Genomic DNA, 144,179 nt, shown 5'->3' on the forward strand with positions numbered 1-144,179 from the left:
ATTTTCTGAACAATTTCAGCCCATTTTTGGTTATTTTTCCCCTTTTTTCTGCATCTCCACCAAACTCACCATAATTTAACCTATTTTATTCACTTTTTCTTACCATATTTTTGCTCCTTTTAATGTATTTTTGCTACATTTCTGACACTTCTACATCACATTTTAATGTCTCTTCTGCTAATATTTCCCACTTTCCAGACATGTTCATCACTTATAAACCATTTCTACCACTTTTACACCTAATGTCACATATGTTGACCTGTTATTGTCACTTTTAACCACATTCACCATTTGGAGATGGTCCTGTCTCCACATGACTGTTCTTCAATGTTCATGTTTGTCTTCAACCACGTTCAGCTACAGTGGGGGTCCCCGCTCTCTGGAACCTTTATTTTGGAAGGTCCCTGCTCTCTGGAACCTTTATTTTGGAAGGTCCCTGCTCTCTGGGACCTTTATTTTGGAAGGTCCCTGCTCTCTGGGACCTTTATTTTGGAGGGTCGTGAGCTAAAGAGGTTGAGAACCTTTTCAGAATTTGTAAAAATTCAAATACATTTTATTTTTCATCTGATGATCTTAAACTGCTTGGAAAACATAGAAATCACAACTTTTATCAAAGCTAAGCAGCTTTGTTTAAAAATAGAATATTAATATAAATATATACATTTTATGTTGTGCAGCCAGCAAATTAAACGCACAAAATGAGTCAGGAAAATAAACACGATGGAAACAAAAACACACAAAATGTCAAAAACAATAGGTTAGTGTTTGTCTGATCTAGTTTAATTATAGATCAGAGAAATATTTATCAACCATAACTTTATGTAACTCATTATCAGATATGAAATCTAGAAGTAGAACAGGAGGCGGAGCTTTCAGCTACCAGGCTCCTCCCCATTAGAACCAGCTCCCAGTCTTACTACAGGAGGCTGCTACTCTCTCCACCTTTAAAAGTAAACTCTAATTATACTCTACTGATATGCTAAAGCGTATATACCGTATAATAGCGTTAAGCTAAAACAGACTTGATCTCGTTGTTTTGGTCACAATCACAGACATTATACACAATGATCAACACCTCAGACTATTGTGAGACGATTACATTCAAAACCTACTTTTTACTAAAGCGTACAATGTATAATTGTGATAATTTAAAGTGGACAAGGTTCCCTCTGTAGTGATCACTGAGGTCATGTGACCAGTAGAAGATGAAACCTCATCTGTAGTGGTAGCGTTTCAGATCATGAATTGGTTTGTTTAATATTAATATTAACATAACCAATAGGAACGAGTGTATCATGTTGTTCTGCAGTCTGTGTCTTCTCCTCTCCCTCTGAGGGTTCTCTTTTCTGTTTCAGGTGTTTTGATGCTGGTGGTTCCTGATCAATGGTTCACAGCTCAACTAGTCTAGAACATTCTGATGGTCTATCTTTCTATTCTATTCTGTTTGTCCTTCTGTTCACTAACAACAACCAGTGGAACCAGATGTTCTCCACCTCTGAACCTGGTTCTAACAGAGATTTATTCCTATAAAACAGAGTTTTTTCTTCCCACTGTCACTAAATATTGTTCATGTGGATCTTGTTGAGTTCTTTCTTTTCACTATAGACTTTATATTTTGTTAAGCGCTTTGAGATGATTTTGTTGTATTTTGAACCATATAAATAAAGTTGAGATGAATTTGTAGCAACATAGAGCAAATAATTGTAGGAATTGTCTTCTGATTAGTGGATTAATCATTTCAATAATCGATGACTAGTCCAGGCGGAGGGAGAAAGGCGATGTCGGACTGTGAACCCCAGCGGTAAACCAGGCTCCACACAGGTCTCCATCTCCATGGTCGTGGTGCAGAGAGGGGGAAGGAAGGGTCCCTGCTCCGACAGGTTGACTTGACGTGCCAGCCGCCTACGAAGGCTCTTCACCGTGAAGACGACGCAGTGGGGCGTCCGGGGCTTGCCGGGCGTGTTCCAGCCCGAGGCACCCTGAGTAGACCTGGTGTGTGTCCCGGCCTGAGATTTTGTTCCCACACACCAGGAGGCCTTTCCCTCCATCTTCTCCTCTGAGCTGGTGCGCAGGCAGGAAGAAGACGTTAGCTAGCATTGGCACGTGGCTACTAGCCGCGAAGCTAATGGAGGGCCGACACCCATCGCCTGGTGACCGCGTGGGGTGGCGAGGGCGGTGTTGTCACCGAGCGACCAACTGGTATGTTGGGTCTCAACAGCCGTGGTTTGGCGTTGAGCCGAGCCAAAGACACGTGTCAGCGGTCGACTGTCGATGGCCGTGTTGGGCGTTAAAGCAGCGTGATCTCACGACCTGCTGTGGTCCAAATAAACAGAAAAAGATATTGACAGCAGTGTCTGGTGATGGAATCCATGAGGGTCCACCTGTGGAGAGCTGCTGCAACGTGACATCGCTCTGAGTGAGGAGACGTTAATGAATGGCGCTCTATTCCCCGCCCACTCTACTTATAGTAGGCAGGACTACCTGCAGCCAATCAGGATTGGTGTAATGAGACAGGGCTGCTGAGATACGACATGGAGGCTTATATTCCACAGTGAGACATCAAAAAGAATGTTATGAACGAGAACTTTGTTTATTTATCATTATTTTTTCCAAATATGTATTATTTATACTGTAACCTTTTACTTTAAGCTTTCTCCAACTAAAAGTCATCTGGGCCACACATGGTTCTGTCTGATTGTCTCACATGACCTCAAAGAAGAAGAATCAAAATAAAACTCATCCAGAAACTTATCAATGAATTAGTGACATGAGGAAATACCAAATTATATATATATATATAAGGACAAAGTTCAAAATCTAAATAAATATTATGATTATAAATACAGTAAAAAAAATCTGAAATATAATTTTTTTTTAAATTTCAAATCATCATATCGAGATCACAATATTGTGTATTATATCTTATCGTACACTTATCGCCCCAGCCCTATAGGTTCTATGTACTAATGTTAATTATAGTTTTAATCTTTATACCTTTGAATATCAAATGCACTTTAATGATAGTTTTAGGTTTAATTCGTGCATTTTATTATTTGAACTTCCACAGCAACATATGTGTTCTTTATGAAATGACCACATCAAATCTAAAAGTCTAGGGTCGTGACGCACACACACACACACACACACACGGTTCCTACCTCCATCTGTCAGCGCGCTCTGGGTGTCCAGCATCTCCGTGTGTGTGTGTGTGTGAGCCTGGTGGTGGTGATGATGATGATGATGATGATGATGATGGTGATGAACACTTGGACTCAGGAAGCAGCAACACAGCGTCTCGCACGAGCTTACCGCTCCTGAGGCGGAGCCCCCGGTGCATTGTGGGAGTTTGAGTCCTGTTCCTGAACTCCTTAATCAGCCTGTGATGCAGGTGCAGCGCTTTACCGACAGAGGGCGGTAGAGTAAAATAACAACAAATAACACCGGATTTATTTATTTATTTATTTTCTATCTAATCTAACACATTTTTTGATCGGAAATATTAATCCTCATATTTTCATTTTTAATTATTTTATAACTAAAATGTGTTCTTTTCATATTAGGAGATTATATTGGAAGCCCATAGGAAAAGTAAAATAATAATAATAAAATCTTAATTATGAGATACTAAGTCATAATCAAGATTTTTTTATTATTATTATTTTACTTTTCCTAGTTTTTGGGGTTTTTTTATTGGCTGGAATGTGCTTCCATAGATTACAGTACTTTATTGCATCAATAACATTAATTATGAGATGCTATGATCACTTTTAAGATACTAAGTCATAATTATTATGACTTATGATTTTATCTTATAATTAACACTTAGTATCTCATAATTATGACTTAGTATGGAAGCCCAAAAAACTTAGGAAACATAAAATAATAATAATTAATCATTCTTAAGTCATAATTACAATATACTATCTGATAATTATGACATATATATGTGTGTACATATATGTATATATGTTTGAGGTGAGTGTATAAATTGTATATATAAAACTTTGTGTACAATATATATTGAATGTGTATTTTAAAAATAGTAGTATTATTTTCCTAGTTATTATTTTTAGTGATGGTGTAGGTGTGTGTGTGAGCTTTAACCTTCACCAGGTGATTAGTTAGACAATTTACTGTTAGTTTGTTCTGTTTTTTTGTTGTCGTTTTGAAGACTGCCAAAATAAATTCAAATTCAAATGAGTGCAAGAAATTGTGCTATACAGACGTGGCAGCAGGCGCTCAATGACAAATGGACACTAAAGTGTGTCCAGTAGAAGTTGGATGCAGAGGTTTTGGTGGCTTCCTCCACCATTAGTGCTGCTGAGCTCCTGGTAGACCGTGATTGGCTGTGGCCGATAGAGTGGATGAAGTGGAAGGACTGCCTGGACTCAACCACCATCAAAACATACATCTTACAACCAGTGACGTGCCGTGACCACTAGGGTTGGGTAGGCACGTTGTAAATGGAGACCATTAATGACAATTTCATATGTTTCTGCTGTCAAGTGTTAATTCAATTCAAATCAATTTTATTTGTATAAAGCAATTTACAACAAAATCATCTCAATGCGCTTATCAAAATATAAAATTCATAATAAGGAAGGAAAAACCCAACGAGATCCACACGAACAAGTATTTATCATCTAACAAAATCACCATCATAAACACCATTAAAGAAACATAAACATTATTTACTATAGCCTCCATACTCTCCAACAACATATATCTCATGACACGACAGCACATCTGTTGTTTGTGTTGGAAACACAGAAACAGAGAAAATGACAACAACAACAACTCAGAACATCCTCAGTGAGGAGCATCCACAAAGTCAATCCTTCCTTTTGTTCCATTCACTGTAGAAAGTACCAACAATGTTCTGACCTTAGCTTTGCTGAAGGTCTGGTAGCTCAGGTGTTGGTCTCCATCTTTTAAAAGATGTTGTTTTTCCTCAAAACAAAGTTTCTTTATCGTCTCTAGCGCTGTCATCCTGACTGTAGTGTTATCCAGCCCACTAGCTAGAGAACGTAGCAGTAGTGTTCACATGATATCAATTCACTAATGTGCTGTGAAACTTACGTATAGCATTTAGCATAGCACGGTTACGTCCAAAGGCAGCTCTCTACGCTGCCTTTACGTGTAAATGGATGTCACATTGGGGACCTGACTGAGCATGCACAAACACGTAAAATCACGCAATGAGAACGGAGGCAGAAGAGCGACGTGCCTTTGGGAGGGGGCGTGGCCTCCCTCTGCCTTACAGCGGAGCGAAAAAAAAAAAAAAAAAAAAAGACTGTGCAGCTGTTCCAGGAAATAGCGCTGTTTAGTAATTTGGGCTATGAAACGCACAAAATGCGGACACTTTCAAAATTATAGGTGCTGTAGGCTATTGGAAATGGAAAAATAAATAATTTATAATTTAAAAAATAAATAAATAAAAAATTATAATTAAATAATCAAAATATCAATTCACCCTTGGGTAGGCACTGCCTACCTTGCCTACCCTGACGGCACGTCACTGCTTACAACAATCCACCACCATCATTCTTCTGACCCGTACAAAACAGATCTGAGCCAAAAATTGATGCTGCAAATGTGTGCTAGTTATCTATAAAACTAATGATTTATGGAACGTTAACCGACTAATGTGGATGTGAGGCAAGAGTGGCCCATGTATAAGGTACCATATCTATTTAGTCTGTCCTTGGATGACATCTGGCATTGTGATGGCTTGGTTGTGGCAGACAGGAAGTGACATCATTCCATGGGATATGTGGGCCAGATGAACATGCTAGGTTGGAGACCACTGGGCCAGATATGGACCAGGTCAAGGTGTTTGGTCAGCATTAGGCTTGACTCAGGGAAGAGGACACACCCCCTACTTTGCTGAGCCAATGAAACAACATTGGGAATGGGACAGGTGTGCACCAGTGGTGAAGGATGTTTGACAGAGCAGAGGTAAGGGAATGGCATTGACCATTTTACCAAACAACCAATCAAATCAGTCGATTGAAGCACAGCAACCAGTATAAAACCCACAGTTCACACAGTATCAGCGCTAGGGTTGGGCATCATTTAAGGGTCCATGTTACACTAAATGAACATTTCTGTACTTTAAACATGATAAAGTGTTATTATTGATTCCATCAATCATTAGTCAGAGGATGATTTACTACTTTCTTAATACAGGGTGAACACAAACACATCACTACTATTTGATGACACGTTCACACTTTGATGATGAATTTGATGTGGCACTGAGCTGGAGAAGCCACGCCTCCAGGAAGCTCTCTGCTGTGATTGACATGTAAACAGACACGCCCACAAAGGTGAGCATTTCAGGATTCTACATTTTATTTATTTTTTTATTTATTCAGTTTATTTCCGACATGGTTACATTCCCTTTTTTTTTTTTTTTTACATTTTTTTTTTTTTTGTACATGCCGAAAAAGGAGACGAGAGAAGCAGTTTGCTTATCTAGGTCCCGTCCCGTTTTACCATCGCAAATGTACATGGGTTTACTTGTCTCTCTGGTCAAACATTCTTGAGTTGTTCTGAACAGTCCTTTTTTGTGTATTCTCATCTGTAGTCAGTGTTGTCTTTTTTTTTTTTATTCCTCCTCCTCTCTATCGTTGTTCTTGTTGGCCTTGTTCCCTGCCAGACGTTGTTAGCATTCCTCCAGTTCAAGAATAGTTCCTCTTTCGAAGGTGTTTGGAAGGTTTTTCCCTTTTCATCCATAATGTCACCACTCGGGAATGTCTCTTTTGGACACACAAGTTTGCAGCTTGTTTTGTCTCTATATCAAGGTTAATCCAGCTGTTGTTAGTTCTATTGGCAGTGTTGTATTTTCTACTGTTAGATTTAACTTGTATAAACACATTATTATATCTTAGTTCATAAGCAAGGTAGTAATTTCATTGTACAGGAAAAATTGTTTCTAACTGCACATATGACAATAAACACTTTGAATTTAAATTTAATGTAATCCTTAATCACCCCACCACCTAGCAATTGAAATGAATAAATGACAGACCTTTTTTACTCTTGGTTTCCACATTTAATTTAGTCTCCGTAAAATAATCACAGTCTGAGTTTTGTTTCCAGTGTTTATATAGATCTGGGTCCATATCCATGATTACCATCACTAATGTTGTTGTTTAGGTGGATCCTTCGTATTTTCCCAAGTCTTCCATCGTTTTGATGAGGATTGGTTTTCCGTTCTCTTCTCCCAGTGGTGTGATGTAAATCCTGCAGTTCCTTGTCCACGTCTTTAGAATCTTTCCTCCTTTTTTTATTTGGCGTGCCTTCCATGCGATGTTTGCATTTTTTTTTGTCAGGCTTTCATTAATAAAAACCTTAGTTTCCTTCAGCTTTCTTCCTTGCTTCAGTAGTTCTCCTTTGAATTTCATATTCGTGAAGGTTATTTTTACAGCTCTGTTATCATTTCTCTTTGGCAGGAGATGGCAGGAGTTGATGTTGTCAGGGTTCAGGACAATGTCCTTTAACTTCAGGTAGTCAATGACCTGTTGTTCAATCGATTTTGTTTCTTCGTCACTCGCGTAACTCCTGGGTTTTATCTTTAGGCCTGTGATGATGACATCTTTCTCTCTTTCCTTTTGTTCCAGCTGTTCAACCCTGGCGTTCAACAATTTTATCTCTTCAGCATTTCTTTCATTCTTTTCTTTCAGTACCTTTGCTTCGCTTTGTAGGTTTTCCAGTGAGTTTTCCAGCGTCTTTTCCAACGACTTTATCTCGGCAGATAGGTTTTGTAGACCCTCGCGTATCATCTCCTTGACCTCTTCCAAACCCGAATTGGGTTCTGAAGGGCCTCCCTGCGGTTTTTTCACCATTTTCCTTCAGTCTTGGGCCCAATTTTTCAGGCTGTTCAGCTGTAGCCAAGGTTGTGTTATCGGAGCGAATGAAAACACGTCTGCTCTCTCCAAAGACCAGAGATACTGACCCATTCACTCATACAGTGCTATCTATGTATTTTCTACAGTCTATGTATGTACAGGTGAAGGCCCCGCCCCCACACTCTGTGTTTATAAAGCAGCATGAGCTCAGCTACAGAGTGGGTGGGAGGAGGGTGGGCCATCCTCTGACCCTACGTCACCGTGGGGGGAGGAGGAAGTCAGTGTCCCGTCTATAGACACGCCCACTCATGAATATGCATACGTTGGATGTAAATCAGCCTGTTTGTGCAGAGTTGGTCAGAAAGTGACTTTTCAGAGGATAAAACTCTAGAAAACAGGAAAATAAACTAATATTAGGTTTTTGGATTTCTTAGAACAAATGGAGATGATGGTGAAAATAAATAGTATGATGTGTGAACTTTAAATCTTACCAACCAGGTTCCCATTCCTTGTTTTGATTCTGCTTCCTAACGATTCCCAATTCCGATTCTTTTAAGAGTCATGGTTAAAAAAGTGTACGTGTTTTAAACGAGCTAGCTAACTACGGGGGTTTCTGGATGAAACAGTCTCTCTATGAAATTTAATACTATGAACATTTTACTTTATATCTACTTTACAAGGAAGTTCTCACAAAGCTGTTTTCAAGTAGTAAAAAAATATCAAATCTATGAACTTGACTATAAATATCATACTTTGCCCCTCCGAAGGGGGCGGGGCAACCCTTGGGCCACGCCACATCCTAACAGGGGGTGTGGCTCAAGAAATCCCAGAAAATAGCTCATAAAGACACATGAAAGTGATCAGTAGATGCTTTGATGCTTTCCTTATGAATTAACTCTTAGGGATACATCAAAGCAATCACTGGATACCTCTGAGGAAGACTGACAGTTGGCAATGGAAACATGTCAGGAGATGACTTTTTTTTTTGAAAAAAGTAGTCTGAATAAATGAAACCTTAACATATCCTGTGTTTAATAATCTACTTTTGCAAATTTTAAATAAAAATACAAATGAATAAATTGACAGTTTAGACTTTAGAAACAACGTTAGCAGACTTCACTGCTCAGTGTGAAACATGTTTAGCAGCTGATTGCAGGTTTCCTGTTTTCACCAAGTGTTGCTTAATGTTACAGTAAGATTAGCACACTGTCAGGAAGTGACATTAAAGCTTTTAGAACTCTGACACACTCTCTTCTTCAGTGATACCTTGTTTTTTGGACCTGTGTGTGTTGTTCATCTCTCCCACTCAGAGCCTCAGGAAGCACCTCTGCAGGCTGAATGATTGGCTGCTTCTTCCCTTTTGGCTGTGATGAGACAAGGATGCCTTTGAGGATGAAGCTCCAGCTGCACCAACACAAACACTGCGTCTCTGTGTGGTCGTCCTGAGAAATGACAGCGAGGGGTTGAGGAGGAGAGGTGAGAAGAAGAGGAGGAAATTAGGATGATGGACCAGATTTTAGTGGAACAACAGTGGAATTACACACAGCAAGGATTCCCAGAGTACAAAAAGAAAAGCACAGTATTAACACCCAGAATAATTTTTTACATTATTTTAACATCATTTTATAACCATCATGAAAATATATGTAAGAAAAGCTACAAAATCCGTGCAAAATGAACATGGAAACAACATATCAATTTCATCAATGAAAACATTTCAAAATCAATAGCAAGACTGCATAAGTCTAGTTATATATATTAACAAAGCCTTTGTGTAATTTACTATTCATTCATTGCTTGATTTATTAAATTATTCATTCAATTGTGGTTTTAAAAAGCGAGAAATACATATTAATAATAAGGTTACTATGTGTTTAACTGAGAGAGATCAGCTCCAGCCTGTAGTGTGCATTTCAATCAACTAAACCAGGGTTTTTCAACCTTGGGGTCGAACCCCATGTGTGGTCACCTGGAATTTAAATAGGGTAAAAAAAATAGTGATTTAGAAAAACAAAAATCTGTTTCTTAAATGTAGTACTCAAAGCTGTGATTGTAGACTGACTTTGGCTGTGTTGTAAATATCATACTAACGTACAACTCATAAGTCTGACATCATAGTTAGTATGTAGTGTGTTCACATTAGATAGTATGAGAAGATTGATAGAAAAAAAACAACTATTTTAAAAATTTAAAACACAATCTTCACTTTCTCAAATATAAATCTATGTCAAATAAAACGCTCTATAACAATATCTGAGCTGGATCGAATAATCCTCAACCCTAATCCTTAACCCTAATCCTCAACCCTAATCCTTAACCCTAATCCTTAACCCTAACCATAATTCAGTAAAACCAAAATGATTAAAAAATTATTCTAGATTAAAAAAGTCTCTTTTGGGGGTCGTCACAAATGTTTGGAAACAACTCAACTAAACTAAACCTAAACTGAACCAAGATACATATATATATGTATATATACATATATATACGTATATATACATATATATGTATATATACATATATATACACGTATATATACGTATACATATATCTACATATATACGTATATATACATATATACACGTATATATACGTATACATATATCTACATATATACGTATATATACATATATACACGTATATATACGTATACATATATCTACATATATACGTATATATACATATATACACACACACATATGATTCTTCTCATTTGCTACACTTGAGGTCAAACCACGCCTCTCAACAATAACTCTGCATTGAAATGAGTTTAACACCTCGGCCTCTTTGGTACTGCATGTGTGACTCACACACACACAGACACACACACACACAGAGACACACGCACACACACAGAAACTGATGTGAGTTCCCCTATCAGTCAGAGCCAGTTCCTCCACCATCCATGATGCCGACACTTGTTTGTGTTGCAGAGACGGTGAATGAGGTGTTTCTGGTAAAACACTTACAACTCTTTAGTTTATTTTAGTTTTTTTTAAAGAGGAAACCAGCGTGGAGCCTGTTGCAGATCTGTGGTAGATAGAAGTCTTGTTCTTGTTCTTCAGACAAGCAGAAAACAGAGCGAGGAGGTGGAGTGACACTCACAAAGTGGTTTGATAAGCAGAGTTGAAGCCGTCTGTGGTGTATAAACACACAGAGAACAGAGGAGAACAGGTCAACCATGGAGCAGTAGCAGCACGCTCTCACATGCCTGATCCACCCTGGACCAGACACATCTCTGCCATGAACAAGCCCAAAAGGTAATAATAAAGTGTGTGTGTGTGTGTGTGTGTGTCAGTAGGAATGTGAGACGATGGTGGTGGTTTAGTTGAGTGTTTTTCTGCTTTGGTCTGTGGAGAACAAGCTGCAGCCTGAGTTCCTACATGTCAGAGCAGAAAATCAGCTGCTTCTTCTTCTGCATAATAATTCCAGCAAGATGATCTTTGTCTTCTTTTTAAGTGATATGTTAAGGGTTCCTTAATTTAGACCAGGGGTTCTTAACTGGTCTCACCCTGGGACCCACATTGCACTTCACAGCATGTCTGTCAAAAGAAAAAAAATCTTTCAAAATAAAAGACAAATCCAACATGAGAGAGATTAATAATTTATTTATTTTTGACCAGCTGTCCCCAACCCACCAGTTGAGAATCGCTGATTGAGATAACTGTTTCTCAGGAAATCTACTTTGATAAATGTAACTTTTATTAGTCTTGCAAAGGGGAAATTTGCAGAATGATCTCCTGACATTTTTCAACTGTCAACTGCCAGTCTTCATCAGTGGCATCTGCTGATCGCTTTGATGTGTCCTTTGATGTTTCCTTGACTTCTGAGTAATAATTCCAGTAAGATTATTTTTAAACAATATGTTAAGGTTTCATTTAATCAGATAACTATTACTTAGATCTCCTACTTTGATCTCCTGACATGTGTGGACTGTCCAGTCTCAGTCTTCTTCTTTCCTTTGAAGTTTCCTTGACTTCTGCGTCGTCTTCTTTTTTAATAATACATTAAGGTTTAGGGGCATACGGTGGCTTAGTGGTTAGCAGGTCCACTTCACGGCAAGAAGGTCCTGGGTTCAAGCCCTGAGGTGAACACTTTGTGTGGTGTTTGCATGTTCTCCTCATGCTTCCCTGACTTTCCTCCTGGTGTTCTGGTTTCCTCCCACAGTTCAAAAGACATGACTGTCAGGTTGAATGGAGTGAATTTGAGTCTGTGTTGCCTCGTGATGGACTGGCGCTCTGTCCAGGGTGTACCACCACCTAAAGCCCAATGACAGCTGGAGTTCTATGTACAGTTCTACATAATTATTAAAATATGCTTCATATTAAGCTTTCCCACATTTTAACATTTAAAAATAAATTAATCTTGGGGTACACTGACACAAAAAGGCTCAAACACCCACACAATAAATATTAAACCTTTATATTCATTGATTAGGAAGCCTAACAAGGTAATCAATAGATAGGAAATAAATTAGATAATAAATTTAGATTTTAATGTATTTTACAGCTGATTTAGGACATGTTAGCATTAGAGATGCTAACAGAAAGCTAACACAAGAGGAAGGTTCACTTGTATGTATGAATGAATGAATGAACTGTTGCAGGAGCTGCTGAGGGAAGAAGAAGGCGGGGTGTAGGGGGAGGAGGAGGAGCAAAGCTCAGGCTTCAATTAATCAATTATGGAAAGAAAGAGAGGAATTTACATAACCCAAAGGGAGGGGGGGAGAAAGGGGGGTGTTCCCCAAATGTCTCTGTTGGGATAAAGGAAGAGAGAGAAAGGGAGAAGTTAAGGAGGAAAAGGAAGTACGGAGGGTTTCCAGAAAGCAGCGACTGTGACACAACGACTTCCTCAAAATGACATCACGCATGTGCTTTAGTCAATATATTCCTGTAAGGCATGAAAAAAAAAACAGGAAACAACAGGAAAGAACTCATAATGTGTTGACGTCCATCATTGTTTTGTCACTATGACAACGATTAGGAGGGATTTAAAGTCACAAACATCCCCCAACAATCCACCATAAATACATACTCTATATTATAGATGTCTATGTATATGGCACAAATGGGCAACTAGAGGCACAACAAAAAAACACAAAATGAAATATACAAAATTACAAAAAATAAACCAAATTAATAAAAAATATCAAACAGGAGAATATTAAACAAAAGGAAAATAAAAACAAAAATACACAAACAATTTCAAAAACACATTAAAACACACACAAAAAAATGCACAAAATGACAACAAATATACACAAAACTTACATAAAAATATACCAAATAACAAAATCACACATAACAAAAATAGACAAAAGGACTAAAAATTTACAAAATTACAGAAAAAACCCACAACAAAAAATACACAAAATGGAGTAGTAATAGTAGTAGTTTTAGTAGTAGTAGTAATAGTAGTAGTAGTAATAGTAAATAAGGTAGTAGGAGTAGTAGTAATAGTAGTAGTTTTAGTAGTAGTAGTATTAGTAAATAAGGTAGTAGGAGTAGTGGTAATAGTAGTAGTAGTAATAGTAAATAAGGTAGTAGGAGTAGTGGTAATGGTAATAGTAGTAGTAGTAATAGTAAATAAGGTAGAAGTAATAGTGGTAGTAGGAGTAATAGTAGTAGTAGTATCAGTAGTAGTAAATAAGGTAATAGTAGTCGTAGTAGTAATAGTGGTAGTAATAGTAGTAGTAGTTATAGTAATAGTAATAGTAGTAGTTATAGTAGTAATAGTAATAATTATAGTGGTAGTAGAAGTAATAGTAGTAGTAGTAATAATAGTAGGAGTAATAGTAGTAGTAGTAATAGTGGTAGTAGTAGTAATAGTGGTAATAGTAGTAGTAATAGTGGTAATAGTAATAGTAGTAGCAGTAGTAGTAATAGGAGTAATAGTAGTTATAATAGTAGTAGTAGTAGTAATAGTGGTAGTAGTAGTAATAGTAGTAATAGTGGTAATAGTAATAGTAGTAATAGTAGTAGCAGTAGTAGTAATATTAGTAATAGTAGTTATAATAGTAGTAGTAGTAGTAATAGTGGTAGTAGTAGTAATAGTAGTAATAGTGGTAATAGTAATAGTAGTAATAGTAGTAGCAGTAGTAGTAATATTAGTAATAGTAGTTATAATAGTAGTAGTAGTAGTAATAGTGGTAGTAGTAGTAATAGTAGTAATAGTGGTAATAGTAATAGTAGTAATAGTAGTAGCAGTAGTAGTAATATTAGTAATAGTAGTTATAATAGTAGTAGTAGTAGTAGTAATAGTGGTAGTAGGAGTAATAGTAGTAGTAACAGTAGTAATAGTAATTGTGGTAGTAGTAGTAATTATAGTAGTAGTAGTAGTAATAGTAGTAGTTATAGTAACTAGTACAGTGCCCGTCGGAAGGATGCATTTATGTGGATTATGTGCATTTGCGGGTGCGAAATGTGGGTGCAATTTTCTTGGTTTAATTCTATGAGATATGAGCATGATAAATGTGTTTGTTGTTTTTGTTTTTTTTACTCACTTTTATATTTTTTTGTTTAGTGTATTTTTCTGTATTGTATGTTTTTTGGAATCATTATGTGTATTTTTGTATCTTCCTGTTGTGTTTTAGTGCATTATTTGTACAATTATTGTTTTTGTTGCCATTGTAGTGATTCGGGAGTTATTTTGTGTATAAATATTGTTTAGTTTTTGTTTTATTTTACTCATTTAGTATATTTTTATTATAAATACTGTGTGTGTGTGTGTGTCTACATCCGACTCCGTGAACGCGCATCAAATAAATAAATACCTTGTGTGTTACCGTGAATGTTTGAGACGCTGATAACAGAACTCCATAGACATTGTAGAGCCAATCAGAAAATTAAAGTATTATGTACAATTCGGCTGTCTTTTTTAAAAAAACAAAAATATTTTTTTACCTTTGAACCGAGTGGTCAGCGCTTAGCTTCCATGCACAGCACCACAGAGAATCTACAGTTTTCCAGATGGAGAATTGAACGGGTTGGAAACGTGTCTCTAATAGACTCACCAGTGTCTGATGGTTTCAAACAATCTATTCAGAGCTCCATGTTTAGGTCTAAACCATCTTCTTCTCTATCCCTCGTGTGTTTACAGCTCCTTAGCTGTGTCAATCAATCAATCAATCTTATCAATCAATCGTTATTTGTATAGCGCCAAATCATAACCAATGGTATCTCAAGACACTTTACAGTAGAGCAGTCTTAAGGACAGATTCTTCATTTTATGGATACACACATATGCATATATACGTATATACACATACATATGTATCCCACACCCAACATGAATTCATCATGGCGGCAAGGAAAACCTTCTGTTAAGCAGCAGGAACCTTGTGTGGATCCCATTCCTATGATGAACAGCCATCCACGTTATGCTGTGTTGGGTGTGTGCAGAGGAAAGGGTGGAGACAGAGTTGTTGAGACTCTGTAACTCCACACTGAGGATCCCACGGACCTGCAAGACAAAAGCCAGAAGGAGAACAGGAGCAAACACACAAGGGAAGAAGCAGACATAGAGGGAGTGTTTGAGAGAGTAATGGGACCCTCTCCGGTCCCTCTCTAACCTAAATGACCTCTCTCTTAACGCCCTCTCCAACCTCTCTCCAACCGAGCATGCCAGACCCCCCCCCCCGGCAGTCTATGCCTATTGCATCTTAATTATGAGCTATGAGCTGGTTCCTAGCTAAAAGCTTTACCAAAGAGGAATGTTTTGAGCCTAACCTTAAAGGTAGAGAGGGTGTCTGCCCCCCGAACCGTGGTTGGTAGATGGTTCCAGAGAAGTGGGGCCTGATAACTGAAAGCTCTTCCTCCTATACTACTTTTAGAGACAAATGGAACAACGAGTAGTCCAGCATTTTGAGAGCGTAGTGTTCTGGGGGGATTGTATGGCACTACAAGCTCCTTGAGATAGACTGGTGCCTGTCCATTTAGGGCTTTATAAGTGAGAAGAAGAATCTTGAATTCTATTCTATATTTTATGGGAAGCCAATGCAGAGAGGCTAATACAGGAGTAATGTGATCTCTTCTCCTAGTTTTAGTCAGTACACGTGCTGCAGCATTTTGAACCAGCTGAAGTGTCTTAAGCGACTTGCTCGGGCAGCCTGCTAAAAGAGAATTACAATAATCCAGTCTAGAGGTAACAAAAGCATGGACTAGTTTTTCGGCGTCGCCCTGAGACAGGATAGATCTGATTTTAGCAATGTTACGGAGATGAAAGAAGGCAGTTCTTGAAGTTTGTTTTATGTGAGAGTTGAAGGATAAATCCTGATCAAATAGAACCCCAAGGTTTCTAACAGTTGTGCTTCGTGCCAGAGTAATGCCATCTAGGGCAGTTAGGCTAGCATAGGTTTCTCTAAGGTGTCACGGGCCCAGTAATGACCTCAGTCTTGTCTGAGTTGAGAAGAAGAAAATTTTGGTCCATCCAGGCCCTAATGTCCTTTAGACAGGCCTCAAGTTTAGATAGCTGATTTGTCTCACCTGGCTTCATTGATACATACAGTTGGGTATCATCAGCATAGCAGTGAAAGTTAACAGAGTATTTTCCCATAACATTACCAAGGGGGATCATATAGATACAGAAGAGGATTGGACCTAGCACAGAGCTCTGAGGAACCCCGTAGCTTACTTTAGTGTACACAGAAGACTTATTATTCATGTGTACAAACTGGTACCTATCAGATAGGTAGGACTTAAACCAGTTTAGGGCAGTCCCTGTGATTCCAAGTAATTTCTCTAATCTCTCTAGTAGAATATAGTGATCTATAGTGTCAAAAGCTGCACTAAGATCTAATAAAACCAGCACTGAGAGTCGTCCTTCATCTGAAGCCCAGAGTAGATCATTAGTTACTTTAACTAAAGCAGTCTCTGTGCTGTGTTGAGCTCTAAAACCTGACTAGAAGTCCTCAAACAGGCTGTTGTTTTGAAGGAAGTCACAGAGCTGAGCCGCCACAACTTTCTCAAGAATCTTTGAAATAAAAGGAAGATTAGATATAGGCCTGTAGTTTGCTAAAGTGCTGGAATCAAGAGTAGGTTTTTTGAGAAGGGGTTTGATTACAGCTACTTTAAAGGACTGTGGCACGTAGCCTATTGATAGGGATATATTTATTGTCTCCAACAAAGATGGGCAGACCAGGGGAACAACTTCTTTAAACAGCTTAGTTGGGATCGGATCTGAAAGGCAGGTCGATGGTTTGGAGGATGAAATAATAGAGTTAAGTTCCTGAAGTCCTATATGTGTGAAACAGTTTAGGTTAGGCCTATTTACATTTAATGGTACAGCAGGCCCAGGTGAAGGCAGGGAGTGGCTAATTTTATCTCTAATCCTATGAATTTTATGGTTAAAAAATGTCATAAAGTCCTCACAGCTGAGGGCTAGAGGAATCATGGGCTCAATAGAGCTCTGACTTTGTGTTAGCCTGGCTACAGTGCTGAAAAGGTACCTCGGATTATTTTATTTTCTTCAATTAGTGAGGAGTAGTATGTAGATCGACTATGTCGTAAGGCTGTCATGTATTTACTATGGCTTTCTTGCCAGAGTATTCGTGACTCCTCTGTTTTATTGGAGCGCCACATTCTCTCTAATTTACGGGTTGTTTGTTTGAGTGTGTGAGTTTCAGAGCTAAACCACGGAGCTTTCCTCTGACGTTTAATAGTTTTTTCCCTCAATGGGGCAATTGAGTCCAAGGTGGATTTTAGTAGACTAGCAGAGCTATCGACAAGCAGATCCAGTTGAGAGGGGTTATAATTAATATCATAGTTATTTATTGGATGGTGCACTGAGTTTAAGGCAGCAGGAATGGCCTCTTTAAATTTAGCCACAGCACTATTGGACAGATTTCTACTCCTAACTATTTTATTGCACAGTGCGAGATCCTCTAGGATAATGTTAAAAGATATTAAAAAGTGATCTGATAGCAGAGGATTTTCAGGGTAGACTTTTAGTTCATTAATATCAAGGCCATATGTTAGAACAAGATCAAGAGTATGATTTAAACGATGAGTAGCTTCATTAATAGTTTGAAAAAAGCCAACTGAGTCTATTAGGGACATAAAGGCTGAGCTCAGGCTATCACTATCTTTGTCCACATGGATATTAAAATCTCCTACTATCAGTATTTTATCTGAACTGAGGACTAAGTTTGATATAAACTCAGAGAATTCTGATAGAAATTCAGAATAAGGGCCTGGAGGACGGTAAATTATCACAAATAAGACTGGCTGGAAGGTTTTTGATTCGGTATGAGATAAATTTAGAACCAGGCTTTCAAAGGAAGTGTAACTGGCCTTTGGTTTAGGATAGATTAGGAGAGAGGAATGATAAATAGCTGCTACACCACCTCCACGGCCTATGTCTCGTGGCATATTAGTATTTAAATGACTGGGAGGTGTGGCTTTGGTCGCACACGTGACTCTTGCTTTTACTCTTGAGCTGTGCAGTGAAGATGGTGCACTAGCGCCCCCTCACACCCTGAGGTCAAAAGTTGAATAGGTTTCATTTCAGGGCCGTCCAGAAGTGAAATAAAATTAAAATAAACATTTGGAAATGACCAAATTACTCCAAAATAACAGATACACACACTCGGGGTATTTGGAACCCGTTGACCGAGTTTCAGGTCGAACTGGCACTGCGTCAGGGAGATATTTGCTCCACATACACACACACACCTCCCTTGAATTATAGTATAGACTAGTACAGTGCCTGTCGGAAGTATGCATTCATATAGTGGGCACTTAAGGAGAGTTGTCAATTACGGGCATAATAATATACTCTGTAGCATTATAAAGGGGTATTTTGCAGGTGCAAAGTAAAATAACGTGTGCAATTTCCCTTTTTACATTTTTTGTTTTAATTATTGTTTGTTGTTGCCATTGTAGTGTTATTCTGGAGTTATTTTGTGTATTTTTTTATGTAGTTTTGTGCATTTCTGTTGTCATTTTAGTGTATTTTTAGTATAAATATTTAATTTTGTGTATATTGAGTCATTTTCATATTTTTGTTGTTTGGTGTATTTTTCTGTAATATATGTTTTTTGGAGCCTTTTGTACATTTTTGTGCATTTCTGTTGTTGTTTTGTGTACTTTCTGTATCAATATTGTTTAGTTTTTTGTTTTACGTCATTTGTGCATTTTTTTTGTATAATTATTGTTTTTGTTGCATTTGTAGTGTGATTCTGGAGTCATTTTGTATTTTTTTAGTGTAGTTTTTTGCATTTCTGTTGTGTTTTGTGAATTTTTTGTTTAAATATTTAGTTTTGTGTATTTTGAGTCATTTTCATATTTTTGTTGTTTGGTGTGTGTTTGGGGAATCATTCTAAATTCATACACACCAGTCCATCCACGTGTACCTGTCTAACGTTCACTAAACGTATCTATTGTCAGTAGTTGATGTAGAGGCAGGTGTGATGTTAGTGAAGCTGCAATAATCAGATGACCTTCACTATGTAACATGTAAACACTTAGATCTGACTGTAACACTACAGTCACTACCACCCTATGGACGGGTGTAGTGACACAGACTGTAACCGGACTAAATGGTGGTCCGTTATTCACTCAATACTCACATACCTGCACATATGTCACGTAGACGGTGATCGATAGTGAAGAACACCTGATCAATGTGTGTGTGTGTGTGTGTGTGTGTGTGACTATACCTAGACTCTAATCTCCTCCGTTGGTTCTCACACACACGCACCGCGAAAAAATGTGTAGCTTTCAACACAGCAGCCATTGCCGTCAATAACTTCCGGGTGAGGTCTGTCCGGTCTAAATAGCGAAAGGTCAAACTAACATGAAAATAAACGTTTTGAAACATTATCACCAAATAAGGAACAGTAAAAAGTATGTTTCCTCAAAAGAGAATTCCACGGGAGCTCACTACCACGCTACGGACGTGTGTCATGACATAGACTGTAACCGGACTAAATGGTGGTCCGTTATACAACTTCCGGGCTAGCGCCCCCTCACACACTGAGGTCAAAAGCTGAATAGGTTTCATTTCAGGGCCGTCCAGAAGTGAAATAAAATTAAAATAAACATTTTGAAATGACCAAATTACTCCAAAATAACAGAGACACACACTCGGGGTATTTGGAACCCGTTGACCGAGTTTCAGGTCGAACTGGCATCGCGTCAGGGAGATATTTGCTCCACACACACACACACACCTCCCTTGAATTATAGTATAGATTGTGGTAGTAGGGTTAGTGGTAGTGGTAATAATAGTAGTAGTAATAGTAATAGTAGTAGTAGTAATAATAGTGGTAGTGGTAATAATAGTAGTAGTAATAGTAATAGTAGTAGTAGTAATAATAGTGGTAGTAATAGTAATAATAGTAGTAGTAATAATAGTAGTAGTAGTAGTAATAATAGTAGTAGTAATAGTAACAGTAGTAGTAGTAATAATAATAGTGGTAGTGGTAATAATAGTAGTAGTAATAGTAATAGTAGTAGTAGTAATAATAGTGGTAGTGGTAATAATAGTAGTAGTAATAGTAATAGTAGTAGTAGTAATAATAGTGGTAGTGGTAATAATAGTAGTAGTAATAATAGTGGTAGTGGTAATAATAGTAGTAGTAGGAGTAGTAATAGCAATAGAATAGAATAAATCTAAGATTTAGATTTAACATTCATCATTTATTTTTCATGTTTACACATTTTTAACAATGATATAGAACATGTTGTTTTAAATGAAATAAAAATGAGCTAAATGTTGAAACTATAAAACAGTGAATAGAGTGGGACGAGCTACATGTGATGCTTTATGGAAATGAAAGACTGAACTGTATCATTCAGGTGTGATTTATTAGCTGATCAACGTATTGACAAAGATCTGAATCTTCATCTAAACTAAACTAAGCCGTGTGTAATAATCCGTCTGTTCTCAGAACGATGACGTTTTGGAGTTTGACCTTTTGATGACCTTCTGCTCACTTTAGGCTTTAGATAAAGAGTGTGAGGAAGAGGAGGTCTTAGGTTCACTAGATACAGTAGAAACATAATATGACCTGAAACTAACCTTTTCAACAGCTGTGTCATGTGGGACTTTTTGTAAAAAATCCCATTGTTGCAGCTCATCTGTGTGCGTGTGCACGCTCAGAGCACACAACAGCTGATCACTTCCTATTATTCCTTCAATGTGTTTCAGATTAAACAGAATAGATACCTGCAGCTAAGGTGATTAACCTTAGACACTTATTTTACACCAATTAAACCAGGGTTTTTCAACCTTGGGGTCGTGACACCATGTGGGGTCACCTGGGAATAAAATTAAAATAAGGTCACCTGAAATGTCTAGTAATAATGAAATAAAAAAAATACTTATTAAAATTATATTTCTTTATTTGAAAAAAAATATTTTTTAAAACGTATTTATATATTTTGCACAAGTAAAAAACCAATACACATCACAATTATAATTATTATTCTCCACCACACACAATTTCAAACAATTGTACTTTCACTTTTTCAAATATGAATGTAGTTAAAATAAAACGCAGTATAAAAATACCTGAGCGGGTTCATATTGTCACTATTGTGCACTAATAATGGTTATTCTGTATTTTTAACAAACAGGAAACAAGTTTCCAGGGGTCGCCATAAATTTGTGATATAAAAAATAAAAATGGGGTCAAGAAAAAGTTTGGGAACCACTGAATGAAACGCAGATGTGATTTTCAGAATAACATTATAAATCCCATTCTGTGTCATACTCTCAGCTTTATTCCTACTTATTCAATTAATATGTTAAGGTTTCATTTATTCAGACATCATACGATCAGCAGACGCCTCTGAAGAAGACTGGCAGTTGACAGTCGACAAATGTCAGAATAAATGAAACCTTAACATATTATTCAAAAAGAAGACAAAATGAACTTGTTGGAATTATAAATCATTTTGCTTGTTCGCTAGCGTCATTTAAATATCTGTCCCCGCCAGCAGGGGGCAGTAACTGCTGACTCATGATAAGTCATGTTATCTGGTAAAAGCGTTTGGTTTGTTTGGACACGTTCACACCGACACGTGGATCTGAGCTCAGATTAACTGGAAACTCTGCTCGGTTTGAACAAATGTGTTCAGACGAGACATAAACTCTACTTGGGTTGAAAACATTGATCTATGACGTTAGATATGTTACAAAATGATAAAGCTTGTAAAACGTGATGTATGCAAAAATGTTTACTTGCATAAATAATCCAAACGTGAAATGAATTTAATGTAAAAAAAAAAAATGATGGTTAAAAATGTGAATCTGTAAAGTTGAAATTTAAACCATAAAGAAAATATTCACACGTATGATCTGAATGTGAAGTTGCAGAAAAATATTCATAAATGTGTAAACTAATATTTATGTTGATTCTAAAATAAACATTTAGAAACAAACCACATTTAAAAAAACGTGTACATTTTGTTACTTTTGACCAGATTTACAGCAATATTTGTGAAATTAGTGAAAGTTTGTATCTTGTAAAAATACAATGTCAATGTTATATCTAAATGTTGAATATCAAACCTAAATGTTACATTTAAATCTAAATGTTACATTTAAATTTAAATATTAAATCTAAATGCTAAAAGTTAAATCTAAATATTAATCTTAGTACTTCCAGTGAATTTGTATATTAGCTAAATATTTAGTTTCACTCATGACATTTAGATTTACATTTAACATTTAGATTTCAAACTGAATTTTTGATATTTAACATTTATAGATGTACCATTTAGATATAACATTGACATTATATTTAAAAAATATCACATATTTTACAAATATTGCTGTAAATCTGGTCAAACATAACATTAAAAAAATGGTTTATTTTACCATGCGCAACTTTACAATTGGCACCCCATAGATCTTTACACAAATGTATTACTCATACATACTGTCCTTTACAACCACAACTGTGTCAGATTATTTTTCACGTTTGAATCCGTACTGTTTGAGTTTGCAACACATTTTGTGAGACGTCTGTTGTAAAACATATTTGTACCTGTAATGACTTGCTCTCCTGTGTGTGTGTGTGTGTGTGTGTGTTGACCAATCAGAAGGGACTTGAATTAGTAGGTGATTTACACGACTCGTGTTTTCGCTGTCATTTTTACTTTCTCTTGCGTGCCAAATTGGGAGCTTTAATGGGCCAGATTTGGCCCCCGGGCCTTGAGTTTGACACGTTCTCTATCAGCTCATGGAGAACAAGGATCTGTTAAAGGAGAGAGAGCGTCACTGACTCGCTTCACCTTTGCTTGTTGTTTGTTTCCAGTTTCTGTCACACTTTATAAATCATTTAAAGTTATGCTCAATGTCAGATGAAAAGTGTCTGAATGAAGTTAAGATGATCAGCACGTACGTGTAAAAATATATAAATACATCAGTGATGCTGGGATCAAAATGAGTTAATAAGTCTTTTTAGTTCTTAACGAAGCTTTGAGCTCAGTTTGTTCTTCGTGGTTTAAAGAACGTTTACAGGTTAACGCTTCATAAAAGTCACGCTTCACTTGTTTTTTGGTATAGTAATTAAAAAGACATATTTAATATCGTATTAATGTAATTCAAACGTAAAATCATAATAGTTTGGATTTATTAAGGTGAAAAGTGACTTAAAAGGATTAAATAAGTATTAAATATTAATATAATTATCACCAAATGAAAATATATACTAAGGTTATATATAACATAAGGTCAAAGCTATAGCCATGAGATAAAATTCATGTGTCGAAATAAAAAGTCATAATTAAGAAATGAAACGTTGTAAATACCAGATAGAAAGTCATCATTAACAGATAAAAGTCATAAATATGAGATAAATCATCTTAATTATGTCTGCTGGGCAATTAATAGATATTTTAAATACACTGAAAAAAGAAAACTGTTGTTACAACATAATAAAATCATTGAAAGCGGTTCCACTAAATAAAGTTATGTTTTGACAACATAAAAAAATCACGTGCATATTACATGAATTACATACGCTATACTCAAATAATATTTTCATGATGTTTTAACATATTATTATTTTGTTAAGCTTTAAAAATATATACATGTTAATTGAACATAGATCTATCATTAAATAACTCAAATTTTATCATTTAAATTAGATTTAATTTTAAAATGTATAACTATATAAAATATTTTATGTTAGTTTAAAAATGATCTTCTACCACTAAAAACTAGTTTGCAAAAAAAGGGATGGAAACAAAATATCTTCAACCACTTTTAATCCACAAATGGATTTCAGTCAAAAACACAATGACATGAAACAAAAAAGCATTGCAAAAATTGCTGGATTACAATTTTTTTTTCCTTAGAAAACATTGCACATGAACATTGCATTTCTTTCCATATACGGCTACAGGTATGAACGAACAAAATATATGACAATATGCAATACTGTGCATGGAAACAGGTCTTCAACTCGGATCATTTAAACATGATGCAGTACTCTGCAAACAGATACATTTAAATACTTACAGGTTAAGAACAGTGCAAACAAAAATCACAGCACATGACATCAAGTTCTTTGAACAGTGAAGTAAACGATACTGACATCAATATGTGCAACATTTTAAACATTGTAAACTGGGTTTTACCCCCAAGGATTGGCATTTTCAGTCATTCATGGAGTCTGTTCTTGAGCACTGGAACCTTTTTTGAAAGAGTGGTGCCTTCAAGCTCCATTAGGATTTTTTGAAACACCTCAAATGTATATTTGAGGTAACGAGGGTAGTCGAGGTTTAATGCATAATTTAAACCAAACAACATAGCAACAGCAAGTGGAAAGTTGTCCACCTGCCGCAAAACCACCTGACCCTCGATCACAACGCCGATGTCACCTGGCTTAGAGTTGCAGTCTGGTTTCCGGATGTAAATGCCAACAGTGGTCTCCTCCATTTGTCTTCAACTGGTTTCGTCTCCACCCTTATAAACACGTCAGAAATAAGGTTCAAAATAAATATCGATACTACTTTTACTGCTTTATCGTTTGTAGAATGATCTCGAGAGTGATGAATGTGTAATGCATTCCATGTTTTAAATGTGCAAGGGCACTCTAAAAGAGTACACGGATAATGGCTTGTACGATGTTTTAATTTATAGTGGTTTAATAAAGCCAATCTACCTGCAACTGCCACCGAGCACAGTTTACACTATTCACTGTTGAAAAAGAGAGAAAAGAAACAATGTCATAAGTTTTAATAACAGAAGACATACTCACCACAACTACAGAGCCTCTCTATGGAGAACTTTGAACTAAATTTGCCAGTTCTACTGGAAATAGGAATCTGTAAGATATAACATCACGCTACACTTCAGACAATAAAAAAAAACTAAAAAAAAGATATTCATCAAATATACACAATTATATTTGCTTAGTGTATTTAAACATCCATCTTAACATCTAGAGCAGTGGTTCCCAACCTTCTTTGGACCATGACCCCATTTTAATATCACAAATTTAGGCTTTTTCCGAGAATTTTTTATTTAATATGTAATACAGAACTACTAAGATTACTGCAAGAAGTAACACAATGCACCAGCTCAGATATTTTTATACAGTATTTTATTTTTTTATTATTTTCTTTCATCATTCCTGCTTTATGAGCTAATTTTCTATTTGAGAAAGTCAGGGTATAGGATACAGTTGTGTTTTTATTTGAAAAATAATTTATTAAAACTTAAAAATATTTTTTATCAGCTATTTTCATCAAGTACAAGACATTCCAGGTGACCCCATTTAAATTCCTGGTGACCCCACATCGGGTCCCAACTCCAAGATTGAAAAACACTGATCTAAAGCTTTTTGATAAATATCTGGCTTAACAAACATGACGATGAGGTAAAATAAGACTGGCTGTGTAAAATATTATTTGTCAATTTCCCGCAAACAAATTAAAAAAAGTAAAAAATAATAATTGAACAAATAAATATCAAAAATAACATTCTACAATTTTATTTATTTCCCCCCCACCAAAAAAAAAGAAAACAAAAAGAAAAAAGAAAAAAAAGAAAGCATTCAAACTAGTGAGTATATAAGCCAGCTTCCTTAAACTTTACATAACCCTAACTGACTGGCATAAAACAGATTATCAATAAAAATAAATAGTATAAAAGTATTTCCTGCACTAAATAATTCGCTAAAGGGTCGTAACGAACAGAAGTCACGTACGGAACAGTTTGGCACAAAAATGCAAAGCGTTACTTATTTTCTTATTGTCACACGAGATGAAACACGTTATGTAACAAATAAATGTTGGTTTTAATCTGACGTTTCTAAGGAAGCCCAACATGGACAGTCCTGGAGTCCTGAGGAGCAGACGTTTGGTGCAGAGGAGGAGGAACACCTGTCCCAGTCCTCAGGACATCAGCCGGGCCCTCGAGGGCCCCAGCTCCGCCCCCAGCGCCAGCGCTGCCAGCCTGGACGAGCTCCTCCAACGCTGCCTCAACTGCTTCGGTCAGTCAGTAGAACATGGTACGGCGTTATATTAATGCCACAACTCTGTGAGCAATAAAATCAACTTTGTATGAAAAAGAACAGAATTCTACATGAGGAGGGAAAATTATTCTCCTTCAGCATAAACAAATTAACTCAATCAAAACAGGTTTTTGCATGAGAAAAATGCATTTTTGCGGAAGAAATAAAAGTAATTTTGCTCCAGCAAAAAAAATTATAATCAAAAACACATTCAAAAAATTTGAGCAAGCAAAATAATATTATTTTATTAGGACGTTTTTTTTTTGTTTTCTTTTTTGCAAAATCAAGAAATAACTAATTCTACTCGATCAAATAGTATTTACACACTAGCAAAAATTTATTTTTGCATGAGAAAAAAATAATTAGCACAAAAATGTATTTTGCACGAGAAAAAAAAAAGGAATTTCAGCATGAGAAAAAAAAAAAATATAAAAAAAATAAAAATTATTCCCTTACATGTTTTTTAAACCGGTCCCAGTTTGGACCAGTGTAACCATGGTGATCAGATTGGTATGGAGAGTAGAGTTGAAGAGAGAAAATTGTAGCACAAATATAACGCCATAGCAGGGTTATGTAACCGGTGTCTCTGTGTGTGTGTGTGTGTGTGTGTGTGTGTGTGTGTGTGTGTGTGTGTGTGTGTGTGTGTGTGTGTGTGTGTGTGTGTGTGTGTGTGTGTGTGTGTGTGTGTGTGTGTGTGTGTGTGTGTGTGTGTGTGTGTGAACGTTCCAAACAACCAGGCTTTGTTCTACAGGCCACACATTCCCATGATTCCCATCCAGGTTAAAACTAACAGTGACATAATCTGACCAACGTTTACAGCCATCGTTGAATGAATGAGTCCAAGTTACGAGGATTAAATTATGATCAAATGCAAAATGATGAAACACACAATATAAATATAATATAAATACACTGTTTCATAGCCGACATATTTTGAACATTTAGCTCATTTTCCTTTTATATCCGACAAATTCATGTAAAACAGCAAGTTCTATATCATTGTTAAAAATGTGTAAACATGAAGAATACATGTAAATGTTAAATATAAATGTAAAATTGTAATATAAATGTTAAATATAAATGCTGCGATGGACTGGAGCCGTTCATGGTGTGCCACCTATCACTCTATGATAGCCAGAAATAGAAAAAGAAGCAAGCAGGTCAGAAAAGGGATGGATAGATAAAAATAAATGTAAATGTTAAATGTTAAATTGGTCACCAGGTGTAAAGCTAAATGTTTAGAAATTATACAAAGTGGGCATGTCAATGCCTGTCCATCACGAGGCCCCGCCCACACCCCCAACTGCAGCTCAGTGAGTGAAGAGAGGGGATTGCTCCAGACTGACAAACTCAAAAGAGCTGTAATGACTAGTGTATGAGCTGCACATTCATATTTAACATTTAGATGTAACATTTATTTTCATGTGTACACATTTTTAACTGTGATGTAGAACATGTTGTTTTACATGAATTTGTGTCTCAAATGAAAGAAAAAATGATCTAAATGTTATAAAATATGGGGCTACATTAGTCGCTCTCACTAATCCTGCTGCTGTGACTGTGTTTCTGACAGATTCTGAGGGTAAACTCTGTAGTCCCAAAGGCTCCCAGTTGGTCCACATGACCCTGATGATGCACAGCTGGATCGTGCCCTCACAGATGTTTGCTCAGAAAGTTCTCGCCCTATATCCTCCTCTGACGCTCTGCTCCCAATCACACTATTTTTGACCAAATATTCACATTTTTCAATGAAAACTATAATTTTGCACCAAATATGTAGTTCACACCATGAAAAAAGTAATAATTATGTAAAAGAAGTCATTACTACTAAAGGACATTATTTTAGAAACAAAATTATATTTACATACAAAGCCAAAAAAAGTTGGAATTATATAAAAAAAAAGGTGATACATTTAAAGTTATAATTCTGAAATGAAAAGACATCATTAAAATATTAGTCATAAATAAATATTAAATTATTACAAATACTGTATATATATATTTAGGTCAAATGTATAACCATGAGATGAAATTCTTATTTTTTAAATAAAAAGTCAAAACTCCAGATAAAAATGGTAAATAGACATGATTTATATAGAGCTTTATCACCACTGAAACAGTCTCAAAGCTTTACATATCAGCTCATTCACCAGTGGGACAGGACTGACATACAAGGCACTAGTCGACCACTGGGAGCAACTTAGGGTTCAGTGTCTTGCTCAAGGACACTTCGACACATAGTCAGGTACTGGGATCGAACCCCCAACCTCTCGATCAGAAGACGACCCACTACCACCTGAGCCACGGTCGCCCAAAAAGCATAATTATGAGATAAAAAGTGTGAAATATGAGATGAATGGTAATGTATCTCACATCTATGCCTTTGTATCTCATATTTATGATATAAAGACCTCTTGTGAATTTTTCTTAAACACAACAAAGCTAAAATCACATCCAAAATATAGATAAGTTATTTTTCTAACTGTAAAAACCACAAAAAAAAACATTTTTAACAAAAAATGTAAGAAATTCAAATGTAAATTGTAAATTTAAAAAAATGAAGTCATACATTAAATAAAATACAGTTTTCTGTCTTGACTATAGAGCGTTAATCAGATCTGGTTTAATCCATGTTTGGTTCTTAACTCTTTCACACGTATAAAGATTGTCCTGCAGACAAGAGAGGAGTGAGGACGCAGATCTGTCACCTGCTCAGGTGAGCAAGCTATAAAACGGCCACAGCAAAGCTGAGTCATCAACTGTGAGGCCACATGTTCATGTTGATGAGTCAGCAAAAATAAAGGGAAACGCTTGAGGTTTATATTCACTGCATTTTCACACACATCTTGTTCAGAACAGGGGCGTCAATCATTATATTGTGATGTTAAATACAGACCAGTTTGATCTGAAGTGGGACACATTTTATACAGAAAACCAGTAACTTCAACAGTTCCATAGTTTACACGTCTATGTAGACATTAAACAGTAAATATGTAAGAAACCAACCATATCTAAACAATAAGTGACAGATATCAGTCCCAACAGGGTCTACACTTTACATTCCCTAGATTTTATGACATATATAATTATATATACAGTACATATATATTTATGAATTATGTCATAATTTAAGGAAAATTAAAGGATTTTGTAAAAAAAAATGTAGTTTTTTCAACTGTTTAGTAAAAAAAATGATAGCATTCATGTGATAAATAGACTGCACATATAGTTGAGTTTAATTTACGGAATAATTCATCATTTTTACTTTCTGCTGCGGGCCGAATTGGATGGTCAAAAGGGCCGGATTTGGCCCCCGGGCCATGAGTTTGACACATGTAGTGTAGTGTGTAGTACGTTAGTGTGTGATTTCAAACACAGCCTTTAACCTCATTTTACCACAAAACACACTGGAGTGTAAAATAAAAATAAAACGCACCCACAGACCATGACTGTTCCATAAAGTCATTATAATGTAAACATGTGTGTGTGTGTGTGTGTGTGTGTGTGTGTGTGTTTCCAGGCTGTGGATCAGCCAGTTCCCGGCTGTGTTTGAGACGGACCCTCTGCTGGAGCAGACCATGGGGGACCTGTGGACGCTGGTGCGCTCTGATGGAGAGGAAACACACTCGCAGATCGTAGACACGCCCTGTCTGTGAGCAGCGTTGGTTTCATGTCCTTATTCAGTGGAATATTAGTTCACTTCTTTCTCTCTCACTTTCCACAGCTTTGTATTGATTCTATTGAGTTAAAGTGAGGGATCATCAGTAGGATGGATGGATGGATGGATGGATGGATGGATGGATGGATGGATGGATGGATGGATGGATGGATGGATGGATGGATGGATGGAGCACAGTAAAGCACAGCAACTTAGGCCCCGTTTACAAGACAACATTTCAAAGTAAAATGTTAAAGTTCTGTCTGTTTACACGGTAACAGCGTTTAGGTGCTTGGAAACTTTTCTTTAAAACAAGTTCTGATGAACTACGGCCTGTGGAACGTATGAATAGCACAACCACGTTCCTGAGAATTCAGTCAAATGACTCGGTTCCACTGATTAAAAAAGGTCTGATAAAAACTATAAAATATCACATTACAGCCTGATTAAGGAGCATTAACGGAGGAGACATCTACTCCATTACCCTCGTAATGGGCCACATTTATATATTGGTTAGGGACCACCAACTGTTCTAATATTTCAGTTAGGGTTAGAGTTTTTTTCTTGTGGGGTCCCTTGGGGCCCCAAATCAGAAATCTGGCTTGGAGCGTGGATGCGTACACATCTATAGATTATAGCTACCATTCATGAATAACAGAGAAGTGATTTTAACTGGTGTACACAACAAGAAGAACAAAGTGAGGGGTGTTAGGAGTCCGGTAGCCCAGAGATGTTTTTAACACAGACTCTGGTTGTGTCAGAGAAAGACGCACAAATGTTTGCTGAGGAGGTGAAAGGAGGCGGTCCTCTGGTACATGAATAAATGATGGTTGTGAAGCTGTGACGTGTAGACAGCAGCTCTCTGATAAGGTGCGTTCACACCAAACACGACTGCAGTGACTCTGGAGACGAGATAAAAATCTAAATCAATGTCAATAACATCCAGTGACTCTGCGTCACTGTCACTCAAAGTTAAAAATTTAACACTTTTAGAATTTTGAACAAGCGTCTTCGTGTCACGACATCCAATCAGAGATGAGTTTCTCCCCAGGTCACGCCCCCTGCTGTGATGTCACTGGAGTAGATAAACTGATGAAACGTGGATTGATGAAACGGAAGAGAAAATAGTGCCGATTAAAACTGGAGGTATGAATATTTTTAATGGGAGGTTTTGTGATGTAAATGAATCAAGCTTTCAAACGCATATCTCTGTTTTTCTATTAAAAACGCACAGTTTTGTGGCCCCGGAAACTAACCGGGACTACTTTCTTGACCAACTTCAAATGGCCAGAACTCGGACCAGGGAGGTGACCACTGAGTGAGACAATGTGTATGCACTATAGTGATGGTGAGGATTGCATACAACGTCATGTCTTAAATAGGCCAACTATCCCTTTAAGGTCACACGCCTAACGTGACATCAGTGACATCAGTGACTTAAATCACCATCGATGAGTCTCTTTGAACATCGTGCTTTACTAACAGAATATAAATTACTTTCTGAAGTCGCATTCGGTGTGAACGCACCCTTCAATCTCAATCAATCAATCAATCTTTTATTTGTATAGCGCCAAATCATAACCAATGGTATCTCAAGACACTTTACAGTAGAGCAGTCTTAAGGACGGACTCTTCATTTTATGGATACACACATATATACGTATATACTAGGGATGTAACGATTAATTGTAAGGTAGTTAAAAATCGATTCATAGGTATCACGGTTGATATCGTTTTTCTGAAAATTGAATCGCAGTACTATCCACAAGTGTAGGCGGCGGGCGGAGTCTGCTAATACTTTCTTTCTGGCTGCCTTCTACTCTTAAACATGTTAATAAATGATTCATTACCCCTTTAGCACGAAAGAATATCTGTAATATTACTTGAATATCTGTAAAAGTCACGTTTTTCTATTAGCTCTGTCTGCTAGCATAGCTTCTCTTCTTCACTGCAAGATATCTGCATGCCAACTGACCACTGTTACCAGCGCCCTCTGCTGGTCCAAACAAATATGACGTAAATCAGTGTAATCACGTTTTTTTTTTTTTTAAAGTCCAATTATTAAGGCACAAAATACATTTTCAGTTGCACTTTTAAAAAGAAAAATAACTATTATGCAGTTTTACATTGTTTATTATAGAATCAGAATTTAAATTAATAGGCTTCATTTTCATTTGTATTATTCCTTTATTTATTTCATTTAAGATTTATTTTTAGTTAAATTGCATTGTTTTGAACAGTTTATCAAGGGATTCTTTTGACAATGAAAAATAAAAGGAAAATAATACAGTATTTTCTAGTTTTTTTCCCAAAAAAAGAAATTTGTCTACAGTCCCATTTTGTAAAATAAATCGTGAGAGAATCGTATCGTGAACCCAGTATCGTGAATCGAATCGGGAGTTGAGTGAATCGTTACATCCCTAGTATATACACATACATATGTATCCCACCCTTAAAGAAAGATGGGCTTTATTGGGGTTCAGGTCATTCTGTGGGTCTCAGGTTGGGTCAGGTCTAACTTTAAAGTTCAGATTAAAGCTCTACTCTTGTGTTCAGTCTGTGCGTGCTCTTATTTTAGTTCATTACAAAATCACACCGCCATCTATTGGCCTGGCATGTTTACTACACGTTTGTTATGTTTGTCTAACGTAAACAAACATCATTGTTGTGCGAATGACAAACTTTGTGGAAACAAAAATAGAAGCAAAACGTTGTCGTGTAAAACAGGGCCTGAAATATTGCTAAAAATGCAGAATCAGCAGAATAAGTGTAAACGTGTGTGTGTGTCACAGCAGCCCTCATGTGAACGTGTCCCAGGCTCCGTCGCCCTCGGTGAAGAAGAGGAAGGTTTCTCTGATCTTTGACCACATGGAGCCGGACGAGATGGCCGAGCACCTGAGCTACCTGGAGTTCAAGAACTTCTGTAACATCTCAGTGAGTGCAGAGGAAAACACAGGAGAACCTCCTCCATCTTTAACCACCTGGGTTCATATCTTTATGCTGGTGTTGTGTGCGTCCCGTGTTCCAGTTCCTGGACTACCGCAGCTACGTGGTGCGAGGCTCGGTGAGGGACAACCCAGCCCTGGAGCGCTCGGTCATGATGTGTAACGGAGTGTCTCAGTGGGTGCAGCTGATGATCCTCAGCAGACACACGGCTCAGCAGAGAGCGCAGGTCTTCACCAAGTTCATCCAGGTGGCCCAGGTAACAGCTTCACCAGTCTTCAATGATCCTCCACTGTTTTTATCAATGTGACTTAAAACCTTTTAACTGTCTTTATTAGTAGATTTATGTCTAATAAACACTATTATTATTCACCATATTCATTTATCCACTTTTAAAATAAGACTACTTTACAGTTTTAGTGTTCCTCCATCTTTAAATCATGTGATTGATGATGTCACACGGCCCCACTGCCTGTAAACATCCCATTGTTTTCTATTGGAGTGAAACATTCAGCCTGATTTATAGATTATTTATTAGATTTATAGATCATTTAGTAGCTTTTTAAACATCATTTAGCAGCTTTTTAGATCATTTAAAAGTAGGGATGTAACAATTAATCGTAAGGCAGTTAAAAATCGATTCATAGGTACCACGGTTCACATCGATACTGTGAAAATTGAATCGCAGTACTTTTTTAACCAGCAGAGGGCGCTATCTAGAAGCGTAGGTGGCGGGTGGAATCTGCTACTACTTCCTTACTGGCCTCCTTCTACTCTTAAACATGTTCATTAATGATTCGTTACCCCTTTAACACCGAAAGAATATCTGTAATATTACGTGAATATCTGTAAAAGTCACGTTTTTTTATTAGCTCTGTCTGCTAGCATAGCATCTCTTCTTCACTGCACTTAGCTGCATGCCAACCGACCACTGGGTTACCAGCGCCCTCTGCTGGTCCAAACTAATATCTGATGTAAATACAGTGAAATTACTGGGGTTTTTTTTAATCCAATTGTTAAGACACAAAATACATTTTCAGTTGCACTTTTAAAAAGAAAAAGAACTATTATGTAGTTTTGCATTTTTTACTATAGAACCAGAATTTAAATTAATAGTCTTCTTCTTCATTTGTATTATTCCTTTATTTATTTCATTCAAGATTTATTTTTAGTTAAATTACATTGTTTTGAATAGTTTATCAAGGAATTCTTTTGACAATTAAAAATAAAAGGAAAATACAGTATTTTCTAGTTTTTCAGTCATCATTTGTCTACAGTCCCATTTTGTAAAATAAATCGTGAGAGAATCATATCGTGAACCCAGTATCGTGAATCCAATCGTATTGGGAGTTGAGTGAATCGTTACATCCCTATTTAAAAGCTTTTTCAGTCAAAATAACAACTTGTGCTGCTTTTAGTTGATCTAAACTAGGAGTGAAACTCATTTTAGTTCAGTATGGATAGTTTATCTTAAGTGGAACAAGGCTTTTAGGAAATAAAATGAGTAATTTAATCATTATTATGCTGTAGTTCGCAGTTCCACATATAAATAAATGATAAAATATGTATGGTGCTGATAATATATCAAAGCAATACTGTAAGTGACAGATTTCAGTCCCTGCAGGATCTTTACTTTCAGTTCATTTGATTTTGTGACCCACTTTTATGTCATTTGAGCAGATTTGGTGGAACAACTTGAAGAAAATAGCAGATGTTTTGGAAAAATTGAGTTTTTAGTAATTCAAGATTTTAAAAAATGACTGCTATCGTGATATAAAAATATCTAGCTGAGAGATTTTGAAAAAGAATACTAATCTAAAAATTGCAAAAATACAATTTGTATTTTAATATCATTATTCAATTAACTGTTTAATTATTTAAAAAACTATATCGTATTTTATTTAACTAGATTTACATTTGAATAAGTGAGAGTAAAAAATACATATATATACAGTATATATATATATATATAATATATATTTCAATAATAAACTGAAATAAATAAAATAAATTCCAGGGTGACTCCAAGTTGAAAAACACCTTATGGTATAAAATACAGTTAACTGATTGTGTGTGTGTGTGTGTGTGTATGACTGTGTGTGTGTGTGTGTGACTGTGTGTGATTGTGTGTGTGTGACTGTGTGTGTGTGCGTGTATGACTGTGTGTGAGACTGTGTGTGTGACTGTGTGCGCGTGTATGACTGTGTGTGTGTGTGTGTGACTGTGTGTGTGTGTATGACCGTGTGTGACTGTGTGTGTATGATCGTGTGTGACTGTGTGTGATTGTGTGTGTGTGTGACTGTGTGTGTGTGTATGACCGTGTGTGACTGTGTGTGTGATTGTGTGTGTGTGTGTGTGTGTGTGTGACTGTGTGTGTGACTGTGTATGTATGTGTGTATGACTGTGTGTGACTATGTGTGACTGTGTGTGTGTGTGGGGGGTTATTTTATTATAAAAAAGTTATTCTGTAAAAGTGTAGATTACAGTTGGTGTTTTCAATTTGAAATAGAACAATTTTATAAAAAATTACAAAAATATTAATTTATTATTAATTATTATACTGTACTTTCTATAACTATATTTATATTTCAGGGAGTGAAAGTATAGAACACAATTCTGAGTACAACTGAGTGGCGTTTTATTTTGAAAAAATAAAAAAATAATTACAATAACAATTTTAATCAGAATTTTTCTTTTTTAATATAATTTTTAAATATAATTTCAGGGGACCCCATTTGAATTCCAGGGCGAGCCCATATGGGGTCACGACCCCAAGGTTGAAAAACCCCGTTGATGATGATCACTAATGGTGAAAACGGCTCATTCTCTGTGATCTGTTTCGTGCAGAGACTTCGAGCGTTACAGAACTTCAACACCCTGATGGCGGTGACCGGGGGTCTGTGTCACAGCTCTATCTCACGCCTCAAAGACACGTCCAACCTGCTGCCGCCCGACGTCACTAAGGTCCTCACACAGATGTGTCTGTTAGTCTCCTTTCATTCAATCACAGCTGCTGTGTTTTTAGGCTCAGGGGTTTTTGTGACATTTTGACTTCTTGTTTCCCTGTAAAAGACGACGCCTTTAACCACGTATTGTGTACCTCCTCTTTCTGAGGTTTCAGCCACATCCTGATCACTGTTTGAACTCATAACACCTCCCCCAGACAGTAGATATTAACCCTTTAAAGCAGGGCCAAGATGTATCAAGACTTTTATTTTGGCGATACAGAAAATTACAATAATGTCTCTACTGTTATATTTTTATTTTAGTGTTCATTTTGTATTAAAATACTTGTTTTAGGTCCTAACTCAGACCTTCCCTTAAACCAGGGGTTCTCAACCTTATTATTTTTACCAATTTAACCACATTCACCATTAATCATGTCCATTATTTACCAGTTTAAACTAATTGTTCTAATATTAACACATTGAACCATTTCTACCACTTTTTCTGTCTGTTTTTATCCACTATAATTTACAACTTTTAACCATTTTCGGTGGTTTTTAAAATCACATTTCACCTCCTTTTACACCATTTTTATTCACTTTGAACCATTTTATTAGTGATTAAAACCAGGATTTCCATCTTTAAGATGACTATAATAATAATAATAAACGTTCCTGGATAACAGTGGATATTATTCAGATGAATAAATAAATGTGGTTATCACAGATTCATAGAACAATGGACCATCATTTTACTGACTTTATGGATGGACCCCAAAAATCTCTCCTTTATTCCCCCTTATAGATGGTCCTGTCTCCACATGACTGTTCTTCAATGTTCATGTCTGTGTTCAACCACCTTCAGCTACAGTGGGGGTCCCTGCTCTATGGGACCTTTATTTTGGAGGGTCCCTGCTCTCTGGGACCTTTACTTTGGAGGGTCCCTGCTCTCTGGAACCTTTATTTTGGAGGGTCCCTGCTCTATGGGACCTTTATTTTGGAGGGTCCCTGCTCTCTGGGACCTTTACTTTGGAGGGTCCCTGCTCTCTGGAACCTTTATTTTGGAGGGTCCCCGCTCTCTGGGACCTTTACTTTGGAGGGTCCCCGCTCTCTGAGACCTTTATTTTGGAGGGTCCCCGCTCTCTGGGACCTTTACTTTGGAGGGTCCCCGCTCTCTGGGACCTTTACTTTGGAGGGTCCCCGCTCTCTGGGACCTTTACTTTGGAGGGTCCCCGCTCTCTGGGACCTTTACTTTGGAGGGTCCCCGCTCTCTGGGACCTTTACTTTGGAGGGTCCCCGCTCTCTGGGACCTTTACTTTGGAGGGTCCCCGCTCTCTGAGACCTTTATTTTGGAGGGTCCCCGCTCTCTGAGAACTTTATTTTGGAGGGTCCCCGCTCTCTGGGACCTTTACTTTGGAGGGTCCCCGCTCTCTGAGACCTTTATTTTGGAGGGTCATGGCTTGAACAGGTTGAGAACCACTGCCCTATACGTGCTCCAAGTTTTTATCGTATGTCCACATTTTGGGAAAAGTAATGAGATATGAGTTTTGGTGTAGATGGTCCAGCGCTAGCAGTTCACCAGTTAGCATGAGACCCATTTGAAGTGGAACACTCCATCAATGCCTGTTTCCTGGTTCCATCTCTTTTCTCAGGCTCTGAGTGAAATGACGGAGCTGCTCTCCTCACGCAGCAACTACAGCAACTACCGACGGGTTTACAGCGAATGCAGCGGCTTCAAGGTTCCCATCCTGGGCGTCCACCTCAAGGACCTGATTTCACTGAACGAGGCCCTGCCGGACTACGTGGACGAGGAGAAGATCAACCTGAGCAAGCTGCAGCATCTCTACAGCAACATCAACGAGCTGCTGGCCACACACAGCTGCTCACCACCGTTTGAAGCCAACAAAGACCTTCTGCATCTGCTCACGGTAAATGTTTAGGTCTTTTTAGAAATCTGGAGCCATGGAGAAAGATCTGAAGCTGTCTTCTTTGAAATATTTAGCTCTCCTTAGATCTGTACTACACCGAGGATGAGATTTATGAACTTTCATACACCAAGGAACCCAAAAACCACAAAACACAGGTCAGTAGAAGTCAAGACCAATGATGCTTCTTTCCTACGATGTCAGAGAAAAACCACTAGGTTGTATTCCTCATGTTACGTTACAGCCCAACACGGTGATGATAGAAGGCGCCTGTGTAACGAGGAACCGTTTTAAGAGCTAATCCTGTGTCTTTCCTGGTTGGAGTTATTAAATCATTATTACAATAACCCGTCCAGTGAAAAACTAAAGAGCTAAAAAAGTTGGCCAATGGAAGCGTCCCATTTCCACCGTGGCGTTCAACGCAGCAAAAAAAGACCAACGCAGCCTCGAAAACCATATCAACGCGCCGTACGCAACATTTTTTCTTCGTGAGATTTTGGACGACATTTAACATTTTCGTCTCTTAGCCCACCCAAAACATAACGTGTAAATGCATATTTCAGTAAAACGTGCATGTGTGGGTATATTCTAGTCTTATTTCTGTTTTCAATTTATTTTGTAAAAAAAATAATAATAAGTTAAAATAACAATATTGCCATTTTGGTTTCAGAAAGTGAATGTTACTTCTGCAGTAAAATGCAGTGTTCTCACCAGAACCTTTTCACAGGGTCGGGGGATTTCTTGGCACATGGGTCTTGTAGGGGGTTCCCCCGCCCCCTGAAAACCCTCTGAAACACTATTTCCTGCATTTTGAGGCCCACATTTTGTGAGGTAAAGCTAAAGTTTCATTAATTTAACATTTTCCTATTGTTTTATTTGTGTATTGTTTTTGTTTAGATGATGAAACACAGTTAGTCCTTAAAGCTCCGTCTCTGTTTCACCAGACGACTCATTACGTTACATCTAATGCAGGTCGATGTGAAAAACACGTTTAGCAGTGTTTCGTGTGTTACAGTAAAATCTGAGCTTTGTACGTAATTGGCCTTGTTTGAGTTTTTACAAAGCAGAAGATTCACACAGGCAAGCTACGGGGCAGCTACGTGGCTGCTGGGGTCCTCAGGTGAAGGCAGGAGCATCCGAGCAGATCGCCTGTCTTAAACCGACGGTGCAGCTGATGAACGTGTTTATGGGTTTTTCAGATTTAAGAGGAACTTCCTTTTGTGTCCAAATGTGTAACAATTAAATTAAACGATTAAAAAAGGAAAAAAACACGTGTCAGCGTCGAGGCTACACTAGCAGCGCTAGCTAGAACCTATTAACGAACGTGTGTGTGTGATTACTTCCGGTGTTGTTCCGCAGCCAGCTGCTCCAGTTAAAGCCCCAGGGGTGGCTGAATGGGGGTCAGGGGTCACACCCAGGCTGGACCCCGACACGATCTCCAGGCACGTGAAGCAGATGGTGGACGTGAGTGTCACTTCCTCACCACAGAAGAAGAAAAGCTTCCTGTTGCTCCAGCTGACCGTGTGCTCCCTCTGTCGCCCCCTGCAGTCCATCATGAAGAACTACGACCTGAACCAGGACGGATTTATTTCACTGGACGACTTTGACAAAATCGCAGCAAACTTTCCTTTTTCCTACTGTACACAGAAGGCAGACAGGTGAGGACTACTGACCGTCTGTAGCTCATTATACCTGAAGCAAGTTCATAATTCAATGTATTAAATTAAAAATAAATAGAATTATTTAATTTTTAAAATTAAATTAAGAAATTATGAAAATTATATTAAAAATAAAATAACATTGCGACCCTGCAGTAAGGAACAAGCAGGTCAGAAAATGGATGGATAAATTAAATTAAATATTTAAAAAGTTATTGTCTTGCACACTTTGGTTCACATTTGCTGCATGTCGTCCCTTAAATAAAATAATAAAATAAAAATATATAAAAGTAAATTTCACTGGACTAACACACAAAGACAAAACTAAGTTATGCACGACTCAGTTTTACACAAATAAGTGATAAAGTGAAACACAACAAATAATCAAAATGATTATAATATTAGAATAGTATAATAATAATGAATATGATAAATATGAAATAATATCTGGAAAGCCGTTTGGAGGTGACAATGACACGCTGAAGGAGAACATGCAAACTCTACTTCAAATGTTTTAAAACTCATTGATATTTCTTCCAACCTCAGTCCTGGAGGAGCGCATACCTGCAGGTTTAACGTGTCGTCCTGTTTTAAGGTTCTGCATGCAGAGCAGCAGCCCTCCAGGACCAGAGCTGTGTTATGTTCATGTGTGTGTTTGTTCTCCTCAAAGGGAAGGACAAATCAGCCGTGAAGAAATCACCTCCTACTTCATGAGGGGAATGTCCATCTGTGCTAAACTGGGCTACAACTTCAACGACGCCCACAACTTTCAGGAAACCACGTACAAACGACTGACGTTCTGTGACATGTGTGGAGGATTTGTGAGTATCAGAATGAGTTGATGGTTCTACGCTTGATCCTGTTTTCTTTTCTGACATTTGGTCTCTGGCCTCCTGCAGCTGTGGGGCGTCATCAAACAGGGTTACCACTGCAAAGGTAACAACATGGCTGTTCCACAATGTCATACTAACATACTATTCATACTAACATAACATACTACTCATACTAATGTAACATACTACTCATACTAACGTACTACTCATACTAACATAACATACTACTCATACTAATGAAACATACTACTCATACTAATGTAACATACTACTCATACTAATGTAACGTACTACTCATACTAACGTACTACTCATACTAACATAACATACTACTCATACTAATGAAACATACTACTCATACTAATGTAACATACTACTCATACTAATGTAACATACTACTCATACTAACATAACATACTACTCATACTAACATAACATACTACTCATACTAATGAAACATACTACTCATTCTAACATAACATACTACTCATACTAATGTAACATACTACTCATACTAACATAACATACTACTCATACTAATGAAACATACTACTCATTCTAACATAACATACTACTCATACTAATGTAACATACTACTCATACTAACGTACTACTCATACTAACATAACATACTACTCATACTAATGAAACATACTACTCATACTAACATAACATACTACTCATACTAATGTAACATACTACTCATACTAACGTACTACTCATACTAACATAACATACTACTCATACTAATGAAACATACTACTCATACTAACATAACATACTACTCATACTAACATACTACTCATACTAACATAACATACTACTCATACTAATGTAACATACTACTCATACTAATGTAACATACTACTCATACTAACATAACATACTACTCATACTAATGAAACATACTACTCATTCTAACATAACATACTACTCATACTAATGTAACATACTACTCATACTAACGTACTACTCATACTAACATAACATACTACTCATACTAATGTAACATACTACTCATACTAACATAACATACTACTCATACTAATGAAACATACTACTCATTCTAACATAACATACTACTCATACTAATGTAACATACTACTCATACTAACGTACTACTCATACTAATGAAACATACTACTCATACTAACATAACATACTACTCATACTAATGTAACATACTACTCATACTAACGTACTACTCATACTAACATAACATACTACTCATACTAATGAAACATACTACTCATACTAACATAACATACTACTCATACTAACATACTACTCATACTAACATAACATACTACTCATACTAACATACTATTCATACTAACATAACATACTACTCATACTAACATAACATACTACTCATACTAACATACTACTCATACTAACATAACATACTACTCATACTAATGTAACATACTACTCATACTAACATAACATACTACTCATACTAACATACTATTCATACTAACATACTACTCATACTAATGTAACATACTACTCATACTAATGTAACATACTACTCATACTAACCTAACATACTACTCATACCAACATAACATACTACTCATACTAACATACTACTCATACTAACATACTACTCATACTAACATACTTCTCATACTAATGTAACATACTACTCATACTAATGTAACATACTACTCATACTAACATAACATACTACTCATACTAACATACTATTCATACTAACATACTACTCATGCTAATGTAACATACTACTCATACTAATGTAACATACTACTCATACTAACCTAACATACTACTCATACCAACATAACATACTACTCATACTAACATACTACTCATGCTAATGTAACATACTACTCATACTAATGTAACATACTACTCATACTAACCTAACATACTACTCATACCAACATAACATACTACTCATACTAACATACTACTCATACTAACATACTTCTCATACTAATGTAACATACTACTCATACGAACATAACATACTACTCATACTAACATAACGTACTACTCATACTAACATACTACTCATACTAACATAACATACTACTTATACTAACGTAACATACTATTCATACTATTGTAACATACTACTCATACTAACGTACTACTCATACTAACATACTACTCATACTAACGTAACATACTACTCATACTAACGTACTACTCATACTAGCATAACATACTACTCATACTAACATACTACTCATACTAACATACTACTCATACTAACATAACATACTACTCATACTAACATACTACTCATACTAACATAACATACTACTCATACTAACATAACATACTACTCATACTAACATAACATACTACTCATACTACCAACATACTACTCATACTAACATACTACTCATACTATCATAACATACTACTCATACTAACGAAACATACTATTCATACTAATGTAACATACTACTCATACTAACGTACTACTCATACTAACGTACTACTCATACTAACGTAACATACTACTCATACTAACGTAACATACTACTCATACTAACGTAACATAATACTCATACTAACGTACTACTCATACTAACATACTGTTCATACTAACGTAACATACTACTCATACTAATGTAACATACTACTCATACTAACGTAACATACTACTCATACTAACGTACTACTCATACTAACATACTGTTCATACTAACGTAACATACTACTCATACTAACGTACTACTCATACTAACGTACTACTCATACTAACGTAACATAATACTCATACTAACGTACTACTCATACTAACATACTGTTCATACTAATGTAACATACTACTCATACCAACATAACATACTACTCATACAAACATAACATACTACTCATACTAACATACTGTTCATACTAACGTAACATACTACTCATACTAATGTAACGTACTACTCATACTAACGTACTACTCATACTAACATACTGTTCATACTAATGTAACATACTACTCATACCAACATAACATACTACTCATACAAACATAACATACTACTCATACTAACATACTGTTCATACTAACGTAACATACTACTCATACTAATGTAACGTACTACTCATACTAACGTACTACTCATACTAACATACTGTTCATACTAATGTAACATACTACTCATACCAACATAACATACTACTCATACTAACATACTACTCATACTAACACTACTCATACTAACATAACATACTACTCATACTAACGTACTATTCATGCTAACATATCATACTACTCATACTAACGTAACATACTACTCATACTAAGTCTGATGACTAAATGAGTATGTTGTGCGTTCACATTAGATAGTATGAATCGATGTGAGAAAAACCAGGATGTATACTATATGAGGACATTTTTAAGTATGCATCGTGGGCACACTAGTCATACTCGACTGTCCCATGATGCATTGTGAGGGCAATGTAAGGTCATCCTAGGACCGACTTCAAGCTAAAAATCAAACATCCCCCTTTCAAAATAAAAGCATCTCTTCTTGTTTCTTGAGCGTTCCTATTTAAGTATACTTCCAAGTTTCCCAAGATGCATTTCAAACCTCCAGCGTTAAAAATCTTGTTCACACCGTGTGTGTTTTTATCTTGAACGTCTCTTTCAGACTGTGGGATCAACTGTCACAGGCACTGCAGAGATCTGGTGAGAATGGAGTGTGTGAAGAAACACAAAAACACCAGCGTCTCCTGCCCGTGCACGCCCGTCGCCGACTCACGCCTCAAGAACAGCTGGAGTGTGTTCAGTTAGTATGATGATGTCATCACACAGGGGCCAAGGCCTGAGGGGAATGTTCTTGTGTGTGTGTGTAGGTTCAGAGGAGGAAACCTTTGTTTTCCCTCACGGTAACGAGTCGGACTCCGGCGTTGATCCACCGCTGTCGGACCGTTCCACTCAGACGGACCCCGGGGTTTGGACCCCAGAGAAGAAGGAGAAAAAAGGAAACCACCTTAACTCCCTCATACACCCGTTACCTGACAGAAAGGTACACCACAGCACATACTGGTACTTTCCAACCCAGTACGGTTTATCGTCATCCAGCCCGTAATAATGGAAACTACCTGTTTTTGAAAATCACTTTTACATTTTTGAACTAATAAAGGACGCAATTTGTAAATTATTATTGTGAAAATGGGTTTTAAATCCTCCACTGTTTTTACAAATGTGTCCTCAAGTCTTTAAAATATCATTATTAGTAGATCTATGTCTATTAAACACATTATTATGCACCATATTCGTTTTATTCACTTTTAAAATAAGAACTACTGTACAGTTCTAGAGCCTGTGTTCCTCCATCTTTAAATCACATGATTGATGATGTCACACGGCCCCACTGCCTGTAAACATCCCTTTGTTTTCTATTGGAGTGAAACATTCAGCCTGATTTATAGATTATTTATTAGATTTATAGATCATTTAGTAGATTTTTAGATCATTTAGCAGATTTTTCAGTCAAAATAACAACTTGTGCAAATGACAAGTTTGATCTTTTCAACATTAGTGCTACTTTGCTTTTCCATGTATAAATAATATAAAAATATATAATATATAAGGCATATATAATATATAAGATTGTTTATGTTGACTAAATTTGAAGAAATGTCAAATAATTTGAGGATTGAGCATGATTTGCTTCATTGTCTACTACCAAACCTCAGAGTTGGAACTGGCGCCCCCTGTGGTCACAGATTTGTTAGAGCAACCAAAAGCAGCACAAAATGTTATTTTGACTGAAAAAGCTGCTAAGTTTTGTAAAAATCTACTAAATGATCTATAAATCAGGCTGAATGTTTCACTCCAATAGAAAACAATGAAATGTTTACAGGCAGTGGAAAGTTTAAATCATGTGAGCGACATCATCAATCACATGATTTAAACATGGAGGAACACAGGCTCTAAAACTGTACAGTAGTGCTATTTTAAAAGTTAATAAATCAAATATGGTTAATGTGTTTTGTTAGACATAGATCTACTAATAAGGACATTTAGAAGGTTTTAGGTCACATTTGTACAAACAGGAGGATCCTTTAAAGCTGCGGTGTGTATTATCTTTCTGTCCTCAGATCAATAGTCACAGATCCAGAGGCTCTACCATGCCCGTTTCCTTCCTCCAGGAAAAGATGGAGGAGCTCCACCTCTACAAAGACAAGCGCAGAGAGCCCGACTGACGTGCACGTCACACATTCCCAAAGAACTCCAGCCACACGCCCATCATCATCATCTTCATCTCTGAGCTACACATGCTTGACCACTGGCTTTGGGTTTCTGGTGCTTGGACTTCACTCACGTTCAGCTGTAGTTTCACAATCAGGGAATGAGAATAAAACACTACGTTCAACGAGAGGACGAACCCTGGCAGCTATGTGATGACTCATCAAAAAAAGGGAAAAAATGAACGTCAGACTTTGGATTTTGGAGGCATTTGATCGTCACAAACCCTGAAAGAGAATTAAGGATTCTTCACTTTTATTTTGTTAAATTAAATGAGATCATTTGATGCTTGATGTGACTCAACGTTGGTGTTTTTCTTCTTGTTTTATGTCTTTGCTTTGGTTTTCCAATAGAAATGGGATTAAACACAGTCGAGCCCTTAAAGGGAGTTGACCATTCATTTCTGTACCTCGATATTTTATATTTCTGGAAGTTAAGCAATGAGTGGAGATATAAATGTTGCTTCTCTTGATGTAAACAAGCTGACAAATCCAATAAAAAGAAAAAAGAATTATATCCAAAATGAAGCAAGAACCACAAAAGTCGTATATTTACAAGAAACCCACTTAAATAGCAGTGAACATGAGAAACTAAAGTGGAAGGATTTATAAATATGTTTTCCTCCTCATATACAGTAAGTCTGGTCGTAGGCGAGAAGTGGTGATCCTATATCTATATTTATAAAAACCTTTATTTTGAAAAGTCATTTGAAATGAAAGAAAAAGGAAGGTTTGTGTTAGTGTAGATTAATTTTAAAATTTTTATAAACCATAGTAACAGAAACGCAGGGATTTTTAATATGTGGTGGGATCTAAAGATCAGTTGTAATAGAAAGTCTGATATTGATCTCTTTCCTACAAGGTGTGACTATTCCCAAACCTGTGAGATGGGGACAATAAACGTGAGTCAGTCCATTAAACGTAAACCTCAAAGTCTATACCTGGAAACTTAATTCATCTCTCAGACATTTAGAAAAAAGTTGAATCTGTTAGAAAATGAATGAATCTTCTGAATATACAGGAGGTGAAAAAGAAACTCATGACTTTTAAACAAAAATACTACAAAAGTGAATCAAAGTCCACAAAAATGTTACCATGGAAATTAAAGAGAATTGTAGACAATACAGTGACAAAAATTAAAATGATTTAGACTAAACTGTGACATTCACAAAGTGTTTGAAGGATTCTATAAATGGAATAGAAACAATTATTGATCTGGTTAAACTACTGAAGAATGAACAGAAGTGGAACTTGAAAAAGATATTAAGTCTAATAAATCACCAGGATCAGATGGAAACACCACAGAATATAGAGTTTAAAAAAGAGCTGATACCTATATAACAAACCCCGCCCCCCAAGCTGGGAGGCTATAAAGGTAAAAACAGAGCACACCCTGTTGTTCTCCTATGAACGTTCTTTGTTTCTTCTGTGACTTTGATAAATGTGAAAACACCTTTTTTTATAATATTGTTCTGTGATTAACCTCAGATACTTAATGAGTAATTGTTTAAAACTATGAAAACCCAAGAATTTACAGTGGAGCCATAACAACAACTGTGATGAACTTCGCCTCCATGGCCACCGTGTAGTGGTCCTGGAGGCGGAGCATGGAGGTGTGTTCCCACTAATTAATGTTTGTTTTATTACAGGGATGACAGGTTTAATGAAGGTGGATAAATGATTAGTCAGCCTCTGAATTGTGGGAGGGGCTTAGAGACTGACACATTATTTAGATGTTTTATTTTATAAATAACACACTTTTACCCTAAAATCTGTGGTGTGGTGGAGTGGAGGGGTGGGTGTGTGTGGGCGGTGCTTGGTGCCTCGGAAACCCAGACATTTTGATGAGTTTGTAGATGTGAAAAGAGAACATGTGAGGGTAAATCCAGATGTTTAAGAATGAAGTATAGATCTATTATAGACATATATGGTACACAAAGACAGACCACATGGATACATCCTGACGCGTATACAACAGCGTTTATTTTAGAAAGACAAGAAGACATTTGATACGGGAAACTGGTCAAAAATCAAACGTTAATTTGTGGGATTTAAAAATAAACGGGATGACATAATTAGGTTTACATGATTAACATCAATCACCGTGGGTGGAATAAAAGAAAAGAAAAAAACAAAAAAACTACAGCAACTAGTCAAAAAGAAAGGCAATATCAATCAAAGAGCGGATTAAATACTACAGTATAAACATCTATAAAAAAAACAACTAGTTTTAATGATGAATAATGAATAAGACTTTTACAGATTAACAACAGAAAGGGTGTGAGTGTATGAGGGCAGGGAGGGAGGAGCTTCATGCACTTTCATCTTTATTCCACTTTATTGATTATCCTCTAATCCATAACATCTGTTAAATGATCTGATCACTATCATCTACCTCACGCTCACAATAGTATGAAGTCATCGAGTAAAAAACAATGTGAAGAAAAAGACATCATTGAGTGTGGGTGGGTGTGTGTGGGAGGCAACATTATCCTGGGCTGTACAAAAACAACTGTGGAGGGGGTTGCAGGTGCTCACTGTGGGCGGAGCTACTGGGAACCAGAGGAGCCTTGGCTGCCCTGTCCAGGGTAGCCTCCGTACTGGGAGTAATACTGGTTCCACTGGTTCTGGTTCTGATAGTACTGCTGCCACTGCTGAGCGTACTGGGGAGGAAGAGGAGGAGCAAGAGGAGGAGCATCAGTGACATAGATGAGGCAGCAGCCGGATCACATACTTTAGACATTGTCAGAGAATTTTCCCGCATTGCATTGTGGGATGTGGAGTCCTTTAGAAGTATTTTTACTTCAATATTTTTTTAGTGTTTTTTGTTGTGTTTTTATTGTCTCTGCGTTTTTGTTTTTATTGTGTATTTTTCTTTAATTTTAATAACAATAAAATGTAATGTATGTTTGTTTTTGGATATTTATATTTTTGAATTATTTTTAGTCTTGTGTTTATATTGTCTGTTTTTGGATGTTTACATTGTGTATTTTTTTCTGAAATGCTTTCTTGGAGTGGTTTTGTGTTATTATTTGTACTATTTTAGTGGTTGTTTTGAGTTATTTTATACGTTCCACATGTAGTTTTTAATAAACTTGCATTGGCGTGTTTGACCAGTAGAAACTCAAAAGGAGTAAAATAAATGACTGTGATGTGGATCTGTTCTACAGTTTCTAATGTTAAACTCTCAGTGTAAACAGGTCAGATGTAAGCTCCGCCCCCTCTACCTGCTGGTATTGCTGGTTGTAGCTCTGCTGCTGCTGTTGCTGTGGTTGCTGCTGCACTTGTGGCTGATGCGCCTGCTGCTGGTGGTGGTTGTATGTCTGGGGGGCGGCGGCCGGCTGGCTGTAGCTCTGGCTGTAGTTGGGGTACTGGCTGTAGTTGCCGTAGTAGTTCTGGTTGTAGCCGCCCTGGTTGTAGCTCTGACTGTAGCCCTGCTGAAGAAGAGGATGACACATTAAATCACCCAAAAGGCTGTAACAGATGTTTGATTTGACTTCACACTGGAACCAGAAGAAGGTTTTTAGAAATATACTCTTATATTATATTATATATCTTGGTTTTTATATTATTTCTAGGGATGCAAAAAAATGAAAATTTGTGGCCGAAGCCAAATAAAATATAAACGCTTAACTGAATAGGGTTGTTAAGTTTGTCACTATTTTTTTTAATAGTGCATAAATAGCCTAGAAAACATTTTTAGACATGTTTTTTAAAGAAAGTAAATGTTTATTGAATATTATGACAAAAAGGTTTTCATTTATATTAACCCTTCCAAAAAAAAAAAAAAAAAAAAAAAAAAAAAAAATGTATTCCAAAAAAAACTAAAGTGTATTAAAGGTGAGGTATGATAATAAATGTCTTTCTAATGGTTTATCTACAGTGATAAACATCATTTAGTCTCATTCAGAGGAACAAAGTGTAAAAAGTTATGTTTCCTCCTTTATTATTACATATTTTATAAAAAGTCAGCTTTAAGCAGGACAGTTGGATTTTACCCACGTTGGCAGGTGACATCACCTAACACGCCTCCTAGAATGTTAGCTCCTCCCTCTCCAACTATCTAACAGCTAAAACAAACACTGCTGTTTAATATATAATATATATTATACTTTATTACATATATGTAAATACAAACTGCACTACTTTTTCTGCTGCTGATCGTGTTGGGAGTCACTGCTTGGAGCCACGCCCATTGTTTACACACATCAGCTGTTAGCACTATGTGCTATGTTGCCCCCAAAGCTGTTTCAAACAACGGCTTTTCTCTTGTTTTTTCCTTCTTTAATCGGTACCGTCGTAATAATTGTTGCACACATAAGGGACTCCCAGGGGTTCATGGGTTGTTTTGCCTCTTTTTAATCTGCATAATTTAGAAACACATAAATCAGCCTATTTAGTCTATTAAATACAGGCGATCTGCTCAGATGCTTCCGTCTTCACTTGAGGACCCCTGTAGCCACTTAGCTGCCCCCAATGTTACGTGTGCATCTTCTGCTTTGTAACGTAATCAACGTCCAATACAAATAGCACCCTCAGAACTCCCTACAACACTTGCGCCTACACTGTGAAAAATTACTTGTGAGAACCTTGTATTAAGTTTGTTTTTATATTATTGTTAGAGAGAAAAACAAGAGATGAACAAGTTACGAATACAAAGGACACCAAAAAGGAAGCCTATTTTCGTGGATGGATTTGTTACAAATACGTGGGTGGAGAGGCTGATGGAAAGTAAAAGTTGTGTTTAGTACCTGGCTGTATCCTCCTTTGTTGTACGGCGCCGGGCGGTTGTAGCTCCCTCCCGACTGCTGGCTGCGATTGTACGCGCCTCGACTGTCAGAGCCTCCGTCGCGATAGTTGTTGCCCCACCGGTTCTGGTTGTAGCTGCCACGATTGTAACCTGAGAAGAGGAGGAACGGTGTCAGTTGTACACGGATGGATCAAATCTGAGGATGGTCATAGTCATCTCGCCTCCTCTGTAGCCACTGCCTCCATCTGAGCTGCGGCGGGACTGGTCTCGGTTCTCATAGCGCTGATAGCTGCCGCCACCACCACTGCTGCTGCTGCCGCCACGGCCGCGGAACCCGCCGCTGCCCTGCCTGTTGTCGAAGCGTTTCTCGGGGGGTGGGCCGGCCTTGCGGCCCTCGTCATTGTACTGCTTCAGCAGCTTTTCAGCCTCGTCGCATTGCAGCTCCACAAACGTTACGGCCTCCAGGAAGTCGCAGGCCTCGGGGAGGGTGAAGTTGGCTTTGGACGAGGGACGAACGTGACCGAGAAGAGATAGTCCATCCCATGAGATGGATAGAAGAGAGAGAGAGGGGGGAGGAGGGAGGGGGAAGGGGGTGTAGTGAAGACCAGAGCAGCCACACCACCAAAAGACAAAAAAGAAAAGACCATCAGTATCAGGCAAGGGAGTGTGAAATATCAGAGACACTAAGAGCAGGTCATGAAATCAAAGACAGGGTAAAAGGAACAAGCGTCTTCTCCAGAGAAACGTGGAGGAAACCTTTGTTGAAGTAGACATAAGTGAGTGGGGGGGGGAGGGAGAGGAGACAACTAAAAGGTGGTGAGAAAAGGAGGAAATGACACAGCAAACTAAAGACTGCTGACGTAACAATTACAAATCAACTTCCACCAAGGGCGTCACGTGAACGCTCGTTTGGAAATGTCTGTTTCTCAGAAGTTTGGGGAGTTTTTTCAGGGTTTAGTCGAGTCTTAGTTTGCAGTGCACCTGAAATATAGTGAAGGAGAAAAGAAAAGGAGAGTAAAAGAAGGACTGTTTATAAAAATGTCCTGCTCTGACATCGTCCAAAAGGCTATGATGGGGGGGAGGGGGGAGGGGACATCTTCCAAAATTTGATTTTATTTTTAGAGACAAACATATAGAAAAAGTAAAAAAAATAAAGTAGATCTGGTGTTTTATTGGTTGCTTCCACAGCATTCCTACCTTTCATTTCTAAAACAGCATGATCAGGCACATCCTTCCCCTGCTCATTGGTTTGCTTTAATGTTCGCTCTTTAAAATCCTCGTCCGACGGACAAATTACAATAGCCTTGCGTTGAAAACCTTCAAAAGGACGCATTTTTCGTCTCCTTGCTGATCCATATACATTTGTCTAGCAATGGTGACAAGAAAGAAGTAGAAGCTTGTTTGTTATTGTTTACTTGTAAAAGGCTTTCCACTGGGAGGAAGCTGGAACCCTGCAATAATGAAGTGAGAGAGGTTTGGCTTGGGTGTCAGCGCTAGGTTTTTTACTCGTTTGCTAGCAGCCTCTCGTCACTCCACACTCACCTGGTCAGGAGGCGGGGCCTGGCGTCTGCTGCTGGATGTGAGATATTAACTGAGGGACCCATAATGCACTGAACTGATGCTAAAACTGACTTACTGTTGAACAAAAACTATACAATGTTAATAAAATCACAGGAATTAATTCCAGTTCAAAATGACAGTAACGCATGGAAAAAAAGCAAATGTTAAAGTAGTTTCAAAGTTTCTTCTACTGCAGCGTTGAACAACTTCTAACCCAGCGAGGAAAAGCATGTATACACAAGGAGAACCAGCAAACTTTCCTCTTCTGAACATAGGACTTTACTTTTGTAATGAGAGACTGCCAGGAGCGCCACGTTAATGTGTCCGAGGCAAATCATTTACGCACTTATTACGTTTGGCAATGGCATTAACACGGAACGCTTCTTTCTACAAATTTTTAAATATTCATAGAAAATAAACAATGAATAATACTGAATAATAATACCTAGCTATAGGTCTCACGTTACAGAAGTAGTGCCTCTGATTTCCCCAACTCCGTTTGAGAGCTAACCCGTTCAGATTTCTTTAGTTTTTTCTTTCCCCTATCTATGTCTTACATAAACGTCTCAAAATCGTGTCCAACGTGCAACATATTCCCCATGTCACACATTTTGTGTGTAATCATTTATATTACATAACAAATGCGTCTTCAGGGTCGTATTCAGTTCATACTCTAAATTGAAGTGACGCGCATACGCAGACCAAGTCCTAAGGTGACCCATGACCCCACAGCCACGTACGGTGTTTACAGAAGCAAATAAGGAGGTGAGAATACAGTGTTTTAAGAAGGAATAAGAGGAGACATTGAAAAAATTATTTCTAAGAAATTTATATTGGACCATAGACTACTGTTATTTGGTTTATACACAGAGAAATATACATATACAAAGAGTGAAAAAATGTTTATAAATATAAGCCTGTTGAATGCTAAGAGATGTATATCACTGTATTGGAGACAGAGTCATGGACCTGCTGTGGATCAGTGGAGACAACAGATGTTGTCAACCCTCCCACTGGAGGAGATCATCAATCAATCAATCAATCAATCTTTTATTTGTATTGCGCCAAATCATAATCAATGGTATCTCAAGGCACTTTACAGTAGAGCAGTCTTAAGGACGGACTCTTCATTTTATGGATACACACATATGCATATATACGTATATACACATACATATGTATCCCACACCCAACATGAATTCATCATGGGGGCAAGGAAAACCTTCTGTTAAGCAGCAGGAACCTTGTGTGGATCCCATTCCTATGATGAACAGCCATCCACGTTATGCTGTGTCTATGTGTTGAAGGGCAGACAAAATGTTTTTGAGAGTGTATGAGGGCCATTCATGTTGTATGTGAAAGGCCGTGGGAAATAGTGTAATGGTTTGCTTTATCTTTGTTATTTATTCTAAATAGGCATAGTGTTTTTTAATGTATGTTAAGTGTATGGTCTAAAAATTAATAAAAACAGTTTTGGAAAAGAATAAAGAGGCGTCCAGTGCAGGACTGTGTCACACTGAGAAAGTTTCTTTCCAACAGAATTTAGCACTTCATAACTTTAAAAAAACTTTAGTACTCGAGCCGTTTGCTGTGACGCTGCTACATCTTTACAGCGGACTGTTTAAATACAGAATTGGAGTCAACAGTGGTGGGATAGGGTACATAGTGTTTATGCCCTGTATTATTTAATTCTATTGTATTTTTTCACCCCTTATTTCATCTTTTTTGATGCTGTTATATTTCTTATTTCCCTGTTTTTTTTTTGGAGCTGCTGCAACATCTAAATGTGCCCCATTGTGGGATTAATAAAGTTTTATCTTATGTCAGCGGTTTCATTATGACGTCTTCGCATGGTAATGACAAGGAGTTAGAAAGAAAAAAAAAAAAAAAAATTGTATACGTATCGAATTTAGGACCGCATATGAAAGTGACCTGGGTCGGATTTGAGGAAAAATAATAATCAGAATTGTGCTGTTTAGACCGTCTTTAACAGATCGGCTACACGTCGCATATGGGCAAAAAGATCGGATTTGGGTCGCATATTTCTCAGCCGTAATTGTGCCAGGGGACACGCTGAAATCAAACTGAACTTTGAACAAGATGCGACGTCTGATTGCTAGACCACCCGTTTGATATTGTCCTAAAGCATGATGTAGGTGAGGGTTTATCCACGTCTTATCACCATTTCCAATTCAGGAGGTGAACAGCTTATTGCATCATATTTTGCACAGGAATTGACAATTTCTCACTCGGCCAAAAGCTATTCTCCTTTTCTTTAGCATACATTATCACTTCCGGCCTGAAGGCAACCATGTAGCTACGGTCCATACGTGTGGTTACAACCAATTCAAATGCATTTTGGGAGCGTTTATCGTGGGGGTTACGTTCTAAAATAGCCCGCAATAGGCGAAATCCGCGAAGTAGTCAGCTTTATTTTTTTTACTATTATTATACATGTTTTAAGGCAGTAAAACCCCTCACCACACACTTAATACACCTTTCTCAGACAGGAATTAACTTTTCTCTCTTGTTTAAACAAATTCAAACCTTCATGGATTTTAAAACAAACTTGTTTTCAAACATACAACACTTCAGAGTCACACTGCTAGTGATCAGTCACTGATGCTGAACGCAATCAGAGTCTTTGTTGACGATGACGTCACGTTAACACGGACAATGGTCTGTTCACCCATTCAACCATGGAGTAGAAGCTGTGTGTGACCACCTGGAGCTGTAGGACACACCCTTTATAACCAGGACTAGGAAGGATTAGGCGTGGAGAAGAATCAGCGAGGAGGTGGTAGTAGCAGGTAAAAGGTCTCTCTGTAGCACTGAGCTAGCATAGCATTAGCCGCTAATCACACCGGCTTTTTTCACTGGTGGTTTATGTTTATGAGGAGAAAAAGGAGCACAGCTCCTCACTACAGCAGACAGTGAAACTCACTGAGTTGGATGTGTCGCTGGTGGGTAACGCAGTATTAGCCAATCAGAACGCAGAACACAATGCGCGTTCATACGCTGTAAAAAAACATGCATCCAAAATTGCACTGTAAAAAAATCCGCGAAACACCGAGGCCGCAAAAGGTGAACCGCGATACAGCGAGGGGCTACTGTATATAACTCACAAAATGGTATTGTCAGCTTAGAAATCCACGTACAAGTTGCAATGTTGTATAAGTTCCCAACTTAAATGAGAAAAGGTCACGATTTATATTCTGGAAGATTATTGAAACTAAAGTGAATGAAACCAGTTTCATCAGATTTCATCAAGTCAATTGATAGAATGGGGGCGGCGTTTTATCTGCATGCACATAGAAACAAATAAGAGTATTTATCATCCATATCTATCAACAAGCTGAAAAGTAGACAATGTTTATGTAGGGTTTTAAAAATACTCTTCAAAGCTTCTCTACGTTGATTTAAAACATCATGATTTCTGGTTTTCCGTCTTTCAAAGCTGTAAAATCCAGTTATTCTACAGACTTATGGGATGACATGGACTACTTTACATCATCTGGTGAAAGTTTGTGTTTTCACACATATTTTCAGTCACTGTGCATTTCAGAGCCAAAATAGAGAATCACACACGTAAGCACTTTTATAGAGAGGGCAGCGTCCTGATGTGAAGCAGACCGACAAACGTGCAGCAGAACCTTTCTGTTCAGGAGAAAATGCAGCTCTTCAAAAATGATAAAAAGACCTCGGATTTTCAAAGATATGGTGCTGATGCAGAAGAAAAAGCAAAGAATTAGGGCCGAACAATAGGGAGGCGATACAATATTTTTCATTCAATAAAGTCAGAAAAACAATCTGGATTAAAATTGCTAATACAAAATGCCACACAGGTACATTTATTAAACAGCTGCACAATATTTGCAAACAACTTTTTCTCCTATAAAAGACAGCACGTGTGAGTGAGTTCTGTAGTGTACCTTGTTTACAGGAAGGTTTTCATTATGTTTTGAGAAGTAGCAAAAGCAGCCAATTCTAAAACGAGTATTTTAATACAAACTCAGATGTAAAATAAAAACAGTTATAGGCGATATTGTAATTTTCTATATCGCCAAAATACAAATCTCGATATACATCTTGGATCTCGATATATTAACCAGGCCTAAAAATAAATCTATGTAACCACAAACAGTGCACTACAGGGTAAGCATCACATTATTTTTACACTTTAAACATCCAGAAGTTACAAACGCTGAGGGTGCAATACTTTAACATTCATAAATCTGCAACATTAATTTGACCAAGATGTTAATTGGTGCCTTAGTTATTTATGATGTACTGAATTAACAACTTGCACATTTCTTAAACATTGTTTCTAAAAAGCTGGTAAGCGAGCACTTCATCCATTTCCTGAACCGATGTCGTACGTAAAACTACTTTATCCAAGACCAAGAACTGCCAGAGACCAAGATGAGATCAAGACTATAAAAATCCTTTTTAAAAATAATGAAAGGGTTGAACAAATAAAGAACATTTTGTGTCTGCAACTCTTTCAAAGAACACGCAAAAACCTCAATTCTGGACACATTTCTTCTACTGAATTCTTGCAATTTTTTGTATGTATTTAAAAGGCACTGATAAGTTCATAATTCAAAATATGTTTATTTGTCAGGGGACTATAAAGTAAGTGTTCATAGGGATTTCTGACTAGACAATCAGTGAGCTAATGCTAACACTAAATGTTTGAAGTCAAATTACAATATGAATTAAATGAAATTAATGAATAGTGCTTCTCATTATCACATGAATGAAGTTGAAGAAGAGCAGATCAGTGCTGGTTCAACCAGTCCAACACCTTTTAAAAGACTGATTCTACAACACTACGCTGAACACGACTTCACACCTTTTTAGTCGTGAACTCGGTCTGAATGGTTGGAGGACAGCCCATAATTTATCACCTTGGTTTGTGTTCAGAGAACAACTTCTGATCCACTCCAAACAACCTCTAGTGCAGTTACATGAGCTTAACAGTTGAGGGCGCTGTTACTAGAGTAGAGACTTAGGGGTGGGTTAAATGCAGACAACAAAGTCCTATGTGTACAAAAACATATATGCCAATAAATGAAGGCAAAATCCCCGATTTAATCTTTAGGAAGAGAAAAAGAACCCTGAAGAAGAGGCTCTCATCTATGGGACAACGCGATCACTTGCGCAAAAACTTCTTCCTTCTCCGTTTTGTTCTTTCAGAACATTCAACAACTGTCGTGCTTTCGATGGTTTTAAAGCCCCTTTTTGTCACGTCGCTGGATCTCTTGACGACCCACAATGCTGTGCGTTCTACATCACTGATACTTCCTGTGTTTGATCCGCTCTGAGATCGGTTGCGTTCACGGCTCTCCACATCGCTCTAGACATCGATTGGAAACGCTCTGAGAGACAGAATCAATCGCTCTAGAATTTGTCGGTTTAATCCGCTCTAGACTGTGTATTCACACGGAACGAACGACGCAAACTATCAGAGCAAACCGTTCTAGGATCCGTCTGCGTGAATGTACCCTTTGTTTTAAACTGATCACACCAAGTACGAGGTTCCTTTAAAACTGTAACAGCATACGAAAAAAGACTGGAACAGGATTTAAGTCCAGATGTTACTTGGTCTAATTTTTGAAATAGCATTTCATGACCTCACAAACAAATCCATTAAGTGACCGAACTCTGAACTTATTCAAAAAGTCTCCACTGCTGCCAATTACAAAACACTGAACGCAACGTGAAGTTCTTTCTAAACTAATGGGTCCCTCAAAGTCTCACCTGATCTTGACACGACCTCCTTTGACCCCAGACGACAACACACAGAAACTACCTACCTGCTCATACTCACAGAGTCCTGGGTTAAAGCAACAGTCAACCATGAGACCCACCTACCTTTGTAGAAACAGTCCAACACAAGCTCCTGAAAACCTAAAGGCTGTTAGCTCGTACTTACCTCCGGGGGACAATTTATTAAAACAACACACTTCAAAATTCCATTCTATCTCAATTAAAAAAAAATAGCTTTTAAAAAAAAGCTATTGACTCTTGTCTTATTACAGTTAGCAACAGAAGGTGTTTTTCTTACTCACCAGCCAGAGCTTACTTGTTTCTCAACATCTTTACATACAGTCATGGTTTACTTGTACATTGTTGAAATTCACAACACAGTAAAAACAGTAAAAATGCCGCAAAATGACGAGAGATAGCAAAGTGCAAAACGACTGCGGGGATAACAACACATCATGTTTCTGTCACTTTATGGGAGCCATTAATCAGTTTCTTTTACAAAGCATGACAAAAGCAAAGTGACAAGAGGGTGATCTTCTACTCTATAATACACAGAGACCCCCTGAAAGATAAATAAATAGTCCATTAGAGAAAGTGATCATCAGGGCACATTGACTGACTGTGGTGAGACACAAGCAGAGCCAATAAGGAGGAGCACTACCTGATCCAGGATGTAGTTGCGTCTCTTGCGAGCAGCGATCTCAATCAGCCTGTTCAGACACTGGGTGGCCTGCTGGATCAGGACGTCCCAGCGACCCGCGTAGTTCTTCTGGCGCCGCAGACCCATCACCTGATGAGCAAACACATCACAGATAAATAATGATGGTAAAGTAGTTTATGCTCACTTGGATTTTCTCAGGAGACAAACCTTCATTTTATCCATGATGGCATTGGTTCCCAGGATGTTGTATTTTTTCTCTGGATTTGTCTCTGCGTGCTTGATTGCCCAGGTAGTCTTTCCGCACGCCGGGAGCCCAACCATCATCAAGATCTGAAATGTAAACCAGCTTAGCGTTGCTTTATCAACCATAAAAGATGTTCCATAACACTTTCTTTTGAGTACCGAGATAAAACAAAGCACTCTTATTGTCACTCTGACTAAACCTAAAGTATTTCCAAACTGATGTTGAGGATTATGTACAGAATGTCAATGGTATCGGGCCAGGTTTTTTGCTTTAACGTGATTCAAATGTTAAATACACTAATGTAATGTGTTATTATTATTAGTAAATAATAGAAGCACGACATGCGGTGCTCAGTCTGATTTTGTATGTCGCCCAAAGTAACCACAGGAAACAAAACTACACAAAATTGTATACAAAAAACTCCCCCACAAAATTACAGAAAAACACACAAAATAAAACTAAGATATACAAAAGGACAATAAACGCGAATGAGACGAGTACAAAACACATTAAAAAAAACACAACACAAAAACAAACAGGAAAATACACAAAACGAAAGCTAAAATACACAAAGGTACAACAAAGGAACATGAGGCAAGTACAAAAATACTAAGAAAAATAATAAAACAAAAACAAAATGACTCCAAACACTAAGAATGTTCGCTACATCGTTCACGATATATCATCAAAAACATTCTCACCGGTAAAAATGTCATCACACGATAGAAACGATAAATACTCAGGTGTCTGTGTCAGTCAGCAACATTTTTAACTAATGTGAGTAACAATAATAAAATAATCGTGTGTAAGATTCAGAATTAAAATTGCATCAGGAATTAGGTGTTTACAAGGTCAGTTTAAAGAGGATTTAACTTTAACGCTCATGTAAACCATCCATGAAAAAGCTACTTAACCTCCCACTTTTCTAGAGCAACAAATACTTCCTACGGACACTGCACTCATGCTCTAAATGTTGTTTAAAGGTTACACAGTTTATAGATACTTAGAATGACTTACAGCTAACTTAGGAATCTGATCAAGCTAAAGCAATAGAGTAATGAATGTGTGTACATTGTGTGATCATAAATTCTGAGAAATGATATTCTACAGTCAGTGGTGGTGACGTACCTCACAGTCAGACTTGTTGGCCGGCCCCTTGGTGCCTCTGATCTTGTCCTCCATCTGCAGCTCGTGTACGTACAAGTATCCCTCTGGTGGCGGGAAGTAAGGCTCACGCTTCTGGCCAAAGTTAAACTCAACGGCACAGTTCTTCACCAGGACGTGGGGGAACAGGGCTCGACCGGCCAGTTCTTTTTTGGTGGTACGGAAAGCCACGCCGAGGAAGACTCCGTTCTTGGAGAATCCAATCTCCACCTCCTCGCCACTGTCAAAGTCCTAAATGCACACAGGAAAAAAATTAAAAAGACACCCTCATTTAGCAGATTCTAAAAAAATGATCAGCACTGAGATATTATCTGGGAATATGAAAATTTTTGAGTCATTTGTTTTCAGGAACAACAAACACCTTTACTGGATGAGAAGTGAATTAATTACATTTTAACTTTTACCTTTTTCTTTAAGAGCAAATGAGTTAAAGTACAGTTTAATATTCTTTACATCTTTTCAACATTTCTAATCATAACATATTAATAATTAAAACAGCCCTCTAAGTTGTAGAACAGGGCTATTAGAACAGTGTTCTCTAAACTCAGGGTCGTGACCCCATGTGGGTTCGCCTGAAATGTCTAGTGTCTACTGATTAAAAAAAATAAAATTACTATTATTAAATCTATATATTTATATCTATTAATCTATGTATTAAATTATATAAATGATTTGAATGCTACAAGATGACTATTGTAATTAATGCTATATAAATAAAGTTGAATTGAATCATTGTCAAATTGCTTTATAATTAAAACACAACACACAATTTCAAACAAATTTATACTATACTTTCGTTTTCTCAAATACAAACATAATTAAAATAAAATACAGAATAAAAATATCTGAGCTGGTGCAATTAGTCACTAATCTTGGCTACACTGTATCTTTAACACAGTATAACAAACGGTATCAAAAACTAATTCTAAAAAAAAAAGAATCTTTGGGGCCACAATCTTTTCCATTGGTTTAGAGCGAGGAGCCATTTATCAAATTGAGGGTCCAGATCTGCAAATGATCACAATATTGATAAGTTGGGAAAAAAAAGTGATTTATTACAATGTAGCAGCCGATGACATCATTTTCTCCAAACTTCTCTCCGTAGTCAGCAAACTTGCAGTCGACAGATTTTTTCCCAGTTCCTCCAAAGCCGAAAGAAAATGGCTCCTCGCCTGCAACAGATGAGAACGTACCTTAATATTAGAGCTGAATTTTTGAAAAATACTCTGCGATTTTTTTCCTTAATATTGCGATTTAATGTACAATTATTTTTTCAAGGGCATCTTGTCATGTATTTTTCCATGAACACAAGCAATAAATCACTCCGTTTTATTTAAACTTTAAATAAATATTTATTTAAATTTTTAAATTTTAAAGCACAAATTACAACAATAAAGCAAACAAATCTGTGGCTTTACCTCTTCAACATTAGGGATGGGTATACTACTACTCTTATTGATACCTTACTTTTCTTAAATAAATGGAAAAACTAAAAACAAATAATGAACAATCTGTTTATTTTTCAACAGTTTTAACAATATGGCACAAAATAAATGAAAAATACAAAATAAATAGCTCTAAATAAAACACTATAAATGTATAAAAAAAACAGTAAGAAATACCATATAAATAACTTTTTTATATTAACAAAACAATAAACCAACTATCTAAACACACATATTCAAATCAAGCATATCAAACATAACTTAACAATATAAAACAGTGCTAAAGGAGAATTATTGAGCTGTTCCTCTGATGCTGCACTGACTCGTGACAACAAGGCTAAATATATTAATTTCTCCCTGTTTTACCATAACAACTCACAATGTCTTAGCTGTAAGATAATGTGATAATGTGATCACAAGTCACTACTCCAACTACACGTTGCCGGCAGCCGAGGCACGGTAGAAGCTGATGTGCGAGGTTTCCTCGCACATCGCTACGCTGAGACGACCTAGCGGCCCACGAAGCAGCAGGTTTTCCTGTTAGCACTCAGACAGACGAAGGCGGCGCGACAGTCCTCCGTGGCAGTCACGCTTCTACCGTCTATCGGCTAGGCTAAAGGCTGAGCCGTGGAGAACCCCGCACGGCGCGCACACAACTCATCTGGTTCTGCAGCGTCACACACTTTTCTGACTCTAAATCACAATAGCCACTTAAATATCCATGTTTTTTACTGTAGTGTGCAGTTTTTGGCTGAAAACAATAATAAATGTGTGGATAGCGTCTACAGACACACCTACTCATGAAGCGAGGCGAAGAGGCGAGCACTGTCTACAGTAGCCCCTCCAATCAGTCAGCTCCGCATGCGGCTTCCTAAGGAGGACTGACAGGCAGCACAGCAGTATCAATGCTCAGCTGAGGCTTGAGGATTAACGCCACCTTAAAAATACTGGTAACGGGGCCTTTGCAATTAGAAAATTGCATTTTATGATATCACGAGAATATCGCAAATGCGATTAATCGTTCAGCCTTACTTAATATTCCAACACTCTTTAGAATGATAAAGCTGTCATGTAAACATTGTGTAGTGTTTCACTGACCGAGCTGAGTGCTGCTGTTGTTGATGGACCATCCGATTCGCACCACGTGTGGATCTGGCTCGCTGCTCGGCAGATGCTTCACAGGAATTTCCTCGTTGATCTGTGGAAAAAGAAAAATACATTTTGGCTCAGCTTTAACAACAAAATATGTCATCTGTGAAATGTTTCAGATATTATTCTGCTTAGAAATCAGCACAGAAACCCAAACAGTGTCAAACCAACACAAAACAACAATTATCCTACCTTCATCTCGTAGCACACGCGGCCCTTAGTGACGCCATGGGTCGCTCTAGCTCCGGCCCACAGGTAAGCAAAGCCTTCAATAGTTAATGGGTAACCGTTGTAGCGGTCGCGGGAAACTTTGAAGTGAAGGTCACAATTATCTGTGAAAAAATGCATGCATTTAAAACTTCCTTTTGTTAAAGCCTGCTAATGAATTCTGTGTGTAGGATGTTCATAGAGCAAAGAGTGTGTGTTCAGTTATTGTACACGTGTGTATTCAGTGCAATGGGCCGTGGTAAAAATCTGACAAAACAGTTTAGTAGTGATTAAAGTGGAAAAGGGCCTCTGCACTTTATAAAATAGGTAAATTGTTCAATTCACTGCTGTGTGTTCATAACTTTGTTTAGTTTTTTTACATTTAGAAATCTTTGGAATCAATGTGTTTTGTGTTTATTTACAAAAATAATTTCCAATTTTTGTATTTTCCCATTTATAATCACAATTTTAACACCTTTAACAACTATTTGTGGTTAATTTATGTGTATATTATTTTAGTATTTGAAGATACTCCTATAAATGGCATCAGCATGAGCAAAAATACAAATGTAGATTCTGGTGAACCCTTACATTTGGAGGTGATCTTTGGTTTGGAGGGATTTCATTGGAAACAAGACCAAAGTGCTGAAGTGGTAAATGTTTACACCATTAGGTTGTGTACATGGTCCATAACTAGCTGTGTCATGCATCCACTGCACAACAACCTTTACCCACAACAGCTTCTGGAAATTTTTTCCCAAAATAATATTTTCTTTTAAGCACAAAATTAATGTGATGAGCAGTAAACTGGATTTTAAAGCTTAGTAGAAAGGTTAAAAAAATAAGATGACCACACTCTGTGTAACACAACAATAAGTTAGCTTTTCCCATTACTTACAGGTGTCAATGGTGACGAGAGTGTCATCTATAACTTCTTCCTCGTCTTCAGCTGGAGGCTGTGGTGTCCTGGATCTGTGAAGAGTCAACAAATAGTGAGTCTCAACTCTGAACTTACATTTCCTTAGACTTTCAGATCCGTGAAAGCAGCCGAAATGTATTTAAATAAGTCAGTGTTTTTCCAAACTTGGGGTCGTGAATTTGACATCTGATTGTAGAAGAGCTGAGCGTAAATGGAGTTCAATAAAAATCCAAATTCATCTAGAACTATACAAAATAAGTATACGTAAATTCAATGATGGCTTGTTCAAAGCAAGACAGCAATACTTTTCTGAATTATTGCTAAAAATGTCAACTCTTTTACAATGTTTTCTGTAATTGAAAAGCTCACAACCCCCCCAGATCAGATAGCCCCTGAATTACTGTCAGCTGGAAAATGCAATGAATTTGCTTTATATTTCAATAAAAAATATACAATCAATAAGGTCAAACATCAGAACAAACCAGCAAAATAACAAAAAACATGAACAGCTTCAACCACTGAGGGAGGAGTCAGCTACAATGGAGTTTACAATTGGAGTTTATTACAGTGAACCCAAAAACAATAGAGAAAACTGTTCAGCAGCTGAATCCATCAACATGTTGCCTTTTTTAAAACTGTCACTGATTTGTGTCAGATGATTTTTTTTTTCAAAGACAGTGGATTTGTTATTTTAAGTTGATTATTAATATTAGTTAAACAAATTGATGTGCAATGGAATTTATATAGGTGAAACTAAAAAATAATTATTCTAACTTCTAACTTTTATCATGCACCAAACAACACTATAAGTAATTAACAAGTATTTCTAACTTGTACAAATACATTGCAGTTCATAAAAATAATATTAATAAAAGGCTTCAGTATCGTGATATTACCTGGACTGTGATACTTTGGCTGGTATAGTATCGTGGTTATTCATTTTGATATCGTGACAACTCTATTCAGTTGCCTTGTGTATGAAATGCACTATACAAATAAATTTGCCTTGCCTGAAATGTCTAGTAACTGATTTTAAAAAAGATTTACTGATTAAAATTCAATTACTGTTTGTGTTTTTCTTGTTTAACATTGTGAAAAATAAATAAAAAGACATTGATCAAAAAAAAAAAAAATCAATTATTAATGTATTATTTTTCAAATTAAAACACCAAACACTAAATCTAATTTAATTAAAATAACTGGTGGCTGGGGCCCGCTGTCCTCCGGGCTGTGCTGGCGTCGGGGGTGTCTCATGTCGGAGCTTGGGTGATTGGGGGTGGCCTCCGTGGGAGGGGGGTGCTCTGCTGGCGACGTTGGTGTGGGGTTGCGGTGCCTGGCTAGGGGTGCATGAGTTCGCCTGCCTGTCGGTCCAAGGCTGGCGGGGTGGCCCTGCCTGGGTGGTTGGTGGCGGCCTCTCTCGTCGGGGGGGCCGGGGCCGCCCACCTGTGGAGGGTGCTATGTCGTGGTGTCGTGCGGGCCTGCGCTGGCCCTGGTGTGGGGGCTGGCCTCTCTCCTGCTCGGCCACCGCCTGCTTTGGCGGGGCGGGCCGCTCTGGGCCGGCTGGCTCCTGGGGGATGTGGCTGGTGCCTGGCTCCTACCAGACAGACCTCCTACATGGGCACTTCACATCACTCACTCCCAGCTGGTCTGGCTCACCCACTTGTTGCACCACACTCACATACCCAACCCTTGGGGGGGCTGGGGTTAGAGAGGGCCGCCGCCTGTGCTACTATGTAGTGGCACGGGGGCGGCACTCCCACCTCTGGCTGCCCTACTAATCCCTCCAATTTTAATTACACCTCAACACACCACCTCACGGAGGGTGGGACAACCATTTCCACCCTCCGGAGCTATTGCACCACATACACATATTTACACATAGGCTGGATGGGGAGCACCGCTCCCCTCCATCCACCCTTTTTAATAGCACTTCATACATTCACTAAACACATACATTCACTCAGGGGATAGGGAAGTGCCTCTCCATTGGGGAATGGAGAGGCACCATAAGAGGGTGGTGGGTAACTTCACACATTTGGGCCTGTCAGGTGGGGGCCGGGCCCCTCTGTTGATGGCTGGGCTGCGTGTGGGAATCGGTAGGGCGTGGCGGGGCGGTGGGTCTCTGGGGGGCGTATTGCTGGGGGCTCTTTGGGCGGTGCCGGCCTGGTGGGGCGTGGGGGTGCCCCTTCCCTACGGGTGGGGCTTGGTGCTTGTCTCGTCTCCTGGTAGCCTTGGGGGCGCGCCTCGCGGCGTCTGGGTCTGGAGTGGCCTGCCGCGCCGAGGTGGGGGGTGGGCGCGCTGGGGGCTGCTAGGGCTCATCGCGTGGGCGGCATCAAGGAAAGGCGATCTGGCGCGCTCTGGGGTGCCTGGGAGCCGGCGGGGCAACTTGCAGCAGTTCAGATACTACCACTCACTCATTCCCCCTGTCCACAGCCACCACCATTATAGCTAAGCTTCACACTTGTCACTGTACTGGCTTGATTACACAACATAAGCACAATATATTCTACAACTTCACATCTCACTGTAAAACAATCTATTCTCCCCACCCTTTCTATTTCCTACCTTGAATCTCTCCTCCCTGCTCCCTTTCCCCTCCCCCTCCACTTAGGTGTAACACTGCTCTCCCTTTTTATATCCTCCCTCTAATAAAAGATTTCTTACCCTTCCTTAGGGAGGGCTGGTGATGGTCACAATTAAGCAATAAAATAAATCAATTTATTTTATTGCAATAACAAAACATGCATTGCTGTCATAATGATTGCACTTCTTGTAGTGTTGACCTTTGACAGCATGTGCAGACAAGAGAAAAGAAAAAATAAAAAAATAAATAAATAATTAAATTAACTGAGCAGTAGGGCTGGGCGATATGAACCAATTAGTCATACCTATGCAATACAAGTTGATATTTGAAAATTCAAATAAATTCTTTCCAAAAAACAATCCTGGGTTAAATATGCTGATGCAAAATAAGAACATTTATTAACACAGCTGCACAATGTGGCACTTTAGTCTTTTTCTCCTCTAAGAGACAGCACGTGTGAGTGAGTTCTGTAGTGTGGCTTGTTTAAGGGCAGGTGTGGGTTTGGACGGACTCAATGATCAATCAAACTGTTTTCATGCTGTTCTGAGAAGTAACGAATGCAACAACCCCTAAAACCTGCATTTTAATACAAAATAAGACGTAAAATATATTGATATATTGTTATTTTCTGTATCGCCAAAATAAAAAATTCAATATCTTGAATCTCAATATATTGCTTAATAAACATGATCAAAAACAAATTCTAGAAAAAAAAAAAAGATTTATTAATTAAAAATTGTTGAAGAATTTGAATGTTCATTGGCAGGAGTGAGATACCAACAATAATCCTACGCTGTATGTTTGTTTGCTTTTCATCGTTGCTCATTACACAACCCAACACACAGTCGCTCCGTCAGGTTTCATAAAACGTTATGGTTCACCTTTTCTCCTCTCGATGCTCGTAGTAGCCGTATCGGCTGTCCTCGTGGGGTCTCTTACGGCTGTGTTGTCCGCTCCTGTCGGACTCTGCTTTGACTTCGATCTGACTGGGAACCTCCTCTTCTGGAGGCTTCGTGTCTTCTGGCCTGCTTTCTACAGGTGTGGGCACGACTTCTTGTTTCACTTCTACTTTGATCTCTAAAAAGGACAAAAAGTCAAAGGTAGGATGAGTATTTTTCTGCCTTCAACAATTTATAAATCTTCATAAAAGGTAGAAACAAATGCAACAATCTAACACCAGCTGTAAATATGTTTTTATGATAACAAATTATAGGATAACATTTATCGTGACATAAAGACTGCTATTTAGGGATGTAAAGATATATCCTAAATTGGCTAAAAACCGATGCAAATAAGAGGGAATTAAAAACAATAAAAAACAGCATGTGCTTCGATACTTAGCTTAAACAATGGGGGTGCTGTGATTGAAAACATTTCTTATATTATACATTATATGTTTCTAACTAGGGATGTAACGATTAATCGTAAGGCAGTTAAAAATCGATTCATAGGTACCACGGTTCACATCGATGCTCTGAAAATTGAATCGCAGTACCTTTTTTAACCAGCAGAGGGTGCTATATATTAATCCTTCCGGAAGCGGACGTGGCGGGCGGAATCTGCTACTACTTTCTTTCTGGCCGCCATTTACTGTTAAACATTCTCATAAATGATTCTTTACATCTTTAGCACCGAAAGAATATCTGTAATATTACGTAAATATCTGTAAAAATCACGTTTTTCTATTTGCTCTGTCTGCTAGCATAGCATCTCTTCTTCACTGGTGGAATATCTGCATGCCAACCGACCACTGGGTTACCAGCGCCCTCTGCTGGTCTAAACAAATATTTGACGCCGTCAACGCAGTAAAATTACTGGGTTTTTTTGTTTTTTTTAAAGTCTAATTGTTAAGGCACAAAATACATTTTCAGTTGCACTTTTAAAAAGAAAAAGAACTATTATGTAGTTTTGAATTGAACCAGAATTTAAATTAATAGGCTTCTTCTTCATTTGTATTATTCCTTTATTTATTTCATTCAAGATTTATTTTTAGTTACATTGCATTGTCTTGAATAGTTTATCAAGGGATTCTTTTGACAATGAAAAATAAAAGGAAAATAGTACAGTATTTTTAACCACTAATGTAGTTCAGCATCCACAGGAGGGGAACATTTTTTTAATAAATACAAATTAGGGATGCACCGAAATGAAAATTTGAGTCCGAAGCCAAATAAAATATAATCGCTTAGCCGAATACCGAATGCAGTTAAGTTTTTCACCATTTTTTAAATAGTGCATAAATAGCCAAGAATACATTTTTAGACATGTTTTTTAAAGAAAGTAAATGCTTATTGAATAATGTGTCAGGGTTTAATAATTGCTTATATTGTATATCAGTGGATCAGAGAATGGAGAACAAAAAGAAAAGGTCAGAGTAAAAGGATCTGGAAAAATACTCCAAAAAAATGTTAAGAGCTAAGAAGTATAATTGTAAATAGTTGTAAATATTTTGAGCACAGAGGAAGAAGAATAGAAAAGGCAGGAGAACAAGAGAAGAGGGAAAGAAGAAACAAAATTAGATCATAAAATGAGGTGATCAATACAGTGATTAGGAATGTTAATATATCTTTATTAGGGCAAATCATTGAGTTAATCTCCTCTGTTCTTATTTTATGTCTGTAGTTCCATGTTTCAGTTTGCTGCTAGTGTTTAGAACGTACTGCTGTCCTGCTCTGTAAGTCTGGCAAAGCATTTGGTATTAATGTTTATTACAGTAAACGGACGTGCCCTGATCACATGATCGTTTTAAAGAGCCAATAGCAGAAAAGTGTAGGGTCTTTGAATCTCCGTTTCAACCCGTGTCAAAAGTGCGGATGTCAAACTATAAACCAGTCTTTAAATCATGTTGATAGGCCAAATAAAAGCAGAGTTATGAGGGAAAATGTGCGTCAGTGAGCTATCAGTGCTCCGTGCAGGAAGACGCTGCAAAGCGCGTCTAAAACAAAAGTGAAAGTGTTGTGCAGCAAAAAAGAGCCACGCTGAAACGTCACATCATAGCTTTTTCCTATTGGTAGAGGAGAAGAAGGCCATCGTCCAATCATAATGTCCACATATAGCGGGAATTTTGTTTTCAAGCCACAGGTAAACAGAGAGAGAAAGAGAGAGTGAGTTTAAAGATGATAGTGATTATTACTGTGATTTGACTGTTTAGTTAGTGAGATTAGAGTGTAATGTAATGTCTAGTATATTCGTTTATAGTTTTATATCAATACAATGAGGCACAATTAATTTGTCTTTTACTGTATTTGTGATTCATACTTTTTTATAAATAGTTGTTCATAATCACCAGACATTGCTTCCATTTCACTGTAAATAGCTATTTATAACTGTTTTTATTCATCTGTATATAACTTTTTGAAATACATAGTTTAGATTTGCTATACAAGCAATAAAAATTATTCGCTAAAAATATTTGTGACTTTTATAGTAAAAAAACTACATTTTTTCCACTCAAATTTGAGTTTTTATAGTGGTTTTAGATCCACTGTGTTAATACAGTATGTCATATTAAATAAAATACTTTGGGAGGTTCTCCTGAAAAAAATACTAAACATGCAAGGGTTATGAATTTCCTTATATGAAATATAAAAGTAAAATCAAATGCTGTGAAAAAACAGAAAAACACCTTAGGCCCCAGAGGGTTAAAGTAGCTCTCAGTTCATTTTGAATCAACACATTTTGCTTAAAATATGCGCTACAAATTATTTTATATACTCTGTTAAAATAAAATCTATTTCCATGCCTACTCCTTTAGTTATATATATGAAACTGTCTGTTTGGGCAGAATATTCCATTAAGATGCACAACACTTTATCTGGTGATTTACCTGAAGGAATGACAGGACATGATAGATATCTGCTGAAAATATTGATTGCTTCAGCAAAGAAAGCAATAACTGGTAAATGGTTACAGAAGGATGCTCCTACAGTAGATAACTGGGTTGAAGCTAACAGGGAGATTCATGAGATGGAAAGATTGACCTTCTAACGTCTACAAAAGGAGTCGTACACTGCAAAATGGACAAAACTAATGTTATACTTTCAGATATAAGATCCCCTACACACCCCACCCACACTCTACCTGTGCACTGTAATAAAACATACTCAAAATGCTGTACAAATCCTTCTTTTACCAAACACTGTAAGAATGTCAAAGGTCTAGAAACATTATAGGAAATAATGATTGTCAACGTAGACGCACTGTGACGCTGTTTGTTGCTGTATTGTTTATATTATGGCTTTGTTCTTACAAAAACAAAACACTAATAAATTTCAAGTATTAAAAAAAAAAGAAACTGTCTGATTCTGGCCAAGATGCCATGATATGTATCGGTAATATGTGCCCTTTTTATTTTGCCCCTGTGGAGGTCTCTGCCCGGACCTGCCGTTGCCACATAAATAGTTTTATGCCAAAGAACAAAAATGTTTTAGATATGTCTATTTTAAAGATTTTCACTAAAGCATATGAGGACTCAGATCTTAAATTGATTTATAGATTATACTGCATAAGGACTTTAAGAGACTAAAATGGTAAATACTGATTATATAAAATAAAAATGGGAAAGAGAATCAAATTTAATTTTGGATCATATTTGGCTAAAACATTGCGCCTTTCAGTGGAAAATCACTAGTTCCAAATTATGGAGATGTTTTTGCTGGAAGAGCCTTTGTATGATACTTCATTACACCAGCTCAGAGTTCACATTATTCAGGCACTTCCAGCTGTTGGAGAAACTGTGGTGCCCAGGGAGTGTCACAATAGCATATGTTATGGTCATGCTATTACCATAACATTTTAGAATTTGGTTAAAATCGAATTGAAAATAATTTTAAATCTACAAACAACTTTAACCTGGGACTAACAATTATTTGGCTCGTTATAATCTATTGATAAAGTGACAAAATGTTTCTTCTGTATGGAACATTTTGAAAAATAAATAAATAATTTTACCCTGCACTTTTCAGTTTTAACCATATTTTAATCTGGTAAAATTCACGATGATCAGGATCTGATTTGAAAAAGTGTTAAAATATTTTCGTATCATGTACTTAACTTCTTCACTGCCAGCCATTTTCAGAGCAGCCAACCCCATATGGCCAGGTGTTTTAGATGATTTTCACTGATTTACGACCCACAGAATATTTCATCCTATGACAATCTAAAATCTAGATTTCATTAGAAAAAATATTTTTGTTTCTAATCATCAGTTGAATAGAGGCAAGTTTCTCACAAATCACCAGTTTGTGACAAAAAGCTGAGAAAAACACCTTTTGCTGAAAAACCTATTAGTGACTTTGAAGCAATTTTTTTGCTTTAGTGACACCTCAACATTGGTTTAATTCTATAAAACTACAAAACACTGAGACCAGGCTTTTGATGGCAACATTATTATTTTACTATCTATGTCAGAGTTGAATGGATTTCTTATTGTATTTTGGCGTTCCTCCAAGTCTCTCCCCCCGTCATTCTCCAAAACACGCAACTTCCTCCTCCTCCCGGTCATGCCGAGTGTCACCGCTTGCCCCGTTTTTTGATCGTTTTCTCTCACCATCGTGACTCTCAATAGTCCACTTAGTTCCATACATGCTCTGGTCGAGTGTACGCCACTGAATCAACTCCTGTAGCGCCATTTCCTGTCTCGTAAACTCCTTCCCTCTTCCTCTGAGCTCTGACCATAATGGGTGATCTCTCATCCAAAGGTGCTCTGCTGCCACCTACATGGCACCAGTTGGTCACTACATTATTGTACGAATTAGATATTTACAAAAGACCTGTCAGTCTCCTAGCAACCCCAGCCCCAAAAACACAATTGACGTCTTTGGCAGTCAATGAGTTAATTATAGCGTTAACCAAACACTGACCTGGTGAGGTGTCAACACTCTCTTCCTGGTTCATCACTACAGGCTTGGGTTCCTCCTCAGGCATCTCTTCAACGTTTGTCGTCTCTGCAGGAGCTGTGGCCTCTGGCACACTGTGACTGGACTCTGATGTGGGCTGGCTCTCATAGGGCTCGCCCTCCGCCTCGTCCTCGTAATAACCGCCTGAATCTCGGCCCTCGTCTTCCTCTTCTCGAGGGGCCTCGGCTTTCACGTCGTCCTCACAACTGTTGTCATCAACTGCTTCTGTACAAAACAATACATATATATTGGGAAAGGGTTCCAAGTCAAGTCTGCATTGATGTAATGAATAATTTCTTTGAATTCATATCACATCTTTGCATAGTTTCTTAAAAAATGAATATATAATAAATCCAGTGATTCTGTCACAGCAGAGAGAAGTGCCAAGTCTATATGAACAATGACTTGTTATTCAAGTATGACAGAAAAGTTTCACTTTTATTACAGCTCACTCATTTAAACCACATTTCTTAACATTCCACATGAGAAAATAAGTCATAAAAGTGTGTATGTTTCATGCAAACATCGTATCAACATCAGTATCGTGTTGCAAGCAGAAAAAGTTCCATAGAGACATCTATTTCACACATTTAAAATAAATACATTCAAATGCACAAACGAGGCTAGAAGAAATGCTCTAAACAATAAGAGCAGTGTAAAACAGAATGATTTTCCATAATCAATTCATAGGTGCTGAATTTGATTCTTTTTTTTAAACTAACCTCAGTAGTCCCATGCTATAGTCTTGCGTTAGCAACGTCAACTACAGCACCTGTTCATGAGATAATAGTGACTACAGGTAGGAAGAAGTGATATTTAAGACTTTAACACCACCTTAAAGAAAATTTAAGAACAAACTTATGATGGAAATACAGACTAAAGGGGAAATATATTATTTTACAATTAAAGGCATTGATGTCAGTTAATAATGTACAATAAGGAAAAATGAAAAAAAAAGCAGTTGTTCAAGAACATTCTTCAAATGTGTTTATTAATGTGGAAAGAAAACAAATATATCAACATTGTCCAAAATGACATTTATTGTAACAATTCTCACAACATTTAATATCAGTGGACAATAACCTAGAAATCAAAATTGACTGAACCTGTGAGCAAACCTAACCTTAAAGTGCTTTTATCAGATCCTTCACTGTATAATGCCATATGTGGATCTTTCATGTAAAATTAGGACTTCTAACAAAATGTAAACTAAACTAAAACTGTCTTTTGAAGGAAAAAATAAATTATCAATAAATACAAATAATTCCAGCAAAGAAGCCACTATACCATACTCCTTATATAAATTGTCACTGATCAACCCACATTAGCAACTTAATTTCTGTCCTGGCTAATGAAACTTTATATTTCTATTATGGCCCACCTTAGATATAATGTGAAAAACACAATTTTCATTTGAAATGTTGTGAAAACATACATTTTGGGGCAAGGTAAAAGAGGTAGGTGAGAAGGTAAGGGAAAGAGAAAACTTCAGCCAAACTTTGTTCTCCACCTCCGCTCTGCATCCAACTCACTCTGTTGACTCGCTCCTCAGCAGAGGGAGTTTCTTTTTTTAAATACAAAAACTTTATTGACTAAACGCTGCAGGTGAAGCAAACAGCTGCGTGTCAAATCGCACAACGCAGCCATTTTTTCTGCATGAGAAGAGCGTTCAGTACGTGCTCACCAGAAATTCTTGTGATGACGTGACTAAAGCACATTTAAGACCCATCTAATCAGAATTTAAGACTATTTAAGGACCTGCGGTCACCCTGGATAAAACATTTTTTTTAATTTGTGGAGCTGCGTGACAAACTTCATTTTTTCCCATTATGTCATGGACCACTCTAATCTACATAAACACAAAAACAGAACTGCCAGAAAACTCCAGTCCAAACTAAAATGACAAACTTACAAATTGTCAAGTGGGCACTGAAGAACTCTCCCCACGTGTATGCTGCTGGTTGAATGTCCTTGTGATCCTGTCAGCCATTTATACAGCTCCTCCCCCTCGCCACCTGATTACTGATGTGAATCAGGTGGAGGGGGGGAGGGAGGAAGGGCCAGCTGAAAGGCCAGGAGCCATCAGCCATAAATGGTAAATGGTAAATGGACTAGATTTATATAGCGCTTTATCCCCACACTGAAGCAGTCTCAAAGCGCTTTACATATCAGCTCATTCACCCAATCACTCTCACATTCACACACCAGTGGGACAGGACTGCCATGCAAGGCGCTAGTCGACCACTGGGAGCAACTTAGGGTTCAGTGTCTTGCCCAAGGACACTTCGACACATAGTCAGGTACTGGGATCGAACCCCCAACCTCTCGATCAGAAGACGGCCCACTACCACCTGAGCCACGGTCGCCCTTGTCACTAATTCTGATTAATAACACCATATTAATCAGAATCCAATCAATTCAGGAAATTGGTCATGATACCCAGCTCTAATAATGACAACTATGATAATACTGAGAATTCATATGTAATGCATCCTCACTAATAATAGCTGGACACAATGCTATATACCCACAGATATAGAAAGAGAAATGAATAAATTAAAAACTTATGTTTCTTAAGTTCAACGTGCAATAATGTCCAAAATAATTATTCAGTGGTTGTCAAACTGCCTTCCAATATTATTCTACCTGTCAGTGTCCTACTGGCTACATTTACATGATGGAAGTGATGGAAGTCCTCACCTTGTTCTCCTAGGTCATCCTCTACTTCGCCCTCTCCTTCATCCTCTCCTTCATCCTCTGCCTCCTGCTCTTCCTCCTGGTCTTCCTCCTGGTCTTCCTCTTCCTCTTGTTCTTGGTCCAGGTCTTCCTGGTAGTCTTCCTCCGGCTCCCCTTGCTCTGCAGTATCTCCTTGAGCTTCCGCCTCTAGCGCAGCAGTCAACCTCATCACCAGGTCAGCTTTCAGGCCTTTGGCGTCCAAACCGCGGCGCTGGAGCTCCTCCTTCAGCTCGTTGACTTTTAGCTTCTTAACGTCCATGTTCATGGCAGCGGCAGAGTTGTGGTTGTTCTCTTCTGCAGAGCAAAAACAAGCATTTTCCATGATCCTTGTTTGGTAATCATTGTTTACAAGTAAACAACCGAATAAAGGTAAGTTTACTGCAAACAAAAGAGACACAACACTCAGAAGTGAGGACTACAGAGAGAGAGATTTTTTTTTTTTTTTTTACTGCTGATTTAAAAAGTTTTCACGGCAGATTTAATGTTCCTATAGATTTTTAAACTCTTAAATGTTTTCTGTTACACTTTTTAATCATGTAAAGAACATGGAATTGCACTGAAATGCACTATACAAATACATTTGCCTTGCCTCGAAAACCACATACAATCTTTATAAATTACATAAAAAATATTTGAACTAATGAATAGTGAAAACAACTATATGATGCATACAATTTACGTTTGGATTCAAAACAATTGCTTTTATGACTCCATCGTACAGTGTCCTTGGGTGTTTTGAAAGGTGCTTTTAAATAAAATGTATTGGTTTTTTTTACGGCATCAAATGTGTTCAACTTATTAATACTTAAGGACTCCAAAATATTGTGCGTCAATACAAAGTTTAATAAACATGAATATTAACAAAACAAATTAGAACTTTGGGGTTTTTAATGTTTTTTTTTTTTTTTCAGCTCACAGCCGCTCAGGTCCGTGACGTCAGAGTTGGCGTTATGGCTGCGTTAGCTCCGGCTAGCACCTGGAACAGATACGGGACTAGGATATCAAATTCTACCATTTAGAACAACTCAGTAACATACACTGTAATAAAGCAACAACAAAGATATTCAAACCCCTATTTAACACAAATGAATGTGCTATTTCGGTTTAAATCCACGCTTCGTGTCGATAAAGCTATTAGCCTAGCTACGGCGAGGTTTTCAAGCCGTTGCAGGAAAAGTAGCGGGTTACGAGTGTACACTCTACTTGCACACAAACTACAACCACACACACAGATGTACATGCATGTTACACACTAAATGCATTCAATAGGCAGCTTGTAACTGCGTTATAAACACATAATATAGTCAAATTAGCGAAAGGCCTACCTCCTTCTACGCGAAGCGCGCGGGTAAAGTTGGGGTTGAAGGTGGAGAGAGCCTCACTACCGCCCCCTACCGTCGGAGACTGTACTACACCCAGAATAAAGGGAAATGCAACGCGTCCGTGATTTTTATTTTATTTTATTATTTCTATAAATGTATTCAAACATCACAAGGTCTGTGTTTTTCCTCTGTGTAAATTTTAAATGTAAAATCAAACTAGTTGGTTTTTTCCCGCTGCTGTCAAATAGTTCTCAAGCTCGAAATGCATGCTGGGTAATGTCGTTTTATATTTTGTTTTAAAATTCTAAAACGGCCTCCAAAGTAGGGAATTTACTGTCATGACAGCTTAGATAAAGTAAATGAAAAAAAAAGATAACAGAAAGCAACACACAGAATACACAAAAGACACCCGAAAAATAGTGCAATGAAGGAGATAAAATACGACAGTACAATAATAGAGGCTATATATATTAAAAAAAACTCTAAAATTGACAGAATAATACTCAGAAAACACACAAAATGACCAAAAAGAACAGACAAGACTCAGATAAAATGACACAACGACAACAAAACACACAAAATGACAACAGAAACACACCAAATAGCAGGAAAAGACAATATGACAATTAAAATCTGCAACAACAAAAAAAACACACACACACAATGTTGGATTTGTTTGGACTGCAATGATACCGTTCATAAATTATTTCATAAAATTGTCCTAAATGCAGCTTTGCTGTTGACAGGTAGTCATGGTAACTCAGGATAAGTTGTGTAGAATCTACAGCAGTGACTGCACAAAGGGCTTTTAAAAACCACTAAAGTGGGTCTAATATCCTAAACACACCATAAATATTGACCAGCAGGTGTCCTCAGTGAGCAACATTTGTAACTAAGATGAGTAATAATAATAATAAATTGCGTGTAGGCACGTGCGTGTGTGTAATTCAGAATTAAATTTGAATTAGGAATTAAGTGTTTACAAGGTTAGTTTAAGGCGGATTAAACTTTTATTCTGAATGAAAGAGGAATTAAAGCTCTCATGTAAACCATCCATGAGGAAGATACTTAACCTCCCACTTTTCTATAGCAACATATACTTATGTTCCTGTGGGCACTGCACTAGTATTATACAACATAAAAAACATGGAAATGAAAATAAAACACATCTAAGAGAAATATGTACACACGTAAAAACAACAATACATTTAGGCAGTTGACTTAATAGCTGTTAAGTTTAATTAATTGTATAATTCTCTGGAATAGAGGTCTTTGGCGAGTTTTGATTCCATACATTTTATAGTGTAGGAGTAGTAGTACCACGACTGTATTTCTATGTGCAAAACCATTATGTGCAGAACAAACTGTCTATTCTGTGACGTCACACATGGAATGGCGGATCGCAGTCTAAAAAATGTAACTTTTAAAAGCCTTTCATTGCTTTAACTAACAAAAAAACACAAAACCCACATCAAGAAATGAAGGCTCTTGAGGTGTATTGACTGCTTAATATGATATTCATTCTATGTAATATACCTCTTCACTTAAAGCTGAGTATAGGCCTTCAACAGATGGCTTTAAACATATGGGGTTTACTACCTCCTGCCAGTTATCTCTGTAGCTCCAATGATGGAATGTTGATTAACTTGTGAACCCTGAAAGTTTCTTGTTCTCAGGTTGGCACTTCTCCATTTGTTGAGGTGTGAAAGTTTGTGGCTTTCTTTCTTTGTTCTAAGGCTAAAGCTTTGACTCCTCCGGTTGGTCTCCAGTTTCCTGTCAAATCATAAATGCCTTTTTGGCTGGTTTTATTCAGAGTAAATCTGACCCCGGCTGCTCTCACAGGGCTTCTGTTCTTTTGATTCTGCTTGTGTTAATAAACTTTATATTATTATGCGAGCCAGTTTCATCGACCATCCTTTTTTCCACACTACACCTTTTTCATCCTCCACATCATCACCAAGGGAAGACACTACACTCTGTTACAAAATTAATCAAAATAAACAAATTTGTCGAAATGTTTCATTTCGCCTCTGTTTCAGTTCTACAGGCCGCCTGCAGGGGGCGCTGATAATAATGGCGTCCGGTCAACTTGTGCATTAGGGAGAGAAGAAGAAGAAGAAGAAGAAGACGAGCACTGCAGACATGAAGTGAGTGTTTATTCTCTTTATGACAGATTTCAAGCTAACAGCATCAAATGACAGAATGTTCTCTGTGTCAGGCTGAATATCGACGGTTTGCTGGTCTGGTTTCCCTATGATTTCATCTACCCGGAGCAGTTCTCCTACATGCTGGAGCTCAAGAGAACTCTGGACGCCAAGGTCAGCGCTGAGTTTGTCCCACACCTCTGAGGTGTGCTGCGGTATCTGCATCTAGGTTATTGTTTTGGTCGTGGCTATTCATACAGAGCGCCCCCACTGGCCAGTTTAGATCACGTGATATGTGCACAACGTGACTTAAAGTTCCGTCAGTTTTATTTGAGCTCATATTTATTTTTAGCTACCCTGCTAACCCAGGAAATACCCAGACATTTTTATTTTTTTGGTGTATGCATTTTTAAAGGTGGAATTTGCCGTGTTAAATATGTTAAAATGAAAAGTATATATATATATGACAAAAGTGGAATTCGAACCCATGCTAGTGGAAGGAAAGATACTGGAGTGTGGTGCCCCATCTTGGCACGGTGAAAAAACACAGGCACATTACGTTTTAATAGACACTTCATATTTTTTTCACTAGAGTAGATGCACCGACATGTAAAGAATAGATCTGTTCCTGTCCTTTGTTATAGACCTATACAGAATATATCTATTCATGTTATTTGTTACAGAAATATAAATGATAGATCCCTTCTTTCTCGTTACTGACCTATAAAGAATAGATCTGTTTCTGTCCTTTGTTACAGACAGATTAACAATAGATATGTTTGTTACAGACATACAAAAATAGATATATTCTTGTCATTTGTTACAGATGTATAAAGAAAAGATCTGTTCCTGTCAAAATAAACTGACTAAATGCAGGGTTAGTCTTTTTAAAGCAGTGAAATTGTCTTATTTATACATTTATGAATAAATACACCACTATTGGCAGATTGGCATCTAATTCAGTGTTTCCCAAACTGGGGTACAGTGTGTACGTAAAGTATTCAGACCCCTTTAAATGTTTCACTCTTTGTTTTATTGAAACCATTTGCTCAGTATTGAGTAGAAACATCTTCTGAGCTCGTACGGACATGAGTTTTCTTGGGAACGATGCAACAAGTTTTTCACACCAGGATTTGGGGATCATCTGACAATCTTCCTGTAGATCTTCTCCAGTTCTGTCAGGTTGGATGGTGAACGTTGGTGGACAGACATTTTCAGGTCTCTCCAGAGATGATCAGTAGGGTTTAGGTCAGGGCTCTGGTTGGACCAGTCAACAATGGTCACAGAGTTGTTCTGAAGCCACTCCTTTGTTATTGTAGCTGTGTGCTTAGGGTCATTGTCTTGTTGAAGGTGAACCTTCTGCCCAGTCTGAGGTCCTGAGAACTCTGGAAGAGGTTTTCTTCTAGGATGTCTCTGTACTTGGTCACATTCATCTTTCCTTCAATTGCAACCAGTCGTCCTGTCCCTGCAGCTGAAAAACATTTGTTTTGGTTTTTTTTTAACATTATTGATTTTTGTATGTACACAGACTTTTTTCGTCATCTGTCAATAATAATTTGTGGCAATCTTTAAAATTCACCAAAATGTGAAGTTCAAATAAAAAAATGAGCAAAACATCAGCGTTTAGATGAGCCTGCAGATATTAATAAGTTAATGTAGAACATGAGCTACAGGGTGATTTAATCTAAATCTGTTATGAACATGCTTTAAATCATTTTCTTTTTCTGTTCCAGGGTCACGGAGTCCTGGAGATGCCTTCAGGAACAGGAAAGACCATCTCCCTGCTGTCCCTCATCGTGGCATACCAAAGGGTGAGTCAGACTCCACCTGAGAACATTTCTACTCGTTGAACTCCATTCTTCTTCCTCTCTGTGTGCCAGGCGTTTCCTCTGGAGGTGACCAAGCTGATCTACTGCTCCAGGACGGTTCCTGAGATCGAGAAGGTGAGTGAAAGCTGGTCCTGTTGATCCATCATATGCTACAGAGACCAAAGAGTGTGCTCTACTCTGCTTCTCAGGTGGTGGAGGAGCTGAGGAGGCTGATGGAGTTTTACGCTAAAGAAACCGGAGAGAGCAACAACTTCCTGTCTCTGGCTCTTTCCTCTCGCAAAAATCTGTGCATCCACCCAGAGGTGGGAACTCAGAGAAAGAGATTTTAACATTTTAATCCTGTGGTTTTGTAGCTGCTGTGACTCTGAGAACATTGTTATCAACAATCCTGTTAAAATATTGACCAATCTGAACATTTCAAAGGGTTTGTTTGTCCTTTAGTGTTATGGATTCATTCTGTGTGCATTCATTCTTTTATTGTTTTTTTTCTGTCTTTTCCTGTATTTTTTGTGGTCTGTGTTCTGACTCATTTTGTATATTTTTGTGTGTATTTTGTATGATTTACATTTTTTTGTTTTATTTTAGAATGTTTATTCCTTTTGTGAACTCTTGTTGTCCTTTTGTAAATTCTTGTGGTTTTTTTGTGTGTTATGAGTCCTTTTGTGTATTTTTGTTGTATTGTTTTTTTCTGTTTTTCTCTGTATTTTTCATTTTTGCCACATGTTATGAGTAAGTTAGTGTGTTTATGTTGTAGCTTTGTGTGCTATGATTCATTTGATATATTTACTAGTAATTTTGTCTGATATTATCATATTTTTTTTATTTTTCTGTATTTCTTGTATATTTTTGTTGTTGTTTTGTTTGTTTGTTTTTTTAACTCATTTTGTGTATTTTTGTTGTAGCTGTGTGTGCTAGAACTTAATTTGTGTATGTTTGTAGAGGTTTTGTATATTTTTCCTAATTTTGTGTTGTCATTTTTTTTGTGTATATTTTTCTTGTTTTCTTCTTCTGTACAGCTGTTTTTCTTATTTGCATCCTGTAGACGTGTTGATGAAGTTTCCTATGACTCTTCCTAGGTGAGTTCTCTGCGCTTTGGGAAGGAAGTTGATGGGAAGTGTCACAGTCTGACGGCGTCGTACGTCCGAGCTCAGCGCCACAGCAACCCCAACCTGCCCACGTGTCGCTTCTATGAGGTCAGTTTTTGACAAGCGTAGAATTCAAATGGAGGTTTTTTTTCATGTTTGTTTTTTTTCTTCGATGGCAGGAGTTTGACGCGGTGGGCCGACAGGTTCCTCTTCCAGCCGGCATTTACAACTTGGACGACCTGAAGGACTTTGGCCGGAGGAAGGGATGGTGTCCGTATTACCTGGCCCGATACGCAGTGCGTTACTCATCACATCCAGCCTAGGGAGAGCCAAACCTGCCAAAATTAAATCAGTAAACGTATATAAAAAAAGGAACATTGAAATTAAATACAAATAAATAAATATAAGTGGGGAAACAATACAAAAGTTAAAATATAAATACATCATTAGACACACTTGGAACAGCCCCCTCATTTACTTTATATTTTGTTGTGACCCAAACCTGCCAAAGTTAAAAAATAAATGAATAAAAGTAAAAATAAAAACAAAATGATACAAATATTTTTTTATATACATAAATTATTAAATTGATAAAGTATAAAATGAACTGTATTTTTATTTTTTTTATCAATCTATATTTAATTTTTGGACGATATGTTTTTATTTTTTCCATTTATATTTATTTTAAAATTTTCCTATTTGGTTATTTTAATGTTAATTTATTTAGCTTTTCTAATTAGCGTTAAAGCAGTTGAACAAAACAAGTTGTGTTTAATAATGAATTGCTGAATGAATCTCTCCTGAACCTCTCAGATCCTACACGCTAACATCGTGGTCTACAGCTACCACTACCTGCTGGACCCCAAAATCGCCGACCTCGTGTCCAAAGAGCTCGCCAAGAACTCTGTGGTGGTTTTTGATGAGGCTCACAATATTGGTGAGAAACAGAATTACTTCCTCACATTTAAAACCAACAGTTTCTTTATCTTTGTTTTTTTTTCTCCTGTTGGTTTTCAGACAACGTTTGTATCGACTCCATGAGCGTGAACATCACCAGACGTACGCTGGACCGCTGCCAGACCAACGTGGACACGCTTCAAAACACCATTCAGAAGTAGGACGATAAACAATGATGTTTTGTTTCTTTTCCTTTGTTAAAGAGCGTCTATATAATAATATGTACACTGATACTAGTTTAGATTAAATGTTAATATGTGATCATGTGTCCTGAGTTTTGTTTTCTGAAGCTCTGTAAAGGCAGTTCATTAATTTATTTTTTTATTTGTTGGTTTGTTAGGCTGTTAGCTTAGAATTATGTTATTAGCTTAGTTCATGTTATTCTCTTGTGCTTAGTTTGTTATTCTGTATTTATCTAAGTACTATTTTTACTTTATAGTTTGTTAGCCCCAGTTATATTTTATTGGCTTATTGTCATTCTGTTTTCTTAAATATATTTTGTTATCTTTTAGCATGTTATCCACATTTTTCTTTAGCCCATTAGCTTCCTAATTATATAATTAGCTTAGTTGTACTTTGTTCTTTTAGGTTCAATTTGTTAGCCTGTTTATTTAGAGTGAGCTAATTTAGCTAAATGATTTTTTTTTTTACATAAATTATTAGCTGGTTTGTATAGTTAATTAGTTTAGCGTCAACCTGTTTACTTGGATTTATTTTGTTAGCCTGTTAGCCTGGAGGTAGCTTAGTAGACAAGTGCTAATCTGTTTTTTTTTGGGTTAGATTTAGTTTATTGATTTGGTTCTGCATGCTGAGTTAGCATTTTAGCTTCATTCTAATTTGTTGGACTGGACTTTATTTGTTAGCTTTTTAGCTCATAATTAGCATGTAATTGCAGAGCTCGTTTAGCATCACATATATGCAATTTGCTCCAAAGGTAAACATATTTCATTTGATTAGTCTTTATTTAGTCAGGAGAACCACATTGAGATTAATGATCTCTTTTTAAAGTGTGTACATATAACAAGTTTACAGTGTGAAAATAGTACTAGAATGTTCTTAAAACAAGTAAATAAGTACAGTCACAGAGTAAGATCATATGTAAGATAAAACTATAAAAGCCATCTAACAATTAAAAACAAGTTAGCTAAAACAAGAACAGGTCCTTTAAAAGGACTTTAAACAAAGTTGAGAAAATGGGGATTTAGTGACAGATGTGGTATTTCTGATCTTGTGTTTTATATTATTATTATTTTTTTATTTATTTATTATTATATCTAACAGAATAAAGGAAACTGACGCTGCTAAACTAAAGGCTGAGTACAGACGACTCGTGGAAGGTCTGAAAGAAGCTAACGTAGCTAGAGAGACAGACGTCTACCTGGCTAACCCAGTGTTACCTGATGAAATACTGAGAGGTACGGCTACGCTCTGCATCACACAAATGAGGTGCATTTAAAACAAGCATCTTCCTTTTTTTGGTCCCAGAGGCCGTTCCAGGTACGATTCGCACAGCTGAGCACTTTGTCGGCTTCCTGAGACGTTTTTTGGAGTATCTGAAGTCCCGTCTGAGGGTCCACCACGTGGTCCAGGAAAGTGCTCCGCAGTTCCTCAAAGACATTTTCGACAAAGTCTGCATCGACCGCAAGCCTCTCAGGTCAGTTTGAAGGTCGCACACATCAAGATTACATCAGTACTGACATCCTGTTCCTGCTCAATCAATAATAAAGAGATATTTGATTATTATTTCAAACATGAACTCTAACAGCAGTGTTTTTACTATATTTAAAAAATGATAATGATTAAAAAATCAAATAAAGCAAAGACAGAATAAGTGATTACAAAAATCCTGCAAATGAAACCTGTACATGTTCTAAAATAATCTTCATATAATATACACCTATTTACACTATAAAAGAAGACATAATTCATTGATATACAGTATATCATGTAATTAGTGCTTAATATGTGAATCATCAGGTCCCTGAACAACAGCCACGTGTTGTTGCGTTAATAACAGAGAAACAAAAAAGTCACGGAATTAAACATTTTTAAAGCACTTTTTGCTGACTAAATGAGTCGATAATATCACGTGAACACAAACAACCAATGAACCTAAATGTTTAATAAAAGAATGATGACTCAGCGGACAATCGCCCATACGGAGCATCCGTCTCTCACTCTGAGTGACAGCTGTCAAAATCACACCTAATTTAGCCACTTCTCAGAGTTCTTTAATTAGCTCAGGCTTAGCTTCACTTATTGGCTTAAAAAAGTATTTTATTCCAACTGCTTTTTTAGCCATTTTTTACCATCTTCCAAGCTGAAAAGACACCATTTTTGTGGAAAATCACACTTTATACTGTTACGGTGGTCTTGTGTTTCTCTGCCTGGAAGTGTGAAGTGAGTGTGTGACTGATTGTCCATCTGCCCTGTTTCCTTGAAGCACACATTCTTTGTAGAGTTTCTCAAAGCGTGTCAGAGAATGAATGAAAACAAAATGATTTAGCGTTTAGTCAGAAAACAGAGGGATTAGTAATGTGTCTAAGCCAAGGAGCATCACGTCCTTTATTCCGCTAGTTGTCCCCCCACCACCAGCCTTCCAGGCAAAAGTGATACAGCAACACCACCAAAGGCTGTGGTGGACTTAATGTGAACAGTCTTATAGGTAGGTATCCACGTGGCTTGTGATCGGGAGCAATCGCCCACAGAAACGGCGTCTCCACGGTGAAGGTGTTCAAGCAGACGTGTGATCAGAGTCTGCAGTTGCTGCCGCGTCCTTTCAGGCAGCATTCATGGAGTTCAACCCAGCACCTCATTGGTGGGGGGAGTGTCCCACCAGCTCCGACGCCCACAGGTTCTTAGTCTTTGATGATGGCCAAGAATGTGTTAATCCCAGCATTGGCGAGTGGCCCATGGCATGGACGATGAAGAGTTGACTTGTTGCTTACTGAGTATTTTGTTACAGCATTGCGTTGCTGAACAGAAGAGTTGAGTCATTTAATTTTCTCCTGAAGTTTGGTCTTTTGAATGCTGTTAACATTTTATTGTCCTAAGGGTCGAAGGTGATTCTGTTCATTAAGGGCTTTCATTGACGATGTCTTTGTATCTTCTAAGGGGGGGTGACAGGTGGACAACTTGTGAGCAAAACTTCATTTTGTCTCTTTTCAATGAATAGTTTCTGAGTATTTTTAGGAGAAGTTTTCTATGTGCTTTAAATTATATTTAGATATTCAGTTCTGAGTTTATTAAGAGTCAGTTGCCTTTTTTATATTGATAAAATCAAAGATGGATCAGGTCATGATGTTTTTTTGTTTGTCTCCAGGTTTTGTGCTGAGCGGCTGCAGTCGTTACTACGAACCCTGGAGATCGCCGACATTGCCGACTTTTCATCTGTAACTTTAATTTCTAACTTTGCTACGCTAGTTAGCACCTACAGTCAAGGTAAGCAGTTTGAATAAAAGTGTGCTTTACAATGTTGACCGTTTCCAACCTAATCTTTATTATAAATGTGATAATTCATCACAAAACAGGGATAGCTTATTATTATTGACATTATTGTTGTTTGTTGAAATAAGGTCTGAAATCTCGATTACTGAAAACAGTTAGTACGCAAAACATCCCATTACTACGGCAACCTGCCTCATTTCCATGGTAACTAATTAAGAACACCCGTGCAACTGGCGGCCCGGGGCGTAATGCGGACCTCAGTTAAATTTTATGCAGCCCCGAAAGTAAATGCCCAGAATGACTCCCAAAAACACACAAAACAGAAAAAAAAACTCAAATAATAAAATTTCTATACATAAAATAGAAATAATTGTACAAAAGGACAGCAAATATACACTAATTTACTACAAAAATGCAAAAGACAATTACAAAAATAAAATTAAAACAGAACAAAAATGACTCCACAACACAAATTTACTTAATTTTATGCGGCCCCAAAAGTAAATGTCCTAAGTGACTCCCAAAAACACACAAAACAGCACAAATACTCACAAAATTTGTACATAAAAATACAAAAATGACATACAAGATTACAAAGAATTGCACAAAAGGATGACAAATATACACTAATTAACTACTGCTACAAAAAAACAGACAAAATTAAACGAAATGGAAATAAAATTACAAAGAAAATACACAAAATGACAAAATAAATACAAAGCGACAACAAAAGTACATCAAATGATTCCAAAAACACCCAAACAGACGAGGAAATACACATAACTACTGCAATAACACACACAACAAACACAAAGACACACAAAATGAGAGAAAAATATACAAAATGACAAGAATATATTTAGAAAACAAAGATATACAAAAAAGGATTAGAACCATTTAATAATGTGTGTATTAATGTTCAGATTAATTAATAAAAAAGGAGAGAAAAGAAAAGCACGAGCATAAAGAAAGACATTAAAAAGTCTGTTTTTCTGAGCATTTAAAGCCTTTAATCTGCCTTTGTACAGCCCTCATACGTATACGTATATATGTATCATTGTGTCTCTTTATCTCGGCAGGTTTTACTTTAATTATTGAACCTTTTGAAGACAGAACTCCAACCATTGCAAACCCTGTGCTTCACTTCAGGTGAAAATCACTGTTAAACCAGGCTTTTACTTTGAAAGTGAACGTAATGAATGACTGATGTTTATGTTCAGCTGTATGGATCCGTCCATCGCCATCAAACCAGTCTTTCAGAGATTCCAATCAGTCATCATCACATCAGGAGTAAGTCTCTCTTTCTTTCCCTCGCTCATGTTTTCTGAAATTCTATCTTTACTTTCTCATCTTTTATTGTCTTTTCTCTCCTTTTGTTTCTGTTTGTCTCATTCTAAAGCTGTACGATATAACGATATATATATCGTAGCAGTAATCTCTACTTTAGTTTTTTTAATCTTGTTTCATCCTTTTGTTTTCTGTTCATTCCATCTTTTGTCTTGTTTTTGTTTTGTCTTTTTTTGGCCTGGTCCTTAGAAAAGGAACATTTATTTGTATAAAGCATTCCATACACAAGGAAACTCAATGTTTGATCAAAAAGTGCAACAGAAAACAATCACAAATACTGTCCTGTTCGTCCTCAGACACTTTCTCCTCTGGACGTTTATCCAAAGATCCTGGACTTCCGTCCGGTTACCATGGCGTCCTTCACCATGACTCTGGCTCGTACCTGCCTGTGCCCACTGGTGCGTCCCCACACTGCCCCTCCCCCTCCCCTTTGATATTTAGCTATTTGTTTGTTTACTGCAGATCGTCGGCAGAGGGAACGATCAGGTCGCTCTGAGCTCTAAGTTTGAAACCAGAGAAGATTTTGGTTTGTGTCTCCTGTTCACAAATCTGTTTTATTGACTTGTTTATTTATTTATTTATTCGCCATGCGTTTGTTTATTGTCCAGCCGTTATCCGTAACTATGGCAACCTCCTGCTGGAGATGTCGGCGGTCGTTCCCGACGGCATTGTGGCCTTTTTCACCAGCTACGTCTACATGGAGAACATCGTGGCCTCGTGGTACGAGCAGGTCGGTGTCGCCATGGTTACAACAACACAAACAAATGTCCTGTAGTCGTTTTAAGGTTTTCAAATACAATGTTTTTATTTGTACATACGTTTTAAAACCTGACATTTTGGCAGGAAATGTAGATATTAATGTAAATATATTAGTGAGAACTATTTTTGTGTATTTATTTGTTTTTGCAGTTTTTTTGGGTCACGACCTCATTTTGATTCACACAAATAATATTTATTTTATTTTATTATTATTTCATTAACTATTTAATCATACATTTTTTCTGTACTTCTTAAAAAACGATTTATATTTGAGGAAGTGAACGTATAGAATACAGTTGTTTAAGATTGTGTGATGTGTTTTAATTTAAAAAAATAATAATAATCTTAAAAAAATGACCAAAACATAACTTTAATCATTAATTATTTCTTTTATCGATTACTTGACATTTCAGGCGACCCCATTTCAATTCTGGGAAACCCCACATGGGGTCACATGCCCAAGGTTGAAAAACACAGACCTAAATATAAAAAAAAAACATTAAGATCTAAATTTAAATGAATAAAAACAATTTAAAATAATAAATAACAATGATATTTAAAGACATTCTTTATTCCCATGTTTGTATTTTTATTATGTGATAATATGTATTCATATTTAATACACATTTCAGGGTATCCTGGAGAACATCCAGAGGAACAAGCTGATCTTCATTGAGACGCCGGACGCTGCAGAGACCAGTATGGCACTGGAGAAATACCAGGAGGTCAGAGTGACCTCATCTGTAATCAGATTACAATTGTTTATGAGAAAAGAGCGTTTAAAGTCTGGTTCAGCACACTCAAAGCATTCATCGTTTCTGTGCTCATGTTACATCACAAATCAATTCATTCATTAACTAATTATTTCAAGAAATCTTGTTTTTTCCAAAACCTTCCAAATTCTCGCAAAAAAAAAAAAAAGATTAACTGAAATGAAATATAATATCAAACATATTTCCAGCCAATGAACTGATAATTGTGAGAAAGGATTTCTGTTTGCTATTGTTTGCATCCTTCACTAAAGGCACAATAGACACAAAACAACAACAAAAACACACAAAAGGACAAAACATTAAACAAAACAACAGAAAATACATTAAATGACAATAAAAACACACAAAATGACAACGGAATTACTCTAAACAACAGAAAACACAAAACTAGAACACATTTACATTAAAATAGAGAAAAACCACAAAAGGACGACAACATTTCACAACAGAAAATACACTAAACATCAAAAATACACAAAAGGACAACAAAACTAATTTAAAAAAGACTGAAAACACACACATACACACAATGATATTAACAAAGACACAAAATGACCCCAAGAACACACAAACACATGGTTGTTATGCTCTGATTGGTCATTATTGTAAATGCTGATGAATGTTAAATATAATCACATTACAGCTCCCCCCCCCCCCCCCCCCCCCCCCCCACACACACACACACACACACACACACACACACACACACACACAGGTGTCAGAGAGAGAGGACAGACGTATGTAAACCAAGAGAAGCTTATTCAAGGTGAATTAATTCTATCATCTGGAAGCAGAGTGATGGTTCGCTCAGAGTGACAGGAAGCAGGGATCACAGCCCCTTATAGTGGGGAGGGGCTGACGGCAGCAGCAGCTGATTGGGACAGTAACTACAGTGATACATGTATTCATGTCAGAGTCTCTAGACCACCAGAAAAATCTCCAATAAAACAAGATAAAGTCCATACATGTGTCACTAGTCTATATTGAGAAAAAATTCACTAAGAGTGTTCACCAAATATACCGGTAAGGGAGGTTCAGTTTAAATACGGAGTGGAAAGAGGATTCTATGAACTGCAGCTTTAACTTCTTGAACAAGCCTTCATTCTGAGTGAACTCATCCTTTAATAACTGATCATTTGAACCGTTTATGATACGTGTTGTAAACTTACAGCCAGAGTGAGGAGTAAAAGAAGCCTCAGTCCTCTCTGCTGTCACACTCACACACACACACACACACATAGTGTGAACTTTTTATTTAGTCACGGTAATACCGTATACCATGGTAAAATAGGGAGGAGGTATAACGGTATCAACATTTGGATATTGCCCAAGCCTGGTGACCATCTCTCTTCTACACAATATTACATTCCTTGTGTGTCTGTTGTGCGTCACACATTGGCATTTATTCTGTCTGTGTGTGTGTGTCTGTGTCTGTGTGTGTGTGTGTGTAGGCATGTGAGAACGGCAGAGGAGCCATTCTTCTCTCTGTGGCTCGAGGAAAAGTGTCGGAGGGAATCGACTTTGGTAAAAAAATCACTTTGTTACAAAATCTTCTTGTGTGTGTGTGTGTGTTCACTGTGTGCGTGTGTGTGTGTGTGTGTGTTCACTGTGTGTGTGTGTGTTTCAGTGCATCACTTTGGACGAGCCGTCATCATGTTCGGGGTTCCTTACGTTTACACACAGAGTCGCATCCTGAAGGTCAGAGCGTGGCTTCCTGTTGCTGAAATATCATTGTTAACTTTACATAATGTAAACTGTGTGTGTGTGTGTGTGTGTGCGTGTGTGTCAGGCTCGTCTGGAGTATCTACGTGACCAGTTTCAGATCCGAGAGAATGACTTCCTAACGTTTGACGCCATGCGTCACGCAGCTCAGTGTGTGGGTCGAGCCATCAGAGGGAAAACTGACTACGGACTCATGATCTTTGCTGACAAGGTGGGTGGGTGTGCGTGTGCGTGTGTGTGTGTGCGCGTTTGTGTGTGTCTGTGAAGGTAATACAAGTGTTTATGAAGTGATTGGGGGGTCTTTCACCCCCCTGCTACAACTTTTCCTCTGTCCGACCCAGTGGCAGGCGTACTGCTTTACTAGATCATGACCAGTGGCTGCACACGGTTGTCTACTAATTAACTTTTATCAAATTTATATCAGGGCGGAGCCAACCAAAAAAAGGCAGAGAAGACGTTTGTCTGAGGAACGGAGCAACTCCATCAGTGACAGCTCAGCAGCAACACACAGCAATCACACACACTGTCTTCACGACAACAGGCACGCACATACACTAACAACCCAGCGCTCCATCAGGCAGCACACACACAAATATCCATCCATTTTCAGAGCCTCTTTGTCAGCGCACAATCACACACACACTTTTACACACTCCCGTCCGTATTACTCTCACATCACACATTTGTTTATTTTACTTTTTTACTCTCTTCCTCATATTGGTCACATGGTCACATGGGACTATATGTGTGAAAGGTCCGTCCACACCGAACACGACTGGATTGCATTAAAGTCAATGTAAATGATGCGACCTCAATTTAACTCCCCTCACGTGAATTGTGTAATTTCAAAAATCTGAATTTTTTTAAGCGACTTAAAGCAACAAATCCCTCGTTCTTCACTGTCTGTACAGCGGGGGCTGTAGCCCCTCCCTTTTCCCTCCCACTACAGTGCAGACGGCTGCAGCGGAGGCTGTACAACTTCCTCAATTTATCGGGACAAAATTAAAGCGGTTAATTTCTTGAAAACCACAGTAACTACTGATCATAACACATTCTGAGTGACATCATCCTTTAATATCTGTTAGTTCAGCATTTAAAACATAAAAATGGATCAACCCTCTCTCTCTTTCTCTCTACCCTGTCACTGGCTCCAACACACACACACACACACACACACACACACTGTTCCATGATGATTGCGTCACTGGAGTGATGAAATGATGGACTGACCACAAAACATCACTATGTGCAAACGACACATCAGGGGAGAGAGAAGCTACTGCATCGCAGCGGTTGTTGTGAAAACACTCTTAGTGTCACTGTTAGAGTAGGATTTTTCAGTGATCGGTTGCTACTGTCTTGGGAGAGCAAAGGTGTGCATGTAGCTGTGGGGTGGGGCAGGGGGCGGGGTGTGTGGAGTGGTTACAACAGTGACATGACCAAAAGGACCTTTAGGGGGAGCTGTAAGCACAAGTTACTGAATTCTGCTTTAAATCTTTTTTTTCTAAATTAATATTTTTACTTCATATCTATGACTTTCCTTGAGTTCTAATTGATCATTTACTGAGTTCTTATTTTACTCTGATTTTTCTTCCAACAAAATGTAAAAAAAACATATGTTAAACATTTCTACAAAATTCTGAATTTCTTTCCACAAAATTCTTGATTTTTATTTTCCCCAAAAAATGTAAAGAAAAAATGTTCCACTTTGGTTGTAATTTTTTCCACTTAAGGTTTTGAATTTTTTTTCCATAATTGGTGTTTTTTTCCACAGAATTTTTACCCTTTTCTACTTACTTTACTTTTTTCATAGACATTCTAAGAAGTTAAAATTGATTACCTTTTCTACGACTCTTCTTGAATATTTTGTCTATTTCCCAGAATTCTTGACATTTTTCCACAGTTTTATTTTTTTTGCAAAAATTGTGACTATTTTTAATTCTCGACTATTTGTTTCTTTTCCTGATCATCCTGATAAAACCATTTCACACACATTTAGATGACATTTATTTTTTATTCACTAAATGTATATTTTTATTGCATTGCTGCCTACAATCTAATGAAAACAGAAAGTAGTTTATGAAATGATATTTATTTCCTGTGTTTTCAGCGTTACGCCCGCGCAGACAAACGAGGGAAACTTCCTCGTTGGATTCAGGAACACATCAGTGACGGGAGTTTGAACCTGACGGTGGATGAAAGCGTTCAACGATCCAAACACTTCCTCCGACAGATGGCTCAGCCCTTTAGACAGGTACACACACACACACACACACACACACACACACACAGAGAAAAGGAGAAAATTCAATAATATGTCATTTAATGATGTCTGGAGCGAAAATTTCTATTAAAAAATATTTATTTATTAAAAATAATGATTATTTGAAAGAAATGCTTTATTAAAAACAATAAATTGTTACTTCTAGTCATTATTTAACTGTAATTTATCTTGTGATATTAACCTATTTTATAAATTAATCATCAAACATTTTCCTAGGAAAAACTTTCATTTACAGAAAAATATATAAAGTTCCATTCACAGACATTAATAATAACAACGGAATATTTCTTATTAATTTTAAAGGTTTTTTTTGTTTAATAATAAAAAATAAGTTCAGTAATTAATTAATTTATGTAATAATAATATAATGTAATACATATTTAATATATTAATCTTTATTTAACTTTTTTTATTTCATAATCTACAAAAGATGGAAGAAAACAGCAGAAGTAAATTGTAATAATTATGTACATTAAGTAAATAATATAAATTCCTCTTCTGGTAACCCTTAACTCAATAATGATTCATATTTTTAATATATTCCAGAATCATTCTAAAAAGATTTCATAAAAAATTATATTTACAAAAAAGTAAATAAAATTTAAAAAATGCAACAATAGAAATAATTTGTTAAATAATATAAATTAATCCTATTATAATGATTTAAAAATGAAATGTAACAAAGATGAGTTAATATTATTCTAAAATGTAATGAGTGTGTGTGTGTGTGTGTGTGTGTGACCAGGAGGACCAGCTGGGTTTGTCTCTGCTGACTCTGGAGCAGCTTCAATCTGAGGAAACGCTGAAGAGAATCGCTCAGATTGCTCATCAGACGTAAACGTTTATTTAATGAAGAATAAATGTGGATAAAAAGCTACAGAAGCGACTCCAGGACCAAAACCAGGAACAGTAGAGAAGAAAGAAGCTGAAATTACTGTTATTGTTGTTTTTTTAGATGTTTCTGATGTACAGACTTTATTACTGTTGTTTTCTACAAAACGTTTGTTTGATTCTCATCCATAAATGTTTACATTTAAACACTGACTTTTGTTTTTTTTCCAGAGAATCAGAACAATGTGAAATCAGCAGCTTTAACAAAAACAAACATGGCCCCGCCCCTACCCTCCTCAGCCATCTTTGCCTACATGCTAAGCTAACACAAACGTGTTCCCTCCTATCTCCTTTCTTATCCACTTTTCCTTTACCCAGGAAGTGTTTAAGTGGCAGCCATGATAAAGAGCGTCTGAGTTCTCTTTTGCTCAGGAAAAGAGGCTCAATACTTCCTTTATAACCTCCTTTAGCCTAGGAAACACTGATACATCCTTTACCAAAGGAGACCACATAATGATGACCCACAATTCAATCAATCAATCAATCAATCAATCAATCAATCTTTTATTTGTATAGCGCCAAATCATAACCAATGGTATCTAAAGACACTTTACAGTAGAGCAGTCTTAAGGACGGACTCTTCATTTTATGGATACACACATATGCATATATACGTATATACACATACATATGTATCCCACACCCAACATGAATTCATCATGGCGGCAAGGAAAACCTTGCAGCAAATTATTTGCTGTGACAACATTTAAAGGGAAACACACACCGAGCGCTCACAGAAACTAACGATGACCGATATGAACAACTTTAAATAAATCATCTAAAACCCATATATTATGATATGTAGACATAATATCAGATTATAACTGACATAAAACATTTTATCTACATGATGTTTTATTCATCATAATTCATATTAGTGAGTAGAAGGTGAGTGTGATCAACCATTCTCAATGTGATGTTCTTTAGTTTACCTTTAGTTCCTCGTAGCCATGGTAACCTCTTTTCCTTTGATTTATATTCAAACCTATGATTTATGACATATCAGTGGAACGTGTTAGAAATTAGCTTTTAGTTTATTTTAGGAAATGTTTAGTTTTTCACCACAGCAGACGTCACTAACCTTCACCACCATCAGATGGTTACGTCACCTAGTGGAAGTGTCTGATTGTTAAAACAAACGTGATGGCCTTTTTCTATCACCTTTCCTTAACCCTGCGACATCATCCACGGGGTTAAGGAAAAGGAGATAGGAGGGAATATTTACACGAAGCCTGAAACTTTATTTTATTTAATTTATATTTTTTAAATTTGAGCGTTAAAAATGTGAACTTTTCTTTTTAATTCATTTTTACATTAAATTATACATTTAAAAATTTGAAGTTTTATTTCTTAAACTGCTAATGAACAAGAAAATATAATTTGGTGTTTTATTTATTTATTTTTACTGAAACTTTAAACTTCTATAACAAAGAACAGGAACAGATCTATTCTTTATACATCTTTACCAAACCATTTTATTTTTTCTTCTAAAGCATTATTAAAAAATGTTTAGATTTAAAGTAGATTAACTTTAAATGTTTTCTTCAAACATTATTTGGATCTACATCAGTGCAGCTTATGTTGGTCAATGTTAACAAAATAAGACATAAAAACCAGAAAACCTCCTCGTCAGAATCCCACCGTCTTTATTTAGGATAGAAAATACAAATATTTACCAAAGTAACAAACGTGCTTGTAGCAGCGACCAATCACCAGAGACCACAAAATCTTACAGTTTCAGGACATGATGCTTGTAAACAAACATTTTTTTTAAACACTTCTTAACTAGACTTTTTACCACAAATACAAAAATGCCCAATTTCATAAAATATATATATATATATATATACAGTATATATATATTTTTTTTTAAATACTAAAATATCTGAATTTTTTCAATATCCTGACGTCAAATCTTAATTAAAAGTTAAAAAGCTACGATTAAGAAAAAGAAAAGTCCTAATTGTGAGATAAGGTCACAATTGATGACGTAAAAATGTTTGTCATTATAGAGTTATTAATCTTATAACTATGACTTATTGTTGGGATACTTGTGTTTTATTTTCCTAGAGGTTTACATTACTAACATTCAGTGATTGTCTGACACAAAGATCAATAATTCAATAAAAATACAAGGAGATCTGAAGCTTTGATTTGCCACCAGCAGGGGGCAATGTAAAGAAAAACACCAAAACATACAAAACTCCAAATAATATGCAACGTAAAACAGCTGCAGTGTCCAACACTAATATTTATATCTATACATGTATCAATGTAATTTGTCCCTTTTTTTTTATTATTTTTTAAAAAAAAAAAAGAATAATCTTCATTATTTCTAAATGTTTACTAATTGTTGTAATTACCGTACCTCTGTTTTTGGGTGTTTTTCACTTTTTGCCCGTTTTTATGCCTTACTATAGCCTTTCCTCCATTTTTGGGTGTCACTTTTTGCCCGTTTTTATGCCTTACTATAGCCTTTCCTCCATTTTTGGGTGTCACTTTTTGCCCGTTTTTATGCCTTACTATAGCCTTACCTCCATTTTTGGGTAAATTGAAATTTTTTCGCCCGTTTTTATGCCTTACCTTCGTTTTTGGGTATTTTTCAATTTTTGCCCGTTTTTATGCCTTACCTCCGATTTTGGGTGGTTGAAATTTTTTCGCCCGTTTTTGTGTCACTATAGCCTTATCTCCGTTTTGGGTGTTTGAAATTTTTTCGCCCGTTTTTATGCCTTATCTCCATTTTTGGGTATTTTTCACTTTTTGCCCGTTTTTATGCCTTACTATAGCCTTACCTCCGTTTTTGGGTGTTTGAAAATTTTTCGCTCTATTTTTGGCTCAGTGGATTTGGAAGCAGGTTCGTAATTGGAGGGTCACTGGTTTGAAAGTCACCCGGCCATCACTGTGGGATGTTGAACAAGTCCCTTAACCCTCTACTTATGACAATAAAGTTTGTTCTGATCAATAAATTGGGATTTATTGAATTTTTGTGTCTGATGGGAATGATCATAAATATATTTCTCTACATGAATAATTACTCATAAGTAATAAAAATATTTTTCACTGTCTTCTGTGTGTGTACATTTTTCCACAAGTGGTTCCAGTGGGATTTGAACCCAGCTCCATCGGTCCTTTGACATTTCTTTCAGACTAGGGATGAGGCACTGAATGTACATGTGTAACTTGAATAATGATGTACAGAAAAGATGACTTTATTCAGAAATAACAGTGCTGACAAAACAAAATAAAAAATAAATAACAGTGCTGTATAATGACATGCAGTAAATGAATATCTCGTTTCATACATCCATACTCATGCTCTCTCATTAATCTTCCGACTTTCTCTCCCTCCTCACTTAATAAACTATATCTAAACTATGAAAACATTATAAACTCTAACCAAACTCTCTAAATAAATAATAAAAAACCTACAGGTTTAAGAGTCCTCCGTTTTTGGGTGTTAGTCACTTTTTGCCTGTTTTTATGCCTTACTATAGCCTTTCCTCCATTTTTGGGTGTTTGAAAAATCTTTGCCCGTTTTTATGCCTTACTATAGCCTTACCTTCGTTTTTGGGTAATTTTCACTTTTTGCCCATTTTTATGTCTTACTATAGCCTTACCTCTGTTTTTGGGTGTTTGTCACTTTTTGCCCGTTTTTATGCCTTACTATAGCCTTACCTCCAATTTTGGGTGTTTGAAATTTTTTCACCCGTTTTTGTGTTTTACTCTAGCCTTACCTCCGTCTTTGGGTGTTTGAAAAATTTTTGCCCGTTTTTATGCCTTACTATAGCCTTACCTCCGAATTTGGGTAATTGAGATTTTTTCGCCCGTTTTTATGCCTTACCTCCGATTTTGGGTATTTGTAATTTTTTCGCCCATATCTATGTCTTACTTTAGCCTTACCTCCGTTTTTGGGTGTTTGAAATTTTTTTTTCCCTTTTTTATGCCTTACTATAGCCTTACCTCTGATTTTGGGTGGTTGAAATTTTTTCGCCCGATTTTGTGTCTTACTATAGCCTTATCTCCGTTTTTGGGTGTTTGAAAAATCTTTGCCCGTTTTTATGCTTTACCTCCATTTTTGGGTATTTTTCACTTTTTGCCCGTTTTTATGCCTTACTATAGCCTTACCTCCGATTTTGGGTATTTGTAATTTTTTCGCCCATATCTATGTCTTACTTTAGCCTTACCTCCGTTTTTGGGTGTTTGAAATTTTTTTTTCCCTTTTTTGTGCCTTACTATAGCCTTACCTCCATTTTTGGGTGTTTTTCACTTTTTGCCCGTTTTTATGCCTTACTATAGCCTTTCCTCCGTTTTTGGGTGTTAGCACTTTTTGCCCGTTTTTATGCCTTACTATAGCCTAACCTCCATTTTTGGGTGTTTGTCACTTTTTGCCCGTTTATATACCTTACTATAGCCTTTCCTCCATTTTTGGGTGTTTGAAATTTTTTTGACCGTTTTTATGCCTTACTATAGCCTTACCTCCTTTCTTGGGTGTTTGTCACTTTTTGCCCGTTTTTATGCCTTACTATAGCCTTACCTTCGTTTTTGGGTAATTTTCACTTTTTGCCCATTTTTATGTCTTACTATAGCCTTACCTCCGATTTTGGGTGTTTGAAATTTTTTCGCCCGTTTTTACGTCTTACTATAGCCTTACCTCTGTTCTTGGGTGTTTGTCACTTTTTTCCCATTTTTATGTCTTACTATAGCCTTTCCTCCGTTTTTGGATGTTTGAAATTTTTTCGCCCGTTTCTATGCCTTACTATAGCCTTACCTCTGTTTTTGGGTGTTTGTCACTTTTTGCCCATTTTTATGTCTTACTATAGCCTTACCTCCGTTTTTGGGTGTTTGAAATTTTTTCGCCCGTTTTATGTCTTACTATAGCCTTACCTCCATTTTTGGGTGTTAGTCACTTTTTGCCTGTTTTTATGCCTTACTATAGCCTTACCTCCAATTTTGGGTGTTTGAAATTTTTTCACCCGTTTTTGTGTTTTACTCTAGCCTTACCTCCGTTTTTGGGTGTTTGAAAAATTTTTGCCCGTTTTTATGCCTTACTATAGCCTTACCTCCGAATTTGGGTAATTGAGATTTTTTCGCCCGTTTTTATGCCTTACCTCCGATTTTGGGTATTTGTAATTTTTTCGCCCATATCTATGTCTTACTTTAGCCTTACCTCCGTTTTTGGGTGTTTGAAATTTTTTTTTCCCTTTTTTATGCCTTACTATAGCCTTACCTCTGATTTTGGGTGGTTGAAATTTTTTCGCCCGATTTTGTGTCTTACTATAGCCTTATCTCCGTTTTTGGGTGTTTGAAAAATCTTTGCCCGTTTTTATGCTTTACCTCCATTTTTGGGTATTTTTCACTTTTTGCCCGTTTCTTTGCCTTACTATAGCCTTACCTCCGTTTTTGGGTGTTTGAAAAATTTTTGCCCGTTTTTATGCCTTACTATAGCCTTACCTCCGAATTTGGGTAATTGAGATTTTTTCGCCCGTTTTTATGCCTTACCTGCGATTTTGGGTATTTGTAATTTTTTCGCCCGTTTCTATGTCTTACTTTAGCCTTACCTTCGTTTTTGGGTGGTTGAAATTTTTTCGCCCGTTTTTGTGCCTTACTATAGCCTTACCTCCGTTTTTGGGTGTTTTAAATTTTTGCCCGTTTTTATGCCTTACTATAGCCTTACCTCCGTTTTTGGGTGTCTGAAAATTTTTTGCACGTTTTTATGCCTTACTCTAGCCTTTCCTCCATTTTTGGGTATTTGAAATTTTTTCGCCCGTTTCTATGCCTTACTGTAGCCTTACCTTCGTTTTTGGGTGTTTGAAAAATTTTTGCCCGTTTTTATGCCTTACTATGGCCTTACCTCCGTTTTTGGGTGTCTGAAAATTTTTTGCACGTTTTTATTTCTTACTATAGCCTTACCTTCGTTTTTGGGTAATTTTCACTTTTTGCCCATTTTTATGTCTTACTATAGCCTTACCTCCGATTTTGGGTGTTTGAAATTTTTTCGCCCGTTTTTATGTCTTACTATGGCCTTACCTCTGTTTTTGGGTGTTTGTCACTTTTTGCCCATTTTTATGCCTTACTATAGCCTTTCCTCCGTTTTTGGGTGTTAGCACTTTTTTCCCGTTTCTATGCCTTACTATAGCCTTACCTCCGATTTTGGGTGTTTGAAATTTTTTCGCCCGTTTTTATGTCTTCCTATAGCCTTACCTCTGTTTTTGGGTGTTTGTCACTTTTTGCCCGTTTCTATGCCTTACTATAGCCTTACCTCCATTTTTGGGTGTTAGTCACTTTTTGCCTGTTTTTATGCCTTACTATAGCCTTACCTCCAATTTTGGGTGTTTGAAATTTTTTCACCCGTTTTTGTGTCTTACTATAGCCTTACCTCTGTTTTTGGGTGTTTGTCACTTTTTGCCCGTTTTTATGCCTTACTATAGCCTTACCTCCAATTTTGGGTGTTTGAAATTTTTTCACCCGTTTTTGTGTTTTACTCTAGCCTTACCTCCGTTTTTGGGTGTTTGAAAAATTTTTGCCCGTTTTTATGCCTTACTATAGCCTTACTTCCGAATTTGGGTAATTGAGATTTTTTCGCCCGTTTTTATGCCTTACCTCCGATTTTGGGTATTTGTAATTTTTTCGCCCATATCTATGTCTTACTTTAGCCTTACCTCCGTTTTTGGGTGGTTGAAATTTTTTTTTCCCTTTTTTATGCCTTACTATCGCCTTACCTCCGATTTTGGGTGGTTGAAATTTTTTCGCCCGATTTTGTGTCTTACTATAGCCTTATCTCCGTTTTTGGGTGTTTGAAAAATCTTTGCCCGTTTTTATGCTTTACCTCCATTTTTGGGTATTTTTCACCTTTTGCCCGTTTTTGTGCCTTACTATAGCCTTACCTTCATTTTTGGGTGTTTGAAAAATTTTTGCCCGTTTTTATGCCTTACTATAGCCTTACCTCCGTTTTTGGGTGTTTGTCACTTTTTGCCCGTTTTTATGCCTTACTATAGCCTTACCTCCGTTTTTGGGTGTTTGAAATTTTTTTGCCCGTTTTTATGCCTTACTATAGCCTTACCTCCATTTTTGGGTGATTTTCACTTTTTGCCCGTTTTTATGCCTTACTATAGCCTTTCCTCCATTTTTGGGTGTCACTTTTTGCCCGTTTTTATGCCTTACTATAGCCTTACCTCCATTTTTGGGTAAATTGACATTTTTTTGCCCGTTTTTATGCCTTACTATAGCCTTACCTCCATTTTTGGGTAAATTGACATTTTTTCGCCCGTTTTTATGCCTTACCTTCGTTTTTGGGTATTTTTCAATTTTTGCCCGTTTTTATGCCTTACCTCCGATTTTGGGTGGTTGAAATTTTTTCGCCCGTTTTTTGTGTCACTATAGCCTTATCTCCGTTTTTGGGTGTTTGAAATTTTTTCGCCCGTTTTTATGCCTTACCTCCATTTTTGGGTATTTTTCACTTTTTGCCCGTTTTTATGCCTTACTATAGCCTTACCTCCGTTTTTGGGTGTTTGAAAATTTTTCGCTCTATTTTTGGCTCAGTGGATTTGGAAGCAGGTTCGTAATTGGAGGGTCACTGGTTTGAAAGTCACCCGGCCATCACTGTGGGATGTTGACCAAGTCCCTTAACCCTCTACTTATGACAATAAAGTTTGTTCTGATCAATAAATTGGGATTTATTGAATTTTTGTGTCTGATGGGAATGATCATAAATATATTTCTCTACATGAATAATTACTCATAAGTAATAAAAATATTTTTCACTGTCTTCTGTGTGTGTACATTTTTCCACAAGTGGTTCCAGTGGGATTTGAACCCAGCTCCATCGGTCCTTTGACATTTCTTTCAGACTAGGGATGAGGCACTGAATGTACATGTGTAACTTGAATAATGATGTACAGAAAAGATGACTTTATTCAGAAATAACAGTGCTGACAAAACAAAATAAAAAATAAATAACAGTGCTGTATAATGACATGCAGTAAATGAATATCTCGTTTCATACATCCATACTCATGCTCTCTCATTAATCTTCCGACTTTCTCTCCCTCCTCACTTTATAAACTATATCTAAACTATGAAAACATTATAAACTCTAACCAAACTCTCTAAATAAATAATAAAAAACCTACAGGTTTAAGAGTCCTCCGTTTTTGGGTGTTAGTCACTTTTTGCCCGTTTATATGCCTTACTATAGCCTTCCCTCCAATTTTGGGTGTTTGAAATTTTTTCACCCGTTTTTGTGTCTTACTCTAGCCTTTCCTCAATTTTTGGGTGTTTGAAAATTTTTTGCCCGTTTTTATGCCTTACTATAGCCTTACCTCCGATTTTGGGTGTTTGAAATTTTTTCGCCCGTTTTTATGTCTTACTATGGCCTTACCTCTGTTTTTGGGTGTTTGTCACTTTTTGCCCATTTTTATGCCTTACTATAGCCTTTCCTCCGTTTTTGGGTGTTAGCACTTTTTGCCCGTTTTTATGCCTTACTATAGCCTTACCTCCGTTTTTGGGTGTCTGAAAATTTTTTGCACGTTTTTATGCCTTACTCTAGCCTTTCCTCCATTTTTGGGTATTTGAAATTTTTTCGCCCGTTTCTATGCCTTACTATAGCCTTTCCTCCGTTTTTGGGTGTTTGTCACTTTTTGCCCGTTTCTATGCCTTTTGGGTGTTTGAAAAATTTATTTATTTTTTTTTTTTTTAAGGATTTTTTTGGCTCTAGTGGCCTTTATATGACAGTTGCTTGACAGGAAGGGGGTTAGAGAGAGCAGGGAATGACACGCAGGAAAGGGTCCCAGGCCGGGAATCGAACCTGGACCCGCTGCAGGTGAGGAACTACAGCCTCCGTACATGGGGCGGGCGCTCAACCCACTGAGCTACACACCGCCCCGTTTGAAAAATTTTTGCCCGTTTTTATGCCTTACCTCCGATTTTGGGTATTTGTAATTTTTTCGCCCGTTTCTATGTCTTACTTTAGCCTTACCTTCGTTTTTGGGTGGTTGAAATTTTTTCGCCCGTTTTTGTGCCTTACTATAGCCTTACCTCCGTTTTTGGGTGTTTTAAATTTTTGCCCGTTTTTATGCCTTACTATAGCCTTACCTCCGTTTTTGGGTGTCTGAAAATTTTTTGCACGTTTTTATGCCTTACTATAGCCTTTCCTCCATTTTTGGGTATTTGAAATTTTTTCGCCCGTTTCTATGCCTTACTATAGCCTTACCTCCGTTTTTGGGTGTTTGAAAAATTTTTGCCCGTTTTTATGCCTTACTATAGCCTTACCTCCGTTTTTGGGTGTCTGAAAATTTTTTGCACGTTTTTATTTCTTACTATAGCCTTACCTTCGTTTTTGGGTGTTTGAAATTTTTTCGCCCGTTTTTATGTCTTACTATGGCCTTACCTCTGTTTTTGGGTGTTTGTCACTTTTTGCCCATTTTTATGCCTTACTATAGCCTTTCCTCCGTTTTTGGGTGTTAGCACTTTTTTCCCGTTTCTATGCCTTACAATAGCCTTACCTCCGATTTTGGGTGTTTGAAATTTTTTTGCCCGTTTTTATGCCTTACTATAGCCTTACCTCTGTTTTTGGGTGATTGTCACTTTTTGCCCGTTTCTATGCCTTACTATAGCCTTACCTCCATTTTTGGGTGTTAGTCACTTTTTGCCTGTTTTTATGCCTTACTATAGCCTTACCTCCAATTTTGGGTGTTTGAAATTTTTTCACCCGTTTTTGTGTCTTACTATAGCCTTACCTCTGTTTTTGGGTGTTTGTCACTTTTTGCCCGTTTTTATGCCTTACTATAGCCTTACCTCCAATTTTGGGTGTTTGAAATTTTTTCACCCGTTTTTGTGTTTTACTCTAGCCTTACCTCCGTTTTTGGGTGTTTGAAAAATTTTTGCCCGTTTTTATGCCTTACTATAGCCTTACCTCCGAATTTGGGTAATTGAGATTTTTTCGCCCGTTTTCATGCCTTACCTCCGATTTTGGGTATTTGTAATTTTTTCGCCCATATCTATGTCTTACTTTAGCCTTACCTCCGTTTTTGGGTGGTTGAAAAATTTTTGCCCGTTTTTATGCCTTACTATAGCCTTACCTCCGATTTTGGGTGGTTGAAATTTTTTCGCCCGATTTTGTGTCTTACTATAGCCTTATCTCCGTTTTTGGGTGTTTGAAAAATCTTTGCCCGTTTTTATGCTTTACCTCCATTTTTGGGTATTTTTCACTTTTTGCCCGTTTTTATGCCTTACTATAGCCTTACCTTCGTGTTTTTGGGTATTTTTCACTTTTTGCCCGTTTCTATGCCTTACTATAGCCTTACCTCCGTTTTTGGGTGTTTGAAAAATTTTTCCCCGTTTTTATGCCTTACTATAGCCTTACCTCCGAATTTGGGTAATTGAGATTTTTTCGCCCGTTTTTATGCCTTACCTCCGATTTTGGGTATTTGTAATTTTTTCGCCCGTTTCTATGTCTTACTTTAGCCTTACCTCCGTTTTTGGGTGGTTGAAATTTTTTCGCCCGTTTTTGTGCCTTACTATAGCCTTACCTCCGTTTTTGGGTGTTTTAAATTTTTGCCCGTTTTTATGCCTTACTATAGCCTTACCTCCGATTTTGGGTGGTTGAAATTTTTTCGCCCGTTTTCATGCCTTACTATAGCCTTACCTTCATTTTTAGGTGTTTGAAAAATTTTTGCCCGTTTTTATGCCTTACTATAGCCTTACCTCCATTTTTGGGTGTCACTTTTTGCCCGTTTTTATGCCTTACTATAGCCTTTCCTCCATTTTTGGGTGTCACTTTTTGCCCGTTTTTATGCCTTACTATAGCCTTACCTCCATTTTTGGGTAAATTGACATTTTTTCGCCCGTTTTTATGCCTTACTATAGCCTTTCCTCCATTTTTGGGTGTCACTTTTTGCCCGTTTTTATGCCTTACTATAGCCTTACCTCCATTTTTGGGTAAATTGACATTTTTTCGCCCGTTTTTATGCCTTACCTTCGTTTTTGGGTATTTTTCAATTTTTGCCCGTTTTTATGCCTTACCTCCGATTTTGGGTGGTTGAAATTTTTTCGCCCGTTTTTGTGTCACTATAGCCTTATCTCCGTTTTTGGGTGTTTGAAATTTTTTCGCCCGTTTTTATGCCTTACCTCCATTTTTGGGTATTTTTCACTTTTTGCCCGTTTTTATGCCTTACTATAGCCTTACCTCCGTTTTTGGGTGTTTGAAAATTTTTCGCTCTATTTTTGGCTCAGTGGATTTGGAAGCAGGTTCGTAATTGGAGGGTCACTGGTTTGAAAGTCACCCGGCCATCACTGTGGGATGTTGAACAAGTCCCTTAACCCTCTACTTATGACAATAAAGTTTGTTCTGATCAATAAATTGGGATTTATTGAATTTTTGTGTCTGATGGGAATGATCATAAATATATTTCTCTACATGAATAATTACTCATAAGTAATAAAAATATTTTTCACTGTCTTCTGTGTGTGTACATTTTTCTACAAGTGGTTCCAGTGGGATTTGAACCCAGCTCCATCGGTCCTTTGACATTTCTTTCAGACTAGGGATGAGGCACTGAATGTACATGTGTAACTTGAATAATGATGTACAGAAAAGATGACTTTATTCAGAAATAACAGTGCTGACAAAACAAAATAAAAAATAAATAACAGTGCTGTATAATGACATGCAGTAAATGAATATCTCGTTTCATACATCCATACTCATGCTCTCTCATTAATCTTCCGACTTTCTCTCCCTCCTCACTTTATAAACTATATCTAAACTATGAAAACATTATAAACTCTAACCAAACTCTCTAAATAAATAATAAAAAACCTACAGGTTTAAGAGTCCTCCGTTTTTGGGTGTTAGTCACTTTTTGCCCGTTTTTATGCCTTACTATAGCCTTACCTCCATTTTTGGGTGTTTGTCACTTTTTGCCCGTTTATATGCCTTACTATAGCCTTACCTCCGTTTTTGGGTGTTAGCACTTTTTGCCCGTTTTTATGCCTTACTATAGCCTTACCTCCAATTTTGGGTGTTTGAAATTTTTTCACCCGTTTTTGTGTCTTACTCTAGCCTTTCCTCCATTTTTGGGTGTTTGAAAATTATTTGCCCGTTTTTATGCCTTACTATAGCCTTACCTCCGAATTTGGGTAATTTTCACTTTTTGCCCATTTTTATGTCTTACTATAGCCCTACCTCCGATTTTGGGTGTTTGAAATTTTTTCGCCCGTTTTTATGTCTTACTATGGCCTTACCTCTGTTTTTGGGTGTTTGTCACTTTTTGCCCATTTTTATGCCTTACTATAGCCTTTCCTCCGTTTTTGGGTGTTAGCACTTTTTGCCCATTTTTATGCCTTACTATAGCCTTACCTCCGTTTTTGGGTGTCTGAAAATTTTTTGCACGTTTTTATGCCTTACTATAGCCTTACCTCCGTTTTTGGGTGTTTGAAAAATTTATTTATTTTTTTTAAGGATTTTTTTGGCTCTAGTGGCCTTTATATGACAGTTGCTTGACAGGAAGGGGGTTAGAGAGAGCAGGGAATGACACGCAGGAAAGGGTCCCAGGCCGGGAATCGAACCTGGACCCGCTGCAGGTGAGGAACTACAGCCTCCGTACATGGGGCGGGCGCTCAACCCACTGAGCTACACACTGCCCCGTTTGAAAAATTTTTGCCCGTTTTTATGCCTTACTATAGCCTTACCTCCGAATTTGGGTAATTGAGATTTTTTCGCCCGTTTTTATGCCTTACCTTCGATTTTGGGTATTTGTAATTTTTTCACCCATTTCTATGTCTTACTTCCGTTTTTGGGTGTTTGAAAAAATTTTTTTCCCTTTTTTATGCCTTACTATAGCCTTACCTCCGATTTTGGGTATTTGTAATTTTTTCGCCCGTTTCTATGTCTTACTTTAGCCTTATCTCCGTTTTTGGGTGTTTGAAAAATCTTTGCCCGTTTTTATGCTTTACCTCCATTTTTGGGTATTTTTCACTTTTTGCCCGTTTTTATGCCTTACTATAGCCTTTCCTCCGTTTTTGGGTGTTAGCACTTTTTGCCCGTTTTTATGCCTTACTATAGCCTAACCTCCATTTTTGGGTGTTTGTCACTTTTTGCCCGTTTATATACCTTACTATAGCCTTACCTCCATTTTTGGGTGTTTGAAATTTTTTTGACCGTTTTTATGCCTTACTATAGCCTTTCCTCCATTTTTGGGTGTTTGAAATTTTTTTGACCGTTTTTATGCCTTACTATAGCCTTACCTCCTTACTTGGGTGTTTGTCACTTTTTGCCCGTTTTTATGCCTTACTATAGCCTTACCTCTGTTTTTGGGTGTTTGAAAATTTTTTGCCCGTTTTTATGCTTTACCTCCTTTCTTGGGTGTTTATCACTTTTTGCCCGTTTTTATGCCTTACTATAGCCTTACCGCCGTTTTTTGGGTGTTTGAAATTTTTTTGCCCGTTTTTATGCCTTACTATAGCCTTACCTCCATTTTTGGGTGTTTTTCACTTTTTGCCCGTTTTTATGCCTTACTATAGCCTTACTTCCGATTTTGGGTATTTGAAATTTTTTCACCCATTTCTATGTCTTACTTCCGTTTTTGGGTGTTTGAAAAAAATTTTTTCCCTTTTTTATGCCTTACTATAGCCTTACCTCCGATTTTGGGTATTTGTAATTTTTTCGCCCGTTTCTATGTCTTACTTTAGCCTTATCTCCGTTTTTGGGTGTTTGAAAAATCTTTGCCCGTTTTTATGCTTTACCTCCATTTTTGGGTATTTTTCACTTTTTGCCCGTTTTTATGCCTTACTATAGCCTTTCCTCCGTTTTTGGGTGTTAGCACTTTTTGCCCGTTTTTATGCCTTACTATAGCCTAACCTCCATTTTTGGGTGTTTGTCACTTTTTGCCCGTTTATATACCTTACTATAGCCTTTCCTCCATTTTTGGGTGTTTGAAATTTTTTTGACCGTTTTTATGCCTTACTATAGCCTTACCTCTTTTCTTGGGTGTTTGTCACTTTTTGCCCGTTTTTATGCCTTACTATAGCCTTACCTCTGTTTTTGGGTGTTTGAAAATTTTTTGCCCGTTTTTATGCCTTACCTCCTTTCTTGGGTGTTTATCACTTTTTGCCCGTTTTTATGCCTTACTATAGCCTTACCTTCGTTTTTGGGTAATTTTCACTTTTTGCCCATTTTTATGTCTTACTATAGCCTTACCTCCGATTTTGGGTGTTTGAAATTTTTTCGCCCGTTTTTATGTCTTACTATAGCCTTACCTCTGTTTTTTGGTGTTTGTCACTTTTTTCCCATTTTTATGTCTTACTATAGCCTTTCCTCCGTTTTTGGATGTTTGAAATTTTTTCGCCCGTTTCTATGCCTTACTATAGCCTTACCTCTGTTTTTGGGTGTTTGTCACTTTTTGCCCATTTTTATGTCTTACTATAGCCTTACCTCCGTTTTTGGGTGTCTGAAAATTTTTTGCACGTTTTTATGCCTTACTATAGCCTTACCTCCGTTTTTGGGTGTTTGAAATTTTTTCGCCCGTTTTATGTCTTACTATAGCCTTACCTCCATTTTTGGGTGTTAGTCACTTTTTGCCTGTTTTTATGCCTTACTATAGCCTTACCTCCAATTTTGGGTGTTTGAAATTTTTTCACCCGTTTTTGTGTCTTACTATAGCCTTACCTCTGTTTTTGGGTGTTTGTCACTTTTTGCCCGTTTTTATGCCTTACTATAGCCTTACCTCCGTTTTTGGGTGTTTGAAAAATTTTTGCCCGTTTTTATGCCTTACTATAGCCTTACCTCCGAATTTGGGTAATTGAGATTTTTTCGCCCGTTTTTATGCCTTACCTCCGATTTTGGGTATTTGTAATTTTTTCGCCCATATCTATGTCTTACTTTAGCCTTACCTCCGTTTTTGGGTGGTTGAAATTTTTTTTTCCATTTTTTATGCCTTACTATAGCCTTACCTCCGATTTTGGGTGGTTGAAATTTTTTCGCCCGATTTTGTGTCTTACTATAGCCTTATCTCCGTTTTTGGGTGTTTGAAAAATCTTTGCCCGTTTTTATGCTTTACCTCCATTTTTGGGTATTTTTCACTTTTTGCCCGTTTTTATGCCTTACTATAGCCTTACCTCCGATTTTGGGTGGTTGAAATTTTTTTGCCCGTTTTTATGCCTTACTATAGCCTTACCTCCATTTTTGGGTGTTTTTCACTTTTTGCCCGTTTTTATGCCTTACTATAGCCTTACCTCCATTTTTGGGTGTTTTTCACTTTTTGCCCGTTTTTATGCCTTACTATAGCCTTACCTCCGATTTTGGGTATTTGAAATTTTTTCACCCATTTCTATGTCTTACTTCCGTTTTTGGGTGTTTGAAAAAATTTTTTTCCCTTTTTTATGCCTTACTATAGCCTTACCTCCGATTTTGGGTATTTGTAATTTTTTCGCCCGTTTCTATGTCTTACTTTAGCCTTATCTCCGTTTTTGGGTGTTTGAAAAATCTTTGCCCGTTTTTATGCTTTACCTCCATTTTTGGGTATTTTTCACTTTTTGCCCGTTTTTATGCCTTACTATAGCCTTTCCTCCGTTTTTGGGTGTTAGCACTTTTTGCCCGTTTTTATGCCTTACTATAGCCTAACCTCCATTTTTGGGTGTTTGTCACTTTTTGCCCGTTTATATACCTTACTATAGCCTTTCCTCCATTTTTGGGTGTTTGAAATTTTTTTGACCGTTTTTATGCCTTACTATAGCCTTACCTCCTTTCTTGGGTGTTTGTCACTTTTTGCCCGTTTTTATGCCTTACTATAGCCTTACCTCTGTTTTTGGGTGTTTGAAAATTTTTTGCCCGTTTTTATGCCTTACCTCCTTTCTTGGGTGTTTATCACTTTTTGCCCGTTTTTATGCCTTACTATAGCCTTACCTCCTTTCTTGGGTGTTTGTCACTTTTTGCCCGTTTTTATGCCTTACTATAGCCTTACCTTCGTTTTTGGGTAATTTTCACTTTTTGCCCATTTTTATGTCTTACTATAGCCTTACCTCCGATTTTGGGTGTTTGAAATTTTTTCGCCCGTTTTTATGTCTTACTATAGCCTTACCTCTGTTTTTGGGTGTTTGTCACTTTTTTCCCATTTTTATGTCTTACTATAGCCTTTCCTCCGTTTTTGGATGTTTGAAATTTTTTCGCCCGTTTCTATGCCTTACTATAGCCTTACCTCTGTTTTTGGGTGTTTGTCACTTTTTGCCCATTTTTATGTCTTACTATAGCCTTACCTCCGTTTTTGGGTGTCTGAAAATTTTTTGCACGTTTTTATGCCTTACTATAGCCTTACCTCCGTTTTTGGGTGTTTGAAATTTTTTCGCCCGTTTTATGTCTTACTATAGCCTTTCCTCCATTTTTGGGTGTTTGAAATTTTTTCACCCGTTTTTGTGTTTTACTCTAGCCTTACCTACGTTTTTGGGTGTTTGAAAAATTTTTGCCCGTTTTTATGCCTTACTATAGCCTTACCTCCGAATTTGGGTAATTGAGATTTTTTCGCCCGTTTTTATGCCTTACCTCCGATTTTGGGTATTTGTAATTTTTTCGCCCATATCTATGTCTTACTTTAGCCTTACCTCCGTTTTTGGGTGGTTGAAATTTTTTTTTCCATTTTTTATGCCTTACTATAGCCTTACCTCCGATTTTGGGTGGTTGAAATTTTTTCGCCCGATTTTGTGTCTTACTATAGCCTTATCTCCGTTTTTGGGTGTTTGAAAAATCTTTGCCCGTTTTTATGCTTTACCTCCATTTTTGGGTATTTTTCACTTTTTGCCCGTTTTTATGCCTTACTATAGCCTTTCCTCCGTTTTTGGGTGTTAGCACTTTTTGCCCGTTTTTATGCCTTACTATAGCCTTACCTTCGTGTTTTTGGGTATTTTTCACTTTTTGCCCGTTTCTTTGCCTTACTATAGAGTTACCTCCGTTTTTGGGTGTTTGAAAAATTTTTGCCCGTTTTTATGCCTTACTATAGCCTTACCTCCGAATTTGGGTAATTGAGATTTTTTCGCCCGTTTTTTATGCCTTACCTCCGATTTTGGGTATTTGTAATTTTTTCGCCCGTTTCTATGTCTTACTTTAGCCTTACCTTCGTTTTTGGGTGGTTGAAATTTTTTCGCCCGTTTTTGTGCCTTACTATAGCCTTACCTCCGTTTTTGGGTGTTTTAAATTTTTGCCCGTTTTTATGCCTTACTATAGCCTTACCTCCGTTTTTGGGTGTCTGAAAATTTTTTGCACGTTTTTATGCCTTACTCTAGCCTTTCCTCCATTTTTGGGTATTTGAAATTTTTTCGCCCGTTTCAATGCCTTACTATAGCCTTACCTCCGTTTTTGGGTGTTTGAAAAATTTTTGCCCGTTTTTATACCTTACTATGGCCTTTCCTCCGTTTTTGGGTGTCTGAAAATTTTTTGCACGTTTTTATTTCTTACTATAGCCTTACCTTCGTTTTTGGGTAATTTTCACTTTTTGCCCATTTTTATGTCTTACTATAGCCTTACCTCCGATTTTGGGTGTTTGAAATTTTTTCGCCCGTTTTTATGTCTTACTATGGCCTTACCTCTGTTTTTGGGTGTTTGTCACTTTTTGCCCATTTTTATGCCTTACTATAGCCTTTCCTCCGTTTTTGGGTGTTAGCACTTTTTTCCCGTTTCTATGCCTTACTATAGCCTTACCTCTGTTTTTGGGTGTTTGTCACTTTTTGCCCGTTTTTATGTCTTCCTATAGCCTTACCTCTGTTTTTGGGTGTTTGTCACTTTTTGCCCGTTTCTATGCCTTACTATAGCCTTACCTCCATTTTTGGGTGTTAGTCACTTTTTGCCTGTTTTTATGCCTTACCTCCAATTTTGGGTGTTTGAAATTTTTTCACCCGTTTTTGTGTCTTACTATAGCCTTACCTCTGTTTTTGGGTGTTTGTCACTTTTTGCCCGTTTTTATGCCTTACTATAGCCTTACCTCCAATTTTGGGTGTTTGAAATTTTTTCACCCGTTTTTGTGTTTTACTCTAGCCTTACCTCCGTTTTTGGGTGTTTGTCACTTTTTGCCCGTTTTTATGCCTTACTATAGCCTTACCTCCGAATTTGGGTAATTGAGATTTTTTCGCCCGTTTTTATGCCTTACCTCCGATTTTGGGTATTTGTAATTTTTTCGCCCATATCTATGTCTTACTTTAGCCTTACCTCCGTTTTTGGGTGGTTGAAATTTTTTTTTCCCTTTTTTATGCCTTACTATAGCCTTACCTCCGATTTTGGGTGGTTGAATTTTTTTCGCCCGATTTTGTGTCTTACTATAGCCTTATCTCCGTTTTTGGGTGTTTGAAAAATCTTTGCCCGTTTTTATGCTTTACCTCCATTTTTGGGTATTTTTCACTTTTTGCCCGTTTTTATGCCTTACTATAGCCTTTCCTCCGTTTTTGGGTGTTAGCACTTTTTGCCCGTTTTTATGCCTTACTATAGCCTTACCTTCGTGTTTTTGGGTATTTTTCACTTTTTGCCCGTTTCTATGCCTTACTATAGCCTTACCTCCGTTTTTGGGTGTTTGAAAAATTTTTCCCCGTTTTTATGCCTTACTATAGCCTTACCTCCGAATTTGGGTAATTGAGATTTTTTCGCACGTTTTTATGCCTTACCTCTGATTTTGGGTATTTGTAATTTTTTCGCCCGTTTCTATGTCTTACTTTAGCCTTACCTCCGTTTTTGGGTGGTTGAAATTTTTTCGCCCGTTTTTGTGCCTTACTATAGCCTTACCTCCGTTTTTGGGTGTTTTAAATTTTTGCCCGTTTTTATGCCTAACTATAGCCTTACCTCCGATTTTGGGTGGTTGAAATTTTTTCGCCCGTTTTCATGCCTTACTATAGCCTTACCTTCATTTTTGGGTGTTTGAAAAAATTTTGCCCGTTTTTATGCCTTACTATAGCCTTACCTCCGTTTTTGGGTGTTTGTCACTTTTTGCCCGTTTTTATGCCTTACTATAGCCTTACCTCCATTTTTGGGTATTTGAAATTTTTTCGCCCGTTTCAATGCCTTACTATAGCCTTACCTCCGTTTTTGGGTGTTTGAAAAATTTTTGCCCGTTTTTATACCTTACTATGGCCTTTCCTCCGTTTTTGGGTGTCTGAAAATTTTTTGCACGTTTTTATTTCTTACTATAGCCTTACCTTCGTTTTTGGGTAATTTTCACTTTTTGCCCATTTTTATGTCTTACTATAGCCTTACCTCCGATTTTGGGTGTTTGAAATTTTTTCGCCCGTTTTTATGTCTTACTATGGCCTTACCTCTGTTTTTGGGTGTTTGTCACTTTTTGCCCATTTTTATGCCTTACTATAGCCTTTCCTCCGTTTTTGGGTGTTAGCACTTTTTTCCCGTTTCTATGCCTTACTATAGCCTTACCTCCGATTTTGGGTGTTTGAAATTTTTTCGCCCGTTTTTATGTCTTCCTATAGCCTTACCTCTGTTTTTGGGTGTTTGTCACTTTTTGCCCGTTTCTATGCCTTACTATAGCCTTACCTCCATTTTTGGGTGTTAGTCACTTTTTGCCTGTTTTTATGCCTTACCTCCAATTTTGGGTGTTTGAAATTTTTTCACCCGTTTTTGTGTCTTACTATAGCCTTACCTCTGTTTTTGGGTGTTTGTCACTTTTTGCCCGTTTTTATGCCTTACTATAGCCTTACCTCCAATTTTGGGTGTTTGAAATTTTTTCACCCGTTTTTGTGTTTTACTCTAGCCTTACCTCCGTTTTTGGGTGTTTGAAAAATTTTTGCCCGTTTTTATGCCTTACTATAGCCTTACCTCCGAATTTGGGTAATTGAGATTTTTTCGCCCGTTTTTATGCCTTACCTCCGATTTTGGGTATTTGTAATTTTTTCGCCCATATCTATGTCTTACTTTAGCCTTACCTCCGTTTTTGGGTGGTTGAAATTTTTTTTTCCCTTTTTTATGCCTTACTATAGCCTTACCTCCGATTTTGGGTGGTTGAATTTTTTTCGCCCGATTTTGTGTCTTACTATAGCCTTATCTCCGTTTTTGGGTGTTTGAAAAATCTTTGCCCGTTTTTATGCTTTACCTCCATTTTTGGGTATTTTTCACTTTTTGCCCGTTTTTATGCCTTACTATAGCCTTTCCTCCGTTTTTGGGTGTTAGCACTTTTTGCCCGTTTTTATGCCTTACTATAGCCTTACCTTCGTGTTTTTGGGTATTTTTCACTTTTTGCCCGTTTCTATGCCTTACTATAGCCTTACCTCCGTTTTTGGGTGTTTGAAAAATTTTTCCCCGTTTTTATGCCTTACTATAGCCTTACCTCCGAATTTGGGTAATTGAGATTTTTTCGCACGTTTTTATGCCTTACCTCTGATTTTGGGTATTTGTAATTTTTTCGCCCGTTTCTATGTCTTACTTTAGCCTTACCTCCGTTTTTGGGTGGTTGAAATTTTTTCGCCCGTTTTTGTGCCTTACTATAGCCTTACCTCCGTTTTTGGGTGTTTTAAATTTTTGCCCGTTTTTATGCCTAACTATAGCCTTACCTCCGATTTTGGGTGGTTGAAATTTTTTCGCCCGTTTTCATGCCTTACTATAGCCTTACCTTCATTTTTGGGTGTTTGAAAAAATTTTGCCCGTTTTTATGCCTTACTATAGCCTTACCTCCGTTTTTGGGTGTTTGTCACTTTTTGCCCGTTTTTATGCCTTACTATAGCCTTACCTCTGTTTTTGGGTGTTTGAAATTTTTTTGCCCGTCTTTATGCCTTACTATAGCCTTACCTCCATTTTTGGGTAAATTGACATTTTTTCGCCCGTTTTTATGCCTTACCTTCGTTTTTGGGTATTTTTCAATTTTTGCCCGTTTTTATGCCTTACCTCCGATTTTGGGTGGTTGAAATTTTTTCGCCCGTTTTTGTGTCACTATAGCCTTATCTCCGTTTTTGGGTGTTTGAAATTTTTTCGCCCGTTTTTATGCCTTACCTCCATTTTTGGGTATTTTTCACTTTTTGCCCGTTTTTATGCCTTACTATAGCCTTACCTCCGTTTTTGGGTGTTTGAAAATTTTTCGCTCTATTTTTGGCTCAGTGGATTTGGAAGCAGGTTCGTGATTGGAGGGTCACTGGTTTGAAAGTCACCCGGCCATCACTGTGGGATGTTGAACAAGTCCCTTAACCCTCTACTTATGACAATAAAGTTTGTTCTGATCAATAAATTGGGATTTATTGAATTTTTGTGTCTGATGGGAATGATCATAAATATTTTTCTCTACATGAATAATTACTCATAAGTAATAAAAATATTTTTCACTGTCTTCTGTGTGTGTACATTTTTCCACAAGTGGTTCCAGTGGGATTTGAACCCAGCTCCATCGGTCCTTTGACATTTCTTTCAGACTAGGGATGAGGCACTGAATGTACATGTGTAACTTGAATAATGATGTACAGAAAAGATGACTTTATTCAGAAATAACAGTGCTGACAAAACAAAATAAAAAATAAATAACAGTGCTGTATAATGACATGCAGTAAATGAATATCTCGTTTCATACATCCATACTCATGCTCTCTCATTAACTTAAGGTTAAGGACGATGGCCTTGTAATCAGAGGGTTCCAGGTTCAAAGCTGACCTGGGTCATCACTGTAGGATGTTGAGCCAGTCCCATAACCCAGAACTGTTCCCCAGAGATGGGTTAAATTGCAGATGACAAATTTCAATGTATGTGTAACAACATATATATGACCAATAAAGGCTTAAACCCCATTTTAATTTAATTTCTTGAAGCAGTCACATGGTATAGCTAGCAGCGAAGCTTCATTTGTCACCACTTTGGCTCCTCCCACAATGATGCAAGCTTTGTGGAAACGCCCCCTCCATTACTGGACACAAGCATTGACACATAACATCAACATTTTTATACTTTACTCTAGCCTGACCTCAGAAAAATATAAATATTGTCTTTAGACAGCCTTATCTGAGGAAAAAAAAAAACTAAATGTTTTTAATTTGCATGCATTACTATAGTCTCATTTCAGATAAAAAATTTAAATTTTTCTTTTTTTTTAATGCCGTATCACAGGAAAAAAAAATCCAAAATGTTTACATTTTTAACCTTATCTGAGAAAAAAATTCAAGCATTTTTAATCTTAATGCCTTTTGATAGCTTTATGAGAAAAAAAAATCTACTTTTTTCCATTTTTAGCCTTATTTCAGAAAAAATTCCAGACTTTTTCTATTTTTATGCCTTACTATAACCTTATTTAATAAAGAATTCTATTTTTAAGCCTTGCTATTGCATTATTTCTTTTTAAATCTTTTGTTTTTCATTTTTACGCCTTACTATAACCTCATTCCAATAAAAATTCAAATATTTTTTAAGCCTTACTATAACCTTATCGCAGAAAAAAAAATCCAAACATTTTCCTTTTTTATGCCATGGCAATTACAAATACAAAGTCAATTATCTGAACTAAATTACAATTACAACAGCAACAGATTTTTTCAAATACAATTACAATGATATCAGTTAAACAATTACATTTATAATTGACCTCAACCCTGCTAGTCATACTCCACCGTCCCATGATGCATTGCGAGTGGAATGTAACGTCATCCTTGGACCAGCTTCAAGCTAAAAATCAAAAATCCTCTTTTCAAAATAAAAGCATCTATTCATTTAATGCTTTTGTAAATAGGGCTCTTGTTTTGAAGTTAATGAATTATTTATGGATCAAATGAGCACATGTTGATATTCTACTTGGTCACTTTCTCACTTCAAATGTTTTAGAATTTTCAAAGTAAAAGTGGAGAATCAACAGAGATATTTTGCCTCAGTGTGAACAAGGTTTTTAACGCTGGAGATTCCAAATGCATCTTGGGAAACTTGGAAATATACTTCAGTGGGAACGCTCATCATCTTAATCACACTATAGTCTATAATAGACAGTATATACTATAGTATATAGTAGACATTGGTGTGTAGTACGTTAGTGTCACATCTCCAACAGTGTGTTTACTCTGTACTGTAGTACGTACTACAGCCTCTGATTCCATTTTAGGATTTATGCTTTTTCCCCCGTTTCATCATCTTTCTCTCTATGACTTTTGAAGCGACCGATACAACAGGAACTGTCGTTCTACTTATTATTAATATTTCTCCCTGTAGGACTTTCATAAAAACACATATTTACTGTAGTTGACTTTAACTGTCTGTGTGATATTTATCAATATTGAAAATAAACTTTACAGTTTGTCTTTCAACACTACGTTAGTGTCACAGAGGTGTGTGTGTGTGTGTGTGTGTGTGTGTGTGTGTGTGTGTGTGTGTTAGCTGGTCCCACCCAGTGATCCTCGTCTGGTCAGACTCTGTGTGCTGGAGCTCAGGCCTCGTGTTTCTGTCAGATGATTCGACTGCAGAACAACAACAAACACTGCTTAATAAAAGGACTGTTTTTTGAATTATTTTAATGTTTCATTATATTTCTTAAGAATATTTAAATGATTATTTTCCTTGAAATACTGATATTAATTCGTCTTTACAGGAAAAATCCTGTAAGATATGTTTATTTTACTGCAAATGGTGGATTTGAAAACAGATGATTGGTCGTCACCTGAGCTCCGCCCTGAGACTCTCTGAAGCCGACGTTGAGCATGTTTAAAGAGTTGGTCCTCTTCATCCTAAAGAAAGGACAACATGTCATCATTAAATCAGTGAAATAGTCAAACCTTCACTAATATTTATCAAATTAAAGTCAATCCTGGGATAAAACATGAAAGAGTTTAAATAAGGCATTAAGGAGCATAAATGTAGTTTTCTATCCTCTGACAGCTGCAGATGCAAAAGGTTAAAAGTCACAGAAATCATAAAATCAAACATTTCAATCAAGGTTTAGATCATTAAATTAAAAGTATTTTATATGTATGATTTCAGATGTATTCAGTGTTCTTTCCACTTTTTATTTGCTGATATTATTCACTGAGCTCGTTTGTGTTTAAAAGATAAATTAACCAACTAGGCTAACAGGTTAGAATATTGTATTTTTATTTTCAAATCATGTTTCTTTATAATCTGATAAAAAAATCACCTGAAAAACAAGCCGAGTGTGTAACACTGCCCCCTACAGGAAGGCACTGGAAACACTGACTTTAAATCACAGCAGTTGTGCCAATTGGTGTTACAGTTTGACAGGTGATGATGTCATCTGGTGACCAATCATAATAATAGATGAAAATGAATGTGTGTGTTTTATTGTGTTGAGTGATTGACAGATAAAACCATCACCAATGTGTGTGGGGGTTCAGGTTTCCCACTCTAACTGATCTTTCCTAATCTTTGGTGATGTGTGCAGTAGTTAGTGGGTCAGATTATTACCCAGCATTCCTTGGTGCGGCCTCTTCCGTTCCCACTCCTTTTAGCTTACGGACGAGCTTCTCGCTGCTTCTGCGAATCGACTCTCTGAGTTTAGTGAAGGAGCTGCTTCTCTTCAGCACGCCCAGTCCGTCCGGTCCCTGCCTGAACCCCACGGCAAAGCCGCTGCCGTCCTCTGAGCCCGACCAGCTGGGACGGCCGTCACCTGGACAGTCAGCAGAACTATGATGGAACACCATGAGAACCATTAGAGTTAGTGTGACCAACCTGGTCCAAGCCTACCTTCCACAGATCCAAACTCCTTCTCATGTGCTCGGGTCAGGATCTCTTTGTAAAGAGCTTCAGCCTGTCTGTATTTACCCTGTTTCAGATAACACGAGGCCTGCAGAGAGAGGAGCACATCATCATCATCATCATCATCATCTCAACATCTCTATAAGGAACTATGGGTCAAATGTTTACCAATTATTCTGTAATTATTCAATATTCCCACTGTAAGCGTTTTAGTTTGATCTGATCAATATTTTTATAGATATGGATAATGTAGTGGAGGGGGTGTGTCCTTATTGTTCTTCCATGTTCATCTTCCAATATGTCTGTAACTCCATCACATAGAAAAGTAAATATGGTATAGTAATAAGCTCCACCCACTCTCTCAGAATATAGAAATAGATCTGCTATACATCCTATATATCTGGTGGACATGTCAGCTCCTCTAAATAGTCACTAAGTCAGTGTGTGTTTGGGTCTGGAACGTGTTCAGTAAACTACTTAGTATATGTCTCAGCTCCCTTAGAGCTATGAACATAGACTGTTCACATCACTAATGATTAGTCTTAAAAACTGACCCATTTATCATTAACCAACTGGTTACATAAATGTTAACCTTCAACATAATATCTACAATTAAATAAATATAAGATATATCAGAGATTTTAGATGCAGTACAATAAAATCCGATATTCATTTTCTGGCTGATATCAGATTGATATCAATATCGGACCAGGACACCCCTACTTACTACAGTGTTTGATCAAAGTTCCTGAAAAACAGTTGTATGAATAAATCAACATTTACATTTTATTCAAAAAGAAGACAAAAACACTTGCTGGAAGTATTAAGCGGAAGTCAAAGAAACATCAAAGTGATCAGCAGACACCTCTGATGAAGACTGGCAGTTGACAGAGGAAAACTGTCAGGAGATCAAAGTAAATGCACTGACAAACAGTTGTTTTGGCTGCGTTGTTCTGGTGAATTAACGTGTTTGGGCTGAAAACTGAAAATGTACTTAGGGTGCATCATGATTGATCTGTAACATAATAAGGAGGATTGAGTGGAAGTAAACCTAGTGGAGGGATCGCTCTCACCAGGTTGTTCTTGGTTTTGGCCACGTTGGCGTCGTCTGGGCCCAGCCGGCTGTGGTAGATGTGCAGAGCGCGTTCATAGTACAGCTCCACTTCCTGGTACTTACCCTGGTTCTGACACAGCAGAGCCAGGTTGTTCAGCTGCTTGGCCACGTCAGGGTGGTCACTGCCCAGAACCTGAAGAACATTCATCAGTTCTCCTCTGCTTCTACACGGTTAGCAGGTTAGTAGAACGGTTAAACAACCACCAACACTCACAGAATCAGAGGATCATCCTGAGTTAGACTACTAACTGTGTGGTTAGTTAACATAGTCTGGTTTAATGGTCCTCTCACCTTCTCTCTGATCTCCAGAGCTCTTTTACATAGTGGCTCCGCCTCCTTGTACTTCCCTCTTTTCCCATAAAGCACTGCCAGGTTGTTGAGAGTTGCAGCTACCTACACGTGCACACACACACACACACGCACACACACACACGCACACACACACACGCACACAGTGTTCTGGGTATTTTATTTTGGAAAAAATGCACTATTTCCTCCTGTGAGGGCATCAACAAACATTTTTTAGGTTAGAGCTATCTGGTTAGAGCTATCTGGTTAGAGCTATCTGGTTAGAGCTATCTGGTTAGAGCTATCTGGTTAAGCAGAGAGAACTCACCGCAGGGTGATGGATACCCAGAGTTTTCTCTCTGATGGTCAAAGCGTCGTTCAGCAGGTTAGCAGCTTCTTTGTATTTATTCTGATCCCTGAGGAAGAAAACAGTCACATGTTCAAACGTTACACATGTTATACTAGTTATACTAGTTATATGCTGGTTAGTTACTTTAATCTGTTAGCTAGGTTTGTATGGTTTAAAGGTTTGTAAACGATGCTTGGTTGATGGTTGAGTGACTGGTTCATAAGTTAGATGATGGTGAGCTGGTTAGTTAGTTCTCTGGTTGTTTGGCAGATCAGTTTGTGAGTTAAATTATTCAGAATCAAAAGACTTTATTTTCAGTTTGCAATAGTGATTGATTGATGGATGATTAGTTGGATGACAAGTTGATTATCTTAAAAACTGGTTGGTTGGTTGGATGATTGGTTGGATGATTGGTTAGTTAGTTGTTAACTGGTGTAGTGGTTTAGGTTCCCATGACGCTGATTCTCACCTGTAAACCAGGGCCAGGATGTTCAGCATGGTGGCCACGTCAGGATGGTTGTGTCCAGAGGATTTCTCCAAGTCCTCTAAAGCCTGGAGGAGAAAAACGTTGAGACACAGAAGAAGGATCCAGATCACATGGGACTCACCCTCTCACTGAAAACTCACCTGCTTACAGAGGGGGACGGCCACTTCGTATCGTCCCTGGGAGGCGTACTGGATAACCAGATTGTGGAGCGTTCGGAGTCGGGCTGGGATCTCGTACCCGCCCTGCTGAGCTGCTGCTGCTGCGCTGCTGTGACGAGGCTGTGACACTAAACATGGGTAGCAATGGGTTCAGGCTTAAAGAGAGATGGGTTTTATTCTGGTTCAGGGCTGTATTCTGATGACTAAGGGCTGGGTGGAGTATAACTTTGTAGGTGTGATTAAAGCTCCACTCTTACTTGTGTTCAGAGGGAGTGTCTCTGCACATGCTCTTATTTTGGTTGATTGATAAATCACACCTCCATCTATTGTAGGGGTGAGATTTAGTGAGGATGTTGCAATACGATACGTATCACAATACTTAGGTCACAATATGATATTATCACAATATACTACGATATTCTACCAAGTTAATATCAAAATTAAACGAATTAAATGAAAAATCAAGTTTCTGTATATGCTCATCAGAAGATATTGATCATTCAGAGGACAAACTGACTCAAAAACTTTTGCTTTAAAACATCCTATTTATTATTTATTATTAGTGTTTTTTCACATTTTCACTGAAAAAACTAAAATGCAGTTTTACACACTGCCATCATAAAATAAAGTGCAACAAGTAACCATTGCAACACATTGAATAGTTGTAACCACTGTGAGTGAGAGCATAAATGATAAAGTACCAAGTTATTGACAATGTACAAAAATAAGTACAAAAGTATGGTATTGTGTCAGTGAACACTGTTCTGAACATATGAAAATAAAATGCCTGTCCTCTATGTCACTGAACACACTGACCTGAAGAGTATGTGGAAAAATAAAGTGCAAAAAAAATTTTTTATGTATTTATTTATAAATTGATTTAAAAAAATTGATTTAAAATCGGCACCCAAAAAATTGCAATATATCGTGAAATTGATTTTTTTTCACACCCCTAATCAACTGACCCGGCATGCCGTGTGAATGCGGAAGTTTTTGAAACAAAAATAGAAACAGAAGAAAAACATTGTCATGTAAACAGAGCCTAAACCGTTGGTCTGAGATGAACTGATGACTGCGATGCATTCTTTATATTTTTCAGATCATCTGGTGTTTCAATTTCAGGATGTTTCAGTCTTTGTGATGAGTGTGTGCGTAAAATCACACCGTTCAGTCAGCACGCACACAGTGTTTTACACTCACTCTGTGATTGCTCCTCATCCTCAGCAGGGAAAAGGTCATCCAGTGACTCTTTGGTAGAAGAAGAGCATTTGTCATCCTGGAAGAATAAACAACACATAATGTTATTATGAGAAAATGTTTTAACTGTAATGATGCTTTACTCTGAGGGTCACATGCTAATAAAACCATCCTTCTCATGGAAAAACGTTAGGGCTGCATCTAGTGTCGGCTCATGCGTGCAGACGTTCTCACCTCGGGGGTTTCCTCCTGGTCGTACTTGCGCATGGACGCCATGAAGTGCAGGTGTTTGTTTTGCTCCTCCAGCGTCACCATGTCCTGCTCACGCTCCTGCAGACGCTGCTGAGCTCTGGCCAGCTCGTCCCTCAGCCACTGGTTCTCCTGACAGAGACGCCGCACCTGGAGGGGACATCACACACACCTTATCTAATAACATGCTGCCATAGGTTTAGACTTATACCATCCAAACATTTAATAACTGTAGATGTTTATAACTAGATTCAAGAGATTCAAAGAGATCAACCTTTATTTGTGTCTATCATGCCCCTCATGATATGATATCATGATATAGCATCTAAAACATAGAAATGCTTTAATAATATTTGCGTCACTAAATTATGCATTTTGAACCAATTTCAACAAAAATGTCTAATTTTAAATCAAGAGTTCCAGATAAATATTGTATTACTGTGCTCTATTTTTTTCCCTTTTCAGGAAATCTACTTTGATCTCCTGACAGTTGAAACATGTCGGGAGATCAAAGTAAATTTCCTGAAAAAGGTTGTTTGAAGGAATGAGAGGTGATTCTCTCTAAAAGTAGTATAGGAGGAAGAGCTTTCAGTTATCAGGCCCCACTTCTCTGGAACCATCTACCAACCACGGTTCGGGGGGCAGACACCCTCTCTACCTTTAAGGTTAGGCTCAAAACATTCCTCTTTGGTAAAGCTTTTAGTTAGGAACCAGCTCATAGCTCATAATTAAGATGCAATAGGCATAGACTGCCGGGGGGGGGGGTCTGGCATGCTCGGTTGGAGAGAGGTTGGAGAGGGCGTTAAGAGAGAGGTCATTTAGGTTAGAGAGGGACCGGAGAGGGTCCCATTCCTCTCTCAAACACTCCCTCTATGTCTGCTTCTTCCCTTGTGTGTTTGCTCCTGTTCTCCTTCTGGCTTTTGTCTTGCAGGTCCGTGGGATCCTCAGTGTGGAGTTACAGAGTCTCAACAACTCTGTCTCCACCCTTTCCTCTGCACACACCCAACACAGCATAACGTGGATGGCTGTTCATCATAGGAATGGGATCCACACAAGGTTCCTGCTGCTTAACAGAAGGTTTTCCTTGCCGCCATGATGAATTCATGTTGGGTGTGGGATACATACAGTGGGGCAAAAAAGTATTTAGTCAGCCACCAATTGTGCAAGTTCTCCCACTTAAAATGATGACAGAGGTCTGTAATTTTCATCATAGGTTCACTTCAACTGTGAGAGACAGAATGTGAAAAAAAATCCAGGAATTCACATTGTAGGATTTTTAAAGAATTTATTTGTAAATTATGGTGGAAAATAAGTATTTGGTCACTTCAAACAAGAAAGATCTCTGGCTCTCACAGACCTGTAACTTCTTCTTTAAGAAGCTCTTCTGTCCTCCACTCGTTACCTGTATTAATGGAACCTGTTTGAACTGGTTATCTGTATAAAAGACACCTGTCCACAACCTCAAACAGTCAGACTCCAAACTCCACTATGGCCAAGACCAAAGAGCTGTCGAAGGACACCAGGAAAAGAATTGTAGACCTGCACCAGACTAGGAAGAGTGAATCTACAATAGGTAAACAGCTTGGTGTGAAAAAATCAACTGTGGGAGCAATTATCAGAAAATGGAAGACATACAAGACCACTGATAATCTCCCTCGATCTGGGGCTCCACGCAAGATCTCATCCCGTGGGGTCAAAATGATCATGAGAAGGGTGAGCAAAAATCCCAGAACCACACGGGGGGACCTGGTGAATGACCTGCAGAGAGCTGGGACCAAAGTAACAAAGGTTACCATCAGTAACGACAGGGAATCAAATCCTGCAGTACCAGACGTGTCCCCCTGATTAAGCCAGTGCATCTCCAGGCCCGTCTGAAGTTTGCCAGAAAGCACATGGATGATACATCAGAGGATTGGGAGAATGTCATGTGGTCAGATGAAACCAAAATAGAACTTTTTGGTATAAACTCAACTCGTCGTGTTTGGAGGAAGAAGAATACTGAGTCGCATCTCAAGAACACCATACCTACTGTGAAGCATGGGGGTGGAAACATCATGCTTTGGGGCTGTTTTTCTGCTAAGGGGACAGGACGACTGATCCGTGTTAAGGAAAGAATGAATGGGGCCATGTATCGTGAGATTTTGAGCCAAAACCTCCTCCCATCAGTGAGAGCTTTGAAGATGAAACGTGGCTGGGTCTTCCTGCATGACAATGATCCCAAACACACCGCCCGGGCAACGAAGGAGTGGCTCCGTAAGAAGCATTTGAAAGTCCTGGAGTGGCCTAGCCAGTCTCCAGACCTCAACCCCATAGAAAATCTGTGGAGGGAGTTGAAAGTCCGTGTTGCTCGGCGACAGCCCCAAAACATCACTGCTCTCGAGAAGATCTGCATGGAGGAATGGGCCAAAATACCAGCTACTGTGTGCAAACCTGGTAAAGACCTATAGTAATCGTTTGACCTCTGTTATTGCCAACAAAGGTTATATTACAAAGTATTGAGTTGAATTTTTGTTATTGACTAAATACTTATTTTCCACCATAATTTACAAATAAATTCTTTAAAAATCCTACAATGTGAATTCCTGGATTTTTTTTTCACATTCTGTCTCTCACAGTTGAAGTGAACCTATGATGAAAATTACAGACCTCTGTCATCATTTTAAGTGGGAGAACTTGCACAATTGGTGGCTGACTAAATACTTTTTTGCCCCACTGTATGTATGTGTATATACGTATATATGCATATGTGTGTATCCATAAAATGAAGAGTCCGTCCTTAAGACTGCTCTACTGTAAAGTGTCTTGCGATACCATTGGTTATGATTTGGCGCTATACAAATAAAAGATTGATTGATTGATTGATATTGTGTTTTTATGAACTTGGTCTCACCTGAGTTCGAAGCTTCTGTTTCTCCGCCTCCAGAAAACCAAAATGAGCCGACAGAGCCATCATCACCTGAAGTTAAACCACATAACACAGAAGCAACAAGAAAAATACATAAATAAATACACAAAACTCTATAAAATGACAACAGAAATGTACAAAATTAGCCAAAACTGGTCAAAGACTACTAAAAAATTTACAAAATAACAACATTACAAAAAATTACAAGACGACTACAAAAAGAAGAGATAAGTAAATAAAAGCAAAGCACAAAAATGACTCCAAAAACAAACAAACAAACCCTTTGTTGTTTCCTGTGTTGATGCTCTGATTGGTCATTATTCTAAATGCTGATATGAATGTTGATCATGTGACCCTCAAATCAGATACAATCATATTTTTGGGCCAATGTCTGGTATAGTCATAAAATCCAAATTAAGAGACATTTTACAAAATAAAAGCAGGAGAGATGAGCACATGCACGTGGAGTTTGTGCTCTGCACCTGTGCCTCGCTCAGGCCCAGCTCGATCCTCTCCAGCAGCGTACGGATGATGTCGTTCTTCTCCTGCTCCACGCCGAGGCTCTCGGCGACCATTGCCTGGCTCTCCAGCGAGCCCTGGAGGCCCTCCAGCAAGCTGCGGTTCTCCCCTTTCAGAGCCTCCAGCCCAGCGATCACCTGCTGCGTACTGCACAGCATCTCCTCCGCAGACAGCATCGCTCCTGTCACACACCACAGTTATACAATGACTCACAACTATTCGCAACAATTTGAGCCAATTTTTGCTTATTTTTCCCATTTTTCTGCAACTCCACCAAACTCATCACATTTTAACCTATTTTCATCCCTTTTTCTTTCCATATTTTTGTTCCTTTTAATGTATTTTTGCTACATTTCTCCCATTTTTGACACTTCTACATCACATTTCAATAACTTTTCTGCACATTTTTTCCACTTTCCAGACATGTTCATCACTTATAAACCTTGTCCACCACTTTCACACCTAATGTCACATATGTTGACACATTATTGTCACTTTTAACCTCTTTTTTACCATATTTCATGCTAAATTGTTGCCAATTTAACCACATTCACAATTTATCAAGCCCATTATTGCCAGTTTAAACTAATTGTTCCAATATTGATGCTTTGAACCAGTTTCTGTGGTATTTAAAATCCCATTTCACCACCTTTTTCACCATTTTTGGTCACTTTGAACCTATTTTATTTCTGATTAAAACAAGGAATTACATCTTTAAAAAAAAAAAAATATATATATATATATATATATATATATATAAAATAAACAGTGGATATTATTCAGATGAATAAATAAATGTGGTTATCACAGATTCATAGAACAATGGACCATCATTTTACTGACTTTATGGATGGACCCCAAAAATCTCTCCTTTATTCCCCCTTATAGATGGTCCTGTCTCCACATGACTGTTCTTCAATGTTCATGTCTGTGTTCAACCACTGAACTCTCTAACACTTTGTGGGGTATTTTGGGGGTTGCGGGCTGAAAAGGTTGAGAACCACTGCTATAAACCAAATTAGAGAATGTGCAAATACGCAAAAATCTCCTTATAGTTGTGGATTTGTACAAATGTAGTTTCCAAATAACAACAAGGAGCTCAACCAGCAAAGAAATGTAAACAATCGTAGACTGGAAGGTGACAGAATATCCCCCTGAGCTTTATTTCTTTGAGCTTGTACAAAAACTAAAAAATCAGCACGTTTATCTAAGATAAAAACACAGTTTAAACATGAACATGCACTGCAGTGTACTGTGGGATAGTACTATATTCCCCGAGGCTCTTTTATTTAAGCCAACTGCAGAAAAACAGAAGACTGGGTGCAAAGAAACAATTAGTCACAGACCAACTTTGTGTTTATTTTAAATCTCCAATTCCAACCGAAGCTTAGTGAGAACAAACAAAGGTCATTAAGAAGAAGAAAGGCACAAAATAGCTCCAAAAATACACAAAACTACAGAACAATACACAAATTCACAATAGGATTACATTTCTTGACCTTTTATCTGCTAAAGCAAAGTCAGAAATTAATAAGAACTAGAAAAACACAAAAAATGAACAAGTACAAAAAGCATTTTGTTGTTTACATGTAATAAACATTGCTAATACATTAAAAAACAAAATATTCTTTGATTATCAGATTGGTTTAAGTGAATCCATATTAGTACAAGTTTATTGACCAGGTTTGTGTTATTAGTCTGAATCAAGTCAAACACAGGGCGAATGTCTCTATATTCTCTCTTTAAATGTATATATATATATATATATATATATATATATATATATATATATATATATATATATATATATATATATATATATATATATATATATGGCTATGGTGATGTTTAAACAAAATTCATATTTAAAAAACACTTTCAGCTTGAATAAAAAACATAAATACGTTTTTTTAAATCACGCATTCTGCCTCCATCAGCTGTTTGCAGAGGCCACGTCGTGTCGATCAACAATATTTTATTTAAAATTAAAAGCTAGTCAAACATCGAGTTTAATATCTTAATAAGATTGACAAGCAAAGTTTACATGAATAACTCATGAAATGTTAAAATCAATAAATTTGTGCGCCGTTTAAAAGACCGTAAAACCCATGTTACGGGATAACCGGTGGCTATTTTAAATGGTGACTGACTTCCGGGTGCTACTTTGGTTGCTAGGGGTTACACTGACCCTTAATAAGCAATAATAAAAACTTATATTTATTAACAATGGTGTTATAATTTAAACAATAACCATATTTACATTGTGATTATTGTTAATGAGAAATATTCACAACTTTCAGTGTCGAATTCACGGACGGAAAGCTAGCATTAGCATACATACTTAATCCAACAGCCTTCAAAAAATCGTATTCATAGGAATATATCGACCTTTGCGTACAAATGTTAAAATATGAGATTGCTAAACAATTTAACGGATCCCGAAATTAGGGAGAATTTGCCACCAATTCGCTAGGATACCAGTAGATGTGTAACACCTGTTATTATCATCATCATCACACGTTATTTACGCTGCGTGGAAGTGTTTCCGCCTTTGTAAATAAACCAAAACAAAACAAAAAACATAAACAAAACACAAAAACCTCACAGACTTACTAAACAGGAATAAAAACACACACTTTGTTTTGTACAGAACAGTTTAAAGTCTATAACGTACCTGCTAAGCTCGAGCTGCCTTAAACTTGCGCGTCACCGTTTTTTATCCACTTGTGCTAAAAGTGAAGCTAGCATCGCTAGCAGGCTAAACCGCAACCAGCTACCGATGTATATTCCAACAAAGTCCTCATTCCTGCTCTTTGTAGAGTTTGGTAAAAAGGTGAATTAGTGAAGCTGTTTCATCCACCTGTCAGCGTCTCACATCCAGCAACACAGCGTCAGAAATAAAAACCATTTCCGTCTTTACATTTCAAAATAATGTAAATGAGCTCAATAACTTAGAAATTGCCTTTAAACGACAAAAATTAGTATGAAAGAAAAAAAAAAAGTCTAACGTGAAAGGCAAAAAAATCTAAAAAGTAAAAACAAACCATCCGTTGAAACTTAAATAATGCAAATAACTTCAAAGTTATTTAATTATGTCTAAAACAGTGATTCGCAGCTTTTGGGGGTCGTGACCCCATTTTGATATCACAAATTTTTGGAATTAGTCTTTTGTCATGTTTATTCATGTGTTTTACAAATACAGAGTAGCCAGGATTAGTGCACAAAGTGACAAATGTTAAGTTGCACCAGCTCAGATATGTTTTAGTGTTTGAGTATAGAAAACAGTTGTTTGATATTTATTGTGTGTGATGTGTTAATTTGAAAAAGAATAATAATTTAAAACATGTAAATACTGTATATAATTTTAAGCATTTTTTTTTTTTTTTTTACCAATTACTAGACATTTCAGGCGACTCCACATGGGGTCCCGACCCCAAGGTTGAAAAACACTGGTCCAAATATTTCTCGTTGCGTTTATGGTCAAGGTTTACTATTAATAGGATTTATTGTTTCCTTTCTGTGACACTCTTATTCTGAAGGCAAATATCAATGATATCCTGTGCCGTCCTATTACGTCATGTATGAATGACGAATCAGCGCGGCTTACCTGATCCCAGACTTCCCATCATTCAATGCGGCAGTGTCATCTGGCTGTATTTTTCTGGTTTTTGTTTTAACGATTCTATTTGTTAATAAGCCTTTTCACTATAGACATATGGTATATAATATCTATGCTTTTCACACTCTCGCTCTGGTTCAGTACTTCCGCATCAGATCAAAGGTCAGAGGGATAAACTCTAAATGGGTTGAGGTGTAGGAAGTTAGCTGCTAAAGCTAATGCTGCTAAAGCTAATGCTGCACACGAGCTGAAAAAACAGGTTTTCCTGATTTTTAAAACTATTTCAGCTGATGGTGTAACTCCAGTTCACTTATAAACATGTCCGTCTTGTGACCTTCCTTCTAATTTGTAAATGTAATTCAAATAATATAATAATAAAATGGTTAGTGAATGGTGGACCTCATAAATTTACCGTTTCAAAGTGAGAACTCACACTGTGCTTCTCACACTAGGACATCTCTATTGTCCCAATAATGATAATAATGTATTTTATTTATAGAGACTTTTCAAAAACACTTTACAATTAAAACAATTACAAAAGTCATAAAAATAAACCAGCAACAATAAAGTAAATACATTAAAATCAAAAGTTTGTAGAATGAGTGTAAACAGAGGAGGTTCTAACATCGGTTTTATTAAAGTGCTCAGATATGAGCATCATTCCCGGTTAAAGTCAGAATCCTGCCGCAGGAGACCCAGGTAGTCATTGTTTACATTCATCAGGGGTCACCTGTGTGGAAGCGAGTGGACTGCCCTAGCATCCACACTGCTGCTCTCATCGGTTTTTAAAAGTGCTCAGATCGGCCGAAATCAGCAAACTTTGGACACCTCCTCTAGTCTGAATATTAATAATATAAAACCTAACAATCACTAGAATAACATTACAAACACTGTTAGGTTGGAAATATCAACAGAGTGAAGAAGGTTCTTTACGTTTATAGTGTCGCTGTTCACTCAGTCAACCACCAGAGGGCGCCACAGAAGCAGCTTTAAACCTTCAGGAATCAGTTGTAATACTATCTCATAATTACATTAAAAAAGTGCACAATACAACAAAACAGTTTTAAAAACACAGATATCCACATAAATACACAAATTTGTTGCAAAAACACCAAATTGAAATATACGAAACAACAGAAAAATACACTAAAGGACAGCATAAATACATTAAATTACATTGAAAAAGAGCACATGATGCAAAAAACCCCCCAAAAATTACTGCAAAAACACAGACATAAATACAGAAAAATACAAAAAATTATTGCAAAAACACTAAATGAAATACACAAGATCACAGAAAAAACACTAAAGGACAACAAAAATATACTAAATGAAAAAAGAGCACATGATACGACTATAGAGGGTTTTCATTGACATCACATTCTGGGCAGTAACCCGGATGCGCGGCCATGTTGGAGGTAAGCGGTTGTTGACGCTACATGTTGGAGGCTCACAGAGGTGTACTCTGCGATGGATAAATTACGTGGCTGAAACATCCATTCCAGATGAGGCGGTTAGCATTGAGGGGCTAACACTGTTCCGGTCGGACAGGTCACTGCTCTCCTGATGTACAACTACTGACTATAAAATACACACATTGTTCTCCCTGATCTGTTATAAGTTTTCACAATCTATAAAAAATGGCAATCGTCCATCATTTCCTCTCAAAATTGAGGATTTGCTTGTGTGTGTGCGCTTTGTTTATCTGCTGAGTGTCTCCAATATGGCGACTTACGGGTTGATGACGCACCGTGAAAACCCTCTATAGATATAAATATATATCTGAATGCTTGTGTAGAATCATTATTGGAGAAACTAGACTTGGTAAATATGTAAGTACACACACACACACACACAAACAAAGGTGTCAGATAGAGAAACGTGTTTTTCATCCGGAGCAGCCGTAGCTTTACATGTATCAGAGTTATTGATTATGTTGATGAATCTAGTCATCTGTGTGAGGTATAGGTGTGCCAAAAATATTGATGCAACAATATATCACAATATTTCATGCTATCGTCACACTGGCACTGAATATCGATTTTTATTTTTTATTTGATTTTTTTTTGCTTTTTCCACAACTTAAGTAATAAGCACAAGTTAAAGGCAGGGTAGGTAATTTTCGAAAACTAGCATGATTTTGAAAGTAGCATCTTCTGAGTGCTGCACTTTTACTGTCCCCTCCTCTCTGTGCTCCCTCTAAAGCCACACCCCTCATTCACATGCACAAGCGCCGTGCTCCAATAGCAGACCTCAGCTCATTGCTTGTATTTTGTAGAAATGACATCGTCTCATTCCGCAGTAGGTAAACAATAAACTTTATCATTCTAGATGTGTTAAAAAATATGACTAAAAATTTGTGGGCTTGTGCATGAAAGGGGTGGAGAACAAGCAAGGAGACAGAGAGACGTGATTGGTTAAAAAAAAATGTTTTTTTTCCATTGGTCAAAGTTATTACAGGTTTACAGCTGCTACAGATGTTGGATTTTCTTCGTTTCTTTTTCAGAGAACATAAGATCTTCATTTGTGTCAGGACATAAAGACAATTTCAACCAAAAACTTAAAAAGTGTATCTGGAGAAAATTACCTACCCTAGCTTTAAATGTTCTGAGGTTTTGAAGTTTCCAAAGAACAAATGTATATTAGTATTAGCAGTGAAATATCTGTGCAGACCGCAGAGCAGGTTTAAGTTAAACTTCACACGTGGTGTAAAGTAGAAGTTAAAATGTGTACCCAGGTTTTCATTTGTTTATATTATAATGCACTGAAATGTTCCACTTTTCATAAAACAAGTTCATTGTGCTTTTTAAGCAGCACTGATATGTGTCCATGTTTACAGAGAAGTTGATAATACTAGCACTGAAATGACTGTTTTTATTTTGTTTTTAATGATTTAAAGTTAATTAGAACAATATTTTGGTGAAGCATTATTTAGTATCAGTGTTCCCTTAAAGACGTAAATATAACACAAGGACATGTGACTAGTTATGGTCAGTGTGTGATAAGAACAGTCACTGTGCACTATACTCTGTGTTTTACTCATTCATGTGAAATGGATTCAGTGCTGTCAATCAATTCTGAATTTAGTATCATGAGGTCCTGGTGATACTCAGCCCTAGTGTGAGGTGATGAATGAAAATGACTGATTGAAACACCAGCATTAACAAAGGTTTCATCAAACAGCTGCTATATATAAATATATATATACACAGTATATACAATATAGATATTTCCATCAGGAGGACTGAGCAGGTGAAGCCACCCTACTACTCGCCATGAGGCTAGTCTTACTTGTGACTGAAAGACGTGCACATGGTGGTGGTGGTCAGCTATAGCGTCACCTCACTTCCTGCTTCACTCCACAAATGTGACTTTTTCTTTTTCTCCACCCGTGGTGGACGAACGAATGAAGGCAGAGTGACGGACACGTTGCTGAGTCAGTGAAATACGATGATGGAGGAGGAGGTCACGCTGGAAATAACCACGACGTGGATCGTCCTGGAGCTCGTCTACATGGAACAGATCTAGTTTCTTCACCTGATCTCACACCGGCCTTCGTTCCACAAGCTTCTAGAAGCTTCTCCAGAGCTATCAGCCAATAGTGGCTCATATCTAATAAACTCTATAAACATAGCCCCGCCCCTCTTTGACCTTGGTCATGACCTCTGACCTCGTTCTTTAAATAAAAAAACAGGTGTGACAGCAATTTTGATCTATTATGATACGTTACCGTAGGAGCAGCATGTCATAGAACATTTAGTCATTGTTAGTCTAGTGGGAGTGGCCTAGTGGTTAAGGGTGGCGAGCTTGTAATCAGAGGGTCGCTGGTTCAAATTTCACCCAGCCCTTCACTGTGGGCCCTTAACCCCAGCTGCACTAACCATGGCTGCTGGGGGGCGGGGCCAAATTCAGAGAACACACTTCATATATGTGTCAAAACATATATAAATAAAGTAAAATAAGTAAACTATTTATATTAACGCATGCAAAGTGTTCGTTTGTCATGCATATTGATAATATTAATTATAGTATAAGTGGTTATGGTGTTCCTGCAGATTAACAACTCGTCTTTTTAGAGTTGTTTTTGTATTAAACAAAAGATTAATCTTTGTGTTCCACGTACTACACACCAGGGACCAGTTCTGGTTAGCTTAGCATGTAGCAGCGCTAGCTCAAATGGGTTAAAAGGTAAAAGGGGCGGGACTATGTTATCACTTCTTTTCTAAATAAAAAATGTCTTTACCAAACAGATAAAAATTAATTTCAGAGAATAATCATGCATCATTTTGTGTGTTTTGTTGCCTTTTGTTACTTTGTTTTGGGAATGATTCGGTTCAGTTACTTTGCATGTCTGGTGTAAAATGACGTTAAACTGTCGTCACGCTAAGCAGCGATCAACACTAAAATGAGTGTTCACACACATTAACGTGCACACTCTGCTGGTGTGTGTTGGATTAAAAACCTTTATCAATGATTCTCACAGTGTTCCAGGTTTACATAACTGCCCTCAGAGGCTGCATCAGCAGAGCAGGTGTGTGTGTGTGTGTGTGTGTGTGTGTGTGGTTCAGGTTACGTTCTAAACTGGGCTGCTGGAGCCGTTCCATATTGGTATTAGAGCTGGTCTGACTGCACAGACACACACGCTACATATCACACATCACACATGGTGACCTTTGAGTGTGAACGGCTGTTTAAATTCACCTTCACATGGATTCATACGCTCACACTCTGATAAAGTGACATGATGAACGTGTGAAAAAAATCACTAAGGCAAGGCAAATGTATGTGTATAGTGTATTTCATACACAAGGCAACTCAATGTGCTTTACATGATAAAACATTCAATTGTTTAAAATCAATAAGAACATTTAAAATCATCAGTAAAATCAATTAAAATCATCAACAAACACATGACATCATCAACATGACCAAAAATCTCCCTCCATGTGAGCAGTGTCATGCCTGTTGCCATGGTAACAAGCAGGCAGGACTTCATAGATGCAGGGATTGACTGAAGTCATGCACGTGGTCATAAGTCACGCTAAGCTAAATCATGAATGCTATGCTACATGAAACTGTTGATTGCTCTGAAATGAAGTTTTCCCCACCTGATAAAAACTGTTTCTTTTACCTAATTTTGCAGACAAACTGTAATGGAAACACAGCTAGGGAAAGATTAAAAGTATAAACTAGAGCCAAAGCATCCTTTAAGGCAGGGCTTCTCAACCTTGTGGTCAGGACCTCATTGTGGGTCACGAGACACTGGGAGAGGGTCACCAGATGCCTTCAAGAAACTATGAATATTTTCTGAACAATGAGCCTATTTTTGCTTATTTTTACACTTTTTATGCAACTACACCAAACTCACCATATTTTAACCTTTCATCACTTTTTCCTGCCATATTTTTGCTCCTTTTACTATATTTTTGCCACATTACTCCCATTTCTGTAATTTTTTCCACTTTCCAGACATGTTCAGCACTTATAAACACTTTCCATCACTTTTACACCTAATGTCACATATGTTGACCCATTATTGTCACTTTTAAAGTTCCCATATCATGCTATTTATTTTCACCATCATCTCCATTTGTTATAAGAACTACAAAAACATAGTATATTTTCCCAAACTCGCCTGTTTTCCAGAGTTTTAGCCTCTGAAAAGTCACTTTCTGACCAACTCTACAAACAGGCTGATTTGTGGCCTACTTATGAATATTCATGAGTGGGCGTGTCTATAGACGGGACACTGACTTCCCTGCATGTCTTGCTCTGTTATGAGGGGGATCAGCGATCACCAAAGCGAATGTATTTTTGCTATCAACACACAGTTAATTGTTTTCTGCCAAAAAACTGGACATTACAGTAAAACACATGGATATTTAAGCTGCTATTGAGTGTGAGTCCGTCCCCTCCCTGCACGGTGACAACCCGAAAGACAACCCGCTCTCTTCCCACCCACTCCGTAGCCGAACTCATGCTGCTTTATAAACACGAGACAGAGTGTGGGGGCGGGTGTTCACCGGTACATAGTGGTACTCTGACAATAAGCTATTTCAACAATGGCGATCCTTCACGTAGAGCCGTATGTCCTCAATTCAGAATCAGACCCTGAATTTGAGGCGCATGAAGCCGCACAACCGGTGATAGACTGTGGAAGCACTGCGTGAAGGACGCTGAAATGCTCACCTTTGTGGGTGTGTCTATTTACATGTCAATCACGGCAGAGAGCTTCCTGGAGGCGTGGCTTCTCCAGCTCAGTGCTGAGTCAAATTAGTCATCAAAGTGGGAACGTGTCATCAAATTGTAGTGTTTGTGTTCACCCTGTAGTAAGAAAGGAGTAAATCACCCTCTGACTAATGATTGATGGAATCAATAAAAAAACACTTTGATCATGTGTATGAAGTCATAATAGAACTTTATCATGTTTAAAGTACAGAAATGTTCATTTAACTTAACATGGGCCCTTTAACCACTTTTCACTATATTTCATGCTTATTTTTGCCAATGTAACCACATTCATCATTTTGTCATGCCCATTATTGGCCAGTTTAACATATTTATTCCTACTTTTTAAATTACAATATCCTAATCCCTCCTTCCTCCATTTCTGCCACCTCGAAGCCAATATTGACACTTTGAACCATTTTTACCACTTTTTCTGTCTGTTTTTATCCACTTTAATTTACAACTTTTAACCATTTTCTGTGGTTTTTAAAATCACATTTCACCTCCTTTTCCACCATTTTTGGTCACTTTGAACCATTTTATTAGTGATTAAAACCAGGATTTCCATCTTTAAGATGACTATAATAATAATAATAAACGTTCCTGGATAACAGTGGATATTATTCAGATGAATAAATAAATGTGGTTATCACAGATTCATAGAACAATGGACCATCATTTTACTGACTTTATGGATGGACCCCAAAAATCTCTCCTTTATTCCCCTTATAGATGGTCCTGTCTCCACATGACTGTTCTTCAATGTTCATGTCTGTCAATTGTTTTTCTGACAGTTTGTGCAGCGGCCGTTTCATATTCCTTCTATATTTACAGCTTTTTTGTTGTTCTTTTTGCCAGATAAACTAGATAAATGTGCGTCTTAGTGGGAATGATGTGCACCATTTCCTCCAGGGTGTGAATCCTATAACAGGGGCTTCTAGGTGTGAAGCTAACAAATTCTGGTGTCTGATGTTCTTCAGGTTCTCCAGTTTCTTTGCCACATCTAGACCTGAGTGAAACAAACTGGTGAGAGTAATTATGAGAATATGGAAACGACGACTCAAACACTGTAAACTGGAATACCCTGAAATAAATAACGTTCCTGCTGATTGGATGCTTCAGGTTTTCCTGCCTGTCACAGGACATGTTGATAGGTGGTGGTGGTGGTGGTGGTGGTGGTGGTGGTTTGGCAACGCACATGGCACAACATAATCCCAATAACACATGAAACGGCAGAAAAATACACTAAGGGACATTGAATAACAGCACATGAAACAACAAAAATAAATGAAAAAAATTACTCCAAAAAACACATCATGTAAATTCACAAAATGAAAACATAATTACACAAAGTGATGACAAAATTAGACAAAAATATTGCAAAAACACCAAATGAAACACACTAAAGGACAATAACAATACAGTACATGACCTTGATGAAACTGGTTCAAGGACTATTTTACATTCAGCTCCCAATGCATCATGGGAAAGTTGAGTATGACGAGTGTGTTAACTGTGCATACTTAAAACATGTCCCCATATAGTATACATCCTGGTATTTCTCACATACTCAATATTTCCAAACGATCTAATGTGAACGCACTACATACTAATTTAGACATCACACTTATTATAAGTAGTACAGTAGCATGAGTAGTACGTTAGCTTGAGTAGTACGTTAGCATGAGTAGTGTACGTTAGGATGAGTAGTACGTTAGCATTAGTAGTACATAAGCATGAGTAGTACGTTAGCATGAGTAGTACGTTAGCATGAGTAGTACGTTAGGATGAGTATTACGTTAGCATGAGTAGTACGCTAGGATGAGTAGTACGTTAGGATGAGTAGTACGTTAGCATTAGTAGTACATAAGCATGAGTAGTACGTTAGCATGAGTAGTACGTTAGCATGAGTAGTACGTTAGGATGAGTATTACGTTAGCATGAGTAGTACGCTAGGATGAGTAGTACGTTAGCATGAGTATTACGTTAGCATGAGTAGTACGCTAGGATGAGTAGTACGTTAGGATGAGTAGTACATTAGTATGAGTAGTACGTTAGTATGAGTAGTACGTTAGCGTGAGTAGTACGTTAGCTTGAGTATTACGTTAGGATGAGTAGTACATTAGTATGAGTAGTACGTTAGTATGAGTAGTACGTTAGCGTGAGTAGTACGTTAGCGTGAGTATTACGTTAGGATGAGTAGTACATTAGTATGAGTAGTACGTTAGTATGAGTAGTACGTTAGGATGAGTAGTACATTAGTATGAGTAGTACGTTAGCATGAGTAGTACGTTAGCATGAGTAATACGTTAGCATCAGTATTACGTTAGCATGAGTAATACGTTAGCATGAGTATTACTTTAGCATGAATGGTACGTTAGGATGAGTAGTATGTTAGCATGAGTAGTATGTTAGTATGAGTAGTACGTTTACATGAGTAGTGTTAGCATCAGTATTACGTTAGCATGAGTAGTACGTTAGCATGAGTAGTACGTTAGCACGAGTAGTACGTTAGCATGAGTAGTACGTTAGCTTGAGTAGTACGTTAGCATGAGTAGAACGTTAGCTTGAGCAGTACGTTAGCATGAGTAGTACGTTAGCATGAGTAGTACGTTAGCATGAGTAGTATGTTAGCATGAGTAGTGCGTTAGCATCAGTATTACGTTAGCATCAGTATTACGTTAGCATGAGTAGTACGTTAGCATGAGTAGTACGTTAGCATGAGTAGTACGTTAGCTTGAGTAGTACGTTAGCATGAGTAGTACGTTAGCATGAGTAGTACGTTAGCATGAGTAGTATGTTAGCCTGAGTATTGTGTTAGCATCAGTATTACGTTAGCATGAGTAGTACGTTAGCAAGAGTAGTACGCTAGCATGAGTAGTACGTTAGCATGAGTAGTACGTTAGCATGAGTAGTACGTTAGCATGAGTAGTGCGTTAGCATCAGTATTACGTTAGCATGAGTAGTACGTTAGCTTGAGTAGTACGTTAGCATGAGTAGTGCGTTAGCATTAGTATTATATTAGCATGAGTAGTACGTTAGCTTGAGTAGTACGTTAGCATGAGTAGTATGTTAGTATGAGTAGTACGTTAACATGAGTAGTGTTAGCATCAGTATTACGTTAGCATGAGTAGTACGTTAGCACGAGTAGTACGTTAGCATGAGTAGTACGTTAGCATGAGTAGTACGTTAGCATGAGTAGTGCGTTAGCATCAGTATTACGTTAGCATCAGTATTACGTTAGCATGAGTAGTACGTTAGCATGAGTAGTACGTTAGCATGAGTAGTACGTTAGCTTGAGTAGTACGTTAGCATGAGTAGTACGTTAGCATGAGTAGTACGTTAGCATGAGTAGTATGTTAGCATGAGTAGTGCGTTAGCATCAGTATTACGTTAGCATCAGTATTACGTTCGCATGAGTGGTACGTTAGCATGAGTGGTACGTTAGCATGAGTAGTACGTTAGCTTGAGTAGTACGTTAGCATGAGTAGTACGTTAGCATGAGTAGTACGTTAGCATGAGTAGTACGTTAGCATGAGTAGTACGTTAGCTTGAGTAGTACGTTAGCATGAGTAGTACGTTAGCATGAGTAGTACGTTAGCCTGAGTATTGTGTTAGCATCAGTATTAAGTTAGCATGAGTAGTACGTTAGCATGAGTAGTACGTTAGCATGAGTAGTATGTTAGCCTGAGTATTGTGTTAGCATGAGTAGTACGTTAGCATGAGTAGTACGTTAGCATGAGTAGTACGTTAGCTTGAGTAGTACGTTAGCATGAGTAGTACGTTGGCATGAGTAGTATGTTAGCATGAGCAGTGCGTTAGCATCAGTATTACGTTAGCATGAGTAGTACGTTAGCTTGAGTAGTACATTAGCATGAGTAGTACGTTAGCATGAGTAGTATGTTAGCATGAGTAGTGTGTTAGCATCAGTATTACGTTAGCATGAGTAGTACGTTAGCATGAGTAATACGTTAGCATGAGTAGTACGTTAGCATGAGTAGTACGTTAGCTTAACATTTACAACACAGCCGTAAAGCCCCAAAACAGGTGTCCGTGTCATAGATATATTCACATCTCATTTTCAGGAAAAATCCATTCAGTCAATTGATTACATAGAGCAAAATTTTGAATGAGATTATGAGTAAAATTTGACATATTTGTCCATTTGCTGCATGTGATATTGTCCCAAAAAATGCATTTGAGGTATTTCTGTGTCATGTTGGGGTCTGATTTTAATTTAAAAATGTTTATTTATGTTTTCCTCCTCCATGAACCGCCACCTTAACGTGGTGGAGGGGTTTGAGTACCCGAATGATCCTGGGAGCTACGTTGTCGGGGGCTTAATGTCCCTGGTAGGGTCTCCCAAGGCAAACAGGTCCCAGGTGACGGGTCCGACTAAGAGCGGTTCAATAGCCATACTGTATATGTACATTAAACAACAAAGGCAGTTCACGTCGCCCGGATTGGCGCTACCGGGGCCCCACCTTGGAGCCAGGCCCGGGGTTGGGGCTCGAGTGCGAGCGCCTGGTGGCCGGGGCTTTGCCCACGGGCCCCGGCCGGGCAGAGCCCGAAAGGACTACGTGGGCCCGCCCTCCCGTAGGCCCACCACCCGCAGGAGGGATCATATGAGGCTGGTGCAATGTGGATCGGGCAGTCGTCCAGGGCGGGGGCCTTGGCAATCTGATCCCGGATCATGATTGTTGTTTGTGCCTATGGGCCAAACAGCAGCTCGGAGTATCCACCCTTCTTGGATTCCTTAGAGGGAGTACTGCAGAGTGCTCCTTCTGGGGATTCCCTCGTTCTGCTGGGGGACTTCAACGCTCACGTTGGCAGCGACAGTGAGACCTGGAGGGGCGTGATTGGGAGGAACGGCCCCCCTGTTAGGAACCCGAGTGGTGTTTTGTTGTTGGACTTCTGTGCTCGTCACAGATTGTCCATAACAAACACCATGTTCAAACATAAGGGTGTCCATATGTGCACTTGGCACCAGGACACCTTAGGCCGCAGTTCGATGATCGACTTCGTAGTCGTGTCATCGGACTTGCGGCCGCATGTCTTGGACACTTGGGTAAAGAGAGGGGCGGAGCTGTCAACTGATCACCACCTGGTGGTGAGTTGGCTCCGATGGCGGGGGAGGATGCCGGTTAGACCTGGCAGACCCAAACGTATAGTGAGGGTCTGCTGGGAAAGCCTGGCAGAGTCTCCCGTCAGAAGGAGCTTCAACTCCCACCTCCGGGAAAACTTCAACCATGTCTCGGAGGAGGTGGGGGACATTGAGTCCGAGTGGGCCATGTTCCGTGCCTCTGTTGCTGAGGCGGCTGATCGGTGTTGTGGCCGCAAGGTAGTCGGTGCCTATCGTGGCGGCAATACCCGAACCCGTTGGTGGACACCGGGGGTGAGGGATGCCGTCAAGCTGAAGAAGGAGTCCTACCGGGCCTTTTTGGCCTGTGGGACTCCGGAGGCAGCAGACAGGTACTGACGGGCCAAGCGGAGTGCAGCCACGGCAGTCACCGAGGCAAAAGCCCGGGCATGAGAGGAGTTTGGTGAGGCCATGGAGAACGACTTCCGGACGGCTTCGAAGAGATTCTGGACCACCATCCGGCATCTCAGGAGGGGGAAGCAGTGCACCGTCAACACTATGTATGGTGCGGATGGTGCGCTGCTGACCTCGACTCGAGACGTTGTGGATCGGTGGGGGGAATACTTCGAAGACCTCCTCAATCCCACCGACACGCCTTCCAATCAGGAAGCAGGGCCCAGGGACCCGAGAGTGGGCTCTCCTATCTCTGGGGCTGAGGTTGCCGAGGTGGTTAAAAAGCTCCTCGGTGGCAGGGCTCCGGGGGTGGATGAGATCCGCCCGGAGTTCCTCAAGGCCCTGGATGTTGTGGGGCTGTCATGGCTGACACGACTCTGCAACATCGCATGGACATCGGGGGCAGTGCCTCTGGATTGGCAGACCGGGGTGGTGGTCCCCCTTTTTAAGAAGGGGGGCCGAAGGGTGTGTTCCAATTATAGAGGGATCACACTCCTCAGCCTCCCCGGTAAGGTCTATTCAGGGGTACTGGAGAGGAGGGTCCGCCGGATAGTTGAACCTCGGATTCAGGAGGAGAAATGTGGTTTTTGTCCTGGCCGTGGAACTGTGGACCAGCTCTACACCCTCAGCAGGGTCCTTGAGGGGTCATGGGAATTTGCCCAACCAGTCCACATGTGTTTTGTGGACCTGGAAAAGGCATTTGACCGTGTCCCTCGGGGATTCCTGTGGGGGGTCCTCCGGGAGTATGGGGTATCGAACCTCCTGATAGGAGCTGTTCGTTCCCTGCATGACCGGAGTCAGAGTCTGGTCCGCATTGCCGGCAGTAAGTCGAAATCGTTTCCGGTGAGGGTTGGACTCCGACAGGGCTGCCCTTTGTCACTGATTCTGTTCATAACTTTTATGGACAGAATTTCTAGGTGCAGTCAGGGCGTTGAGGGGGTCCGGTTCGGGGGCCTCAGTATTGCATCACTGCTTTTTGCAGATGATGTGGTCCTGTTGGCTCCAACATACCGTGACCTTCAACTCTCACTGGATCGGTTCGCAGCCGAGTGTGAAGTGGCCGGAATGAGAATCAGCACCTCCAAATCCGAGTCCATGGTTCTCGACCGGAAAAAGGTGGAGTGCCTTCTACGGGTGGGAGATGAGGTTCTGCCCCAGGTGGAGGAGTTCAAGTACCTCGGGGTCTTGTTCACGAGTGAGAGAAGGATGGAGCGAGAGATCGACAGGCGGATTGGTGCGGCGTCTGCAGTGATGCAGAGTCTGCACCAGTCCGTCATTGTAAGAAGGGAGCTGAGCCAAAAAGCGAAGCTCTCTATTTACAGGTCGGTCTACGTTCCAACCCTCACCTATCGTCATGAACTTTGGGTCATGACCGAAAGAACAAGATCACGGGTACAAGCGGCTGAAATGAGTTTCCTCCGTAGGGTGGCTGGGCTCTCCCTTAGAGATAGGGTGAGAAGCTCAGTCATTCGGGAGGGGCTCAAAGTAGAGTCGCTGCTCCTCCGCATCGAGAAGAGCCAGATGAGGTGGCTCGGGCACCTAATTAGGATGCCCCCTGAACGCCTCCCTAGTGAGGCGTTCAGGGCACGTCCCTCCGGAAGGAGGCCCCGGGGAAGACCCAGGACACGCTGGAGAGACTATGTCTCTCGGCTGGCCTGGGAACGTCTCGGGGTCCCCCCGGAAGAGCTGGAGGAAGTGGCTGGGGAGAGGGAAGTCTGGGCCTCCCTACTGAGGATGCTGCCCCCGCGACCCGGAAACGGCTAAGCGGGAGAAGATGGATGGATGGATGGATGGATGGATGGATATTTATGTTTCATAAATCAAATCTACAGCTTCTATAGTGAGTTAATAAACTCTGAGGTATGAAGTAAAAACAGATCAAATGTTTGTTTATAGTTAAATGTAGATGTACAGACATTGAGGCGTATCTTTGATGACTTGACTTTGGCTCCTCCCCCTCCATACGAGGTTAAAGAGTCACCCAGTGCCAACATGTGAATCTAAATTTACAAACAGCACATGAAACACATGAAGGTCTGAGGATGCATGTCCCCCCACCACAATGCTAATGCTAGGTTAATTCTATCACTATGTTAATGTTTTAATGTTAGGCTAATGTTATTGCCAGGATAAGCTAATGCTAACATTAGGCTAATGCTAAAGCTAGTTAATGCTAACACTAGCTAATGCTAGTTAATGTTAATGATAGCATTAACATTAGCATTACCTATCTAATGCTAAGCTAATGCAGTGTAATGTGGGCCAACAGCTGCATCTTCACTCTAATATTCTAGTTGTAATTGTCTTTCAGGGAGAAAATAATCATTGTAATTTTAGTTGGAATTGGAATCAGTGGTGATCACTGTAATAGTAATTGAGTTGTAATTGAACATAGATGATTGAAGATTGTAATTGTAATTTAAAAATGTAATTGACCTCGACCCTGGTAGCAGTAGCATGTGTCGTTCCTACAGCTGCTGCTTTGTCCTTGTTCTGCAGCATTCTTGCAGAGTCGCTTCTTTTCCTTTTAGAAACTCACGCCCCTCGTTGATCAGTAGAGGCGACCCCCCCACCCCTCAGCCAATGGGAAGCCACATCCTGGTATAAAAGCTAAGGTCCCGGGGTTGGAGGACTGGGCGACCCCTTTACACTTGGTGGACAGGATCTGATCCCAGGATCTGTTACATCTTCCCTTTCTCCTTCACAGGTAAACCAGCAGCACGCCATCCATCCATCCATCCATCCATCCATCCATCCATCCATTCAACCATCCTGGGACTTTTCTCTCCTAAACACTTATCAGTCAAAGCCTCCTGGAGGTGTGCAGTTCTGCCTGCTGATAGGGAGGAACGCAGCCATGTAGGGTCAGTGCAGCAGGTGGCTCTGACTCAGAGCTGGATTTAGCTCGTGTGACGTTTCAGTTTCACAGTGAGCGTAAAAAACGTAGAAAGGATTGAATGAACTATTAATGTACCTTTAATGTTTTTATTAAACAAACTACATTTAGATTAGAATTGTAGGTTTTCATTTTTTTAAACGTGTTTTCTGTTGGGAAGAATTAATTTAACGAGTCATGCATGTATTTAATAATGAAAACCAGTTTAAGAAAATAATATTTGGATTATTTTGTATTTACTTTAACTTTACACTATTTTTGAATGGATATTTGACTCTTTTTTAAAATCAATTTATTACATTTCTGTTGTTTTTGGTTTCATTTGAAATCATTGATTGTTGTTAAATATATAAACAGACTTTAAAATGGAACACAGAATATTAGTATTAGCAGATTAATGATCTGAATTAAAGCAAAACTAATTATTTTTACAGACTGAACAAATTTAAACATGTAAATTAAGGACTAAACTATGCAAATGGTAAATACATAATTGATTAAATTTGGTGGATTTTTTTTCAAAGCAAAATTAGAAAATTGATGGACAAAAATATTTATTGATATAATTATTATTTATATTATTATTCATTTAATTAATGAATTCTAATTTTGTAATGAGATTAAACAATATATATGTATTTCTGTTTCTAAATGTAATCTGCATGAGTTCAATCAGTGCTTTATTCTGTAGAATGCAGTGGGATCAGACTGGAAGGTTCCCAGTGACGTTGGTGGGAGGGAAAGTTATTAATAATCCTGAGTGTGAGAAGAACCAACAGCTGTGAGTTCAGATGTTGATCTGACACCAAACAATGAGAAGGTTTTTACTTTTCACC

At 37.8% G+C, this 144,179-nt stretch overlaps 5 protein-coding genes across 15 annotated transcripts in view; 3 read left to right on the forward strand and 2 right to left on the reverse strand.

Moving 5' to 3' along the window:
* The first annotated feature begins 10,705 nt into the window (after positions 1-10,705).
* Positions 10,706-45,804, forward strand: rasgrp4 (RAS guanyl releasing protein 4). 5 transcript variants are annotated; one of them, XM_028465353.1, is made up of 17 exons: positions 10,706-11,113; positions 26,126-26,319; positions 27,896-28,007; positions 28,979-29,038; positions 29,843-29,974; positions 32,773-32,914; positions 33,009-33,182; positions 35,771-35,887; positions 37,521-37,796; positions 37,871-37,951; positions 39,153-39,257; positions 39,342-39,451; positions 40,122-40,272; positions 40,351-40,387; positions 43,908-44,045; positions 44,113-44,285; positions 45,364-45,804. In XM_028465353.1, the coding sequence occupies exons 1-17, from the start codon at positions 11,061-11,063 to the stop codon at positions 45,466-45,468; spliced, it is 2,160 nt and encodes a 719-aa protein (XP_028321154.1). In that variant the 5' UTR covers positions 10,706-11,060; the 3' UTR covers positions 45,469-45,804. The 5 variants fall into 5 exon arrangements, with proteins under 5 accessions (XP_028321154.1, XP_028321155.1, XP_028321157.1 ...); XM_028465354.1 differs by having other exon boundaries at positions 32,776-32,914; XM_028465356.1 differs by having other exon boundaries at positions 10,707-11,113; positions 26,126-26,301.
* Positions 45,805-47,471: 1,667 nt separating this feature from the next.
* LOC114474165 (heterogeneous nuclear ribonucleoprotein U-like protein 1) lies at positions 47,472-76,002 on the reverse strand. Of its 4 annotated transcripts, none has more exons than XM_028464250.1 (17): positions 75,924-76,002; positions 74,648-74,892; positions 74,563-74,611; positions 71,827-72,087; positions 66,847-67,042; positions 63,361-63,434; positions 62,448-62,587; positions 62,205-62,304; positions 60,721-60,833; positions 59,626-59,892; positions 58,461-58,583; positions 58,254-58,382; positions 51,458-51,626; positions 50,482-50,757; positions 50,262-50,410; positions 48,738-48,947; positions 48,060-48,173 (listed from the first exon to the last, which is right to left on the reverse strand). In XM_028464250.1, exons 2-17 carry the CDS (start codon positions 74,861-74,863, stop codon positions 48,060-48,062), a joined length of 2,586 nt encoding a protein of 861 aa, XP_028320051.1. In that variant the 5' UTR covers positions 74,864-74,892; positions 75,924-76,002. The 4 variants fall into 4 exon arrangements, with proteins under 4 accessions (XP_028320050.1, XP_028320048.1, XP_028320051.1 ...); XM_028464248.1 differs by adding an exon at positions 75,515-75,574 and having other exon boundaries at positions 74,563-74,892; positions 75,924-75,970; XM_028464249.1 differs by having other exon boundaries at positions 47,472-48,173; positions 48,738-48,944; positions 74,563-74,892.
* Positions 76,003-77,664: 1,662 nt separating this feature from the next.
* Positions 77,665-93,305, forward strand: ercc2 (excision repair cross-complementation group 2). Its single transcript, XM_028465625.1, has 23 exons — positions 77,665-78,067; positions 78,139-78,238; positions 79,798-79,875; positions 79,945-80,007; positions 80,082-80,195; positions 80,970-81,086; positions 81,158-81,274; positions 81,792-81,915; positions 81,996-82,092; positions 83,217-83,350; positions 83,421-83,589; positions 85,258-85,376; positions 86,462-86,531; positions 86,603-86,672; positions 87,026-87,127; positions 87,192-87,255; positions 87,338-87,459; positions 88,121-88,213; positions 89,713-89,785; positions 89,889-89,959; positions 90,051-90,194; positions 92,094-92,237; positions 93,013-93,305. The coding sequence occupies exons 1-23, from the start codon at positions 78,063-78,065 to the stop codon at positions 93,103-93,105; spliced, it is 2,283 nt and encodes a 760-aa protein (XP_028321426.1). The 5' UTR covers positions 77,665-78,062; the 3' UTR covers positions 93,106-93,305.
* Positions 93,306-116,344: 23,039 nt separating this feature from the next.
* Positions 116,345-144,179, reverse strand: part of klc3 (kinesin light chain 3) — a 28,607-nt gene continuing 772 nt past the window's right edge. Inside the window, exons 1-14 of one of the 3 annotated variants that reach the window (XM_028463757.1) lie at positions 127,742-127,952; positions 125,031-125,248; positions 124,534-124,599; positions 121,629-121,793; positions 121,398-121,473; positions 120,180-120,325; positions 120,022-120,104; positions 119,532-119,619; positions 119,207-119,308; positions 118,875-119,048; positions 117,790-117,889; positions 117,511-117,712; positions 116,750-116,816; positions 116,345-116,549 (exon numbers count right to left, since the gene is read on the reverse strand). In XM_028463757.1, coding sequence (XP_028319558.1) covers positions 116,466-116,549; positions 116,750-116,816; positions 117,511-117,712; positions 117,790-117,889; positions 118,875-119,048; positions 119,207-119,308; positions 119,532-119,619; positions 120,022-120,104; positions 120,180-120,325; positions 121,398-121,473; positions 121,629-121,793; positions 124,534-124,599; positions 125,031-125,243 — 1,566 coding nt within the window. In that variant the 5' untranslated portion in view covers positions 125,244-125,248; positions 127,742-127,952 and the 3' untranslated portion in view covers positions 116,345-116,465. Of the gene's footprint in view, positions 116,550-116,749; positions 116,817-117,510; positions 117,713-117,789; positions 117,890-118,874; positions 119,080-119,206; positions 119,309-119,531; positions 119,620-120,021; positions 120,105-120,179; positions 120,326-121,397; positions 121,474-121,628; positions 121,794-124,533; positions 124,600-125,030; positions 125,249-127,741; positions 127,953-144,179 lie in introns of those variants that run through there. The other 2 variants (XM_028463758.1, XM_028463759.1) reach the window with 2 other exon arrangements.
* Positions 142,997-144,179, forward strand: part of ckmb (creatine kinase, muscle b) — a 6,399-nt gene continuing 5,216 nt past the window's right edge. Inside the window, exons 1-2 of one of the 2 annotated variants that reach the window (XM_028463761.1) lie at positions 143,032-143,154; positions 144,035-144,124. The gene's annotated coding sequence lies outside the window, so the exon portion shown is untranslated. Of the gene's footprint in view, positions 143,155-144,034; positions 144,125-144,179 lie in introns of both variants that reach the window. The other variant, XM_028463760.1, reaches the window with a different exon arrangement.

This window comes from Gouania willdenowi, chromosome 13 (assembly GCF_900634775.1).
Source record: "Gouania willdenowi chromosome 13, fGouWil2.1, whole genome shotgun sequence".
In the NCBI taxonomy this organism is placed as follows: domain Eukaryota; kingdom Metazoa; phylum Chordata; class Actinopteri; order Blenniiformes; family Gobiesocidae; genus Gouania; species Gouania willdenowi.

Bases quoted from the DNA above. Each gene is read 5' to 3' on its own strand.
- rasgrp4 (XM_028465353.1), top strand. From the start codon at position 11,061: ATGCCTGATCCACCCTGGACCAGACACATCTCTGCCATGAACAAGCCC. The intron at 29,975-32,772 runs GTGAGCAGCGTT...TGTGTGTCACAG, and splicing joins ATCGTAGACACGCCCTGTCT to CAGCCCTCATGTGAACGTGT. The intron at 37,797-37,870 runs GTAAATGTTTAG...TGAAATATTTAG, and splicing joins ACCTTCTGCATCTGCTCACG to CTCTCCTTAGATCTGTACTA.
- ercc2 (XM_028465625.1), top strand. The intron at 78,239-79,797 runs GTCAGCGCTGAG...TTTCTGTTCCAG, and splicing joins AGAGAACTCTGGACGCCAAG to GGTCACGGAGTCCTGGAGAT. The intron at 87,460-88,120 runs GTCGGTGTCGCC...TACACATTTCAG, and splicing joins TGGCCTCGTGGTACGAGCAG to GGTATCCTGGAGAACATCCA.
- LOC114474165 (XM_028464247.1), bottom strand. From the start codon at position 74,863: ATGAACATGGACGTTAAGAAGCTAAAAGTCAACGAGCTGAAGGAGGAG. The intron at 62,588-63,360 runs GTAAGTAATGGG...ATTTTTTCACAG, and splicing joins TCTCGTCACCATTGACACCT to ATAATTGTGACCTTCACTTC. The intron at 48,948-50,261 runs GTACTAAACACA...CCTCTTCTTCAG, and splicing joins ACAAAGGAGGATACAGCCAG to CAGGGCTACAGTCAGAGCTA.